This window comes from Cupressus sempervirens, chromosome 1 (assembly GCF_028749045.1).
Source record: "Cupressus sempervirens isolate cs-2001-9-10 chromosome 1, ASM2874904v1, whole genome shotgun sequence".
Lineage (NCBI taxonomy): Eukaryota > Viridiplantae > Streptophyta > Pinopsida > Cupressales > Cupressaceae > Cupressus > Cupressus sempervirens.
In genome coordinates, this window is record NC_143118.1 from 790613541 (window position 1) to 790757719 (window position 144179).

At 35.1% G+C, this 144179-nt stretch overlaps 1 protein-coding gene and 1 long non-coding RNA gene across 3 annotated transcripts; both read right to left on the minus strand.

Annotated features, from left to right (window-relative positions):
- Positions 1-32367: 32367 nt before the first annotated feature.
- LOC149580241 (uncharacterized) lies at positions 32368-84740 on the minus strand. The gene is made up of 3 exons (XR_016353450.1): positions 84603-84740; positions 58451-58667; positions 32368-32890 (listed from the first exon to the last, which is right to left on the minus strand). It is a non-coding gene; the product is annotated as an uncharacterized LOC149580241 (long non-coding RNA).
- LOC149580242 (protein-tyrosine-phosphatase MKP1-like) lies at positions 84569-87720 on the minus strand. 2 transcript variants are annotated; one of them, XM_089790019.1, is made up of 2 exons: positions 87397-87720; positions 84569-87076 (listed from the first exon to the last, which is right to left on the minus strand). In XM_089790019.1, the coding sequence occupies exon 2, from the start codon at positions 86441-86443 to the stop codon at positions 84953-84955; it is 1491 nt and encodes a 496-aa protein (XP_089646145.1). In that variant the 5' UTR covers positions 86444-87076; positions 87397-87720; the 3' UTR covers positions 84569-84952. The 2 variants fall into 2 exon arrangements, with proteins under 2 accessions (XP_089646145.1, XP_089646149.1); XM_089790023.1 differs by having other exon boundaries at positions 84569-87196; positions 87397-87677.
- Positions 87721-144179: the final 56459 nt, after the last annotated feature.

Consider the following 144179-nt stretch of genomic DNA (forward strand, 5'->3'; position numbering starts at 1 on the left):
ATTAGTAAATTAATTATTTACTCTAACACCCCCCCTTAAGTGCAACTTAGGGAAATGCCTTAAGCTCACAAAACTAAGAAATGCAGAATGTAGAATGGGTCTTGGCAACGAGGCCATGTTAGGTACCCATGTACAAATGCAAAAGATGCAACCTCTAAAATGGGGAAAGAGAGAAAACCACATGGGAAAAACCCTACCCAAAAAGAGGTAAGAACCTAGTGAAGAACTGAAGAAGCCTCCAACTAGGTGAATGTCCCCTAAAATAGGAACAAGGAGTGATCATGAAGAGCATCATTGAAGCATGAAGAAGTTGCAAATCTACCATCAGAAAGAGAACTACTAATATGAAGAATCTCCATGGAAGAAGAAGGCACAAACCGAGCATGTCTATATGGTAGATGATCCATCTCATCGAAATGCATAGGTAGCCAGCCACTGCAATCACCTTGTATATAGGATCAACCACTAAATACATAGCTCACACTAATGAACCATCGAACCAAGGATGCATTAGAACAATAGCATAACCCCCCTTAATGCAAATAGGGTGAGATGACAGGCAACTGAGAAGGTGGGCCAAAGTCTCCTGCAGACAAACCAAGAACGATGAGAGAGGAAAAGAGGTACAAACACCCATAAAGACACGATCACACTAACGCTACATGGGGCTAATGTCATGGAAGGGACACTCACTTGACAAAGGGAGAATGCCTAAAATAGCAAACAACCATCCCCCCCATGGTGCTTTATGAAAATAGTGCATGTACAACTGACTCAAAACAACATTCATGACCCTCAGAATGCAAAAGTGGCACTTTATCTTAGTGCGATACATAAAAGTGCTTCAAAATAATAGCTACAATAATCAAAACTAAAAACAAGCTACAACAAAACATAGTACAGCCCAAAACAAAGGAAACCATGCCAAGAAAATTATCCTTGGGCCTAAAACACTCAAGATATCCACCATAGAGAAAAAAAATGCCAAAAATATGATAGAAAGAGCATAGGCCAAAATCTAAGAAAAAGAACCGCATTTCTAAAAAGGTGACAGAACTAGCTTTCCAAAAATATAAAGTTTTCAAAAAACTGACATGGGACACAAAAGATATGCAATTCGGAGTCAAAAACACAACTTTGGACTTCAACTAAAAAAATGGGCAATAAAAAAATATCAAAACCTAAAAATACCTACACCAATGTCTCCGTCTCGGAACCAGCTTTCTGACACTTCTTTGATCGAAAAAGTACCTTTTTATGCTCAAGTTATGGCCAAAAAATAAGAGTAGGTCAAAAAGGACCCCAGAGAGTGCAAGAAGGTCTGATGATGTAGTGTTGATGTCAACATTTCACTATGCTAAATTTGACAGCTAAACAGTCGTCGCTACAAAAAAGATGCCACGTGGTAGCCACGTGGCAGTGCCACGAATGATGTGGCAGGGGCCACATGGAAAACCTGCCACATGTCAGGTGGAGACTCACTCAGAGATCTGCTGACTGGGTGCTAACAGTCCTGCTGACTGTGCAGATGAAGTGTACACATGTCAAACTGTGATTGGTTGTAGCAGAGGGCACTACTGACTGGGTGCAGCGGCTGAAGGCACGGTGGAAATTGGTGCAACACCAGTGGAGCGGAGAGGAGGGTGGTGCCGGAGTGGTGAACCAGCGTCACCACTGGCAGAGCTCTGCGGGCAGGCAGTGGTCGAGCCGCGATGGTGCTATGACCTACAGGCTGAGCGCTGGTGGCACAGTGGTGGCCATTGGGTGGCGCGCTCAATTTTTATTTTTTTTTATTTTTTTTTGCAAATTTGTGCATACGATAGCCCCAGAATGAAAAAAAAATTGCCTCCCAGAGATCTGTCTCCAAAATTGAAAAATTTTATATGGATCTTAGCTGAAAAGTGCCTTTTGAATCCAATGGCAATGTCCATTTGGGCTGAAAGTGCTTCAAAAAATTTCTCTACCCCTGATTTGAAAAAAATGCACAAACAAACTAGGGTTTATGACTTCAAATCACAGCTTCCAAAATTCTTCAACCAAGTAGCATTAGGGAGGCTTTGATACCATGTTAGAGTTGATTAAATCCAACTCTGAAGATGCTCAAGATCACCTACATGCGAAAACCTGTCAAAGAGAAACCAAAGAAGGAAGAGCGTGGAGCAAGGGAAAAACCCTAAATGGACATGAGAGACAACAAGTATGCAAACACAAGAAAATATGTATTTACAATATGCTAAAATATCTTGATGTGAGATACAATGGGGGAGAGACCACTTATAAAGGCCTCAAGGAATTTTCTAGAAGAAGCTAGAAGGTGCTAAGAGATAAGTGTGACAACTAAGCATACATCCACATGAGGTGGAAAGTCCTCGAACAAGGTGAGAGGATAAGTATGACTTAGGAGAGAACAAACTCCCATATTGTCAACAACTTATAACTAACTCCAAGACCACAACTAATAAATGAAATGCATTTACCTAAGTAAGCTTAAGTAAATAGAATAAATAATTAGTAAATTAATTATTTACGCTAACAACTTCTGTAATAAAAAGAGGCACACTACTAATGTTTGCAGGAGTAGAAAGACCAATCAACATGAAACATCCAAAAACAAAGGTTATTGTCACAAGTGTAACATGCAAGGACACTCAACACAAGACTACAGAACCAAGACTGTGAGGACACCAAGATTTGAAGGTCACTATTACAACTACAAAAAGTATGGACATAGAGCTTTTGAGTGCAGATCAAAGCCTATGTGGACACCTAATCAACCTGCAAGGAGAAACAACTATGCACACCACTACAATTGGGATTACAATGCCAGACAAAGATGTCACTACTGCCAGGAATATGGTCATGTTCCTTAGAACTACATAAGAACACATTTCAAGGGAAATTATAGCAGGTTTTTAAGCTAAACCACATGTTTTAGTTGCTTGAAGACAGGACATGTCAGCAAGAATTGTCCAACAAAGGCCAAGGCACCCAAGTCAGAAGTCAACAAGGGTAAAGAAAAAGTTGAAGTGGAACACATCAGGGTAGAAATGAAAAAGACATGGCAATGAAAAGATGGATCAAGTACATCCAATGGAGAGATCACTTCACCCAAGAGGTCAAGTGATCACACTTCATCCAATTAAGCAAAGGAAAATGTATGGGACTGATATACTAAGTCAAATCATACATTAGTTCCAAAAGAACAATAAAGTGTTTCCAAGAAGAAATCTACATGAGAAAAGATGTCAAGTTTAAAAAATAAAAATAAAAATTTGTAGACGACACCGAGCCACCCTTGGATGCCAAGTGAAACTCTAGTATATGTCAAGCTAGAAAGTCTAGTTGATGCCAAATGAGATATGTTAGTGGAAGCCAAGTAAATGAATTACAATGGGAGCTGAGTTATATTGAAACCTTTAAGTGCCGAGTGTACAGTTGTAAGCACTATACAATAAATGCTAGGTTTTGAGCCTAATAAAGTTGAAAATCACTCATTTTCAAGCCATTTGAACATAAAGAAAAAATGAGAAGAGTGAAGAGGTGATCAAACAATGATTTAGCAGTGATTTGCACCGATCCCAATAGCAATTCAACTCAAACTCTTCAATTCAAAGGTATTTCATCAAGTGTCGAGCTACGTAGTATTTGAAAGTTTATTTAAATATTAAACCCTAGTTTGGTCAAGATGGCATCTGGGTCTAAAACCACAAAGGGAAAGGATGATCATGAGATTCAACTTGTTAGCAATGAAGTTAAATGGCCTAAATTTAGGCCAATACCCAAAGTTGCCTATAAAAATGTCCCAGTTGGTGCTTTGTTAGTCATTCTAGACAAAGTAGTAATGGTCCAAGACGTCAGGAAATGTTATAACTATAAGATTGGAGCCATAGGTGACCTAGAAATTTTCAATGCCTTTAATAAGCTATGTCACAAGGGTATATTGAAGGATGAGTTTCAAATTGTCAAGAAGAAGTGTTTAACTAAAGCCTTAGTTTTCCTCATTGTATTTAAGATTGAATGGATTCGTATAGTGTTGAGCCGAATTCATGATGTATCATTTTGGTTAGAAATAGGACCAGTAAAGATCACAAAGAAAATTTTTCATGGGGTCACTGGAATCCCAACCCTAGATCGGCCTAAGACCCTAAGAAGTGACAAAAAGGAGGCCATAGAGAAAAACACTAGTGCCAAATGGAACAACAGGGGAATGACCATTGATACCATCACTGAACCCCTACTTGATTTTGCTATCAAAGTTATATCTAATAAATTCTATCAATCAAGAAAATTGAATAGCATGCCATGTATAGCAGTAGATGTTGCATACAAACTTGTGAAGAAGGACCACACTTATGATCTAGTAGAGCTCATGCTACAACGAATTAATGAAAATTTGGGAGCCATAAGGAAATCTGAAGGAGCTCAATGCAAATTTGGATCAGTGTTGGTTTGCATATTTTTCCATATCATGAAGAAATTTCCATCAGTTGGAAAGGTAAAATGGAATCCTAACAAGACAATTGTCACACAAGTCAATGAGTTTATTGAGCAAATGAGAAACAATTGTGATGCTCAAATGACAAGCTACTTTGAGGACTTCAAGAAGTCCATGAAACAAAGGATGAGGATACCAGTATCACTGGTTGAGTAGCATGTAAATGACATTTGTTTCTTGCATGACATAGATTACACCTACATCCAAGCCATGATACCTAGATTAAGATGGCTTAGGCTACTTGGATATGAGCTTGATGTAGACCAAGCTTCAGCTGCAATTACTTATTTACTTGTAGAAGAGATTAATAAGTATGCTTCTCATTTTTCAACTTATGATATTGTCAAATCTAGGGTGGCAATAGATTTGAAGACAGCCTCTGAAGTGAAGAAGAAGGACAAAATGATAAGAAAGCTCAAGAAAACATTTGGAGCTGATATAGAAGTAGCAAGCACTGTAGCAGAAGAAGAAGCAGATGAAGATGAAGATGAGAATCAACAAGAAGAAGACAAACCAAGGTAAGAGCCATTGGAATTGACATAGAGCCTAGGAGAGGACAAAGAAGAAGGTGCTAAGGAAGAAGTTGAGGAAGCACCCACCAAAGCCAAAGCCATCAAAAGGAAAGCCAAAACTTAGCCTGCATCCTAGCCCAAGGCAAAGAAGGGGACAAATCCCATTGCACTCAAAACAAAGAAGCCTACTACAAGGGCTACCACCAAAGTTGCAACTCAAAAGGAAAAAGATGAAGCCAAAGAGAAGAAGAAAACCACAAAGAAAACTGGTGAAGAACCAAGGAAGAGAAGGAAATATGATGGCCAGCCAAACTTAGATGAAGAAAGAATAGAGTCAAATGACAACAGCCAGTTTAGAGTGGTAAGTCATCCCTCCAAGTCTGCCATTGACATTATGTGTAAATATTATAAAATAAAACTTGAATGGTTTAAAGACTATAGAGTTTAATAATCTCAATAAAGAAGAGCAAAATAAAATAGAGGAATCAGTGTATGCAATGATGGCCAAATACAAACACACCCCTCTAGAGTTAGATAGTACAATGCCTAAGGAGCTATATAAAATAGTTGTAGGTAAGTCGCATTTTTTTTTGCAAATGGAGAAGGAGATAAGGGAATCATCCCTAGCTAGAATACTGTCAAACCTGACTAAAGGTCAAATAGCTAAGGAAAATAAAAGGCATAATGGCAATTTTTCTCCTAAAAATAGAGCATTTTGCATCCTCCATAATAAGATAGAGGATGTTGTAAATAAATCCACAAAATTGTGGAAGTCAATATACAAGTCAATTGATGATGTATTTGACAAGAAATATAAGGTTGAGGCCAACTCAAAGAGAAGAGAAGCAAACGAAACAGGAAAGAAAGAGGAGAAGAAAAGTGAGGAAGAGAAGAAAAGTAAAGAGGAGAAGAAAAGTGAGGAAGAGAAGAAAAGTGAAGAGGAGAAGAAAGGTGAGGAAGGAAGAGTAGAAGAGGAAGTAAATAAGGAGGAAGAAGAAGAGAATATAGCTAAAGGAGAGGAAAAGGCATTAGATGAACAAAAAGAACAAAGTGTGCAAGACACACAAATGCCACCTCCTAGCCCTCCTCATGCCATTATCACACCTGTAGAGATCATAAAAATAAAGGATGTTATTGACACTTCATGTCAAAACATCAATCCTTTAATTGCAGAGGATCTCTTAAAGATCCTTCACCAAATACAAGCTCTATATTGGTGAGTTTATATGAACTACAAAGAGCAATAGCAACACCTCAAAGAGAAAAGGTGAAGCCAAAGGAACAACCTTTTACATACACTGCTACTAAACTCCTACTACTTCCACCACCATCTCCACCAAAAGCAGTAAGTGATGCACTTCAGATGTTGAGTGCAACAACAGGGGAAGATACAAGAAAACAAGAATAGTCAGTAGGGTCACCCCTAGCAATTGTCAGCGATAAAGGGAAATTAGAAGAAAAGAAGGAGGAAACAAGAGATGAGGAGTAAGCTACAATACAGACATTGGTTGTATTACCAAAATTTGGTACTCCCACTCAGACTCTTCAGAAGCCGAGCACTGATATGATATCAATGCAAGTTCAAAAACCAAGCTCGAGCTCTAGAAAGGTAGCAAGGATACTTTACTATTGAGATCCTTAACTTGATGAAGAGATCATCATTCTCTCCTATGAATCCAGCACCCTCACCATAGAAAAGATAAATGAATACAAGGTGCACTGGATAGGAGAAAGAGACAAGAAGTATTCAGAAGAGCATACACGTATAGGCAAGCATTGAACAAGATAAAGGACATCTTCATGGATGCCTTCAACTTATAGTCACCAGATGAAACAAGGCCTATAATAGAACAACTATCAGATATAGTTGACCAGGTGACTAATGCAAACCATGATACAAATGAAAAATTAATGGAATGGTCAGAAAGAAAATTCTAGGGCAAGTAAATGAGAAAATATCAAATGATATAGCATTAGCACAAGTTGAATTGGCTAAGAAACTAGAAAGAGTGAAAATTGTACTTGGGAACACTTTCTCATTGTACAACAAACTGTGTGATTTTTCCAACTTCACATAAGAGACTACCCAAAGAATAATGAGCTTGGAAAGAAATCTCAAGATTTGTAGCATGCAACTTCCAACAAATCCAGCTTAGAGTGAGAAGCATTTTGCATAGACACTTCACACACAAAGGGAATTAGTTGTATTAACAACAGAGGAGGCAAACATAAAGGCAAAATTAGAAATAGTCCTCCACAAGGAGCAAGTATACTTAGAAATAGTCCTAAAGAAAGATCCAAATCTTTATACCCTAGATGGACTTATACACCTTGTTGTAGAGACTGTCATCTAGCACAAGTCACTAGACATTGCATTGGAGAATTGGGATGTAGCTCTGAAGATACTCCTGGAGGTAAATAGTACATTTTTGGCTAGGTATGGTATTACTCCTTAGAACCCATTGACGTTAGTTTCAAAAAGGGAGCGATATATACATTAGGGGGAGATATGTATATATGGGAAGATATATGAAGATACATGGAGAATACCAAATTTTGATAATTTTGATTACATTCTTTCATTCATTTTGAGAATAAAGTGGAAATTCTATAAGTAGCCAAAAAGGGACAAGAAATAAGATAAAGTGAGGGGGAGATGCAAAATTTTGACAAGCATGTGGAAGCATGTGGAAAACATATCTAAAAGAGGGAATTCATACAAATCAAATACAGTATACAGGCATAGTGAACAAGGATAGGACAAAGAACAGAGAGAATCAGGCACATCAGCATAGAATTTCAAGTTTCAAGAATGGACAAGGCATAATCAACTCAAAGGGAGTCATAAGGTATATTGTTGCTCACAAAAATTTTGAACAATTTTTGAAATTTTGCATGCATGCTAAGCAAGAGTAAAGATTTTACTCAATCAGATCAGTTCATTAATGCATAGTTAAGTGTTTTTGACACTCATGTCAAAGGGGGAGATTGTTGGTCTTAGAATGGTCTTGACATTTGAGTGTCAACACACTTAACCAATTCCACCATATATACTAAGTACACTATGTATGTTGAATGAGTTATAGTAGATGTCAAGCAGTATTCAAGTGTCAAGCAAGACATAGCATAGTATGTGCTAAGTGATTCAGGAATATTCATGTGCCAAGCAACACAGAGTGTAATAGGTGCTAAGCAATCTAGAAATGTGGCATGTGTCGAGCATCAATAATATAGCATGTGCCAAGTAACATAGAATCAGCATATGAATTTGTGCTCTCACAAACTTAGATGTAAATCATTTTTGGAGCTGACATAGAGAGATTTTGAAAAGGAAAAAGGATAAGGACAAATCATTTACATTCCCTATGTGATCTGCATGTAGCCAATTAGAAAAATGGAGAAGGCATGCAACCAATAAGAAAAATGAAAGGAATGAGTAGGAATTTAAGATTCAATATGGATCGTAGATCCATACCTAACCCTAAGTCTTCACAATCTTTAAAAGGAGGTCGAAAACTCCATTAGGTATGTGGATGAGAACAATGTATGAGGAGACTATAGAAAAATTTAGTGTGAAGAAGTCAAGGACTTAGTAAAAGGAGCAGTAATTACATATATAGTTGATCGGAACAAAATAGGGGACACATACAAAGATCAGATCAAGAATGGATCAGAACTAGAAGAGCATATCTAGTGCCTGAACCCAGCAATTGAAGATTGAACTCTATCAATTCAAATGTTCTAAACTATCTTACCATTATATTATATGATGAAAATCCTATGTTGATAGGTTAGCTTAATAGCTAGGTGGGAAAACCTTAGGAGAAAGTGATGAAATCCTATGTATTAGGTGGATTTAACAACCTATTATAAATCCTTTTACAAGGTGACACTTTATGTAAGTGTTTGTAAATCCTCCAACCAGGTCACTATTGATATAGTGTAAAGCCTTTAATAGGGCAAACCATTAGAAGTGGTTCAACATATTTCTGCACTAATTTTTGTGGGTGTCATCCCCACCCTAGTTTTTTCTTCTTATTCATGGAGGGTTTCTAGGTTACCAAATCTCTTGTGTCATGTGTTGATGCATGCTTTCATTTCATGTTTTCTTATATGTTTACATGCATGTACTTTATTTTCAGTTATGTGTTAATGGGGGTTTAAAAGCATAAAAACTAGTTACTTCTGATTCACACCCCCCCCCCCCCCCCCCCCACCCCAAAGAAGTACTCTTCCCATTTGAACATTCCAACAATCAGATGTTGAGCATGTTGCTAAACTTTTCTTTAAAGAGATTGTGACATTGCATGGATTATCAAGAAGTATTATTTCTGATAGAGATATTAAGTTTGTTGGTTATTTTTGGAAGACTTTATGGAAGAAGATGGGTACTGAGTTGAAGTTTAGTTCTACATTCCATCCATAGACAAATGGACAGATAGAGATTATGAATGGAAGCTTGGGTAATTTGCAAAGATGTTTAGTTGGAGATAAGCCAAGTAATTGGGAAGTAGTGTTGGCACAAGCTGAGTTTGCATATAACATTTTTGTGAATAGGAGTACAAGAAAACACCTTTTGAGATTGTTACTACAATGCATCCTCGAGGTATATCAGATTTGATTTTATGGAGTCTTTGCATAAGTAAGTGAAGTTGAGGTTGGAATAAAGTTGTCAGAAGTATAAGGAGAATGTTGATAAGTCTAGAAGACATCGTGATTTTGAATTTGGTGATGAGGTTATGGTTCATTTAAAGAAAGGAAGATTTCATGTTGGAACATATAGTAAGCTAGAGATGAAGAAATTTTGACCTTGTAAGATCTTGAAGAGGTTTGACAGTGGTAATTCTTATGAAGTTGAGTTACCTGATGACATGGATATGTCTCCTATATTCAATATTTCTAATTTGTATAAGTATCATGAGTCAGATGATGAAGTAATTGTATCAGAGATTATCTTACGAAGCAGATTGAAGAACTTGAATAGATATTAGATTAGAGAGTTGGAAAGAGCACAAGAGGAAAAGATTTCTATGAATATTTGGTGAAGTGAAAGAATAGGCCTATTGAAGATGCTTCATGGATTTCTCAATCTGAGTTGGATTCAACTCAAATTGTGACATCTCAATGATTCAGGAGAATCATTTCTTTCAACCCTGATTGTTTGATGAAAGAGCATCCTGGGTTACCTTGTTATCCTACTCATTTTTGTTCATTCTACATGTTGATGTTGAGTTATTGTAGCTCTAGTGGATGTCGAGTTATTGTAGCAATCTAGTGTTGATTGAGTGTTCCTTCATGTGTTGAGTTACCAATGTATGTCAAGTGACTCTTCATGTGCCGAGTTACCCAATTAATGCTGCGTGACCCTTCATGTGCCAAGTGTCAACATTTGAATGTGATTTTTGCAAGCTGACTTGTGGGATTTATTTCAATCGTAACATTTATGTTAAGATCTTTTATTGGGATGTGTCCAGACCATTGTTGGGTCAGCCTTCCTCTTATGTAATGTTCTAGAATGATTTGTAAGCCATTTTGGCAAGGATATATAGAGTGCTTAGACTTAGAGTTAGGGCAGTTTTTGGAGGGATTCTGGAGTAGAATGTAAAAGTTTTGAAAGTTTGTTGCATATGTATCTGGTCATAACCAAGAAGGCCTTACAACTGGGCATGTATGTTGATTATTTGATAAATCAATAAGTGATTTCTCTTCTTCGTCCTTTGTTTTTTGTTCTATGTTTTTTTTTCCATTGTGTTAATTCTTACAAGGTGGTTTGGATTGTTGGGTGTGCCTTTGGCCCTAGTTATTCATTCCTCTCTACATCAAAAAGATAGAGCTATCAAGCAACATGATTTTCTATTTCTTTGGATTATACCTTTCTATGCACTCCTTCGCCACTTTTGGCATCTAAATAGCCATGGGAAATCATATGGCTTCAACCAACCCACTCTCCTTCAACATTTGTGTGATTGGATGTATCAGTTGGGTGTTTAATCTTCTTCATAGATCACCCAAATTGAAGAACTTGAGAGATGTATCTATATAATTCTTTAGCTCACTCTCGATCCCAAGTAAACAATAAGAACTAGCCACTCTTATCACCATTAACATATATTCACACATGGAAAGAGAAAATAATTAACAATTTTGCAAAAAATGACTATTGCAAAATGAAGAACTTCATTCACCAAAAACCCAATATTATAGACTTCAAGGATTTCAATGTTGGCACCATGTGAACAAAATAAATTGGGAAACATCACAACGGTGTAACGATCAAATTTACATTTAATTTTGTAGATTAATAGTTCAAAAAGACATCACACCCACCTCACCTTAGCTTCTAAATTTGATCTTATGAGATTTTCTTGAATATCCCCTTGGAAGAACAAAAACATTTATTTTTCGATTCCTTTATACTTAAACCTTTGGATTAGATATTCTTCATTTTGAAATCCAAGCTTATAAGTATGTACTTTAATTCATTGAGTTTTAGGGATGAGCATTTACCTTTATTTGTTGTAAGCCTTGGCTCGTAACACTTTCCTCTTTGTCAAGGTTGCAATGCATTGGCTTCTCCTTTGGCATTTGGGAGACCATGATATCTTATTTTCTACAAAGGCTTTATCTTCTCTTTATTTATCAACTCGAGGAAGTTGTGAGTTAAGTTATTTTCCCTTCTAACACAAATAATGTTTTTCCTTTGTATCAAGCTCAACCTTAACATTCTTCTCCTTTGTATGACATCAAAGAGCATTTTCGTAGAATATTCCTTCATTTGGTGGAAGGTGGCTTCAGAATATTTCATTTCCTCCTCACTCTAGAAATTAAGTTTGGTGGATATCCCTTTGGTCAAAAAAGAATCATGGGAAGAGAGACTTTCCAAAACATCCTATGACTTAGTCAAAATTTCCTTTGTCTTATTTTTTCCTTGGGTTCTGAAAAGAAACATTGACCATTGATTTTCCTTCCTAAGCTATTAGATTGATGGCTCTCATTTCATCACAATCTTTAAGAGTCAAGCATTTAACCTTTGTAGAAAAATGGGGGTCGTCAGATCAAAATGATCTCTAACTTCCTCATTCTTATAAACCAAAAAAACTTTCAAAGGCTTTTTCTTCCAACAGGGAGAGTAGGCAAATAAGTGAGGCTTTGTCTTCATGCATAGGTTAAATGTTTCACTTCCCTTCTATAGTTTGAGAGTTACATTGCTTTGATTTCATACTCTACTAATATTTTCACCTTGATTTATCCTAAAACTATACTTGCAGATGTCATATTTTTTGTTATTTCAGGAACTTCATTGGTCAACTTCACCTATGATGGGAGAAAAAAAAAATTGCAGGATTCTAAGTGAAACACATGCTTGGAGGAAACATGATGTTGCAAAATTGATTTAATGACTTTCTTCGCATCGAGAAGATGCTCTAACAAAAACCCACCCAATCCTAAGTCGTCAAAGATCGTGATGCACACGATTTACAATAGTTCCACAAAGAGGCTTCAGGAGGTAATGGGGAAATCAATTTCTAGAAATCAACATAAAGCAAGCCTTAGGGTGTTTGATGAGAAGAGAGCCACCTAGGTGCTACCTAGACATGGACTTAGACCAATCTTGAATTAAACATACACCAATCTAGGAGCTTAAAAGGAGGTGGACTGAAAGTTTGGCAACAATAACCATACATAACACCAAATTTGTTTACTAGAGAGACCCTTGATCAGAGGGAAAACTCATGTGGGGATGGTATCCAAAATATGATGTTCTAATATATAAGTTCCTTGTAAGAGGATGGACCCTATTAGGATTCAATGAAATACATTCAATACATATCATGTAAGGCCTCTTCCCTAGTGCACTATTATAAATCTTAATAACATAAACATGATTAGAACTAGGAAGAGTAAGGAGATGAGATGTCATGGTTCTGTTGCTTGTGTATAGAATGAGAATCATATACTATTACCATACACCTTATGGTAGAATGATGGTAGGAAGGCATAGGATCTAAGTATGTCATGATTGGCATTTTCTTTATCAATAATGAACTTGAGATCTTATCGAGTTATCTTTGTGCTAAGTATGCTATTTAAAATTACATTAGGTTGGTAAGCTTAAATGTTATAGAATAAAGGCTCAAGATGAAATAACTTAGAAACTATGTCGATGGGTTCCTAATGGCCTATTAGGATAATTAAATTAGATGGCTAGTATGGAAAGATGAATCGACACCCACCCTTGTGAATAATATTAATAGTCATAAGATAAAAAAAATTATTCTCAAATTTGGATAACGGTCTACACAAAAGAACTTGATATGATGTAATGTGATGAGTCAATTAAACAGATATCTTGGTATTTATAAGGAAACATTTTATGAACCAATAAAAAATAACTTACTTATTTTATGATCGGATCCTAAAACCATGTGACATGACTATGCAAACAATCCTATCTACCTGACATAATTGATACACTTTATAATTATCTCATAATGATAACGAGACATTAATAGCAACCAAATGATATTTAACTAAATCAAAGGATATGAGTGGAGATATTTTCATTTTGATGATTTTGACCTAAAATATGTATTTGGAACTAATTTTCGCATTGACTGATTTAATAGTGTAAATTCAACATTCCATCACTAAGATAGGAAATGAATTTTGATTAGATATTAATGTTGATATGCAGATTTTGATATTTCAACATTTTGAATGTTTATATTGCAATGATTAAGAAAAGGAATTTCATTGATTATGTTAATATGGATTACGTAACATTTAAATTCTTAGGCATTTATGATATGTATTTTATATGACATTCTTGGACTATTGATGCTCAAGCTTAGTGTGTAGGAAGTGGAACCATGGAAATGTTTTGGGGAAACAAGTTCCAAACCTATGTGAACATAGTTTAGCCAAGGCGAATCTTTGGAAGATTCAAAAGCCTCGTTGTGATGTATTTTATTTCTTAAGTATAAGTTGTTTGTATGTGGGAATTTTTAATCACAAAGATGCATTAGGGACATGTCATGGTGATGTGGAATGTGTTTCTATGTGTCACTTGACACTTCTAGATTTTGTGTGTAATGACATGTCATCTAAGGTTTTGGCCATGGTGGCATTTTAACCTAAAAACTAATTACCTTGTTAATGATTAAAGTAAACTCACTTGACAAGGGATGGGATGGGTCACAATCAAAGAAAATTCGAATTTAAACTTGACTTGGGTTTTGAAGGGTCATTAGGTGGTCCCAAAGTGTCTTTTGCGTGAAAATAAGCTACCCATATGATAGTATAACATGTTAGGGACCTAATTTTGACCATGATAATGCCTAGACATCCTAGGGGGGCTCTTTATCAATGCCCTCTTCCATCAATTCGAAAATAGAGTTGTCACATGAGTTCTTCCCATGTTTCCACTAAGTCAAAAATAGCAAACTTAGGGAGAGACAAGTTTGTAAGAGGAACTGTCTTGGTGTTTTTGTCAAAATAGTTAGTGGGAAATCCTTTTTAGAGATTCTTGGACAAACTAGTGGGTGTTCACCCACTCTCTAAGTTTAGAGATAGTTAGGGTTTTGGAGGGAGGCTAAGGGAGCTCTTCATCAACTAGCATTTTCATTAGCTTGGACCAAGGTTGGTGCTCAAACCATGACCATTTTGTTTTAGCATTTGCATAATAAATCTGCAAGTATGGAGTGTTGATATGGGATCATGTATTTTCATTATAATCCTTGCATTATGTTGTGATTATGTATTGTGTTTCATGCACTTCTTGGTTTTCTTCCTTGATCTCCTTATTTTGTTGAATGTTGAAATTTTTCATGTGTGTGAAGGCTTCACTCACCCTTGGAAGGGAAGAGAAGCCTTGGGTGAAGGGGTTAGTTGGGCTCAACATTGAAGTTGAGAGATTATCCTCTTGAAGAGGGTTCTTTTGTTCATGAAGTGTGGGCTACATTGAAGCCATATGCCAATTTGTTATTATGAGGATGTATATTGATAGCCTTGAAGAGGCATTTGTATTATGGGAGGTATAAGGGTATTGATGTGATGAGGAAGATGTATTTTGATAGCCTTGAAGAGGCATAATGCAATTTGAAAATGTATATGTGTGCATGGATATGGCTTTCCTCCTCCTTGGAGAGCCCACCTTCACCTATTGTTTCATGATTCCAATGGTAAATAATTGTGTTAAGCCTTGGAGAGATTGTAAATATATTGTGATGTTGTATTGCATGCATTCTAAAATGTTTGAATAAAATCCCATTTGATCCTTGTTTCCCTAGCTCGGTGGGTGGCCTCTCTAGAGGCCTAGGGTGGGAGGTGAGCCTCCATGGCTCTTGAGTCTTTGTTTTGCAGGATTGTGCTCTTGGATCCATGAAGAAATTTGAGATCTTTCCTCCATTGGTGAAGCCAAAAGATGCGTCATTATGTGATGTATTTGAAAATGAGTAATGTTCCCCAATATCAATGTGAAATGTGTTGTGATACCAAGGCTTCCATTGTGGTTTGTGTAATGTATTGTAAAGAAGGATCTTCATTTAAAATGTAGTCTTGAGAAAGGGCTAAAGAAATTGGATCATGGACATTGTAGTTGCATTGTAAGAATCTATTTGTATGCATCTAGTTTGCATTGGAATAGGAAGAGTTGTCCATCATCATGGTAATTTATGAAGAAAAGGAGAGAGTTTCATGTAAAGAGATAGCCATGACTATTTTCAGATCATAAGAGGAAAATACATTCTATTGTGGATTCTCATGTAGAGAAGTTCCATATTGTAATTAGTTGATAAGCAATTTCATTTAGAGTATCAATGTAGAAGAGAAAGATTGAAATTGGTAGATTCAAATAGATTCAAATTTATTATTGCAAGTGAGTAGTATGACATGATTTCATAAGTTTTTTTTGTTCTTTTATTCTTTAAATGTCAAGAGCTTCAAGAAGATTACGTAAAATATTCAATTAGATAAATATTTAGTAGAATGTTAATGATAGTATTAAATTTAGTGCTATAACTAAATTTCAAGACATAGTGTATTAGTAAGGATAATAGAAACAAGAATAGATCAATAAAAAAATTTAGGTAAGAGGAGAGTTGGAAGCATACATTTGGATCCTTTGGATTTTGTATGGGAATGGAGAAAATAACTCCCATCTATTACAAACCATTAAAATATTCTCAACATCACTTTAAATATATATATATATATATATATATATATATATAGTACAATAATAATAGTCCTAGGATATAGTAGACCGTGAAACCACTAAATTCAAAGGAAATGAGGGTAAAGCAAATATCATGTGATTATGGCTTAAGTCTAGTCACCCTCATCAAATGGAAACATATATTATAATGTTCCTCTTCCATGATGAAATCGACTCTCTTAAATGAAAGAGGGGAAACTTTTAGTTTTTTATATTAAAAAAATAAATTAATTAAAAATTGATTTATGTGGAGAGGGCACCTTTAGATCAGAGGCCCTCTCTCTTCCCCATACACTGACCACCTGACAATATAGATTTCATGGATGAAAGAGGGGACCACCCTTTTATACACCCCCCCAATTATAGATTGTAAGGCGCATGCAAGGGCCACCAAACATAGCCATCTCTCACGTGTCCACTTTCTTTGATGTGTCCTTACCCTTGTCATGCGTGCTGTGACCTTTGACCACGACTGAGGCATTTAATGCCCAAATTTCTTGCATAGAGGAAAGTGTGCATTGGTGCATGTGTCATGAAGGGGAAGGGTTGTGGTAGGTAGTTATAAAATAGTAGGGATACTATATAATAAAGTATGCAATGTTGGTTAGAAATTAAAGTAGTTAGTAGTTAGTATAGGGATGTAATTAAATATAAAGTGAGTAAATAGTATTTGTTTTAAAGGGGGAATAGTAAGTAGTCACTAAAAAGTATAGTTGAAGTTTAGTAGGTTATCTTAGTAAGTAGTTTTAAGTTAGGTTTGTTAGTCAACTATGAAATTAATGTTGGGTAGCATGTTGGGGAATGGTGTTGGAGGAGGATGATAAATAGATAAAGTTAGGATTGGTTTAACTAACCAACTAGTAAGAAATCTTAGTGTAATAGATAAGTAGTAATATATATGTTTATATATATTATTAATTTGTTGTGTACCCAAAAGCTAGGTGTTAAGACGAAACCAACAAAATAATGGAAAGGTAAGAATATTAATAAAATTAAATTGTAAGCTGGTTAATAAGTTAAGAGGAAGATTGTTAGTGGAATATTGATAGGAGTAGTTAGTAATATGGTTAGTAATTATATAGTGACTCAAGGGAAATTAATAGCCATATACTAAAAAATAGTTCCAAGTATTAGTAGAATTATCAAGTGGATGTCAATTAACACATTCCACTATCTTTCACGTGCCTAAGAAAAAAGTGAATAAATAAAATTAAAATTATAAGTTTTACTATATGAAGACCTATACACTTATAATTTGGAATATACACATACAACTTTGATACAGATCAATGTCTTACTAATTTCATAACCATTGATAATAACCATGTATTGTGATTATAATGTTGGAATAGGAGTAAGGTAAAGAGGGAATAATATGTAAGTGCTATAGATACATCAGATAATATGAAGTAGTTTAAATATTATTGGAAGTAGATAATGGCATCTACCAAATATGCCCTAACAATGCTTGCCTCAGAAACCTATTTTAATAGGCCTTCTCAATAATTTAATGATGTGAAGTAAGGTTAGAGTATTAAACTAATTGAGCCATTTGTTCATGACACCAACTAGAAATGTATGCTCAAACAACTATATCCTCAAGGCCAAATCTCTAAATCAAAAGGGATCACCTTCATATTTATGGTTGAAATTTGGATGATCCTAATGAACACCATTTATACTCAAATAGCTGAGTAGTTGTCACTATGAACACCTATAAATTCAGTAACCTAATTGCATCTTGTATAAGTCTAATGTGATTTCTTAAGTTGCCTTTATAATAATAATAATAATAAGTTGTGTTTTGCCTTGTCAATTTTTTGGCATGACCTATCATTTCTTGTTAGGATGTTTTGAATCCTTGTTAGAAGATTCAAACCCTATAAGGAGTTGTGCCAACTCTGTTAGGGGTTGTGGAAGACAGAAGGACACATTGTCCAAATAGTTTCAAGAGTAAGACCATCAAACTCACTATCCAACTAACCTTAGTTTTATCATTCACAAAATCATACAAATTAACAATCATCCATAGAAAAAAAAAATCCAAACACAGTCTCTTTGTTACCTCATTGTGCCTCAACTCAATCAAAACACTTCTCTGGTCAAAATATATTCAATATCAATTTCATTAGATCTCACATATAATTTTGCATACTTGCATTACACATAATTCACTCACAACCACACTTATCAGAAGGAAATAATCTTTCCTTTATACCAAGTCTTAGAATTAGTTATTGAGTCATCCTTGGGGCTTTCTCAATTTACAATAATAATATAGGACCATCTTAAGATATTACATTTACACATTGCATTACAATATTGCATATTTTCATAATTGCAACCAACTACGAGCTCAAAGTCTTCATAACTTTTCACATTTGTAACCTCTAACTTGTCTTACTTGACCACGTCATCTTCAACTTGTCTTCTACCTCTATACAACTTTTCCCAACTTGATTTTATCTCTATTAGGATATAATCAAAATGTTAGAAACTACTACACAGGAACTCTGTCTGAATATTGTCTTCAATAAATCTTGAATAATTGTCCATTTTCTTCATATTTCCACATGCGCTCTTAATCACACCATCAGGACACTATGTAGAAAATGGCCTCAGCTAAGCGTAACCTCATATTTAATACTCGAACTTCACAACCTCAATATATGTTTGTTGCTCTATCAATCTCACAAAATAACATGTATGTTGACATCAATGACAAATACTACCATAAATGCAACATGTGATCATTGCATCATCTCTCCAACAATGCTAGGATACTCCCCCATAGGAATATCATCAGCATTCATGCTAACATAAGGACCCCTTATAATACATAACAGTCTCAATGGTTCATCCTTTGCATATTAAGGTGTTTTAGGATACAATAATGGGTCCTAAGGGGTCTTAGTGTATTATAAGGATTTGTAAGGGTCCTAAATTATCCCATGACCCATTAGAACCCATTTTAATATATGGTGGGTCCTTGGGGGTCTTAATATAAAATAAAGGGTCTCAAGGGATCATATGACCCATCAATGAGTTATAGGACCCTATATGATCCTTATGATACATTATGGGTAATAAGTGATCCTCATGTGTATAAAGGGATCCTAACAGGTACTAATAAGTCATAATACATAATAAGGGGTGTTAATTCATACTTAGAAGTGATTAATGGTCCTTGGATATATTTTATGGGTGCTAAGCTAGGGTCCTAGAATGCATTGTGGCCTCTAAACGGGTAGTAAGGGGTAGATGCGTTAATGGGTTCTAACGGCTCATAGTTGTTGATCAAAGAGTACTAACATGGGTACTAGGATACATAATAGGTCATAAGGGGCCTCAAATACATAATAGGTTCTAACAAATGGTAATTACAAATTAAACAACTGTAAATTGTCGTAATATGCATACCAAATCTCAACTATACAAAGCCTCTAGGATATAAACTTTTTATCTTAAGATGTAATGGTTGGTTTAATTTGGCTTATGTTCCTTTGTTTTTTTTTTTTTTTGTGCAACTAACATATAAGGAATTTAATTCAACGTGTTAAGTTTCTACACTAATAAATTATTGTCAATTATTGGTTTATAGTCTTTGTATTCAAAAAAATGATTTCTAAGGTTTTTACTGTACAAGTTATTTGTTTAGGGTTCCAACTGAGTTATTAATTTAGGGTTATGATTCCAAGTTTTTATTTTAAGGTTTGTATTTTAGGTTGTTAATTTTTTTAAATTATTTCATTATGCATACATATATGCAATTTTTTACATTTTGGGGGAAAAATGAAGTAAGATTTACATTTATATACATGAAAGAACTATTTTTTTAAATTTCTACAGCAAAATTATATGAAAAAACAAAATACATTAAAAACATTTTTTTCACATGTCTACAATATAAATATATGTAAAAATGCTTTTTCACATTTCTACAATAAAAGTATTAAAAAAAACATACAAATTCATTTTTTTGTAGTATAAAATAAGAAATACTAACATAAATAGATTTTATTTATACATTCATCCCACCTTAAAAAAATGGAGCCCTAGTTATAAATAGGATCTCAGTATAAACATCACCTTCTTTCTAAACAGTGTGACATTTATAGTGGGGTCCCAGTTTCTAAAACTTTAATTTGGGGTCCTATAGTTGGCAAGATCCTATTTAAATTTAGGCTCGGGATCCATAACCATAACATCACCCCATTTTGTAAAATCCCTTTTTACCAAATTGATTAAGCATAAAAGTTTCACAAAATGTGGACTTGTCTTCTTTCTTTTACCCATGAGCTTAGAATCTGATATTTTGAACTATACAATAGTATCTACCTTATGCCTAGGTCAGTTCCAATCAAGTGCAATCATATTTCTACTGAAATCCTCTCTTCCACCTATAGATGAGCAATTCTACCCTCAATAGATATGCACACTTGTTATCCGAGAAATTCCATTTGTCTGTACAATAAGATTTTCCATAAAATCTTATTGTAATTCATCAACCTTGAAAGACAAACAAGGTGAGAAAAAACATAATTTTAAATTTTAAATCCATGCACCAAGGACTCATGTTAGACTACCAAGACATGGCTAAGTCTCTTATCAACTACTTAAAGATCATAACAATGTTATAAATGATTTAATAATTGGCTATAAATAAAATATCAATCAAGGCAACCAAAAACATAAGAAAAACCATTGCCAACTAAAAGCTCCTCCAATTTAGATCGCCACAATAAATGCATACAACTAAATCAGCAAGCACATAATCCAAGAACACCCAAAGACATCATGAAGATCACTCAAACACTCTAAGCCATCCAAATTATCTAATTTGCCAGCATTATTCTTGTCGAACCTTCAGAACACCATCAAATCCAATTGCAAAACCTAAAAAATGACTTGTGTATTTATGGACTATGAACCTTTTGAATTGAGAACACCTTATAATGTCCCAAACATACTCCAAGATGTGCAAAGAAAAATATCAACCTATAAATGCATACCAAAATAGTCTCTATCATCCCCCATCAACTCTTGCAAGCAATCAAATAACCAGTCACCATATCTAACCTCATATCATATCCAGATCATCATGCACACCATATTAGCTTGAACTATACCAAGTACAAACTCTTTGCCACATTGCATGACATGTACAAGCACCAATCTTTAATAATTGTGTCTCATAAAATCTTTGGACATACTACACCACTAGTCAAAATGCCTAATGCATACTTTGACATCAATGAAAACACATCCAATTTTCCAAGAGAGAGGTACTACAGAAATAGTATGTACCAGCATTACACTTAAGGTCTATAGAGTGCAAAAATTCTCAAATATTTTTGGTCATTTCTCAGAGCTTGTGGGACACATCACATATACATCAAGTGCTACAACATCATGTTGTGTTTCCTAAAAATCCTCTCACTTTAGGGAGATTTGAACCCATTCAAAATTGGCAACAACATGTCTAAGTTATTGCCAAATATTACATTTTTTCTTGGTTAAATTGGAGACAGCATCTAAGTTAAAATGTATTTACATCTATGTATATTTGAAACAGTTCATCATAGCCTTGAACCCTCTATGTAATAGCTCCATTTGGGTGGATAAACACTCAAAACAACTTTATCCATGTCCCCAACTCACTTGAGCATTTTGAACTACTTCATATCAGTGTGACCCTTAAGGTGCATAGAGCTCTTAGAAATGTCCTTCCAAAGTTTAAGATGAATAAAGCGCAAAAAAATCAAACTTTGGAAGGACATTTCTAAGAGCTCGTATGACATATCATTGAGTCATTTGATGCTATAGAATCATGTTAGTGATGTCCAAAAAATTCTTTCTCAATTTTACGAGATTTGACCATGTTCAAAAGTCACCATCGCATCTTGATTCTTGTTAAATCTTTAAAAGTCACTTAGTTGAAAGTTGCAACATTATGTATCTTTGAAATGGCTCCTTATGGCCTTGGGCTGCATATTCCAAGACCTATTATTAGGAAAGTAAACATCAGGAACAACCTTTTTTAGCTTTATAATTCACTTGAATGTTCTAGACCACTCTTTACTAGTGTATCCTTAAAGGTACATTTTACATACTTTTCCCCTCTAGGTCACAATAATCCAACTAGGTCTTAGTTGGTCTGAAAGCTTGTGATTTAAAGGTTAATTTCATGTCCTTGATGATTCAAAAAATCATTAAGTTTATTCTTCAAAATGGGGTTTTTTTGTAGTTCAAATGATAAAAGGGGGATTTTTTAATGAGCAGGAATTGTCCAAGCATATTCAATCACTATTCAAACATGGAGTTTTGTTGATTTTATCAAATAAGTTATTATTTTGTCACATGCAATCATTGTTCTAGTAAATATTAGTTGCATTCAATATGTATGCACTTTCTAGAGAAAAGATATTTAGCATTTTATAGATGGACAATCAAGAGTTTATAGATGCATCCACTCTCAAGTGTTAAAAATAATGATGATTATGTATGGAAGAAAGTAAATGGAAAGATGAAACAAAGATTCAAAGGTCATTAGGAAGGACACTACACTTCATAGAAGATAAAACCAATAATTCATCAAAGGCATCTTGAGAATTATGGTTGTGTCCATAGAGGATGTAAGATCGTGATTCATCAAAAGCATGGTAAAAATCAATGTCTTCAATGGCTAGTACAAAACTCGATCAACCACAAGATTGACCAGCCATTTATTTTTAACAAAAATGATCTGCAAAGCTAACAAATAATAGTATATTATGCTAGATACTCATATTGATGTAAATAATCACCTTCTACATAAATTAATTGAAACAAAAGTAGTGGAACTAGAGTTGTATAGAATGAAACATAAATTTTCTATAAAGCATGAATCATATAGTAGTAATATGCATAGATACATACAAGCATAAATATATGTGAGGTGTGACCAATCTAGAAATCATAAAACATCAACATAAACATGAAATAGTATATGGTATTACACGTGAGACATGAACTGCATACATATAACATGAACTTTAAATTCTTATAGCGCATGAAGCCAAATATATTTCCAATAATGGCATACATATAAAATATCCAATATAGTTAGAAAGGCTAACTTGAAAGCCCAATAGATGTAGAATCTCACATCTACGATATATAAAAAATATTTCCAAAAATGTTATGTAGGCATACAATATATTTCCCTAATATAGTCATCCCTTGCGAGGGTAAGAAAAGAAATGACAATTTTCCTTCAAATGTTGGGTGGATGGAGATGTAGTGGATATTAGAGTCTTCCAAGTGTTTTTCACTTGTCCTCCTCTCTAAACTCCTCTAGAGCTCTAGCTAATATACATGAATGACGTATAATAGAATATTCATTTACCGTTAGCAAATAGTCACTTTTTTCATCCATGGGAGGGGCACGTTGACAATATGGAGTTACAAGTCCCTGTAACAACAATCAAAATAACCTTTTGAAATGAAGGCTCTAGCTCCTGCTCACATGAAAGCTCTTGCACCTTCTTTTGTCCTCACTGCTCTTGGTGGGGCTCATCAAGTTGTCTCTCCACCCTTCGTCCTTTGGTTGCTACCAGGGATTCTGCTCATGTTGCTCCAACTACTCATATTGTGGATTCTCTCTATTCTCCTAATGCATCTAGGGTTGTTGTGAGGAAATCTGCTATTTCCTATGTGGATGTGGCCTTTTGAGGTGGGTATTGGTGCTCTTGTTCTTAAGAAGGGGCTTCATTTGGCTATTGTTAGTCATTTAGATGTGCCTATTTCTTTTAGTAACCTGATTGTGCTTGATCTAGATTCGGATATTGTTGATGAGGTTTCTACATATGTGGAATATTACTCTTCCACTGCTGCTATTTTTAGATTTAGGGGTTTTTGGCCCTCTCTTTCAGATTTGCATGCTTGGATCTCCAAATTTTGGAAACCAATCATTTCGAATTTAGTTCAGATTTATCCTAAGGCAAGGGGTTTTTTATTGTGAAATTTTCTAATGTTGATAATAGAAATTCTATCATACTCATGGCTTCTCTTTCGAGGAAAGGTTCCCCTTAATGGCTAAGCCTTGGTATCTGGCTTTTAATCCGAATATTGAATCCTTTAATAAGATTCCTCTTTTGGTACGGTTGTTGAATCTTCCACTTCACTTTTGGTTGGATTCTATCTTGGAGGCTATGGGGGATGCCCTTGGGGATTTCTTGTTGGTTTATTCAGTTTTCTCCAATATCTATAGGACGATGTATGTCTATATCCTTATGGAGATAGATGTCTCCAAAGGGCTTCTTGAAAACATAAAGTAGGTTGGGCCAAATGGTTCTTGGATTCAGCTTCTTGATTATGAGGGCATTCCTTTCAGATGTAGGAAATGTCATATGACTGGCCATCTCATTGCGCGATGCTCCTCTGACATGGTTTGATCAAAGAAATCACCTTGTTGGTGGTTGGGGGTTTTGGATGATCACTATATGGTTCAAAAACTATCCATGAACGTGGATGGGTTGGATAGCTCTTCTCATGTTGATCTCTCTTTGGTCGAGGATTCTGTTGTTGTCTCTGATGATTTGAATGTTGTCCCTTTGACGATTTTTACTCAGAATGTTGTTGTTGGCACTTCTCTTATTACTAACTTTGTTGATTCAATTATTGTCCCTTTAGCGGCTTCAAGTCACAATGTTGATGTTGTCCCTTTTTCTGATGTTGACTCTATCTAAAACTTTGTTGTTGGTGCTTCTCCTGCAACATGGATTTAGGGGGTTAGTGGGGATTGGCTGAAGGCTATTGGGAAGGTGGAGGATGGTTGGACATCAGTTAAAGGAAAAAAAGGAAAATCCTATAAACCTTCATTTGATATTTCTTTACATTCTCAAAAGTCTCGACCAAAATGTAAATCTTGATGGTTTGTGGTTTCTTGGATTGTTTTCCCTCTTGTGGGGAACTTGGTTGTGTCCCTCTAGTTTATCAAGTGGTTTTCCACAATTGTTTTTTGATCCTCATTGTTATATCTTTCTTGTCCCTTTTATAAGGTTTTGGGTCCTTTCAAAACTTCTTTTTACTTAATCAAAACAACAATTAAAATATGTCTTTACGTTCTGAAAAGACAAGACCAAAATGTAAATCTTGATGGTTTGTGGTTTCTTGGGTTATTTTCCCTCTTGTAGGGAAGTTGGGTGTGTCCCTCTAGTTTGTCAGGTGGTTTTCCACTATTGTTTTCAGATCCTCATTCTTATATCTTTCTTGTCCCTTTGTACAAGGTTTCGGGTCCTTTCAAAACCTATTTTTACTTAATCAAGACAACAATCAAAATATTATTTAAAATGCATACATGAATATCAATAAAATACTCAAGGCAAGCTATTTTTTTAAAAAGAATTATGCTTCAAAACTCGCTATAGCTACACAAACCCCACGATCTAGTGATCCATGAACAATAGGAGTATTTGATGTCAACAAGTGAAAACAAAAATTTAAAAAATTATGTATTTATCAAGAATATGTGTTATTTTTTTACAAAACCACTAATGAATAGATGATACTTCTCTAAAAGTGTCATGGCATTCTTCATTATTTGGTGTCAATGTTGAGGGCCCAATAGTAAACTAATGTACATGCACAATGATTTATGAGAGAACCATTCAAATAATTTCATACTACTCACTTGTTTTAATTATAAAGCTTTATTATATATATATACTTGTGGACTTGACAATATTGTGAAAATGAGGGTTGAAGGAACATTTCCATTGCCATGAATACGTTGGCTCTAGAGTTTGAGCATCATTATTGTACTAATTTAGTTATTTAGACATTTATAAAGTAAATATAATCAAGTAAATTAAATAAACTTGCACATAGAGATACATATGTGAAAGTGTCACAACATCCTTCATTGTGTGGTATCGACGTCAAGGGTCCACTAGTTAACTAATGCTCATGCATAGTGAGTTATGAGACAACCATTCATATAAAAATGTATTACTCACATCCAATAAATATAATGCTTTACTAGATACATACATGTGGACTCAATGATATCATGAAAAAGGGGGTCGTGAGAACACTGCCACTACCACAAACCTTTAGCACTAGATTTTTATCATTATCAATATATACTAATTTATTCATTCAGATATAAATTAAATATAATCAAATTAATTAAATAAAATTTCAAATAATTAATCTATATCAATGTCAATGATGCATTAATAAATTCATTAGTTAACAATCCATCATGACCACAATATGTGCATAGGGCTCCACATTATTGATAAAAATGGGGTGAAACCAGACCCCTCAAAGACTCACCTTCCTTACTCTAGACTAAAGAACTGGTACATTGTATGAGGGTCTAGGTAACTGCACTAATGATGCCTAGTTTGTCCACCTTAACATGTTCATTCACAACGTAAGAAAGACTAACATACTCAACATGTGGTTTGGTAATAGGCCTCCTAACTATGTTAGGCTCACATGTTCCTCCAATCTATCATGTGACAACCCCCCAAGATCTACCCTGAATTTTAAATAATCTAAATTGAGGACATCGTTGGGGACAAACTACAATAAAGTTTCCTTAAAAAATATAATAAAACCATGTGACTATTACAAGGAGGTTTTCAAAAACCATCCACCATCTGTCCCAAAAGTTATTTTTTATCCATTCATGCTTGCATCAATGGATGGAAAACCTCCTATAACTAGATTTAAGAGGTTCGTTCATTTTAGGATATGTAAACAGCTTACAAATGTCAATTTTGTTTATTTTTTTCTTGTTTACTTCCTCGTGATAATTCATTTGCATGGTATTGTTTTTCCTCCTCTCTTTTGTTTGACCATATATTTAGTTGCTCACAAACAATTCCTACATGGGTCAAAATTGATTCCAATGAATTGACAAGTGATATCTTATGAGGATTTGTTCCAATAGATTGTTTCAGACTGCCAAATCTAATTAATTTTTATTATTCTCTATTTGGTTTAAAGAAATTGTTGTTCTTTTGGTGGATGTCTCCCAATTGATGTAAGAGGTTGACATACATTTTATGCATTAACTTCTTTATGAGGACGTTGCTCAAGATTTTGTTGAGGTGGATTTATATTTACTGAAAATTTAAACAAATCTAAATTAAAACTATAACATATTTTTTGATAAAAAAGAAAGCCAAAAACCTAATGACTCACCTCTTTGATGTTCTTCATGTCTTGGTGGCATTGTTTAGATGATTAAACGCAGGAAAAGAGAAAATAATACTCCCCATGTCAAGAATGCAAGTGAAATAAAATGGTGTTGTAAGATTTGGTTTTGACGTTATAATATATCTTCAATGTGGTGTGGATCATGTGTGTTTGGTATTGCCAAGCCTTAGGCTCACCACACTAAGCCATGTGGTGTGTACCTTATATGGTGCTCATCTTGGTTTATTGTTATGGTTAGAATTTAATTAGGCTTAATGTTCAAATACGTTGAAGGCTAGATAGTATAGTTTAGTGGTTGCTTTAGGCTTTAATTTGGTTTAGTGTTAAGATATTTAGATTAAGAGTTAGGTTTCAATTTAGTTTAGTGTAAAGCTTTAAAATTAAAGTGGATTTCAATTACATTCCTATCAAATTTAATATTAGCATGACAATTTGATTTTCTATTTAACATTATGGTTTAATTTCGTCTACATTCTAATTAGGTTAAAATTTTGGCATCATTCTACTTTGTTAAGCATAGGGTTTGAGTAATATTTTGTTAACTCAATCAAATTTAATGTAATCATTCAGTTTGGTTTAATATTCAATTAGATATAGATTTGAAGTTTAGTTTGGCTTATTTTAAGATTTGGGACCTTTAATTAGTATAGTGTTTGTGTTAAGTTTGGTTTGATCTTTAAATTATTTTTCTATTATTTATTTATTGTTCAATTAAACTAGTATTAGTTAAATATTTAATCAGGTCTTAAGATAAGAGAAAAAAATTGTGTTCAATTAAACTAATATTATTTTATTTAAATGCCTTATATATAATATTAGGATTAGTGTTTGTTAAAGTTAGGACTACAATTCTTTGTAACCTATTCTAAGAGTTTTAATTCATTTTTGGTTTCGTGTTTGATTTACGGTCCAATTTGATTTAGATATTAAAATTAATATGTTGTAGGGATGAGCTTCAATTAAGTTTAGTTTTGTAGTTGGGGTTTTATTTGGTTTCATATCAGATTTGGGGTTTTATTGGTTTTAGACCTCAATATGGTTTAACATAGGCTTAGGATTCAAATTTGATTTGAGATTTGGATTTAGTTTAGTTTAAGGTTAGGATTCAAATTGTCTTTACTATCCAATTAGATTTAGGTTCAAGGTTAGATTTTAACCAGGGTTTTGTTTACATTTGGTATAATGTTAGGGTTCAATTTGATATAGTACTCAATTTGGGTTGGAGTTAGCATTTAAATTATATTCAATTTTATGGACAGGGTATAACTTATGGTTTTGAATCAAAATTTATTATGGGATATAAGTGTTCAATTTATATAGGGGTAAATTTGATCTTCCTGCATTTGTTTTCCTATTTGATTCATCTAACCTATTATAGAAAAAGATGTTTGTCACATGATTATGGATTATACAGTATTTATTGAACATCGATTTTAAAACATGTTATGAACATAAGGATCACAATTACAATTAGACATAGGGACACTATTAATGTTAAGAGTTACAAAGTCGTACACATAAATAAAGGGTTAGAATTACAAATAGGGTTTGGGTTTACTAATACAAATTATAGTTTAAATGAAATTAGTTTGCATTAAATTATTAAAGATACAATAACTCTTACTTTTATTTATAGTGCTAAAGGTAGAATTAGGGTTATAGTTAAGATTAGCACCAAAATGCAAGTTGAGATTAAAGATTGTCAAATGTGAAGGTTTAGATTAAATAGTGTTAAGTATTGTAAGTTTTATGAGATTATTAACAAACAATAGTTTGAATAGATCGTTGAAACATAATATTATAGTTAATAATGAATTTTGTAGTTTGAAAGTAATCAATTACAATGTAAACATTCTTAACAAATTGGATTAATTAAAAATTAGACTTTACAAGTAAACTTAATTTAGTTTATTATCAAATAAGGTAAATAGATTTGAAACTGGCAACATGAAAAAAAAAATCGTGGAAATATAGTACATCAACTTATTTTTAAAGCTCTTAATAAGTTTTCTTCATCTTTCTGATTTGCAAGTTATGTTTTCTTCTTTATTTTTTCATGGTGATTATATGTGAAGGGTGGCATTATTTTTAGTCCTCTTGAGGACTTTACACAAGATTTAGCAACAAATATCACTCATGTTCTTTCAATAGGTCTTAAATCGATAAGGGCTTTTGCAAGTATCAAACCTTGTGATCTGTGGATTGTCAAGGCCCAAACCAATCTTAAAGGTATTTGGACTATAGAACCTCTTTGTCTTGCACTAATATGAACCATTTGTGGATCATGATCATGAAATGGAGGTTTAGGGTAACTGTTGAATCTAACCATTACATATGTTGGTAATTATGGTGGCTTCCTTTTATGTTTGTAGGAAAACAAATTGAACATATCTTAAAGCACCATTTACAAGACCCACTTCTTTCTATAGATTTGAAGATAACGTCACTCTTACATTCTTACTAATCAGCAATTGCATTTCAAACTCCTTGTGGGAACTTCCTTTAGAAAAATTGTGGTTCCAACTTTTGTTGCAATACTATGCATAAGAAATTTTTTAAGAGAATATATTGATTCTCGTTATGATTTTGAGGATTATCATTTACAAAGATCAAATAAACATTTTTGTCCTTTGATCATTGTAGCAATGTAGTTTTTGGTTTTGACATTAGCAATTTCAAATATTCAATTCTAGGCTCTAGTTCTCTTAGGTTTGTCAATAGCTAATGAAATTGTGTTTTTGTTAAATGTCTTCTTCATTTTGTCTAAATACTTTGTCCATGTTAACTACATGTGTAGCCTTCCCACAATACCTTGGCTCGTCTATTGCTTTCATATGTTGGTGTGTCTCTAACTAGGAACAACTGGCCTTGTTCTCCAACTAAAATCCTAGAAATTTGTGACAATAACAAATACATAATTTTTAGTATTATATATAATAAAAATATCATGTAAATTTTATTAATTATAATAAGAAAGTTTATATTGTAATTTGTTGGAATTGTACATATACCTCCAAAGTTTATATTTGCATTTTGCGAGAAAGCTTGACAAAGTCGATATCTACGATCTCTAGTAGCTTCAATCTAATGAAGCTTATTTCATCGATCAATATATATTTGACATTTAACATTTTTCCTTGGAAAGTTGTGAGTCTTATTCCTTCAAGTTCATTAAAATCTTTTATTGGAATTCCTAACTCGAAATTGTAGATGCTCTTATGTTGAATGTTGCAACTCTAGTTAGTGCAAGTAATAGAAGTAGAGATTTACTAAATATTGCATTATTTTGAATGCCTTCATTGATCGCATGAATGAGATATGACTTCCCATTTATGTTGTTCCTTAAATTATCATATGAAATAGCACCTCATTGTCACGCATGTTATTCCTTGGAAACTATTCTATGGAGTCTTTGATATCTCCTATATCTCTTTCAAAGAAACAACAAAATAAAATTAAAAAAATCATGTAAAGGGATGGATAAGAACCTTGGAAACACCCAAATAATTTGATAATTGTTTTTTTTTCCTAAGCTCTCATTCGGTATTTCTTCTCCATCTAAGATTATATGTCCATGATCTAAATGCATTTATGAGTGTGATAGCTTCCATAGAGAATGGCCTTGTTCTATATCCATCAATTATTGATTTTGCACGTTCTTCATTGCTATTATCATCACATACAACTAAGGGTTTGAAAACTTCACATGAAACATTCAAATGAACAAATCTTTTGCTCTCAACCAATAGAAAGCTCTAATAGCATGTGGCACATTTTTTAAACCCCAGCATCTCTTTCTATAACAGTTTCAATTATAAACTCCACATATGCCTTCTACTAGATTGCCATAATTCTCTATATTTGGAAGATGTGTGAACATTTGATGGTAGCTATATACTTTATAACTGCATACTTTGACCAAATTGGTTGCATTTTCATATTACCTCTCCATAGTTATACTAAGTATTAGTTGTGGAAATTGATCCTATCATCATTTCTTATTGCCTCAATTTTTTCCCACTATTTTTGTATCTTCATAAAATTTTGATCAATTCAAATTTAAAGCTAGAGCATTGTACCTATGATTTGATATGAATGAATTTTATTTAGAATTGTTTTTAACAACATATTTTAATCTATACATTAAATTTGGTATTTATAATGAAATAGTTGCAAACCATTCTTCATTTTTTTTCTTAATCATTCACCCTCTTTACACATTGTATGCATTTAAACCGTGTTCAAGATTTCATCATAATTTTGATCAATAGTTGTTCGAGCAAGTTGTCCTGTATTTTTTAGATATGAATGTAAAACAAACTTCTAAAATATCTAAGATATAAAATATGGATGTATTAAATCCTTATTAAGTTTTATTTAGGAAGGTTTAGACTTGCAAGGTAGGCCACCACAAATACGTTTTAGCAACCCAATATAGGCGCACTCATATGTAAAACCTCTTCGGCGAAGAGCTAACAACTAAGAGGTATACATTTCACCAAAATTGCACAAGGAGCAATCCCAATCTCATCACTTATGGTATTGGAGTCTTGCACTCAACAAGACTTGATCCTCACTGGGCTCATTGAGAACCATTCAACTTCACCAATAGACCAAGGGCCCATTAACTTACCATTAAGTATTTTGAGTGATATGAATTAACCTAAATATATTAAGTACATTATGACTATGCATGTATGTTACATTTATGAATATTTTCTCTTGAATTCTACGCGAGAACAATGTAATGAAAACATCATTCAATTATCTTAATCTATTGATCATTAGACCAATCCATACTATCGATATATGATGCTCTTTGTATCCATAAGAAACTGTACACATTTGATGAAACCTTTTTCTAGTATTTATTTTCTAAAGTGAATGTCTTGAATGCATATAGTGCATGATTTTAAAATGATGGTCAATAACAATTTATTTTTTCCACAACTAAGCTTCTCAAGGACTTAGTGTTTTTAGATTAAGGTAAAAACAGGTTTTCAAGGGACCCGAAACCCTTAACAGAAAAGCAAAAGATATTCAAATAAGCACAACCAAGTTTTACAAGGACCTAAAACCTACAGTATAAAAGCTACAAAACCAAGTTTTACAGGGACCTGAAACCACAAAATAAGGCCAGTAAATGAAACCAGGTTTTACAAGGACCTAGAACATAGAGTTTGAACAAAAGGAACAAAAACCAATTAAGAAACCCAAACCAGAGACCAATGACCAGAACCACCACCAAACCAAAGACCAGTTACCAGAACCACCACCACCAGCTATTGCAGCTACTTGATCATTTTCACCACCTCCCTGCCCGCCTTCATAGTGTTTTGGATAATATCAACAGTAGATCCCCCAGTTGCCTCAGTTGCCCTCTTCCTTGAACTCTGTCTTATTCTTTTGCTTGGCTCGCTAAGAGACATGATTTCTTCATTATTTCTCTTACCTAAGCTAGCAGCAACCACACAGATGCAAGGACTGAATGTTATTCCTATCATTAATGTATGCAAATCTAACCAATACAAATCAATTGCACTCAATGTAAAAAAATGTTGGCAATCCAATTTTATGGAGTGTGTTAGAGAATTTTGTTTGACATTTTGTCCAATATGATCTGGTACCTCTTAATATTGTTCAAAATCACATCAATTTATCAACTAGATGCAAGTTTGGCAAGTTTTCCATGTGTTTACACAACTCATTTATGATGATAAGCAACTCATGAAGGTTTCTTGCAGCAAACTACTCTTGAGTTTTGTATGTGATGTCTCATTAATTCATCATGTAGTATCAAAACATTGGGTGTATGCCAAAGTAGCGATCCCTATAGCATAGCAAATGTGTCATATAGTCATGCAGGTTTACTCATTTTATCCTTGATGCAACTAATCACAACTACCATCTACAAATAGTATTGATAAACATAAAACTATATAACATCAAGTAAACTTGATGTTATTGATTAAAGATATATCGATTGCAAGTCAACCAATCAATTTGATAAGATCTATATCTAGGATAGTAACAAGCTTGCTAGACGTGTACCTAAGTATAACAAAATAATAATTCTTTTTTCCTTTAAAATATGTACTCACGATGTGGATATGACCCATTTGGGCTCGTGCCTATCTAGAGATAATGTGGCAATGTCTACTCAAATATATGGGATGCAAATTTGATTGTCCTCAATAACAATTGAAAATTAAAAACAAGTATTCACATTTTTTATTATTTAATTAATACAATCAAAGAGACCCTCATTTTTAATTATTTAATAAATGCAATCAAAGATACATTCCCATATTTAGATGGACAGTGCAAGTAAAAGAGAGAATCTGGTAGCTTTAACAAGATTGCATTCAAAATTTTATAAAGAAACAAAAAAAGTACTAAAATATAATGGACCATCAAAAAATTTAAAGAAAAACATAAATTCCTAAAATTTTGTTACAGAGGTCACCAATTTAAGATGACTTGAAATTATTGCAAAGAGTTAAGTGGATGCAACAAGGGTGCCCAAGATAATCCACTAGATTTAATGAGATTGAGCCTTTACAAAATTTAGTGGTATCTATTCAAGTATAAGACATGATAAATAATAGTGCAAAAGTTTAGGCAACACCACAAAAATAATTTTGAAATAAACGTAAGTGTTGTGATGTGGAGCCTAATCAAACTTAGAGGTTTATTCAGCGCAGTTTTCTTTCCATATTATTTCTACAAGGGTCAAGATGGGGTTAAGGGCAGTCCCCCAAGTGCGCTCCCTGTTGTAGTACAGGGTGGGGTCAAGGGGCAACACCCCCGTGGGGGTGCGAAGCCAAAAATGACCTTATATTGTAAAAGGCGTCAGTTGCTATTTTCCTACTAGATGACTTATTTTAGCCCTAATTGTGTAAGTGGTAAAAAGCTTGTATAAAAAGGCTTAGGGTTAGGGATTTCATGATGTAATAGTAATATTGTAGCTTCTTGCGACAATGTTGAGCTGTAAGAGATTGTAGATTGTAATCACTAGATAATAATAATATTGCACTTGATGTTGGTGGACGTAGCCTAGGGATTGGGTGAACCACGTTAAAACTTGGTGTCTTGTGTTCTCTTACGTGTGATATATTATTTTATGATGTTGGTGATATTTGCATGTAATCGTCATTTTTGTCTGAGGTTAATTCTAACAAGTGGTATCAGAGCCAGACGAGCATCATTTTTTTGAGCCAAACCGTCTTTTTTTGTTTTTGTTTTTAGCGATCCTCTGCAGGAATGTCTCATGGTTGAGTGGGAGTCTCATGATTGAGTGGGAGCAATGGCAGACAAGGGTAAGTTGAGGCTTGACAAGTTTAATAGACAAAACTTTCAATTATGGAAGATGCAAATGGATGAGTGTCTCTATCAAAAGGATTTATGGAAGTTGTTGGAAGGAAAAACTAAAAACCAAAGAACTATGACAAATGAGGAATGGGAGATTTTAGACAGAAAGGCACTTGGAAGCATTCGGTTATGTCTGGCACCATCAGTGACGTTTAACATTACAAAAGCAGAGACAACGGAAGAGTTGATGGAAACCTAGCGAAATTGTATGAAAAGCCCTCCGCTTCAAATAATTTATTTCTCATGAAGCGTTTATTTAATATGAAAATTGCAGAAGGTGGATCTATTGCAGATCATTTAAATGAGTTTAATATTGTTACTAGTCAGTTATCTTCTATGGGTATTCATTTTGATGAAGAAATTAGGGCTCTCTTGATTCTGTGTTCTTTGTCTGAAAACTATAATGACTTGGTAATGACTGTGAGTAATTATGTTTCTGGATCTAATATCCTAAAATACGATGATGTGATCAATGTTATTTTGAGTGAAGACACTCATAGGAAAACCTCAGGTAGATCTACATCAGGAAGTGCTTTGAATGCACAAAGCAGAGGCAGAACAACTCTAAGAGGAAATAATTTCATATTTCATAAGAAATCAAGAGGAAAGTCAAAGGGAAAGGAGTCTCAATCCAGAGGACCAAAAGATTGTTGGTACTGTGGTAAACCAAGGCATAAGAAGAAAGATTGTTGGACTTGAAAGAACAATGAAAGAGATAAATCAGAAGGGAAAAAGGAGGCAAATGTGGTAAATAACAAATCCGAAGAAGATGCTTTGCTTCTTTCTTTAGAAAATGTTGATGATTCGTGGATTTTAGATTTGAGTGCTTTAATTCATGCTACACCTCACAGAGGTTATGTCATTGATTATGTGCAAGGGGATTTTGGGCTTGTTTATTTGGGGGATAATGAACCCTGTCAGATTGTTGGAAAGGGAAACTTTAAGATTAAATTGCATAATGAGAATCATTGGTTACTACATGAAGGAAGACATGTTCCAAGGCTGAGTAGGAATTTAATTTTAGCAGGGCAACTCAGTGATGAGGGTTGTGTAGTTACTTTTAATAATAAAAATTGGAAGGTTTGAAAAGGTTCCCTAGTAGTAGCAAAAGGTGTGAAAGTAGGCACCTTATATCTTTGTACATGTCATATTGTTCCTTCTACTTTGATTGTTTGTTACAAAAATTAATGTTCAGGAACAATTGTTGCAATTAGGCAAGGAGAACAAATAGTTGTTGTAGATTGTGATACAACATTGTGATACAATAGACTTGGGCACATAAGTGAGAAGGGTATGAAAGTAATTCATTCAAAGCAAGTTTTATCAGGTCTGATGTGTTAATATGGATTTCTATGAAAGTTGTGTGTATAGAAAACAAAAGAGAGTGAGTTTTATGAAGACTGGGAAGGAAAAGAAAAGTGAGAGATTAGAGCTTGTGCATACAGATGTATGGGGACCGGCTCAGGTATCTTCCCTTGGTGGCTCTCATTATTATGTTACATTTATTGATGAAGCAACTAGAAAAGTACGAGTTTATTTCTTTAGACAGAAATCTAATGTATTTCAAACTTTTAAGAAGTAGAAATGCTTGATTGAAAATGAGAATGGAAAGAAATTAAAATGTCTCAAATCTAATAATGGTGGTGAGTATTGCAGTCATGAATTTGAAGATTATTGCTCCACTAATGGTATTCGTAGATAGAAAATTGTTCCAAGGACTCCATAGGAAAATAGAGTGGTTGAACGCATAAACAGGACTATAATGGAGCATGCAAGAAGTATGAAGTTGCATGTAGGGTTGCCCTTAAATATGTGGGCAAACGCTATCAATACTATTGTATATTTGATTAATAGAGGTCTCTTTACTCCTTTGGGTTGTGATATTCCAAAAGAAACATGGACTGCTAAGAAGATGAATTATTTTTTTCTCAAAATCTTTGATTGTGAAGCATTTGCTCATATAGATTCTGAAAATAGAACCAAGCTAAAAGATAAGTCAAAGAAATGTGTATTTGTTAGATATAGCATTGATGAATTTGGTTATAGGCTTTGAGATTTTGAAAACCGTAAAATTGTAAGAAGCAGGGATATCATATTTAATGAGAAAGTGTTGTACAAAGATTTGTTGCAGCAACATGAGAAGAAAGATGATGATTATGTAGTGCTGGATGATACTCCAAAAGTTGATGTTCCAACAATTTCTCATGATCTGCAACAACCACAACAACAAATACCACACAATAGTAAATGTTAGACAGTCAACAAGGCTAAGTAGACCTCTAGAAAGATTATCTCCTTCTTTGTACTCTATTTTACTTACTGATGTTGATGAACCTAAATGTTATGATGAAGTTGTGCAGGTGGATACAAAGATTTAGTGGGAGTCTGCAATGAAAGAAGAAATGGACTCTTTGCTAAAAAATAATAGATGGGATTTATGCAAGTTGCCTATAGGTAAAAAAGTTTTACAGAATAAATGGGTTTACAACTTAAAAGAAAAAGATGGAGGTAAGAAATGATTTAAAACTAGGTTTGTGGTAAAAGGATTTGCACAAAAAAAGGGCACTCATTTTGATGAGATATTCTCTCATGTTGTTAAAATGACTTCTATTCGCACTATTTTAAGTATTATGGACTGAAGATTTGTATTTGGAGCAGCTTGATGTTAAAACAGCATTCCTTCATAGTGAGTTGGATGAAGAGATATATATGGCTCAGCCAAAAAGATTTGAGGTCGAAAGTAAGGAGACCTTAGTGTGCAGATTGACAAAAAGTTTATATGGCTTGAAGCAAGCACCTTGGTAATGGTATCTAAAATTTGACAAGTTTATGCATGAACATGGATATAGCAAGTGTCACTCAGATCACTATGTTTATTTTATGAGGTTGGGTGATGATAACTACATTATTTTATGTTTATACGTTGATGATATGCTTCTAGTTGGGTCTAACATGGATCACATTACGGAGTTGAAATGCTAGTTAGCACATTCATTCACTATGAAGGATTTGGAGGCAACAAAACAAATCCTTTGTATGAAGATTTGTAAAGATAGCAAGAGCAGGAAAGTGACATTATCTCACGCTGATTATATTGCAAAGGTGTTACAACATTTCTCTATGGAGAATGCTAAAGCTGTCAGCACGCCTTTACCTAGTCATTTGAAGTTGACTAAGGAGATGTGTCGCAAGACACAAGAAGAAGAGGATAAGATGTCCAAGGTATCTTATGCTTCGGTTGTAGGAAGCTTGATGTATGTTATGGTATATACTAGGCCAGATATTGCACATGTAGTGGGAGTTGTTAGTAGGTATATGACTCATCCAAATATTGAGCATTGAAATGCAATTAAATGAATTCTCAAATATTTGAGAGCAACATCTAGTAAGTGTACATTTTGGGGGCTCTACTACTGATTTAGAGGGATATGTTGACTCAAATTTGGCAGGGGTTATTGATACCAGGCGGAGTACTATAGGCTATGTATTTACTATTAGTGGAGAGCCAGTGAGTTGGGTTTCTCGGTTGTAGAAGGTTAAAGCTTTATCCACTATAGAGGCAACCAAGGACACCCTCAAATGGATAATTATTTGTTTACAGATAGTCAAAGTGACATTCATCTTGCAAAGAATTCATCTCTACATCCAAAAACAAAACACATGCAGTTGCGGTACCATTTCATTTGGTCAGTTTTGGATGATGGATAGTTAAAAGCTAGAGAAGATACATACAAATGATAATCTAGCAAATATGTTTACCAAAGCAGTAACAAGGGAGAAGTTGAACTCCTCTTCAACTTTGGTTGGTCTTCTAGATTGAACAAAATAAAAGAACAACTGAGTCCAAGGTGGTTTGATATATTCTAATCGGAGCTACAGGTTTAGCAGTGCTTTGATCAGTCTCCAAGTGGGAGGTTATTGTTATGGAGTTTGATCAATCTCCAACTGGGAGATTGTTGTGATGTTGAGCCTAATCAGACTCGAAAGTTTATTCAATGCAGCTTTCTCCCCATATTATTTCTACGGGGGTTTGCCCAAGATGGGGTCAAGGGGCAATGCCCTAGGTGGGCTCCCTATCGTAGTATAGGATGGGGTCGAGGTGCAACGCCCTCGAAGCCAAAATGACCTTATATTGTAAAAGGCGTCCATTGCTATTTTCCTATTGGACGACTTATTCTAGCCCTAATTGTGTACGTAGTAAAAAGCTTGTCTAAAAAGGCTTAGGGTTAGGGATTTCATAATGTAATGGTGATATTGTAGCTTCTTGCGACAGTATTAAGCTATAAGGGTTGCGAATTGTAATCACTGGATAATAATAACATTGGACTTGATATTAGTGGGCGTAGCCCAAGGATTGGGTGAACCACGTTAAATCTTGGTGTCTTGTGTTCTCTTATGTGCGATCTATTATTTTCTAATATTGGTAATATTTGCATGTAACTGTTATTTCTATCTGAGGTTAATCATAATAGTATTTGCTTAAAGGTTCAACAATTAAGATAACTGAAACAAATGCCAAAGGTTGAATGAAAGATTTTATAACATCTACAAGGCCAAAGCAGCCAATGGGACCCCCTATGTAGCACAGACCCTAGCTGGATTGTTGAAGACATTCAACAAATAAAATTGGGTCAAACCATTGTGGACAAATAGTTAAAGGTGAAAGAAGAACGCCTTAAATATATGTATGTGATGTTTAGATAAAATGGGGGAAGGCACCAGTGAAGAAACTCAAATAAAGAAATGGGAACAAAAACCTATGTTGCCAGCCTACCCAGAAGAGGCCCCAACACCAATTACAATTCAACCTTGTCCAGCATCTAGTTCAGCATGACCTGGAAATTGCATCACACAAAAGGCAACATGAAGTATGTGAATTCCCCCTAGCATAACTTGACAAACCAAAATGAACCTGAGGATATCCAGTCAAACCCAGTTAGAACCATGGGTTATTTAAGGTTTAATGGTTCAATAAAAGATTACAGCTACCCTACGAAGCATGGTAAGGGTGCCCCGGGACATTCATGGATTTAACTGTCATGTCCTATTTTCTCTGGGGCCAAACCAAGCGAGAGAGAGAGAGAGAGAGAGAGAGAGAGAGAGAGAGAGAGAGAGAGAGAGATCAAAAAAAATTAAAAAATTAAAAACCTAGAGCATTTTTTGAGCCCATGCAACCTATTCTTGGAACCATACTTGGAAAGCTTGCCAAGGTCTAAAAAATAAATTCGAGGAAAACTTAGCCAATTTTCTGCAAAAACTCCACTTAAATTTAATTAGAAATGCATTGTTTGCAAAATTCAATGAGAAGATACATCCAATGAGCCAATAAATGAGAACACAAAACAAACAAGCTTAGTCTAGATATATTTAAACACAAAGTGGATACAAATACGCATTCTCTTGAAGAAGACTCATGGCTAGAAGCAAAATAGTAAATAATTTATATAAAACTAAAAGTAAATACATCATTCCAATTACATCTTCCTCTTCTCAGTTCTAACAAAAACTAAGGGAGGTAGAATTAGAGGGTCTAATCTCGGAAGTCTGCACTAGTCATGATTGCCTTCTTGCTCAGTATGTCTAACTCAATTTGTGGTTTTTCATCAATCCTAGATATAGCTCTGCCTCTAGCTTCTCCTACCACTAGTGGTGACTACTCATTCAACTCAATGTCATCCAACGTAAAACCAAATCTATGCCGTCCTCTATAGCTTGCCTCTTCAAATTATTGATCTTATCCTCTTCAAAAACTTTTCTCCAAACACGCCACAAATGTGCCTCAAATCTGTCTCAAGTCTGCTTCAAATAGATTGAAATCAATTTGCAAGTGTTTGGAGAACTTTTCCCCTCTCAACAAAATACAAGTGAAGAAATGAGAAACGTGACTAATTTGGGTCGTTATTTGCCTTTAACTACTACTATAAAACTACGATCAATTTTTTACAAAAAACTCAGCAAGTACTCGACAAGTTCTTGCTAAAAATTCTGCACATTTTTTGCACCAATAGAAGTCATGAATCCACGCAAGGCCAGAAAACTCGACCAATTTTTGCAACTAAGAGAGTGCTTTGCCAATAGTTTATTTATGCTTAGAACAACTATTTATAAACATCTGGGGTCCTTTTGGCAGGCATGAAGAGCAGTTTGAATGAAGTTTCCAAAACAACACTTATTGGAATAAAAACCCTACTAGTGTGACCATGTTAGGACACAAAAAATCTAACCTGCTTTTTATACATTCATTTATCTTTGCAATCTCTTAATCGATCCTTTTAAATATTGGGTAGGGTTATGCAGAATTATGAGCAAAATTATGAGTTTGGCTCACTGTGGAGAGGCAGCATAAGACACTTCTAACACCATTGAAGGAGATCCAAAACCAAATTAGACCCAGACGTGAAAAAATCACAATATTAAAGGATAACAATCCATATTTGTCTGTATCAGCTCTATACAAGATTGGCAAGTTGATGTTACAGAAGTCTATGCCAGAAAATCAATGATTTAATGGCACTATACAGTCACACCTGACAAGATTGTCCAGTTAGTTCAAGCAACAAGTTTTGTTTTCCTAGATCCAATGCCTACCGGCAGAGTTAAACAATTAAAAGTTAAAGCTTTTCCAGCAAATAGTTGAAGAAACCTATTGATTTTCATGGATCGCTTGTTGATGTAATAACAATGCCTTCTTAGTATGTGTGTTCGTGGATGAGATATAGACGCACACACACACTTCTTAGCATGTGTGTTTGTGGACGCACGCACGCACGACTTCAGTTTAGTCTCATGAGTTTATCCAACTAAAACTACCAAATATTAATACTCCCTCTTAGCTAGGGAGGATAAACACATGATAATATTACACCATTGGTAATATTAGGAATGTCAAATTTTAAGGATATCTTTGATTAGAAAATATCGACCATTTTTATCTCGAATTTGATGCCATGAGTATTGGTCTTCTAGAGTATCAACACATTGCATTCACCAACTACTCTAAGTAACATGTAGATATCACATTTGATTTCATGAGTATTGGTCTTCCAGAATATCAACACATGATATTCACCAAATACTCTTTGTGTAATGGCCTTCCAAGATGTGAAGATACAATATTTGGTGCAAGATATTCACCAAATATCGTGAGTAATAGTCTTTTGAACATCAAGTCACATGATATTCACCAAGTACTCTGTGTAATGGCCTCCAAAACATCAATTTGCATAACATTCACCATGTACTCAAATGTTTATAAGGTATGTGTGCACGCATTCTCATGATGTGTACCATATAAGCATCCACTATGCAAAGTATAATCTATCATAATCTGCATAGACATCATAAGATATCCATCATAATAGAAAATTAAGTTATTATAAGATCGTCACCTTTCAATAACTTCTACAAATACAAGTGATGATCATTTGAAAGTCATCACTTCTTCATGATGTACACAAGGGGGTAGGCCCATTAAATCATGCAATCACACACATAATACCAAAAGTTTACATGAAGCCAAAACCCCCTCTGATTCTAATATGATCAAGATCTTTAAAGGTCAACTAAAACATATCCTCCATCTGCTCCTTCAAACAGATGTGTCACTCCCTCTGAACATCAATCTTCTGAGCTTCTTGCCTTTAACAAAGTATCAGACTCCCTCTAAATCTACTATCAATCAGTTTTCCTGCAATAAGAAATCTCGAAGGAAAAGATCAAGGCACATAGCTCTTATAGTATGTATTGAAATAAAAAATAAGAAAGAGAATACAAGGATAATAATAATATTTAGTTTTTTTTTCTAATAATGATAATGATATTGACATATAATATCATCTTTATTCTCAAAACAATATTATTATCCTATCCTTAGTATTTAAAATAGCATTCTTATTTATATTTAGTATTACTAATAATTTTATTCTATTTTATATTCCTAATAATCATATTAGGAATTTTTCCCATAATAATATTACTATGAATATTAGTATAACTTAACAAACACATCAAAATACTTACCTTTTACATACATATAGTTGGGTGCCACAATTTTGTTCTATAACAATTATTTCAAATAGCTTCATCATGTAGTATATCTATGGACACTTATCTTTATTTTACCATTTTCACATTTGCTAAGGTATTGTAATAATGTTTTCAACAAATTCGATCACAAATGCCCCTTTCTATGTAGATCAAATTTATTTTGACACTACGATTCTCATAACATATTGTGGACATGTTGTAACATGAGTCGCATTGCATGAGACCACAATTCTCCCCGCACAATGATTTCTTGGTGAGAAATAGTGAGTCTTTGAATCAAGGGTCAGCCAACAACATTCGCTCACTTCAATGAGTCGCTCAACACATTCAATACCATTGTGAGCATGGCTTTTCCAAACAATCGGTGCATTAAATACTCTCAGCAGTCCTCCATAGTACTCACCTCCCTCTAATACTGACTTATTTGTCTTTTCTTTTCGCAGCAAGAGAAAATTGATGCCACTTTAGGCACTCATCCCATGCCAACGAAGTTGGCATACTTTCTACCATATACATTCACATACATGTATTTTGTCGCATGTATAGTTCACATTCATTAAGTCCTTTCTTTGCAATGATGGTAATATGATTTGGATGACATTTTTCACACAAGTTGAAACAACAGAACGCTGTATTGGCCTGAACAATGGATTTAACGAATCCTTGATATCATCAAATATGCATTTATATTTGATTTATAGGCACGCCAACTGCACAAACATCAGCTCCCACTTTTAATGCTTTACAGTGGCCCAAACATCAAGAGCATCTTACCATTAACTTCATACACAATTTATGCACTCCATTCCTACTTCAATGTTAGCTTCAATTTGCACTACACACAAGGGCTCAGAACTAATGAGAGCTAAACGTTTTGATAGAAAATGCACGGGTGTTGAGAGAAATGCACATCACAACCCCTCTTTATTTTCACACTTAAATCTCGCAGAAAGATCCCTAAGACCAACCTGCTCTGATACCATGTTGATTTTCATGGATCACTCACTGATGTAATAACACTGCCTTCTTGGTATGTGAGTTCAAAGTGCAGCGATCTCTCTTTATATTGTGGATGAGATATGGATAGACATCCCTTCATGAGACATGCTATTCATTAATATTTAAGCAGTGTAATAGTTTATTATGCAACTACACACACACATATATATAACTTCAGTTTAGTCTCATGAGTTAATCCAACTGAAGGTACCAAACATTAACAAAACCCTAGCAGACTAGACAAACTGCTGAATAACATAACCAGTCTGGAATCAGGCCAAACCATAGGGCATCACATAGGTGCATAACAAACCTGTCACTTATAACAGTAGCCTATTATGTTAGTGTTGTCATTTTAGGGCCGACTAATTAAAGACATTTTATTTCAACAGATCAGAATTTGCTGATTAACTGCAGAATTGAAAGTGGTCTGATTTCTCAAGAATGTGAGTGTTTTGATGAGCATTATTGTTACCATTCTAAAGTCCCTACCAGTTTACAGCTTCCTGACTATCATTTAATAAGATTTAACAATAATCAACAACAATGCTTAACCCTGAGAATATAACAATTAGTCAATTACTGTTATAAGTTTGCAGTTGATCAGCTGGTTCATTGCTTTAACTGGACAGTGAAGAGTGAGGTGGATGTCATGGAGATAGCTCAAGAAACCCTAGAACACTAGACAAACTGCTTAATACCATAAGCAATCTGAAATCAGACCCAATCTTAGGGCATTACCCCGGTGCATAACGAAACTGTCACTTGTGCATTTAGGAGGTACAAAAGCTCGAAGAAACTCATCTCATGAAAGACATTGGTCTAAGACATTTGATTTTCTACACATTTGAATGTGCTGCTTAATTGCAGAACTGGTAGTGGTCAGATTTATTTAGAACCAAGTGCTTTGATAAGTATTATTGCTACAGATTTAATAGTCCCTACCACTTATTCATTTTCCTATTATCATTTACTAAGGTTTAACAATCATCAAAAGCATTTAATGTATGCACTTTGAGTTTGGAAACAAAGGCTTAGTCCTAGGGATATAACAATTACTGTTATCAGTTGGAAGTTGATCAGTTAGTTCATTACTTTGACTGGACTGTGGAGAGTGAGGTGGATATCATGGATATAGCTGAAGATACCCTAGCAGACTAGTGGTCAATCCCATAACCAGAATGAAAACAAGTCAAAGCCTAGTACATCATCCAGGTGCATAACAATCATGCCCCCAACTCAGTAACAGTATTAACTAACAATCAATTGACAGAAAATCGTCTTATTTATAATACATCACAATTTTCAAATCCATAGAAGGCAGCAATCAATGTTAAGGGGCAATGATATATTTACAACAGCGATAATTAGTATATATACAAACAACATTCATGCTAAAGCAGCAGTTAATAAATCCAGCCATTCAAATATTTCAAAGATCCCTAAGTGGCAAATAAGAAATGAATAAGACAGCGTTTGGTCTTGAAGAGAGGTCATTGAGGATTCAACTTGAAGAGACATTGTTAAGAAAGGTTGTGAGCATTCTTTAATAACATTGGTACTCATAAAAGAGCAGATCAAACACCAGCAATCAAGCATATAAATTGATTATATCAGAGATTACCACATATTGCAGACAATAGTGAACTTATCCATTGCATACAATATGGTGATGTTTTATAGATAATTCCTCACATGAAGATTAAAATGTGTAACTAACATAATAGTATCTTTGCTATATAATATCTCTTCTATGGATGTATTTGATGTGACAATATATTTTACTCTCATACATAACTAGATTTCCTAATTCATTCATTAAACTGCTGCAAGCAATCATGTGGAGGTGAGGAAAGGAATACAAGGACAACTGGTATGAGGTCCTCTTCTAAGTACACCACATGATGGACGGATGGTCACCTGCTAAATGGGGCCAACGGAAGCAAGATACATTACACCCTTGAGCTTAAATGATAGGGGTACTCCAGGCACCCTATTGTGGTTTCCCCTGCAACCTCTACAAAGAAGTCTCAAACATAAGAGGCTGAATAAGGTGGCACAAATAGGGAGAGCAGAGAAAAGTTTCCCCACCAACCAGCCACCTGAGGCCAAGAGGGATGGACCAATATCTGCTCTTGGGCTTAGTATGAAGGCTCCCTTGGAACCCTATCATATCTCCGAGGTTGAATTCCAATAATAAATTATAGGTAATGTATGATGGTTATGAATATGCAAATGCCATATATTATTCAAGCCTAGTAGAAATGGTAGATTTTATGAATTATGATTTTTAAAATTGTCTAACACAATTGCAAGATCTCAAACATTTTTGGGTGAAGTTATATCTTTAAATATATTACATTTTTTATTTTTAATGAACTTGTGATTCTAGGGCAAAATTTAAGGCAATCCCAAAAAGGGACATTACACTATCAGACCTGCCACTGATACATTTAGGAGGTACTATCCCTCCCTACATAGAGAAATCTGCCACCACCTGTTATGCTACAGTTGTAATCTTTAGGCCTGCTAATGAAAGACATTGTCGTAAAATCATTTGATATTCTACAGATTTGATTTGCCGATTAACTGTGGAATCAATAGTGGTCTGTTTTCTTCATAACTAAGTAATTTGATGAGTAATATTGTTACGGATCTAGTTCCATATCAGTTTACACTTTCCTGATTACCATCTACTAAGGTTTTGCAATCATCAACAGCAGTTAATAAATGTGCTTTGATGTTGGAAATGAAGGCTCAACCCTGGGGACATAAAATTTACTGTTACGAGTTGGCAGTTAATCAGCTGGTTCATTACTTTGACTGGCCCATCGAGAGTGAGGTAGATGTTCTGGAAGAGCTTGGATAAATTATTCCTAGAAAGGCTTCACCGGTTGCCCACCCTTTATGGAGGCGCACGGCTGCATATCCAATTTAAGCAAAAATCGTCTGATAGATGCCCTTTACAACATTTTTTATTTGAATTTTAGGTTTAAATTTAATTAGTCAAGCCTAAGTGGGTAAGTTATTGGGTTCATTGTGGAGAGCCATGTTCAAGTCACCAGCATGACAACTAAGTTTCATAAAAATGAATATAATCAGGCTAGTTACTGAAATTCACTTTTGGGTATAGCATATCCCAACAATTGAGGCTCGGTCCCAGTCTTGGGCGAACTTAATGGAAGAGACAACCTCACTCATATCATAATCCAAAGGAAATAGCCCACTGAAAATTATAATAATATTTTTTTAGATTAATTAGTTAATGTTTTTTACTTTTTTATTGGTAGTATATACCTTTGACTAGAGCTATTAACCAGTGATGTTACAAATGGAAGACCTTGTCCCCAACATGAGCAGTCAACAATAACACCGCAATAGGGGTTTGGACCTTGGTGACAATAACCACAATGCCAGGACTTAACCATCACACTACATCATTAATAGTTTAATATTTAAAAATTAAGAGTACCCTTATTTAAAATTTTGTTATATATTAACTTAGATACTACTGTATAAGGTATGCTGTCATTATTTTATAATAAATACTAGAAAATATGTACATTGTCTGTAAATCCCTGCCTCTAGTAAAATATCATGACATCTACAAAAGCTAGAAGAAACTCATCTCATCTTCTCATTTCAAAATGAATGCTGGAATCCATATTAACCTAAATTTGAATGATCAAAGGTAGCAGGCATGTAAAGATTGTATTATAATGTCATGGTAAACTTGGATTAAAGAATTGAAAGATGGTTGAATCCATAGTTCCCAACTTTCCACACGCATGCAACCCAAGAACTAAATGTTAGCAGCACTCCAAAGTACAAAATCATATAAGGGTGTATTCTAATACACGGATGACTATTTTATAAGAGGCAAACAAATCAGTTACATAAGGAACTCACAGAAAACAAATCAGAAAAAGTTCAGGAACATTTGATGGAAAAACCACAGTTTTAACCAACCAATAATTTGTTACACAATGGCACCCAAGCCGTAGACAACCGAAAACATCCTCATGATCAGTAGCTCTATTCACCAAAGAAATCATTCAAAATAAGAGCTCCAGTAGTTTAATAGTAATGGAATTCAAAAAAAAATGTGTTAGAGAACAGAGCATGCTTAAAAGACCACAATCCTCTAGTTTTTTGTGGGGAATCATTTCCAAAGTATAGTTGTGAGGTTTTCACACAATCATCCCAAAACTTTGGGAACCCCCTTTTCTTCGGTTGCCTCAGCAATTTTTAGAGTGGTCCAGAGGTTTTTTATTGAATAGATGATTTTACACCTTGGACACCTTCGGGCCCAGGAGGGGATTTGGTTTGTTTTCACGTGGTGCTAAACTTGATTTTCCGGAACATGTAATTTTTATCCTTAGGCCAAACAGAATTCAAAAACAACATTTTTTCAATGGTTAGAAGTAGAAAAATATCCGACACGATAAATTTGCAAATTTTTGGACTTAGATGGATTTTTGAAAATTTGAAATATTTTATAAGCTTGAGAATTTTCAAAATGAAATTTTTTAGATTTAGTCGTTCTGAAAACTCTTGAAATTTTTTGGTGAACAAGGAAATTTTTAATAGTGAAATTGAAATTGGAGTTTGGAGTTTGAATTTTGACTGCTAGGAAAAGGATTTATTTTGTTAAAAAAAAAAAGAAATTTGAAAGTGTGTTGCAAAATTTGAAATTAGATTGAATTGCAAACTCTCATTTATTTTGTTGAAATTTTGCCTAGAGGATTTTAGAAATGTTAAAGGAAGTTGGTAATTTGAAATTGAAAATTTATTTTGGCTTGCTAAATTCATTTTTAATGATATTTTAATTACCAAAACATTATTAAATGAAAATTTTGACATCTCCTAGGCTTACTTTGTTTCTATTTTGCAATTTTTGATCAAAACTAGCAACTAAATGGGCCAATTTCACTATAGGGCTACGTAATTTTAATGTTGCATTTAAATCTGGGTCATTAATTAAGAGACTAATTTAATTTTGTTTTCCTTCCAGGAAAGTTGGCCCACTTGGAGAAGCAAAAAGTTTGGTATAAGAGGGGCTTCCCCCCTCTTATTTCCTCATTCCTTTTTCCTCCTCCTTGGATGTGCAATTTTTGGAGCAACTCTGATTTTTTCCAGCTTGGGTGATTTTCAGGGCAGATTCTCCATTTCTTGGCATCATTTTTCTCCATCTTGCTTGGGTGAATTTCTGCCCTAGGCTGATTTTTTGAGCAAATATGATTTTTTCCAACTTGGGCAATTTTTTTGAAGTCTGATTTCTCCATCTTTGACAACGATTTCTCCTTCCAGAATTTGGCGATTTTATTTGATAAAAGAGGCAATGCGATTTAATGGCATGGGCAGATTTTGCAAAGTTGGTGAATTCTGATTTTTGCTAGGGCATCATTATTTGCAAGGAGGATTGAAATTTCCAAGATCTTATCCAAACTTGAAGAGAGCCTGGTTATTGGTAAAGGCAGATTTAAGGTAAAATTCTATTCATTTTTAAAGACGAAGATTGGTTTTAAAGGCGGATTTTATTCCTTGTTCTTGCTTGGTTCGTTTCCTTATTTTCTTGTTGCACTCATCATCCACCACTTCATTATTTCATTAATAGGCTGAAGTTGGGAGATATAAGTGTAAATTTCATGATAGGACACTTGGAGACGTAGAAATAAACTAGACCACCCTAAGATTGAAGTTGGGAGATGATGAGAGTCAAGAACAACCCATTTTATACCATATTTTAATCAATTTCATATAGTTTCATGCTCCCTACTCTATTCTATTTCCATTCCATTTTCATCACACTTTTCTATTTACGTTGCATATGGTTTAATATAAATATCTAATATCTAATATTGTTTTGGGATTATAACATGGAAAATTATTGATTGTGTTTTACTAATCTCTATTATCATAGCATGTTGGTATGCATAACAGATTTTCCTGTCGCCTATTAGACAAGACTGTAACTTCCTGTCGCTTGTCAGTTGGGACTGCAACTTACTGTCACCTGCCAATTTGGACTATAACTTCCTACCACCTGTTGGATAGGAATAGATACTATTTGATACTCAATTCAGAAGAATGTTGATTGAATATCATTTCTTATCAGCATAGATACACATTTGTTTCATTGATATTGGGTACCAATATTATCCAAAACGTGCATATGTGTGAGGAAGACAACATGGTGAGTTAAGTGCCAGCAAATGAAATAAACATCAGCCTATTTTTTACTGCTGAAGATGTAGCTGTAAGCTCACGTGGACAAGAAGCTCATCAGTCATCTCTTCCTATATTTGGCCCAATCAATTTAAATCCATTTTCGTATTTGGTTATGCAGCAGCCATTTCAAACCATGAAACAACAACTATATAAAATATTGTTTGGCTGGAACGCTAGAAATAACTGCCTATTCTTGGCTTGAGACCAAACTTTGTTAATAGCTACATATTTCTTATTATTTGGTGATTGAAACAAGATTGAGGAATTCATATGTGGCAATAACATATTGTCATTTTATGCTGCAACTACCTGCAGCCTCTAAATAAGCTTGTATGCTAGCTACTATTTGGTTTTATTATCCCTATTCTGGTTTATATTGTTATAAGCTGCATTTATATAAGCAACAGGATACAGAAGTATAGGGATATGCACGTACATTCCTATAGAACACATAACATTGTACACGGACTGTTATTATTATTCTGAAATATAAGTTCCATATTTGTATGATTACGAAGGTGTAAGACTATTATTTTTCTTCACCAAGTAGCTAAGGAGAAAGGGCCCACTCTAAAGTTACCCAGTGATTATTTTTTGTGAGTTATGTTTGGAGTGCATTTAAATTAGTTCTCATTTGTATGTTAATTATATTAGCATTACATAGTATGGATTTAATCATAGAATATTAGTTTATGTGTTTAATTTCTGTATTTGATTGTACAATAACATTTCATATGAATTAGATTATGAATTGATAATTTGTTAAGAGTTGTAGTTATTTTATCATAGAATATTTCTGTTATACTTCAGTAAGTTTCTGATGCTAGAAGTGACAGTTCCTGTCACAGAAGCATTTCGATTTGGTGTGAGTTTATTTTCATTTGTTATAAATGCATTCATAAACCCTCATCTCACAACTACCATCCCTTGATAGCATATTGCTCAGACACCTTTCACAAGCTTGCGCTCTCGGATTGACAAATATAGACCAAGCTGAATTTCATCATTTAAAGTATTAAATATTTATTATTATCTGCCCCTGTGTTGGCCTATCAAGAGATATAAGTGTAGTCCATCCTAAGGTAACAAAGAGGGAAAAATAAGTGGCAGTCCATCCCTAGGAAAAAAGTTTGGAAATTGATAAGTGTAGAAATAGAACTTGGAGAGGCGGAAATAAGATACATTTCATCGATAGAAATAAGGTTGGAGATTGATAAATGTAGTCCATATCATTTAGAACAAAGGGGCAGAAATAAGTGCAAGAAAGAATCCAATGGGAACAAATACCAAAAAGAACAAGGAAGACATAATGCCTAAGACCACCTTCTTCTCGAAAGTGAGGCGAATAAGTGATACCAATACCAATATCGGCACGGTGAACATGGTACAATTGAAGGATAGATTGAAGGAAGGACAAACCTCCATGGCGAAGATCTACAAGACCGGAATTGTACACGCAGCAGCTTTCCCTCCTACCTTGCCTTGTCCGGAATTGGTAATAGGGTGTGCATCTCGGTTTGATATTGTTACCAAGTCCATCATTATCGATGAGGGGAAGAGAGTGTTGGCTAACATCAACGGACAAGTGGTCGAAGAAGTATTAAATATTCCCCAACAAATAGGCATGACAATGGTAACAATGGATCAAACAACCAAGTTCTGTCAAGGTAACCAGGAGGCCTACTTCATTCATCTAAAGCAAAAATGGTTACATGAAGGCAAGAAGGGAGTTACCAGGTCGTCAAAGCTCACCAAGTCAGATCTCAAACCGAAGTACAGCGATCTTATTGTACTTCTCAGCTAAATCATGGGTGTGGCTCAAGGTATGCAATTTGAGAATTGGATGTACTACTTTATTGATGAAATTGAAAATGGAAAGATAAAATTTGATTGGGCTAGAATTATAAGTGAAAATTTAGAGTTGCAACTTAGGACAGTGCAAAATCAAAAGCAATTCTATATGGAGTCCTATCTTTTCTATCTGATTGCGAGACTATATGAAAATCTTGGACTTAAGGCCTTAGGAGTGATTGGCAATGAGCTGGGGCAATGTTTGGTGCATGAGTGTTATCCATAGCTTCATTTGCACAACACCAAAGATTATAAGATGTTTTATGATGCCTTTGCCATGAAGACGGTAAGGATATTACACGAGACACCTGCTAGTAGGCTCTCATCAGAAGCGGAAGCAAAAGTTAAGAAGTATGGAAGTTGGTTCATCCAATTTCCACAATTCACATGTATCAAAATGGCAGGAAGTACAATTTGTCCCAAGAGACTTCCAAGGTACCCACCTGACAAGATAGTTTTGATGGAGTTGGCTAGGCAACTTGAGCACTATGACAAGATGATGAAACTTAAAGGTGAGACAAGGATTACCTTCTCATTTGGAATAGGCAATGATATTTGCCCCAATCCTGTCGCCTTTGCAGCTGCGGAGAAAGAGTTAGAGCGATATCATCTAGGATGGTATAGAGCAAGACAGGGATTCGATCATAATGGTCTTATCAAGGCATCTCACGAAAATGCATTCAAACATATTCCTACTATAAAAGATTTTTGGGCCAATGTATAGGATGACTTTCATGTGAAAAAGCTAGCGTTCTCAAGATTGTCAGTGGGCATGATGAGGGCAATCAAATGGAGACGCCTTGATATTCCCAATCAACTGGAAGATGATGAAAATATGCTAAGAGAAGATTATGATACAGTGGATGGAACAGAGTTGAGTCCAGTGGATTGGGATGATCATCAGGATCCTTCCTTGGAGGCAGTTACAAGGACAGTTGATCTACACACTGAGCCATGGTACAATGGGAAGTTAAAGAAATTACAAAGTCGAAAGGTACACCTTGCTTATGAGAAGATGAAACCGGAGGAAAATCCAGAAGTTGAAGGCAGTAGCCAGCAACAAAGAGCAGTTAAGAGCAAGAAGAGAAGTTTGGAGGTTGAGAAAAGTAAAGAACATCAAGAGCCTCCAACAAAGAGACGGAATGCAACACCGTCAAGGAAGAGCATAATCGAGGCTAGGAGCCAAGGGGTTAATACAAGTAGACAAAGGGTCGCGGTAGAGGTGAGCTCTAATTCAGAATCAAATCGTTACAGTGCGTACCGAGTACTCTCCTCTCTTGGAGAACCAACATGGAGATGATATGACAGTCACTAGTAAAGAGGAGGATAGGCCAATTGATATTAAAGAAATAAGCCAAGCGCCCAAGGCTGTTGGTGATGCTTTGTTAGTCGAACTGAATCCAGATTTAGGGAGATGCACTGCACCACTATGGTTAAGGAAAATGCTTATGCCAAGAGGCGATGTGGTGACTATCCGAACAATTGAAGATATTCAAGGGTTAGTGGAAAAGGAAGATAGGGAGAAACAGAAACAAATTGCAAAAACGGTGGCAAAGGTAATCACCATCAAGAGTGATGATAAGGGTCACTGAAAAGTTCAAATTGCTATACTAAATGTTAGCAAGGCGGTGGATGACATTGTAGCTCAGGAGTATGAAATAGTAGAGCATAACTTGGGAAGAATCATGGATGACATAGAATGTGAGGAAATCTAGGAAGGCATGGTTTCAATTAGAGAAAGGTTGAGGAAGGCAAACGAGAGGATTGTAAAGTTGGAGGCCAAAAACAAGTATTAGAGAGATTGCCAGCCTATCCAACATTTGCATCAGGTAGCCCTTCCACAAGACAGCGAGAGCAACATAGAAGAGATATTGACTTAGCTGTGCAAAGTCAATGATTGGACCAATGATATATTTCAAGATGGGCAAAATTTCTTGCCTTCCTTTATCTCGACATTCAAGTCATTGGTGGCTATTAGAGACAAATTCAAAACATTTGAAGGTGAGTAGAAGGATTTCCTTCCAGTCAAGGACTTAGGCCATTCCCAGGCTACAGGGATTTATCAAACTACTAGAGAGAGATTTAGAGAGAACCAAGTTGGTGGATGAAAGAGGAATGAGTACGGTGGAGTCTCGGTTTGTTGCCTTAACCATCAAATTGAGGATACTTGAAGAGATACGGAATGAGATTGCATAGCACGGCCCGGGCATTAACACTTCCATTTCGATCATGTTGGGCGATGTTGGGGTTGCACTTGATTTTGAAGATATCAAAGAGGAGAACGTCAATGAAATAGAATTTGGATTGAGATTGGATGAGTTGGGGAAGGTTGCCATCAAGAAGAAGCATTTAGGCACCCTTGCCTCCCTCAGTGTCTTTATCGAGTATACGAAAGAGTATGAGAAGGATCATAAGAAGACACTGCAAGAAGCGAGCAACATGGTGAATTCAGCTGAGCTCAAGATGAAGCACATGCTTTGCCCTCCCATGAAGGAAGTCAGCGACAATCTACCAAGTTCATTGCCTTCGCTAAAAAGATGAAAAAAAAGGGTAGAATTATATTAGAGGATCATTTGATGTAAGCCCAAGTGGCAAATTCTCCTTCTTGGGTAGGATAGGTGTCTAATTTTGATTGGCTACCATTTTGGTGCCTTCTCATTAGTTGTCACTTTCCCTTTTTTTCATTGGTCCATTGATGAGGTGGCATCTTCTTATTGGCCGATGGGGTGGCAACGCATCTGAGATTTGATCTGGATCATTGATTTTGCCTCTTAATCTCTACCGTTGGTTGTAATTTTGGCCCCTATATAAGGCCATTTGCTCTCATTTGTAAAGGGTTGAAGAAAATTGTTGCTTAGATAATACCAAAAATGCTTCTTTATCATTGTTCTGTCTTGCATGGTGATTAAGAACACTTGGTGTTATTGCATGGTTTCTACTTCCAAGGGTTGAAAAAAATTGTTGCTTAAGATAATACCAAAATTGCTTCTCTTATCATTGTTGTGACTTGCACGGTGATAAGAACACTTGGTGTTATTGCATGGTTTCTACTTCCAATAGTTAGAGTTAAATTTCATTGAAGTTGTTAAAGTAGATTTTATTTCAAAAAAGTTGTTAAGAGTAAGAATAGATGGATAGTTGTATGGTGATATTAGTAGATGTTTGATAGGGATTTATAAACTAGGCCACTAGCATCCTAGCAGCTGGTTAGGAAGCCTTGTGTGGTAATCTAGTCTTTTTCCCTTGAATCAATGCATATATGGAGGTAGAGCCGCTGATAAGCTTTCATCAGATTCGATCCCCGTCCATTTGCTAATCTTTCCATCCATAGGAGTAGGAGTAGGAGTAGAGCATCAAGCAGTTTAGTAGTTAGAGTTTTGAAGAAGAAAGTTAGAAAAGGAGAAGTATCATTGGCAGACACACCCTCCATCATCATCACCATCAACATCATTTGGCGCTCATATACTTTACCAAACCAGGCATCATCACCATCACATCGAGAGTCCAACATCCTTGAATGAACAACGTAAGGCCGCCTACATGATTAACCAACAAATCACATTAATATAACTGAGTTAATATCCACAGGTGTAAGGAACATTGGACTTTTTCTCATGTCTTCGTGAGTATTTACTTTTCAAGAGAGGGATTGAGTGTTTGATATTCTATGTCAAGTATTCAATTGCTATATGTTATGTAGTGGTACAAAACTGACATCAACAGGTATACTGCACAGAATTTAGAAAAAGCAGGCATGCACATAAGAAGCCAAAATGTTGAATGTGACAGAACGTTAATGGGTTTGAAAAAAGTACAGGCACTAGTTATATCTTGAAATTTATGACCAGGTTATATTAGTAGTTTTACCAATCTTGCTCTAAAGGTGTTATTTCAGCAGCACAGTAGTACATTGCAGTTCCCCCTCAGCAGAGAAGCACACCAGAAGAAGCCTTGGTCTGTGAAAAAATGGGGTAAATTCACAATCAAAAGCAGCAGCAATGATCATAGATTTCACCTCAGTTTCTGTGCAGCAAAGAGATGTGTGTGACAATGCAGCGGATTTTAGCATGCATGTGCTATCCTTTCTTAGAATTTGAAGTGCTTTTCCAGTTGGTGAGAATAAGGTCCCATGTTTAGTGAATTCAGTAGTTCCTAGTATGTGATATCCCCAATTTGTTTTAAGTGGGCCATTATATTTCTATTGTTTCTTTGGATAAACAATTATAGCCTTAAATAAACCCCAAGTCACAATTATTAATAACAAATGCAATTATTTTTAATTTTGCTAAGGCCAACTTATTTGTTGTAACTGTTTCCTTTCTAGCCAACTTTGTGGTGGTTCTCTCTATGGCTGACATTAGGAAGAAATAGTATATATTGGTATTACTGTTGGAAGATGGGCCATCAAAGGTTTCTTAATATTCTCGCATTAAAGTTTAAATAGTCACATTTGGGTTCCTAGATGCCAACCCAAGAGTTCAGATCAGGCAGCATGTCCAATCTTGCATTACCCAGTCTTGAACAGAGCAGCTACCCTTACCCAGCAGCATTAATCACTCTGACAAAAACCTGAGCAATGTGTGATGGGGCAGGATTGAACAGCCACGGGATCAATGACGAAGCATCATGCAAAGCTATAATGCAATTCTATCTGTTTCTGTTTTTGACAGTGCAAAACCTAGTCTTGGGCATTCAAGGGAGGAGTTAATTGGAGCCAGTACGACCTGAAAGCCAAGAACCTAAATGCGGAATATCGGGGCAAAAGTCAGATCCAGCAAGTGTGTAGTCTGTACATCTATTTGTGCCAATGTGCCATACTATAATGAATGAATTTTAATGGAGAGCCACTCTCTACTCATTTGGAATCCCATGTTCTTCTATTCTACCCCACAATTTGTCGGTAGTGGGAGTGTCAAAAAGATCTTTTTAAATCCACAAAGCAACATAAGGCTTCGCCACCTTGGAAATCCCAAACTTTTTCAATGAAGTGTCTAAGAGTGATGCAATGATCAACGGTAGAGTGTTTTGACCTGAAACCTGCATGCCCTTTTGCTCTCTTGCCTCCTTTTCCTACCCAACTGTTGATTCTACATTCTATCATGCTCCCAAATAGTTTACAAGAAGAGGACTGAAAATAATAGTACAGCAAATGGAAGGATTATTGATGTCAATATTTGTGTATCAAGGACTCATGACTCTAGTTGTGGGTACAAGTACCCATGCAACCTTGAAAAAAACCCTATCTATGCCCGTGATGAGCATGAACAACATTTCCTTTGCTACTGTCAAGATCTCCAGTTAAGTAATAGCAACTTCTTTAATAGAAAGGTAAATCTGACGTAATAGCAGTGTTTTCAATGGAGTGAAGATCCTTCGAACAGCAGATTGCAGGAAGATAATGCAAAATCATCATGACAGGAGCAGCAAAGGACGGTGTTTTATTTGGAAGAGGGCAGTTTTCAAGGAAGGGATAGCATGCAATAATGAATAGAACAGAGAGTTTGGCAGGAAGAACAGCACATTCATCAACAGTGCAGCAATGGTAGAAGAAAATGGGAACTATTACATGTAATAACAATCTAGGGTTCTATGCTAGCTTTATGCTACCCACTGTCCTCTTTCAAGGGCTTCTAGAAAAAGACGTCATTCAAAAATAAGAGTTATTCATTGTCTGGATGGGATCATTTCATAGAATTCATTTTTCTTCCTTGACGTTATCACCATTCTAGGATCCCATTCACTGTCATTAGGATTTCATGACTATTCTAAAGTTTCTATGTTCATATTTTGATGAATCAACATTGATTGCTTTTGGAGGTCATCCTTCCATTCATTCCATGTATACCAATGAGCTTTGAGCAACTATTTATCAAGGGTTTGCTGCTTCTATAACAACATGGTTAGCTATGAGAATGTATGCAAGTGAACAGTGATAAACTGAACAAAGAGAAGACACGAAGGCCAAGATCAACACTGTTAAAGAGCTGGAGCCGCAAAGGTTGTGCAGAAGATAGTGGTCTATGCTTGAAATGCTTCCAAAGCCCTTCAAACATCAGCAAACTATGTATGCAAAGGATGAAAAGACAGAGGCTTGTCCGATATGACAGCCCTCAAATAACAGTTAAGGACAACCCAATGCTAGGTACGAAGAGTAGAGCATCCACAACAAGAATGAGTGACAGTCATAAGGTGTTACAATAGCTTCTGGAATCTGATTGCATAAAAAATTCTTGTTGAAGGTGTCACAATGTTATGTTGAAGTGATAAGAATGAAACAATGGCCATGAATTCAATGTTAAACTCAAAAGATCTCCGAGGACAGCTAAACAGTGAATCAAAGATGTAGAAAATGTTAAAACAGTTATAAAAATCAGAGTATTCATGTCATGGTGGGTCAAAATAGTTAAATGAATGTGTGATTACAATGTATACAGTGAGCTTAAAACATAAAGTACAAGCTTCCTAGGATCATGCAGTCAGTTATGTTAATGTTTAAGGTAGCTGCGATAAAGATAATACCTGTGATGATCTGCATATGAGATGTGAATTTGAATTTCCTTTTGGCACCGTATACAATGATATGCCATTGCCTCTGCTAACATTTGTCGTCACTGTTTTCCATTCTGGTATTGCTTTACCTTGGCTATTATTTGCATTTATGATGTCAGTTTTCCTACCTCCCTTGACTCGTCTTCCTCAACGGCACCACTGCCTTTATGTTTGTATTGTTCCATTTCTGTATGCAACGATTAACATTTTGTAAGAGCAATTTGGTATAGTCGGTGCGTCAATTATTGTATGTCTATGTGTTTATCATAAGTTACAGTTTTCTCATTCTTTCTACAGTCTTCAAGTTAAGTGTATATTGGAAAAAAAATGATGGTTCTGTATTAATCATTTTTGAGAGACAGAACTCTGTCAGTATTTAAGTACTACGGAGTGTATATGCTCTAGAGACTACTTCTTGTATTTTTGGTACTCACGCAAGAGACATCCTCAGTGTGTGTGACTTCCCTTCTCTTCTGAGATTCGGAGATCACTTAGCAGTGAGACGACATTATTTTCAGTGTTCTGTGTACTCAGCATTTAGGCAGCGCTATTTTTTCTGTGGTACTGTGTATACAGCGGCTTATTGATCGACTGCGAGAAGACATCAATCATAAGCATAAATCTTGTATTTGATTTGAGATCGGAATAAAGGAACTATCTTGGGTGGGCTGGGTTGTTTCCCTCAGTGAGAAGGGTTTTTCTAAGGATAATACTATGTCATCTATTATTGTATTTCTGATTATTCCATTGTTATATTCTGGTTCAAAAACATTCATACGGTATCAGACTGGATCTGTGTAAAGATCCGGAACCAGATTTATGCAAGCAATGTTTAGGCAGCAGAAGTGTATAGCAGACCTGATCTCAGTTATATCAGAGGCTGTGATGAATGCTCAATGATCATGAACTGTCACTTAGCATTCCACTCCCAATGGCTGCTGGAGAACACCTTGGAGAGGATCTTTATAGTATTGATATGGTGAAAGAAATCATGTTACTGATAGCAGGGAAAGATATGGAGATCAAAATCTGATAGGGCATTTCGACAATAAGAAGATAAGCATTTTATGTTAGAACATTTGAATAATGTAGTTAATACTATTTCTTGTTATATCATTGGGAATAGTGAATCTTCTATGCTTTTAGTATTGATTGTATATTTCTCTTCATGAATAGTTGATTCTATGAACTTCTACTTTTCTCCCCAAAATGCTTTTAGGACAGATCAAAATGCAACCTGATCGATGAGAGATTACATGCAAAGTCATGCAGGCTGTAGAAATGAACATGGGGACACTTCTTGCAGTCATGGGACTGATTTGGTCTCACATAACATCATTAAAGAGGAAGAACCTATACAGTTTGTCATTATGAGAGAAATGATATCCAGAGGGAGACTCTTCAGCTGCAAAGATCAAATTTGCAGTCAATCTGAATTTGAAAATGGTAGCTCCAAAGTTAGGTGATCTAGAATGAGGTTGAGGAGGACAGCACTGGATTTGAGCGTGTCAGAAGTTCTAGAGGTTTGTGTTGAACTTGAAAACCATTCCCCTAAGGCCAGCATGGCACTCAAACTTGAACGAGAAGGTTGATACAAGTGTTGTAAGACTCTCAAGGAGCTTGAGCAGCAGAGGGAGTGTCAAATCCTTTGCAAAACATTAGCAAGCTCGTGTAGCAGTGTAACTACTAATGCTCCTCGTTTGGTCAAACATTGGAATTAGCTCTAGTTTATTGTGATAATCAAAGCAGTGAGTATGTCGTCCCTGTGGAGAGGGAGTGTCAGCATTCATATGATACTTATGTGCTTTAATGAGTTCTTCTCTGAGAGAGAAGTTTGAAGTGCAATCCCTTGTTGATGAGTTGCACTCTGTAAGAGAACTTCGAGGTGCAATCCCTTGTTAGTGAGTTTTCTCTACAAGAGAACTTTGAGGTGCTATCCCTCGTTAATAAGTTCTTCTTTGTGAGAGAAGTTCAAGGCACAATCCCTATCTATTGAGTTCTTCTCTGTGAGAGAAGTTCAAGGTGCAACCCCTTGCTAATATGTTCTTCTCCGCGAGAATTCAAGATGAAATCCCTTTCTTATGAGTTCTTCTCTATGAGAGAAGTTTGAGGTGAAATCCCTTGTTCCACTCTCTAAGAGTAGCTATGGTGGGTCCACCCTTTGGGAGTAGCCATGGTGGAAGTCATGTAAGTAACTCCATGACTTTATTTTCTGGTTTTACTTTTTTGTCTCACCTTGTGGGAGTAGCTATGGTGGATATTGTTAAGCTGAGATTACAATTTTATTTTGAGTAGTTTGTTAAGTTTTGCCCAGAAATTAAGAACAACAACAATAACTAAGAACAAAATAGATGCAAATAGAAACAAGAGATGCACAAAATTATCCTAAAACCCTTCCAGATGAAGGGGAAAACCCAACCAGACAACCAAAAATATCACTTTTATTGTTAATAAAATGTTCAAGTGTACAATGATTTTCGCTTGATGCAATATATATAACAAATAGAGAGGCTCTTCACATTACAACGGAAGGTCTCTTGAATTTCCCAAAACATCACTTCATTTTTCAAATACACAACTCTTCATATTTCCATGTGCATGCCTCAACACATGTCGTATGACACATGTCTTTATATTTAATATTACAATTCTTATCATAAATGTCCTCTTCAGCTGAAGGTGATCATAACAAGGATAACGCCCATATTTCTAGAGATAAAGATCTATATCGCAGCTACAATCTTCAACATTACCTCTTAGCAAAAGAGATCTTTAGCAAAATAGTCACACGGCTGCAACCACAAAAATGTCAATGATAAATTCTAATCACATAGATTCTCACAAAAGAAACATAATTCATGGAATCACTCAAAATGAAAAATCTACAAGAATCACAACCAACTTTCATCACGGACTCTCTAAACATGATGATGTCATGGAATCTCTCAACATGACAAATCTGCAAAGCTCTTACATCTCAAACTCTCTCACATGATGTTGTCATGGAATCTCTCAACATGACAAGCCCACGAGACTCACAACTAGCTTACCTCACGGACTCTCTCAACGTGATGTTGTCATGGAACCTCTCAACATGACAAGTATGCAAGGCTCTTATATCACAAACTCTCTCAATGTGATGTTGTCATGGAATTTCTCAACATGACAAGCTTGAAAGACTCAGCCAACTTGCATCAAGAACTCTCTCAACATGATGTTGTCATGGAATCTCTCAACATGACATCCTACTCCCATCACCGAATCTCTCAACGTCAACATGACATCCTACTCCCATCACAGAATCTCTCAATGTCAACATGACATCCAACTCCCATCACAGAATCTCTCAACATAATGACATCATGAACTCTTTCTACATGATGATTTCCCCCCTCATAAGTGAGAGTAATAACTCAGAAATAATAATTAATTTCACATGAATTTATCTCATAATCAACAAGAAGATCACCATAGTAAGATAGATGATGTAACCTCCCTCTAGGGATGAACTTCTCCCTCTGAGTATGATCATCAAGGCAATGTCCTCATCTCAATGCTTCTTGTTGCACCCTACAACCAAGAGAGATATTCTTATTGAATCAACTATTATCAGTGATAGAACAAGAATTCATAATCTGTACTCAAAGATATAAACATTGAATACTTATCACATGGAATACTTTTAAATTCATGCAGATTTCTTCATTGTCATCTGAAACCTCTTGATATGAAGTGAATCCGTTATTACGCATTGTCTCTAGTCCAACGTAGACTGGCAAGAAATGCTTATTTCAATCTGCGCAAACTCTTTATCTCCATCAATTGTCTTTATAGTCGCCAATTCCATAATACTCACAATTATTGCCACTTCTCCTTCATGCAATATATCATATAATTTCACGATGGATGGCTTGACTTTGAGTGTCAAAATGATAACGCATGGCTCCATACAATCGACTATCAAATAATGGAGAACTAGAGTGTGGTTGAAGGCACAGAATTGAGTTTAAAGAAGAACAAAAGCAGATGAATGCATAACCTTAAGCCATTTAACCATTACAGATTGAGAATCATCAATAGAGACAAGAGGAGAGGAGAATCATCAATCCCTGCTATTTTTCCTCCTTCCTATCGTTCGTACAACCTAATCATGGTACTCCAAATACCTTAATCACAAGCTATAGTTGATCTATTAGGAAATAATGTATCCTAATAACCTTGAGGCAATACGGGGCCCTGAATAGTTGATCCTAAACTATTCAATGCTTTAGAAGGTTCTGCAAACACTATAATCTCAGTGTGATATCCTATTACTCCAACCTATTGTGTGATCCTTCATATCACCCAAAACATTATATTTTGGTTACGTAGTATGCAATATCTCAAAACTTTCATCGACCATTACCATTCAATGCACAAAACTATAGAGCATATATCTACTATTGTATATCTCCCTAAGGAATTTCCCAACACACACAACATACAATCTCTAGTTATCGATATGGATATGAAAAGATTGTCATTACAAAAGGGGCAATCACCTGCCCATAAAAAAGATGCAAAAGCCAACCATAAAATAAAATGCACTACGCTTGGATTAAAATGAAGAAACTAGTAAATACGTTGCCGACAAGATTTATGATGGTCTTACAAAAGAAAATGCATACGATTCACCAAACATAGCATATTTTTGAATCATTATCGTAATGAATTTTCTCAACGGAATGAATACAGTTGAAAGCAATGTTATATCACCATCTTTTTGCTGGAAATTTTTCTTTGAAATGCTTGAGGGATTTGATGTTGTCTAAGAGTTTCCACACTCGAATCTATATGATCTTTGGTTTTGAAAGCTATTTCTCGATTGTGATCAAGATACTGACCACTGTTATCAACTTTGAAATGTTGCTCCTCGTGCTCGGGCTTATGCACATGCCCATGCTCCACAAACTCCAAATATTTGTCATCAAAGAAGAAGTTGGATGTGTCCGTGAAGCAATGCTCACAGTGCAGTATTGATATTAAGAATCTTCATAATCCATGTTCATAATTTAGAGCAAACCAAGTTTGATTGACTATAATTTTTCGTTCAACACTAGACAGTGTGCTAGGTGGGGATTGTGGCGGAGCCATAGAAATGGCGGGGACCAGCATCGAAGAAGCAACAGAGTTAACAGTCATGAGATCAAGGGTAACATTCAGGACAGTCAAAAACTCAAGATTTCACAACAAAGGCAACGACGATGATGAAGGCAGAGGCAAATTACCATAATTTGCGATGATGATGACTGAATAAAGAGTGATGAGAAGGGCCATAAGCGCACACCATACCATCTTTTTGCCGAAAAATTTTCTTTGAAATGCTTGAGGTATTTGAGGTTGTCTAAGAGTTTCCACACTCAACTTTATGTGATCTTCATAGGTTTTGAAAGCTACTTCTCAGTTGTGATCAAGATACTAACCACTGTTATTAACTTTAAAATGTTGCTCCTTGTGCTCGGGCTTATCCACATGCTCGTGCTCCGCAAACTCCAAATATTTGTTGTCAAAGAAGTTGGGTGTATCCATGAAGCAATGCTTGCAATGCAGTATTGAAATTAAGAATCTTGATAGTCCCTTCTCGTAATTCAGAGAAAACTAGGTTTGATTAACTGTAATTTGTCATTCAACACTAGACAATCTGCTAAGTTGGGGTTCTGACAGAACCATAGAAATGGCGAGCACCAGCACCGAAGAAGCAAGAGAGTTAATGGCCATGAGACCGAGGGTAACGTTCAGGGTAGTCAACAGCAACTCAAGATTTCACAACAAAGGCAACGACGATGATAAAGGCAGAGGCAAATTACTATAATTTGTAATGATGATGACTAAATAGAGAGTGATGAGAAGGGCCATAAGCGCACAACATCCAAATGAGGGCTTTCAAATTCAAATCCATTTGATTAATTAACACGACTCTTTAATCATTCCTCTTAAGCTTATTAAATCACTACAAATGAACACATAGGATGCTACTCATTTACAAGTGGAGACAGCTCTAAAATATAAAGAGAACAATACAGGTATAAATTGTTAACTTCTTTAGACACACATGCAATACTCCATACAAAACCCTTAAAAAGTTACAATCTGCAGAAGCAATAAGGATTCCTAGATAAAAAAAGGTAATAACAAAAATTGAGAATAACAGCAATAAGAACAAAATAGACGCAAAATAGAAACAAGAGGCACAAAATTATCCTCAGAAAACACTCCAGATGAAGGGGAAAACCTAGCCACAACCAAAATCATCACTTTTATTAATCATAAAATGTTTAGGTGTACAATGCTTTTCACTTGATGCGATATATATAACAAATAAAGAGACTCTTCACATTACAACAAAGGGTCTCTTCATTTTCCAAAAACAAGACTCTTCATTTTTCAAATACAAAACTCTTTGTATTTCCTTGTGCATGCCTCAACGCATGTCATATGACATATCTTTATATTTAATATTACAATTGCTATCATAAATGTCTTCTTTAGCTGAAGGTGACCTTAATGGTGATAACGCCCATATTTCTAAGAATAAAGATCTCTATCACAGCTACAATCTTCAACAAAATCTATGACGAGATTTTGTTATTTTCATTTTTTTGTTGCAGCTTTATTGTGCTCGTCAGGTTGAGACACACTAGGACATATGAATGATCTCTCTTGCTGAGAGGGAGTGTTAAATACCTGTGATGATTTGCATATGTGATGTGAGTATGAATTTCCTCTTGAGCACTATATACGATGATATGGCATCGTATTTGCTAATATTGGTCATCATTGCTTTATGTTCTGGTGTTGTTTTATCTAGGCTATCATTTGTATTTATGATTATTACGATAATAGATAAATCGTCTATTATTAATTAATGGTAATCTATTGTATATATTTAGTTAGCTTTAGTTAGTTGTAGCATTTTAGCTTTCTTTCAACTAGAATAGAATGTTTCTATTCTTTACAATCGTTTCCTAAGGAAGCATTTTACCAATTACTTCGTAATATGGTATCAGAGCCAATACTTCAAAAAAATTTGGAGCTTTATAATTTCTTTCGAAATTATCTACTAAAAAATTTTAGAAATTATTTCCAAGGCTTTTTTCTCAACAACCCATCTAGGGTTTCCATTTTTTAGTAATTTGCCTGTACAAATCTGCCTCATAATCTCTAGTTTCGGCTAGGGTTTGGTAAGGATCTCTACCAAATCATGATTCATTCCTACCTCCCAACTGAAAAACAAATTGTTTTTTTCCTGGCTGAGCGATTGGGAAAATTGTGTTTTTTGCCTTTGATATCTCTGGTCGCATACTTTGCAAACCACAGGTGTCCAGTGCTGAAGGGGCTTCATGTGACTGCAACATTGCGTCGCACGATCTCCTATATCATTTTCTGCAGATACATTTGGCCGTCATTTTTCACAAACCATCTCTGGTCACATTTTTGGGTTTGGCCGCCATTTTTAGACGCCAAAGCCAAAAACAACCAGAGACCACCTGCCGTCTACCACAAATCGTCATTTTTTTGGTCTGCAAGCACCATTTTTCTGCAACTTCGACCATTCATGGCTGCCGGCTAGGATTTTACTTGAAACCCTAAATTTTGAACTCAATAATTTATTTTGATTTCAAATTCTTGGTGGGTTTTTTGAGAACTCAACTTGGTTGTCATTTTTTTTCTGGGTGGCTCAATTTTCGAGCCAGCGGATCTAGAAACCGACAACATATTCCTTCTAAGTTTTTCAAGCTCTCTTCTAGGTCACTCTCCAAATTTTCTTGGTCTTCCATTTTTTTGCCTTGAAGAACGTGCCTTCACAGATTTTCACATTTTTTCATTGAAAAAACGTGCCATGGCATCTTTGACAAACATTATGCTTGAGCACAACTCAAAATTCAATGGTCAAAATTATGGCACTTGGAAGCAATAGATCATTGCAATTTTTAAATATCAGAACACTGATCAACTTGCTCTAGGTGTTACGAAGCCTCCGACTGCTCCTGGTCCTGATCAGGATACATGGGATCTGAATAATCGAGAGGTGGTGATGCTTCTCAAATTATTTGTGGCTAATGATCAGCTCTCTCAAATTCTATCTGCAAAACAGCTGTCAAGATCTGGACACATCTAAAGGGTCTTCATGAGACTTCTGACAAAAAAGAACTTTCTTTTTTAAAAACACTCTATTTTCTATTGTCATGGATGAGTGAACCTCGCTCCAAGCATACCTAAATAGGATTTAGGAAATTCGTGATCAATTGCTTGCCATCGATCACAAGATGGAGGAAGAGGACATTGTGGTTATTACACTTCGGAGTTTACCAAAGTCCTATGAGCATTTTATCGAGAGACTCAACATCACGTCTTCGTGTGTTGATCTAAAGTTCATTGATCTCTGCACACTTTAGCTCTAGCAAGATCGACAGAAACAACAATTCGATAGTAGTTCCAGCTCCACCTCCACAAAGAAAGCTTTTGCTACTAAATCCTTTCAAAAGGATAAAGGCAAGTTTCAGCAGTCGTCTTAGTAGAAGTCTTCTGCTCCAACATCATATGGCTCCCGAAAGAAGAACATTCAATGCAACTATTGCCACAAGTTTGGACACATGAAGGTTGAATGTCGGAAATGCTTAGTTGCACAATCTAAGCAATCAAGTTCGCAGCGCAAAGTGAACAGTGCAGAGCACACTGAACAGATGGAATCTGTCTTTTACGCCTTCATGGCTAAAAGACCTACAGATCAGGTGAAGTTATCTACCTCGTACATTGATTCAGGTGTCTCTTGTCATTTCACTCATCGCAGAGACTAGTTTATTGACTACCAGGCTTATTCAGAGTGTTATTTTTGGTGGCAAAGAAGAGTACACTATTGTTGGCAAAGGCAACATTCAAATTCAGTCTACAAGGAGGAATCTCATTTTCCTCGATGTGTACTACATTCCAGGGATGAAACTAAATCTACTCCCAATCAGTTAGTTGCTACAACATTCTCCACAGTTGGATGTCACCTTCAGTTCACTTCAATGTACCATCACTAATAGGGCGACTCAGTCTATTGTTGCAGTGGGTCTTGAGGATCATGGTCTTTTCCAACTTACTGATTCTAGTGATTCTCGGGACTTAGCTATGGCTGCTTGGCAGTTTTTTGTTAACACACTTTGGCATCAGCGATATGGGCATTTAAATGTGCATTATCTCTCACAACTTCCTCGAGATGACCTTGTTCTTTGATCGCCAAAGATTCAGACTCAACAGCTTAGAATTTGTGGTGCATGCTAGGTTGGGAAGCAACATCACACACCTTTTAGAAGTGGTGATTCATGGCACACTTCTCAGGTACTTTAGCTTGTTCATGCCGATATCTGCGGCCCTATGGCCACTCCTTCTATTCTTGGGTCCAAGTATTTTTTGTTGTTTGTTGATTGATTTCAGTAGAAAAACGTGGGTGTATTTCTTTAAAAAGAAATTAGATGCATTTCCTATATTTCAGAAATTTAAACCTTTAGTTGAAAAAGAGTCTAGGAAATCTATTATTACTCTTAGATCAGTCAATGGGGGGAAATTTTGTCCTAATTATTTCTCTAGCTTCTTGGATACTCATGGCATCAAACGTCAGTTAACAACACCCCACACACCACAACTGAACAATGTAGTTGAATGTCAGAACAAAACAATCACCGAGATGGCTCGATCCATGCTCGAACACAGACATGTTCCGAAGAAGTTTTGAGCAAAAGTTAACACTGCAGTTTATCTTTTGAACTGGGCACCCACAGTGGCGATCAAAGGTAAAACTCCAAAAGAGGCCTGATCAAGTCACAACCCCATAATCAATCACCTGAAGGTTTTTGGCTCCCTTGCTTTTGTTTAGATCTCTGATGTGTCACACACCAAGTTGGATGCCAAGAGTCAGAAACTCATGCTTATTGGGTACAGTACTCTTCACAAAGCCTACCACTTGATCGACACTGAGACATCTCGTCTCATCTACAGTCGTGATGTAGTCTTTGATGAGCAGCAAGGACCTTTCATGCCTATTTCTCCTGTTCCTAATCCAGCCGACCAGTTTATGAAGGCTCATGATTTGGGAGTTAGACTTCCATTAAGTCCACCTGATGGGAGGGCTCTAGTAACTCCTACAACTCCAATTATACCAATGATCCCTATATAGACACCTCCATCTTCTCCTATAGAATCACCTCGATTTGTAGATGCTTCACCTAAGTTTGATCCTAATTCTTTTGATGAGGACCCTGATCAACAAGCATCTCCTTATACTAATGTTGGTCGTTCTCCTCTCTGGCCTAAGTAGTGGGCTAAGACACTTGTTAATCTTTGTAATGATGAGCTCATTGATGGGAGAACTGCTCGGAAAAAGAGAAAACCCACAAACTCTGTTAACTTTGCTCTCATGGCCAACATTCACAATGTGTTTGAACCTCAAACATACTCTAAAGCTAAAGGAATTCCAGAATAGAAACAGGCCACAACATCTGAACACCAGAGCATACTGAAGAATAACACCTAGGTCCTTTGTGATCTTCCACCAAGGAAGAAACCCATTGGCTGCAAATGGGTTTACAAAATCAAATACAAATCTTATGGTACTTTGGATAAGTACAAAGCTCATTTAGTTGCGAAGGGCTTTTCTCAGCATCAGGGCATTGATTATGAGGAGACTTTTGCTCCTACTGCAAAGATGAGCACCATCAAATTAGTCCTAGTCATGGCAGCACAGTTTGATTGGAAGGTCCATCAGATGGACATCAAGAGTACTTTCCTGAATGGTGATCATCATGAAGAGGTCTACATGACACAACCTCCTGGTTTAAAGATTGTTGGTAAAGACCATCAAGTTCTCAAATTGGTAAAAGCTCTCTATGGCTTAAAGTAGGCCCCTCGGGCATGGTACAAAAAAATTGATAAGTACCTAAGTGATCAAGCTTCAAGACGAGTTCTTCAAACTCAAATTTGTACATCATGACTACTAACAGTGACATCATCCTTCTAGTTAATTTTTTGGTTATTTGATCATCACTAGCAGTTTGGTATCTTTGATTCAGGGAATCAAACAAAATTTATGCCAATCTTTTGATATGACTAACCTTGGGCTCGTGCATTATTGCCTAGGTGTTGAGGTTTGGCAACAGTCTTTTGGTATATTCATCTGTCGTTCCAAATATGTCAGGGCTCTATTAGACAAATTTCATATGTGGGATTGCAAGCTTGCATCTACACCTATGGAGAAAGGTCTCAAGTTATCCACAAAGTCAGATTCTCCTTTTGTTGATGATACTAAATACAACCAACTAGTAGGCAGCCTCATCTACCTCTCTGCTACTAGGCTTGATATCAGCTTCGCAATCAGCTATATCTCACACTTTATGACAGCTCCTAAGGCTGATCATTGGATGGCCGCAAAGCGTGTGCTTTGTTATGTGAAGGGCACTTCAAATTATGGACTTTCATACTCTCGAAGTTCTAATCCTAGACTCACTGGGTTCACAGATTCAAATTGGGCAGGCTCTGTTGATGATAAAAAGTGAACTTCTAGATATGTGTTCAGTTTGGGATCTAGTGCAGTCACGTGGACCAGTAAGAAGCAGCAAGCAATTTCTCTCTCCTCTACAGAGGCCAAATATAGAGCGACTGTTAAGGCAAGATGTTGAAGTTGTTTGGCTTCGTCAAATGCTTGGGGATGTGCAAATGTCACCAGCCAGACTGACTACTATGTTTGTTGATAACAAAGGTGTTATCAAGTTAGCCAGAAATCCAATCTTCCATGAACGAACCAAGCATGTGGATGTTCACTATCACCACATACAATAGCTGGTTGAAGACGAGACAATAGATTTGCAGTATGTTCCTACCACAGATCAGACTACAAACATTCTCACCAAGCCTCTTGGTCTTGATAAGTTTGTCAAATTCAAAGGACAGCTTGGTGTTATAGATAGATTAACCATTAAGGGAGGGTACTACGATATTAGATAATCGTCTATTATTAGTTAATGGTAATCTATTGTATATATTTAGTTAGCTGTAGCTTTTTTAGCTTTCTTTCAGCTAGAATAGAATATTTCTAGTATTTACGATAGTTTCCTAAGGAAACATCGTTCCATTCTTTTGCATATAATGACCTCTCGATCTCTTTTAATAACAAGCAATTATTTTACCAATTACTTTGTAATAATGATGTCATCAGTTTTTCTACCTCTATCGACTCATCTTCCTTCACAGCACCATTGGCTTTAAGTTTGTACAGTTTCGTTTCTATATGTGGTGGTTCACAATTTGTAACGGCAAATTGATTAAGATAGTGTGTCGTTTATTGTGTATCTATGCATTTATCACAAGTTACAATTTTGTCATAATTATTATCGCCTTCAAGTTCAATGTATATTAGAAAATAAAGACAGTTTTGTATTGATCATTTTTGAGACACAGAACTCTGGTGGTATTTAAGTTCTGCAGAGTGTATATGCTCTATAAACTTGTTATCACATTTTGGTATTCATACGTGAGACATCCTCACTATATGTGACTTCCCTTCTCTTATGTGATTTGGAGATCACTCAGCAGTGAGACAACATTATGTTTGTTGTTCTATGTACTCAAAATTTAAGCGGCATTGTTTTTCTGTGGTACTATGTACACAGCAACTTATTGAATGACTGTGAGAAGACATCAATCAAAAGCATAAATCTTGTCTTTGATTTGAGATCAGAGTAAAGGAACTACCTTTGGTGTGCTAGGATGTTTCCCTTAGAAGAGGGTGGTTTTTCCTTAGGATAATAGTTGTGTCAGCAATTATTGTATTTCTAATTATTGCATTCTTATATTCTAGTTATAAAACATTGACAAGTTACACATTAGTTGAGGTCAAAAAAGTGGAAGAAGCCAAGTGCAGCAGTTGTACATCAATTAGAGCTTCTACAAAGTTCTGCCCCCACTCGGGGAAACTTTTCAGACCATATTTAACAAGTTTTCTTCGTTTTTGCCTCTTGTTTTTGGGACTTTCCAGAGATAAACGACCTTGAAAACTTCTAATAGCACCTTACTTTTCCATCTCCCGGATTTTAAGGATCCTCTCCAGCTCTTTCTTTTCTACCATTTTGCTTCAGCAAGGGCATAATTGTATTGAAAAATTGAAACTCAGATTTCACAAAGATTTTTAGTTTCAAAACATACTTTCTGACTTGTAACAAAAAAATGTCTCCTTTATTTTCAATGAAAGCAGCATCTTCTTTCTCATATTGTCTTGTTCTTACTAATTAAAAGAGGGGTAAAAAATTTATTAAGACACGAAGAGATACAAAAGGGAGAGCTCAGCAAAGAGCTGTATCCTGATCAACAAGGTCGTCAATTTCACGACATAATTCAGGGGGTAATTTCCCCCTATCCATAACATTCCAATCTTGCACATGATCAGAAGCCCATTTAGCCAAGCAACCCGCAATTCCATTCCACTCCCGAGGGATGTAATTAAAGCAAACAGAGTCCAGATTTGTACAAAAGAGAAGAGTCTAATTGACAACTAAAGCCAGAGGCCAACTAACATCACAAGCACTTGCAAGGTAAGCAAGTTCACCACCACTTGGGAGTCAAGACTCACAGATAATCCTACGCCATCCCCTCAACAACATTGTTCCACAGCATGTAAAACGGCCAGCACCTTCATAAGATTGTTAGTAAGACAACCCTTATGCACCAAGAAAAGAAATTGAACCTCGCTAGAACTACAACGAGCCACTCCCCCAATGCCAACAAGAACAAATTCCCCCTGGAAGAACCGTCAATGTTGACTTTTAGAACTCCAAGAGGAGTAATCCAATGGCCATCACGATTCACCTTTCACTTCATCTGTCGCCTATGTTGTCTAGGCAAACCATGCAACCATTTGACCAGAAGCCCCTGCGACCCCTCCCTAAAGATGAAAATTGAGGCTATTGTAGATGGTAGCATCATTGGGATCCATACCCCGATCTAATACACACTTAACCTGAATTGTCTCATGCAGAGAGTGAGAAATCTTCCACCAAAGTTGCATAAATCCGGTACGGACATTTTGAAAGATTCTCTTGTTCCTCTCCAACCAAATATGTCAAAGAATGAATGAAGGACCAGCAACCCACGCAGCCTAAAGAAAAAGGCTTTAGTGGGGGCACTCCCAAAGCAGTACTAGAAAACAAACAAGGAGGAAGCATGCCTACAAGGACAACACCAAGCATTCCACCAAAGGTACCAAATCTACGTAGAATAGGAACAATGGAAGAAAAGGTGGGAGATAAACTCCTCTCCATTATCACACAACACGCAGAATGAGGGGCCTTGAAATCCACGTTTACAAAGATTATCCCACGTAAGACACCGGTTGTGAGCCACTAGCCACATGAAGAAATTACATTTGGACCAAGAAAATGTATTCCAAACATGTTTCCACCAAGGCACCATATCATCTCCCAATAATGTCTAGTAAGCTCCTAGTACCCGGCAAAAACAAAGTATTTACCAGATAGAGCACCACCCCAAACCAAAACATTTGGCCCCAACAAAGATTAACACTCTCTAGAAGCCAAAATCCTCGAGACTTACAGGCAATCCTCTTCTAAGCCCCCAAGTGGCCAATGTGAAGAGTCCTTCCATCTATAGCCAACAGCAAGGCCCAAATGATAAGGGACCTTATAATGAACCACTTTATCCCATCCAGGAGCAAGAAAAGAATAGCAAAGAATCTGAAGATGAGGGTACATAGACAAGATAGGAGGGTTAGCATCCCAAGCATCAGACCAAAGCAAAGCCTCAAAGCCTCCTTACATATCCAAAAAAGACCTCTCTTAACTAACTGAGCACCATTCTTAAAAGCCTACCATACCATAGAACCATGACCTTCTAAAGGAAGAGAGGAAATAGAGTGTGGATTAGCACCCCTGAAATAATTTTGAATGATTATACCGGCCCAAAGTTGATTTTGTCCTAAACACCAATGCCGATAAAGTTTAGCAGTCAAAGCTTGGCTACTTAAGATAGTAGAGCGCAACCCAAGACCGCCCTTCTTCTTAGGCCAACAAACAGTCTCCCAATTGATTAAACTCCATTTAGAATTACACAAATTACCACTCCAAAGAAATTGCCAAGAAATAGCATCAAACTCCTTGAGAAAGTACACATGAGCAGCCTAAACCATGCTCCTATAAATAGGAAGAGCCTGAATAACAAATTGAAGAAGAGTAACCCAAACAGCAATAGAACGCCATCTATGAGTCCAATTATTTACCTAGAAAACCATCTATGAGTCCAATTATTTACCTAGAAAGCCATCTATGAGTCCAATTATTTACCTTCTCCCAAAGCTTGTTAAGCAGATCCTACCAAAAGAGACGTGGTTGCCTAGATACAGCGATAGGAATACCGAGATATGTCAAAGGTAGCAACCCAATCTGAAACCACGGGATATTAGCAATCCTCCATTGAATAGCTTCAAGAGTTTTAAAAATATATATAGAGGACCTATGTTCATTAATTTTCTGGCCTAACGCCACCAAATAAATGTCAAGAGTATGTCAAATAGCCTCAACTTCCTAGGCCCTAGCAATACCCGCAAGAGCAGTGTCATCAACAAATTGAACGTGAGAAAGTGAGGGTAACCCATTATCCAAATGCCAACCATGAATAGAATTCTGAGAAACCTGATACTTGATGAATCTCCCTAGGCCCTCAACCATAATAATAAAGAGATAGGGAGGGAGAGGATCACCCTGGCGCAAACCCCTATAGGCACCAAATAACTGGGAAAGTTGACCATTAAGAAGAACAGAGAAAGATGCAATATTAATGCAGCTCATAGTGCAACTTACCTACTCTGGGCTAAAGCCAAAGGCAAGAAGAATATTCTTGAGGAAACTTCATTTAGCTCTATCATAGGCCTTGGCCATATCCAACTTAATAAACATAGATTGCTCCCTTGAACTAGCCATAGAGTAAATAGCTTCCGTAGCAATAACAACCCCAATCTAAAATTTGTCTTCTTGCAACAAAACCTCCTTGTTCTTCTAAGATAATAGTAGGAAGCCACCTTTTGAGCCTCTCAGCAATCAACTTAGTAATAACTTTGTGGACCACATTACACAAAGCAATTGGCCTAAAAAACTCCAATTGATTAGCCCCATATTTTTTCGGAATAAGAGCCAAGAAGGTAGAATTCAAGTCTCAGAGTACCTACTTTCTAAAAAAAGCTTCCCTAACCACCTCCAACAAATCCTAATTAATAATATACCAAAATTCTTCAAAGAATTCAAGAGGGAAACCATCAGGGCCAAGGGCTTTTCCTCTATGCATACCAAAGACCACCTCCTCCAACTCAGCCAAAGAGAGCGGTCACATAAGAAAATCATTCATTTCTTGGGTAACAAGGGAGGGAATACAAGACAAAATAATAGTCTCTTCATTTAATGCAAGGGAGAGTCCTCAGAAAATTGGGCAAAAAAGTACCTAGTGGCCTCCTCAAACAAAGCAGGCAAGGAAGACAGATGAAGAGAGTTAACCAAAGAAGAAAAATAGCTCTGATTCCGACAAGATTGCACCGTTTTATGAAAAGGGGCGGTGTTCCTATCACCCTCTTGGAGCACCGTTTTATGGAAAAAGGCTTTTTGCATCCTGGTAATATTTCCTCACGAAGTTTTCATTCCTCTAGATCTTTAAAGGTAAGGGATTCAGCGTTACCCAAAGCCTCAAAGAACCCAAGATCCCTAATCCGCCTGGTAATGACACCAAGACGCTCGTGAGCTTTCCCTTTCATGGTATGAAGAATCTCAAAACATTCTCTATTCCATTTTTTGAGCTGCCTTTTAACATATTAAAGCTTTTTAGAGAAAGAATACATAGCAATACCGTAGGCAGGGGCACCATCTCTCCATCTCTCCACCAACCAACCAAACGATCATAAAGAGAGGAGTCTCGAAAGCCACATCAACTGAAACTTGAACAAAGGATTCTTAGGAATAATCACTCAAGTAGCAGAAAGATTAAATGGCTAATGATTAGAACCCCGCCAGTCCAAAACTTCAAAAGAGAGTAAGAGAGCCACTAACCCAAAAGCAGGAAACCAAGAACCTATCCAAACGTTCAGAGATAGCATCAGCCCCAAATCTTCTATTATTCCAGGGAAATAGCCCATTAGCTAGCTTGATATCAGAAAGATGCAACATATCAATATTTTGACAAAGATCAGAGGAAGGCCCCAACCAAGCTAATATTACGATAATAGATAAGCTTCTATTATTAGTTAATGGTTATCTATTTGTAATCTATTGTAAGTATTAGTATGTTTCTAATATTTAGTTAGTTGTAGTTATTTGTTACCTTTCTTTTAGCTAAAATAGAGTATTTCTATTATTTAAGATCGTTTCCTAAGGAAACATCGCTTTATTTTGTATATATAGACCTCTCTATCTCTATTAATAGCAAGCAAATATTTTCCAATTACTTCGTAATATGGTATCAGAGCCAATACTCCAAAAAAAAATTGAAAAATAAATATAATTTTTTGGTTGAAATTATCTGCCTTTTATTTTTGAAATTATTTTCATGCATATTTGCTTCCAAAACCTCCGGTTCGACTAGGGTTTTCCACCAAAAAATTGCACCCTTTTGTCTATGACCTGCAATTTTTTCTGGTCTGCAAAATCGCACCCTTCTATTTGCAACTAGCGTGATTGAATCCTCTGAAAATTGAGGGTTATTTTCTATTGTTTACATGGAGGTCTGTTGGGTACCATTTCTTTGCAACTCACGCCCAAATTTTTATGCCACTCACATCCAAATTTCTATAAAAATTGCATGCCTGTTTTGTGGTTGTTTTTTCCAAATTTTTTTTAAAAGGGTGGTCACTTTTCGCCTATTTGGAGGCATCTAGAGCTTTTACAAACCTCTAGTCTTGATTCATGCCCAGAATTTGTTGTTATTTCTGCAAATTTGCCATTATTTTGAAGCTTTTTTGCAGCCAAGATCGTTTTTGTTTGAAACCCTAATTTTTTAGTACCAGATCAAAAATCTTTTTGCATATTCTTGGTGGGTTTTTTGAGAGGTCAACTAGGTTGTCGTCCGATTTTTACGGGTGCCTCGATTTTCGAGCCAACAAATCAAGAAACCACCAACATATTCTTCTTGGGTTTTTCAAGCTCTCTTCTAGGTACCTCTTCATTTTTTGGGTCTTCTTTTTTTGCCTCGAAGTACGTGCCTTCACAGATTCACACTTTTTTATTTAAAAATGTGCTATGGCATCTCTATCTAATATTTTGCTCAAGGGAAATCACAAGTTCAACAGTCGCAATTATGGCACGTGGAAACAATGGATGCTAACCATCTTCAAATATTGCGACAGTGATAAGGTAGTTTTGGGTACTACAACTCAACTCAAGTTGGTCTTAATCTGAGCAATCTAGTTCACAACCCACAGCGAACTATGCAAAGCACTTTGAGCAGACAAAATCTACCTTTTACGCTTTTTGACAACTTGGTGTTGTAGATAGATTAACCATTAAGGGAGGGTATTATGATAATAGATAAGCTTCTATTATTAGTTAATGGTTATCTATTTGTAATCTACTGTAAATATTAGAATGTTTCTAATATTTAGTTAGTTGTAGTTATTTGTTAGCTTTCTTTAGCTTTCTTTTGGCTAGAATAGAATATTTCTATTCTTTACGATCGTGTCCTAATGGAACATCACTTTATTCTTTTATATATATAGACCTCTCAGTCTCTGTTAATAACAAGAAAATATTTTCCAATTACTTTGTAATAGCTAAACCACCACTCTTCTCCTCAAGACTTAGAACTAAATTAAAATCTCCTGCTAAAACCCAAGGATGTTAGGGTCCGTTTCGCTGTAGGAATAGAAATACATATTCTGGATTTGTTAATCTAAGAATACAAAATGAGAATACGTATTCCTATTCTCTGTTTGACAGTACTACCTAGCCCTCAAATTGTACAGTGTATAGTTTTTGTTGTTTAATGCTTGCCAACTAAAGCTGATATACTGAGTCTTTGATTTCACAAGCTCTGGAAAATTCAAAAAAAAAAAAAATAATCTTAATCCCAAATATTTCGATTTCAATTAAAAAACTAATCAAAATTGATTCACACAAATTTATGAACAACAATTTAATTTAACTCGGCAACTAAAATTGAAACAAGGAGGTCAACAGATCTGAATAGTCATGACAGTGCAAAAACCTTGCTAACGCTTGAGAAAGCCCACATATTAAATATGAAAAAGAATAAAAAATTGTAAGCAATGTGTACCTGCTGATTACAACCATTAAAACCATGAAGAACACAAAAACAACATAATGCAATCTACCAGACAACTTAAGATGCACAAAATCAAATTCCAAAAAATGGTGGTGCACAAATCCCCGCATTTTGCCTAGAGGAGAATGAAATCCCTAGCAAGGAGCTGCTAAAACCCTACAACTGCAATGAAAAATGAGAAATATGTTGACTTCTTTACCTGATAAAAATATCAAGTGTGAAAAAAATCACAAAAATGAGCAGCACAATTTTTGTCACGGATCCAAAATTGTGTTTTTTAGCAAAGTAAAATATGGAATAGGAATAAGTATTCCAATTCCACCTATTTAGGTGGAATTGAAATACTCCAATTTTGGGCATAAATGGAATATGTATTCCTATTGTATGCCTATTTGCTATTCCTAACTAATGGACCCAAACGAAGGATTCATAAATTTTCAAAATAAACGTCTATTCTAGCAGTATTCTCGTTGCCAAATGGGCCCTTAAGGATGATAATTTCTTACATACTGAATGTGTGACCAAAGTCCCTCCTTTCCCACATAGTCCACAAGTGCATAGACATTAGTAATTAGAACCACCTCACCAGAATCCAAAGAAGAGGCCACCATAGAAAGGGCAAAGTGAGAAGATATTCAACCAAGAGGAGAGATTTTCCATGGTTCCCAAAAGACAGCCAAACCACCAGCACTCCCCATGGCACCAACACACTAGCACTGTCCATGAGGCCAAATGCTAGGGGCACACCGAACCAAAGACTCAACTAAAAGCTTAGTCTCCTGGACACAAGAGATATCTAGACAATGATCAATCACCAACTTGTGATTAGCCTTTTGTCTAGGGATGCTATTCAACCCCTAAACACTCCATGAGAGAATAATCATCACTGAGTAGAGTGGGGGGAAATGAGCATCCAAGGGTTTTACAGCCCCAAAATCTATCAACACATCTCCTACTATTTTGATATTCTCCTTATCCTTTTTATGCCCACTCTTTAAAGGAGTAAAAGAGACCCATTTAAAAGGTCTTTGCATCAAACCAAAAGGTAGAGGAGACCCCTTATCCTTCCCAGATGCCAGCACATCCTTAACCAAGTCTGCCAAAACTATGTCATTATCCTGAGGCACAACCAAAATCACCAAAGCTCCAAATTCAAGAGCAGTAGGTACCTCACTCTACTGATGAACCACCATCAGGGAAGCCACACAAGATTCACAAGGTAGAACTCCCCCATTTGAGCCAATCAGATCAAAAGAGAGGTTAGGAGGCATACCCTCCTCTAAGGCCATACTATCAAGCACCTCGAATCAATTAAAACCAGAATCAACTTGCCAATCTTTAAAGGGTCTTTTCTGTCCACATCCCTTAGCTTGTGGGTGAACAAAAATAAAGACATCCTTTTCTGGGCCTACATCAGTCACTTGAGCTTTTCCTTTACCTGCATTACCCACTTGAATATTCCCCTTGGCTGAATTATCCATCTGATCTTTTCCTTTTCCTGCATTATTCGTCTGGCCACCGGTGTTATCAACAACAAAACCATCAACCCCCTTAGAAGCTGAAGCTGGAGGGCAGTGATGTTGCAAATGACCATACTCATGACATATTCGACACTGAAAGGGGAGGGATTCATAATCCAATTGTTGCACCCAGGAAGAAGACCCAAGACAAATCCCCAAAGAATCTAGTAATGGGCTACTCAAATCAATTTCAACACAGATTCAAGCAAAAGAAATAACCTTTTTATCCAAGGATTGATGCACTATCGCACTCGGCTTTCCAAGAAAAGTCACAATTTGACGAAGAATGTCTTCTTGCCAAAATTCAAGAGGAAGATGTGGCAAGCAAACCCACACTGGCACTCTTGAGGGGAGATCCTCTGCAAAATTAAACACTGGATGCCAAGGTTTAACAAATAACCCCACATGGTTGTAAAAATAAGGACCTCCTTCAAAAACACAATCCTAATCATACATGCAAGAAAACAGTACAAAGAAATAGATATTCCTAGCCAGCATGATCTCCATATCTCCATCCACCTGCCACGAACGTCGAATTCATACCTCAAGAGCCGATAACGATATCCATACTCCAAGAAATTTACATATCAATGCATGCTTGGTCCAATTCTCAATGTCCTCCCTCACAGCATCCGAAAGAATAACCAAAACAAGGCAATCCTAACTTCGTGGAATACATCCATTAACTTGTTTTAGCTTGGAGCTCTCTCCCACATAAAATGATTTAGATCTACTTGCATGCACTTGAGGAAAAGATCCATCAACCATTACCAACGCAGAAGAAACCCCACTCTGTGCCATGCGAACAACAAAAACCTCAATCCAACAATGTCTACAAATGCTCACCAAAATCTGGAGCCCACACTAACTCCGCCCAGCAACTGTCAATCGAAAAAAGAACAGTAAAAAATTTCAGCAAGAAAGATAAACAGCAAACACAGCTGATAAATTCCAATTGTCTAGTTCTTACTGATGTTCACTTGAATATAATTTAATTTCTATGGCTTACAAGAAACCCCTTAAGTTTTATCTCATTCAAAGCTTCAATTCAGTACAAGAAATTTCATCTTTATGCAACTCATAGGTTAAGTTATTAGTTTTAAATTAAATTAAAATTGTGAATATCTCAGATTTTCCTTTACACAAGTGTTGAAACTAGAACTTTCATGTGAAAGCACAGCTGTATGGAATGTTATAATTGAGTTGTGAATAAATATGGCATTATTTGAATAATATTGTAAGAGCAGCTGTTAGGGGTTCTGAAAGTTCCATAATTGGCATATCACCTTTAAAGCATTTAGATTTTCATTTTAAAAATCTTTATCCTTTTGCATTTCAAGGATTTAGTAGTATAGGAGTTCATCAATGAAAACCAGTCCATAATCTAGAGGTCTATTTTCATTATAAGGTACCTACAATTTGAAATTAGTCCCATGTCTCACAGGTTGACTAAGTATAGGCTTAGCTAGGGCGTGAACCTTGGTGATAACGGTCACTGTTAGCCACATTTTCCCTCCCACCAAAATTCGAGTTTTGCCTGTCAAACATGTCCAACGGTTATCTATTCAAATATTCAAAATGATCAAATGTTATAAAAGATATATTTAAAACATGGTTTGCAATTTATATCCTAAGTCTCAGGTTTTTTATGCTTTATCCCCTTGGAGACTCAAGTCGCAATCGTGCAACTACCCTTCATCGCCCAGTGGTTGCAGTCTATGGCTTAACCATCAAGAGAAGTGCAAATGTGCAACACAATATTTTTAGCGATCAAAGTGGCTTTGCGGTTTTGAAGGCTAACATCCAGTTATGAGTGGCGACGTAGCGATCCCTCTTTATCACTTGGTCGCAGGCTTATGATCTTGACTCAAGGTTTAAGTTGACCCTTCCTCATTCGCATGATCGCAAGGAGTTTAGTGTAAACCATGGTCAGGATAGCAAAGTCACGAATCACCTTGTGCGCATGGTTGTTGTGGTCAATAATGGGTTAAAAAATCAAGCTACAAAACAGCGATAACATGAAATAAGCAAACCAAATGAATCCTCGCAGCTTCGCTAGAACTATGGCTTGAACCACAGTTAGTACTACGATCATGCATCCCTTCCTATTTGCATGGTTGCGATGAGTTAAAGATAATCCTGGGTTAAGTTGCGGCATGGCGCCATATGGATGACCTTGGTAAGGTGGCAGTCCTTGATTGGTCGAGGAGCTAAACTATGCATGAGGGGTCCCAGTTGTATTTTTTATCGTTGGATCTAAAGAAAGCAACGCATGTCGCTATGTTGTTATGGAAAATTGTACGCTCAATTTATATAACAAGATAACAATGATGCAACATGTGTCTCAGCCGACTCAGGTGGAGAGCAAGCAACGGCAGTTAAGTCCGTTTACACACGGTCACAAGCATCAAATGCTTAGTTGGATATTAAGTGGCAATGTTGCGAGATGCCAGTTTTACGTTATTGCCTGATCATGGCAATTAAGAGAAGATGTTAAGGACAAGCTGCAAAGTAGCGATACGCTTTGATTCGTGGTTTCGCAAGGAATAACAACTAATGAAGAAAGGTAGTTGCAAAGCTGCGATCACAGGCGGTCAAACATGAAACATAAGTTGAATGCTAGCAGGGTGGCCGAATGATAGAGTATGATTGGTCCACGTGGCAAGGCCTGAGGGTTGACTCCAATTGACCAATGACATGGCTAACTTGGCGTGTTGATAACAAAGGAAGCAACTCTTTGATGGCAGATCTGATCTTTTTGATCTCATTCAACCACTTTCATCATTCCCCATGCTTGATAAATGTAAAGGGACACTCCATCACCGCTTGGTGATCCATCTAATCAATTAGAACGATAATGGCTATCGTCTTTGTCTTCTCAAGGCTCTATTTGGTGAAAAAGTGATTTTCCTGCGTCTAGATGTGTGCCATGATAAGATCTTTCCCAAATTTGCAATGATAGTTCTCTACAATCTTGAATGCAGTTTGTTGAGTTTTGCCTTAGGGTAGAAGTTATCTGAGTTATGCTTGCACTATAAAAGCAAATTGTGAAACCCTTCTTAGGGTCGATCTTTTCTCCGATTCTGTAGTATTGTATGTCTATGCTTTGCTACTGTAATTTCCTTTTGCCTCTGAGTTAATATATTCCTTTGTTGTATCTCTTTCTTCCATTAATATAATGTGCAATGCCTTCTTGCCTTTGTGTTAATCTATTGTCTTCATTTCTTGATTGTATGATTGTATCTACTTGGCTTTTTGAATGATATAAAATGAAGTGTCTTCCTTATAGCATTCTTTTGGTTTTCGATCTACATATGGTTGTTGGATTAAGCAAGGATTGAATTTGTATACTTTGGGGTTGTATTGGTGAACTGTGCATTCTTGGGCAGAGATAAGATTGAACATACTATTTGACATATCACCTCCTCTTAGATTAAATTACGTAGTTTGCTTTCATGCATTCCTTCTCCCTTTTCCTCTCAAGAAATAGTTAGGTGTATCCTACTAGTAAGGAAACTGGCCTTCTCCGAAGACTCAATCTCAAGTCGCAAAGTCCCACACTTTCGAGATTGTTTCCCTATTAAACAAGGCTGCCTTTAGGTAAGACTTTAGGCAAAGGAGCAAGCTTTTGTGTCAACAGTAACCTATCAATGTCTTCAGCTTTGCCACTTGCTAACTTCTTTATGCTTTGTTCAATATCTTCCACTAAGAATACCTCAGTTGAAGTGTCAATTGTGGGGGATCCACTTTTCTCTTGAGATAGTTCATAAAGAAGTTCTTAATAATCTAACCATTGTGCATCTGTGATATTGTTTTCCATCTGCTTTCCCTTTTTGTTTTGATTCCTATCCAATATCTTTGGGGTTGTGCTTTCCCAAGGAGATTAATTCCTTTTCTCTTGAAAGAAAAAAAAAAAATCCTTGATACCTTTTATCATTATTTATATTTTTTCATGATTTCAGCATTTGTCTCATTCTCTTTGAAAGATCTTCTAAAGCTTTGCATTCTTAGCCATACCAAGGCTTAGTCGAAAAAGTGTTTGAAACTCCGTTCATACATCGAAATCTCTAACACCTATAGAGCTTTGTAGATTTAAGTTATTTACCTACTGCTGCTAATATAATCCCTTTCTTTACTGTTTTCTTTGCCTTCAATGCTGTTTTTGCTAATAGAAAGTGTAATGCAGCAACTAATAGGTTCCAATTTTCATGATTCACAAAAATTCTACCTGACTACTGCCAAATTAAAGTAAACTGTGCACCTGTGGTTGTGGTTTATTCGAAGAGCCCAGCATAGTTACGTAAGTCCTTTTTGATGACACAAGCAGACCTAAACCATTGGCTTAGTCATTGAATTATGACTTACAGTCACTAAGATAAACTGCAAGAAGCACAATATCTTAGAATTCAGTTGAATCATTAATAATGTCTATGATTTATTTTACTTCTAAACAGTGATCTTTCATTGATTATAAGGGAGACAAAGATGTTTAGCACATTCAAAACGATGAGCCTAGAAATTGAAATATTTTGTAATTTGGAAAACTGCACATCAATCTTAGTCATTACAGTTGACTACGAGTGATGAACCAAAATTCATGTTTTATATCAAAAACAATATGTGAAAAATGACTGTGTTTCTTGAAAATTTAAGATTACTAGGCTCAAACAAGCAGAGATAGTTTATAATCTGGAATTGTGCCAAAAAAAATTCATGAAATTTCCTTCTTTATGACAGTCAAAACCTATCTAGTTTAGACCGATGTCTCTGTAATATAATTTTTTCATGTAGTATAACATTTCTTCTTATTGCATATGTTCTAATTACCAATATTTATATTCTATAACTTGTATAATTTTTTGCTGAAGAGGTTGCTTGCACAATCTCTAAAATGTTTTATCAGGTAGGCAACTCGTCTTACTTTAAGTTTAGATGAATAAGAGAATGCAAATTTTTTAAATATGATCAATCTAGGTAGATAAGAGGCTAGTGCCAAATATAGAAAACTATGGTTTACTGCAAGAACCTGGAAGTGGATGTTTGAGCCAGAACATCAGCTGTAGATAAAGTATCCTGTGATAATAAATGGTCGTGGCACTTCCCTTGAGTGCCACTTCAGTATTCTATAAAAAAGGGAAAAGCTGCCAACTATTTGTATATTAGCTCTTTCTTGGAACTATTTATGTGAGTGATTTCAATATAACTAAATGGACAAATGCAAGAATTGGAGTAAAATTCCAGACTTGGAAATAACTTACGAGTGTCTAGGACATTCAAAAGTTCTTTATCCATTCACCATTGCCACAGATGTACAAAGAATATCATTGGTCATCACGTTAAAACTTTCACCAGGATGTTATCCTCAATTATTATCAGCACATTTTTTCATTTTAGACACCACCGGTAAACTCTCCGACCAAGTAACCCTTTTTTATGTGTTCATTCAGCTCTGAGTTATCTCTCTTGCATGTTCATGATAAGTGAAATGATACACTTTCCATTAAATTGATGTATGACTTTTAAAACACATTTCAAAGTCATTAATTATCACAGCTATCACCGTATTTCACTAACCCCAAATATTCAGCTTTATCTATCAAAGAGACTGTTATGCCTGCTCCATTGACGGGAGGCATGAGAACCCGTCAAATTTTGCTTTCCAGAACAACTCAAAATCTGTATCATAATCTGCAACCAGTTTTTCTCCCACTTCAGATGAAAAAGAAATTTCTCCTTGTTTCCTTTTCAAATGCGTATAGTCTGCGTTGCTGATTCCAAGAGCTTCACAGAGCTCTGCTGACTCAAATCCTTCCCTGCAGGATATAAATGGCCCTTTTGCATGCTCATATCTCAGCAATTGGAAAGCACAACGATCTGCAGCTGCAGCCATGTCTAGATCAGATTTCTCGCCTCTCCATATATACAGCTTGTTATCTAGCTGGATTATAAAGACCCCTCTTGAATCAAGGGCCCAAAAACTTGGGTGGTTTACACTTTTTGGTACTAAATGTAGAGGCCTGTATGAAGAGGAAGGAGCCAATCGATACATTTGAAAAATCTTTACACCGGGAGAGGTTTGTATTTTTGACTGCCATTGCATGAGCTGGACAACAAAACCAATATTAGGGCTTGCAACACACCTAGCTGCCTTGACAAATGCATATGCGTCATCAAATGATTTATGCTTTTTCCACATTAAGTATGCAATAACAAGTGCAACAGAACGTGAAACCCCTTGGCAACAATGTAGAAATAGCCTGGAACCTGACTGCCTTTGAATCTCCTCGATATAGTCAAAAACATCATACAAAATGCAAGAGAGATCCTCATTTGGTTTGTCTTCTAACCAGAGTGTCCGGTATGAAAAATCATTTGGAAAACTTTCTGGGCATATAGAACCCACACAATTCAGAATGTGGGTAATTTTGCAGTAGTGTAATGTTGAAAGCTTCTGAGCCACAGTTCTACTGCCTAAAAACAGATAAGGAAGAATCTGTGAACATTCTTTGTCACATCGTGCCATACGATCCTCGGACTCATCCAGCACCTCATTCTCTCTGAAAATATTGCTAACCTTGGCATTATTTTTTTCATTATGAGAAACATCCCGCACAGAATTCCAATCAATGTTCACCTCTGTCCCAGTATTGGCATCTACTGTTGACTTTTCTGGGTTATCCCTGGGGTTTGCTGAGATGGATTCCTTATCATGGCACTTTGAGTGCAATTTAAACACTCCGGAGGAATCTAAAGCTGTTTTATCTGAAGTCTGCTCTTTATCATGATAACTGGAGAACGAGCGAGCTCTCAATGGTGGGCAGAGAAGTTTCATTTTCCTGCCTTGTGAGTCCAAAAAGCAGCAACCTAAGACCCCGCTGTCTCTGCTGATTTCCTCTGCAGTATCATCATACAACCCAAATTTGTTACAAGTCACTCTATCAATATCATTGGTAGAACTTATCTCTGGTAAAGAAGATGGAGGAGAAAGAGAGGACATTTTGCAAGAGGATGATCTCCAATTAAGTCTGGGTGTTGAACTGTCGAGTACTAAGGGCCTTAACACATTCATCCTCAAAGTGGCATCCTCCGAATCATTCATTCTCTGATCTGTATCCTTAACAAATTAGTCGATAGAGAAACCTATATAATTCATACAAGCCTGAAAAGGTTAGATATCTAGCATCCAAGTATGTGTCTTGAACTCTTGCAAGTTTCAGGGCTTTTTTGTTTAATCAAAGCTGTTAAGAAAGCAATATTTACAATATTCCTTCTTTCAGTAGCCACGCACTTATTTTTCACTCACCCGGTTTCACTGCTTCAAATGCATTCATATAAGTCCCCCTCTTATCTTTCCACTTGGCCAGTCCCACTGCTCCAAATGCATACTTAGGAACTTCAAATTTCCACGTACAAAAAAGGAACCCTTGTTAAATTACAGGAAACAGACCAACAAAGAAAATAACATGGGTTGCGGGTATCATTCTTCTTCCCAACAATTTATTTAAAAATATCTATAACTGTATCACCAAAATCCTCCGGCCCCACAAATCTTCCGAAAATTCATCGATTGGGTGCCAAAATCCACCTCCTCCCTGACAAATTCTTCAGTTTGGCACAATCCAAAATTTTATTATTTATCAAAAAAATGAAAATTTCCACAATCCTTCAATTTCGTATTGGAATCTTCTTCCTTGTCCAAAACAAATTTATGCCTTTTACACCTGTGAAAAAGCTATGGACAAAGAAAAGATTGTTACCTTCACTGACTACATTTATCGCTCCAAAAAAATCACATATCAAAATAGAAAAAGGCACTTTCTTGCACAGGGTCACTGCAAAAGGAGACTCGACCCTAATTTCCATACAAAGAAACAGTATTTTAGATTGGCAGTTCTGAAGAAGTTTCGCTGATGAGCGATGGGAATTCTCATTTCTACGCAACAAACCTAACAAAGAATCTCTTTCTTCGCAGCGTTGACGGAGAGCCACAGAAATGGAATTCAAACGAAATTTATAATCAGAAAAACAAAGAATTGGGCAAATGAACAAAACCTTCTGACTTTAGCCCATTTGATCTCAAGCCACTTGAAAATTCTTATGGTCCTCCAAAATTGCAAATGTCCTTCCCTAATTTCCTGCGAATGTCCTCCTCCCTGACGGCAATGAATCGATTAGATCCGCAGCCGCCTTTTTTTCCACCACTTACTAATGTTTTTTAAAGTAGGATCAGGAGTCGGCCGGGAGGCCGAGGGTTAACGGCGCCAGACTGTTTGATTTGGGTAGTTTTTAAGTTGGACATGCTTGAAAGAGGCAAGCCTTATTATTTATATTTTAATAAGCCCATTCAGAATCGCAGAAATACCACACGGATTTTATCGACACGATAAATTAGTGCGCGGTTTTGCCAACATAATGATGCCATGCGACAGAAGCGTCTACTTGCGGACAGAATGGGTATTAATTTATTATTTACTAGCAATCGCACCTTAGTGTGCAATAGGTACGTCGTAAAGGTGTGGAACATTTAAGTATTTATTCATTTTTATGTTTATTCCTCTCATCCTCTGTATATCTCCTTATATTTTTATTAATATATCTTACGATCTATATCAAATTTTCTTCATCTCTTCCTCTCTATGCCATCCTATGTATCTCCCTAGATCTCTTACTATCTTTAGCTCTTAAACTATCTCTATCTCTCTCTATATTTTCCTCTCATCCTCATAGTCTATATTCATCTCTATTACTACCCTCTTCTCCCCATCCATATATAGATGCACCTTCCTTTCTTTATCCATCCACTTTTTCCATCACCCACTTCCTATACTCTATATCTTTACATCTCTATATTTCTTCCCCCGTCTCTCTCTCTATCCCTATCTATCCCTACAACCCTCCCTCTCTATCTATTTTTATATATCACTTATATCCTATCTTTATCCTCTTTTTGCCATCCATATATAGATACACCCTCCTTTCTATATCCATCCACTATTTCCATCACCCACTTCCTATACTCTATATCTCTGCATCTATGTATTTCTTCCCCCATCTCTCCCTCTATCCCTATATGTCCCTACAACCCTCCCTCTCTATCTATTTTTATATATCACTTCCTATCCTTATCTCTATCTTTCTATCTCTCAACCACCTCTATCTATCCCTTATATTGTTAACTTTTACTTCCCATGAAGTATTAAAACAAGACCGTTTGTATAAGCTAAAAAGAAGGTAATTCAAAGATCATAATTAGAAGCAATATATAGTCAAAGTTTTCCCTGAACAAACATATATAGAGAAATAATCTATAGTTCATAAAACATTTGCTTTCCTATAGACTATTCTAACATTTGAATTTTCATCATAGGTACAATGTATTTATTTCTCTCTAGTGCAAAGGGTAGCCATAAAACTATTTTTGATGAGTTGATTGGAGTAGGCACTCTACAAATATGTTTTGCCTAAATTAAATGAGAACAAGTAGCCTCAATCAAGAACTTCAACTCATGTATCATGTGTGTATTTCACGGGCATGTAATGTTCCTATAATAGGAAGAAAAATAGAGAGGGAGATAAAAAATTTAAAAATGGAAAAAATTAATAATAATCATAAAAATGGTCTAGGCTTCCAGCGGTCCAAATGAAATGAGAGATTTATTAAGTTGGACCAATTTTGATTCATTTTAGTCCCAATACATAAAATCCTTTCAATAATAGTGCGATATGGGTATGTAACTAATAAGCAATTTCTTAAATTATTGCAACCACTAGTAGATATTAATGAGAAAGCCTCCATAGAGTTCAACCAATATAACTCTACTATATCCTCTTTGATTGTGTTTGAAGAATGATCGAGCAAACGCATTCTACTATTATAAATAGGCCTCATTCAGTCCTCAACATTTCTAACCTCTTGTTTGTGTAGAAAATTGAAATGTCTTTGAAAACTTCAAGTTCGAATGTGGTCATAAATTGGATGGGTAGATGAAGGATTTAGGCATAATATAGTTGGTGGAAATTATTAAGGGAAACCAAACAGAGTGCTTATAGAATTTATTAGTGGAATTTCTATAGAATATCAACCTGATGACCTTTCTTAGGTATAGGCAAGAGATGGTTGTTTCATTGGAAGAGTCCTTAACAATTTTAAAGATCAAACTTTAGTTCAAATGAATAAAATAATGGTTTGCATCATATTCGTAAAAGGTGCCTATTGAGTTGATTGGCAACACTCTTTCAGTGGAAAGGGCATCAACCATTTAATACAATTAACAATAATTACATATTCACCTTCCACATATGTTGATAACCCATCCAAACATGTCTCAAATGAAACCTCTCAATAGAAAAGATAATTGGACTCCTCACTCCATTCCAAATAAGTTCATGCTTGAGATCTCTCTCTTCCTCTCTTCTTCCATCTCTTCGGCCTCCCCTACCTTCCTAAACAACATATATGTCTCTTATAAGTTCCCCTCTCTCATTCTTTCCTTATGTATCCTCTCTATCTATTTATCTCTCCTCTCTATCTATCAATCTCTCCTCTCTATATATTTATCTCATCTTTATCTATCAATTTCTCCTCTCTTTACCTATTCGTTGGATGTAGCTTAATAATGGTCCACAATTATTGAGAACTATGGATGACCATTGACACTTCAATGGTCATATATTATTTTTCACCCATTTTTATGCAATCTTTCATTCTCCCCGAATAAGTATGTAAGACTTGTCTTTTTAAATTTTGTTTTTCCTTATCACTTATTTTCTCCTTTTGATTTCATTTGTATTTTTTTTTTCATTCACTAAATTGTATTTAATTTTACCATGCTTTTATCCAAGCTATCCTATCTTTCATTTATTTGGTATTGTGCTCTATTTGATACTTGAAATGTAAGATAGAGAGACTTAAATATTGGTAATATATAAAGAGATTTTTTTATTTTCTCTTTCACACCCTTCCTCTCTATGACTATCTCTTCACCTCTTTTTATTTCTATTTCACCTTATATAACCTCCTCCACCCATACTTCTTACCGGCATACTTACTTCCTGTTATACATTTAGACCATTGGTCAATTGATGTGAATTAGTTATCAGAGAAAGTGGATGAGGTCTAGTCATGGTAATTCATGCAACAACTTAAAAGCCACCTTTATTTGGGTAAGGAAGAATCTGACATTGACGACGGTAATGTAAAGATTAAGGATTTCATTGAAGATTTATCTTCACCTCTCTTTCTTGTTTTTCCAAATGTATATATTGTCTTAGAAATAGATTTTCTACTCCATCTTGGATGCATGCCTACCAATGCATTTCCAACTCTAATATTGGAGAAAAGCCTGGCTTCCATTATGCTTTGATACTATTGATACCCTATTCCATTGATTGTATAATTAGAGACATTGAAGCAAATGCGGGTATCGAGAAAAATTGCAAAAATCGTAAAAGACGTCTCATACAATATTAAGCAGTGCACTATATCACATGAGATGGGATGGTCAAGCCAAACAAGAGGAATATATTTAGTATGAGGAAGGAGAGCATAAGCCAGTGTTGAGAGAAGATCAACTGCTTTAATATATTGTCTTACCTCATTTAATAATTTGACTTGGAAGTTACCACCTTATAATTCAGTTGCCCTTCTCTCATTGTCATTGAGCTAAGCCAATGGAGTACGAAGATATTAAAATAACTCATCCATAAATGATGAGTGAAGAGAGCACAAGAAACAAAATAGACAATAGCTTTCTTAATATTTGAAAATCTTGTCAGTATAAGTTTCTTTAATTAACAATAATATACAACGAACTAAAAAATCCAATCCATAACTAGGTGGGAGTTGCAAGCAATCTACCATAGTAACCCCACTATGATAAGTCTTCATCATGTTGATTGAAGAGGTGGCTACCAAAAGCTTTTAAGGCAAACAGATGAAATGTTCAACATCAATCCCTCTGGCAATTAGCTCACTGCTATTATTCCATGTCAATTTCCTAATCTATGGATGCTCAAGCTAAATGACAATCAATTGAAAGGGACCATTTCACTCACTATCTACACTTCCCACAGTTTGATGTGATATCTTCAAATGAATTATGCAATTGAAATACAACATTTGAATGAGGAAGACAATTAGAGTCCACTATCAATAGGATCTTCTTATGTTTGCAAGAGAGGGTGGGATATAGTTGAAGAGAGATATGGATAGATGTGGGGAGAAACAAAGAGTGTGTGAATGAGGGAGTTAGAGATAGAGATGGGGGAGGAAAGGGGTAGAAATATAGAGATAAAGGAAGGAGAGATAGGGATATCTGGGAGAAGATTGGTGTAGTGAGAAAAATGGAAATTGGGAAGAGAGATCAAGAAGAAGCTATAGATGAATTATTAGAAATTAAGTCAATTCTGTAAACTTCTAATTAGAATTATAGAGCTCCACTTGTAACACTATTAAAGAGAGGATAGATAATAGGTTTTTAGGCTGACTTTATACATGTTGATTACATTTGTTTGAAAGTTTTTAAAATTTTCTAACAAATCTATGTTATCCATATTCTTTAATCATAAAGTAAAATAAATTAATTATTTATCTAAATTAAAAAAATATAAATTCAGCATAAATTACTAACAATATTAAATAAATAATTTTAAAAAATTATCTTAGATTTTATATTAAGTTCATATCCAGACAATAAATACATTTAGATTACGCATTTGATAAAATATACTTTAACTTCAAAATATTATTCCTTAACTTGATAAAACCTCTTGGGAGAATTGAACATCAAGTGGAGTTTGACCTTGCAAAACAGGAGGAAACGTATGACATATCTTTCAGGTAAAGTAATAAGGCAATAAGAAAAGTATGATCAAATTATAATACACCAAAGAAATGTTAAGGATAAGGCCCCTGCAAATCCAACTGTAAATTCTTTACAATTGAAAAGCAATGCTTCTTTTCTAAACTGCTGCTCGACAAAGTCTCTACTCGAGTTGGTGCCATTTTAATCTCACACACAATTACTGGTGAAGAGAAAAGGGTGACTTTAATGTGCGATTGGCATAGCTGTAACTGTGTAGGTGATGTGAATAAAATTACTCATACTTGTCTCGCCACATGAAGATGAAATTAAGAAGGGACATAATCTAAATCAAGTGTGTGTAGCCTCTTTCTTTAATTCTTCAACATTTGATCTTCAATTGAATTCTTACTAAGCCTAGTTTCTTGTTGCATGCAGATTGAGGAAAAGAAACAGTCGACATCTCAACATTGTCTAGCAAAAAAGCTTGAGGCTTCATGGAGAGTTACTCAATTGGAATGACTCCATTTTACTTTCATCTCTGTCAAATCATGTTTTTGAATTACAAAGAGCACATGCTGCATACTGTTCTAGCAAATTTGATCTTCGACATTAATTACTCACAACTACTTATGAAACATTCTTCATTGGAACAGTTCCCACTTTGATATTTTCCTTTAACTTTGAACCATGGATTGACAAAATTAGGTTCTCTTACTTATAGTGGACAAGTAATCAACGGTGACAATGAATTTCATGGTCGTCGAAGGCCTCTGAGCAAGACTACATCGTTGATTATAAAACTTAGCTCGTCCTCCTTCATATGGAAACACCTACGGTGTAATGAGAGTTGTAAGAATCAAGGGCTCTTTCACCATCGCTGTTAGCATAAGTGCCTTTTATTAAACTCAGAAAGAGAGAAAAGCCACTAGTGACAGAGTCAATATCTTCAGCGGCAAAAATGTAATTACTAAGAAGGTTGTAAACGTCTAAATATCTCCACACAATGCCTGTCAATTTGCTTAGTGCATGCGTTTGAACATCCTCTCACTACTATAGTGATGATACAATTTCTCAAGCCATTATTTGGAAAACCAAAAAGATCAATGGTTGAAAGCGTCTCAATGGCAATCATTTGCTCTCCATCTCTGTCAATCGTTGGATGTCAAACTGAGCCTCTCAACTTCATAGAGGAAACGCCTATGACATAAATATTAAATTTAAAAAAAATAAAATTATAAGTTGATTGTTTTGTAGATTTTAAAGATTAATAAATTATAATATACATTAGTCAATTTTTTAATGAATTTTTCTATTAAATAAAATGTTAAAGTTACATAATTGCAAAAAGGGGTCAGAAATTTAAGGAAGAAATCATGTCTTAAACCATAAAGTTCTTCATAACACAATTTTCTCTCTCAAACATGAAATAGAGCAAATTCTTAATTGAATTACGTACGATGCTAGGCAAAGAGAAAAATTATGTAGGTTGGAAAAAAAATGGCCTTAATATTTTTATTTTTTTTGGTTGATTGGTAAACAGTCGAAACCTTTGATTATATTAATTTAATAAAAAATAAAAAACACAAAAGAGTATCTCTGTTCAAACAAGCACTAGTAGGAAAGAACGGAGAAAAAACCTCTAGTCTTGCTTGAGACCATAGTCCTTTATTATTACATTATTAAAAGGGGCATACCCTAGTTACCAATTCCCATTTTTTGTTGTTGAGTACAAAATAAATGACTGATTCCTTCTGTGAATTATACAATCTCCAATGATCTTTATAACGATCATTTGAACTCTTTAGTGTCTAAGATGAGAGTAACCGCTTCAAACAAATCTATATATATTTTATAGTTGACTCTTCTTTTGCAATTCTGAATGGAGTGATAACACCTAGCTAACCTGTTGATCAGCAATGCAACTCAAAATGAATGTTAGTACTATTAATTAAAAACATTGATTTAGATATCCTTGAATTCCTGGCTGGAGATTCATATGTTTCTTTCCTTTAACATTATTTCAAAGATTATCGATCAATAATACATTTTAAGAATGCTCTTACTTATATTCTAACATAATATCCACCTATATTACAAACTTGGTCCTAATTGTGTTGATTAGTTTAAGATTTTGTCAGTTAATCTAAATCCCTATTGAAATCATATTTTATTTAAAAGACTTATACTTAGATCTAAGGTTATGGCTTCAATCTGATGATCAATAGTTTCCTAACGGTGAATAGAATCCTTCCCTTACATGTCAATTTAATGTTGGATCAATTAGCGTATTATGAATTTGTATACTTTAGAAGTGATGCAGGAGCATCTTGCATGAAGAAAATTATTGGAAAAAAAAAAATTTGGAGGAGAGAGAAAGTGACGAAAATTAGAGGAGAAATAATAAATAAATAAAAAGGGAAAAAGGAGAAAAGAAAGGAAAAGAGGATTTCTATTTTCGAGGTGCATAGGTGGCATAATAGAAATTTTTTTTTTTTTTTAAAATAGTTGTCATTCCATTAATCGAGGTGTGTAGGTGGAAATTCTAGAAGGTTTTGGATAAATCATGTATTTAGTATTTGTTGGGTGCTTAGTTGTATTTGGGTGGGAATTTAATATTTATTTAAAGATAGTTGTATTTACCTTTTATCCCACATTGGTTGTGTTTGTAATGTCTTGGGTTAGAAGTGCCTATTTAAGCAAGGCTTATTATCATTTGTAATCAAGCTCGAGGAGTAGAAACTTGAGAAGTAGAAGTTGTGGAAGGAGAAGCTCAAGGAGAAGCTTGATATCATCTTGTGAGTGTTGTAAGGATCTTCAAGTATAATAAAATTTCTTGTGAAGCATTTTTTTGGTCTCCATATTGTTGCTTTCTTGATTGTGAGTGAGTAAGGGTGGTGTGGCCCTCTATCAAGTGGTATCAGAGTTGTACCTTCATCAGTGGTATCAGAGCCAGGTTTCCTGAGTGTACAAGCAGATCACCGAAGTGTGAGGCAATTTGTACCAGGACCTTGGTTGGGTGAATTTTATCAGAGCTGGTGGATTGCAAATTCGTTGTCCTAGACTTGTGATGTGGTTCCTGATTGTTCGTGCGAGGTGGCAGGTTGCGATCTGACTTGCAAACAATTTGGTTGTCACATGGAGCGTGGGAAGGATTTGTTGCAGAGGGTTTACGAAGATCTTGGAAGATGGCTCCAAGAGGATTGGACCCTAAGATGGTTGCCAAAATCCATGATATAGTGGAGAGGAATTTTTCTAAGATGATTTCTGTTGGATGATAGATTGGCTGATCAAGTTAAGGAGGTTCGTGAGAGAAGAGGGCATCACAAGGTTGAGGTGGAAGAGGTTGGTTTTGCTAATCAGTTTGTGGAGCTTGATGTAGAACCTGCAGAGCAACTAGAGGTTGTTGCTGAAGATATTCCTAATGTTATTGATGTTGGGATCGAGGTTGGTTTTCATGATCAATTGGTTGAATCTGACATGGAGATTATGGAGCACTTGGAGGTGGATGATCCAGTTGTTGGAGGTGAGTTATGTATTGCAGAGCATCTTGTTGTGAGCAATGAGGTTGTTGGTGTTGAGAGTTTGGCATGTATTGATGGAGATCTACATGTTGGTGCCGATATGGAGTTTGTTGTTGCTAATGCGGGGTTTGTTGCTGCTGGTGTGGATTCACTAGTTGTTGATGTGAATGGGAGTTTGCTAATGAAGCATTATGTTCAGTTTGTTCCTAGGAATGAGCATGTTGATTGGATGCTTGAGATTCTAGTGTTTGATAGAGTAATGCAGATGTGGAGGATTTGCATGGTGGTTTTGTTGTCCCTATTGAGGTGGAAGCCTTTGGTGAAGATGAAGATGGTTGTAGAGTTTCTTTTTGGCGTCAAAGTGTGGGACACACTTTTCTATCTACCGGGGGAGTCTGATGCAGGAGCATCTTGCATGAAGAAAATTATTGGAAAAAAAAAAAAAAAAATTGGAGGAGAGAGAAAGTGACGAAAATTAGAGGAGAAATAATAAATAAATAAAAAGGGAAAAAGGAGAAAAGAAAGGAAAAGAGGATTTCTATTTTCGAGGTGCATAGGTGGCATAATAGAAAAAAAATTTTTTAAAAAAAATAGTTGTCATTCCATTAATCGAGGTGTGTAGGTGGAAATTCTAGAAGGTTTTGGATAAATCATGTATTTAGTATTTGTTGGGTGCTTAGTTGTATTTGGGTGGGAATTTAATATTTATTTAAAGATAGTTGTATTTACCTTTTATCCCACATTGGTTGTGTTTGTAATGTCTTGGGTTAGAAGTGCCTATTTAAGCAAGGCTTATTATCATTTGTAATCAAGCTCGAGGAGTAGAAACTTGAGAAGTAGAAGTTGTGGAAGGAGAAGCTCAAGGAGAAGCTTGATATCATCTTGTGAGTGTTGTAAGGATCTTCAAGTATAATAAAATTTCTTGTGAAGCATTTTTTTGGTCTCCATATTGTTGCTTTCTTGATTGTGAGTGAGTAAGGGTGGTGTGGCCCTCTATCAAGTGGTATCAGAGCTGTACCTTCATCAAGAAGTGAGTCTGTAGTATCCTATACTAACAGAAATAGACTTAGCATGGACAGGGAAATATATGCCGTAAATGCCTAGTCAATATAAATAGCAAACACAAATCCATTCGAAGGATCCAAAAGCAACTAGATTGTTTGCCATCATCGCCTAATGTCAGCTAGATGACACCAAATAAATATGTAATAAGATTTAGCCTGGTGTCACAGAATGATCATAAGAGCATGGGAGACATAAAAGCCCTAAACGTATTGATAAACCTATGCCTCTGAGCAATTAATTAGGAATACAACTTCATAGATATGATTTACTAATTCCTAATTCATACATAGAGTACCTTTTCTAGATGTTTGAGTTATTATCTAATTGTTTTTATTTTTTTTAAACCTTTTTTTTTATTAATTATTTTCATATTACCTTTGATTCTTTCAAATTCTTGATTAGTAGCTATAAATTTTCTCCCACTATCCCTACGATAACTATGTGAGTCAAATGTTCCAATGACTATAAGTCACATTTGGCTAAATATATAGATTTTACATATATTCTTGGGCCAACCCTTGTACCCTTGTAGAAATAGATATCTAAAGGTAATGTGGATGTATCCTTACTCTCTGACTACTCCAAATCTATTTTTGCTAATAGAGTAGTTTTCCCTACTCCCTTTATATTAGTATGGCTATTCGATTCCTGTTTACATTATTGTTCCTTATAAATGAAAATATTTTTGCATTCAGCACCCTTATTTTCTAGCTAATCTGCTTTTTTGTTACCTTCCCGAAAGATATGAAGAATTTGAATATCTTTGAAGTGGTCAAAAATATTCAGTACTTCTTATAGTTTAGAGTTTAAAACCCAATTAGATGTCTTTCTTTTCCTAATGGCATTTAGAACAATCTGTGAATCTCCTTCAATAATAAGTTTTGATACACCTAGATTTAAGCAAATTTGGAGACCTTCTTGCAAGGCTTCTAGTTCAGCAAGGTTGTTAGTGGTTGATCCTATGGATTTAGCCCTTTTGGCGATCCACATGCTAAAATCATTATTAATTAAACATCCTATTCCAGCAATACCAGGATTGCTTCTTGATGCTCCATCAAAATTTAATTTGGTCCACCTAGTCGATGGTGGGATCCATCTACATTTGTCCCTCGCCTCTTTATTCTTCTTTTTATAAATAAGCAGAAGATTAATTAGGCTTTTTCCAATTCTTTTTCATTAATCCATCACATAATGAAAATGATCCTTCCTCTTTCTGGGTTTTCCTCAAGTATGCATTTAAATTTTTGACTATACATGCATCGATTTTTTTTTAATAATCTCATCTTCTGTCATGTTCTTAGCACGAAATATTCTTTTGTTCCTTTCTTTCCATATTTCCCACATAAGGATAGATAGACACATATTCCATAATTTGTTATATATACAATTACTATTATCTGTTGGCTAGCTCTTAAGAAAATCATCTAGGGATCCTGGCATAGGAGCGGTCCAACTCAGCATCTGTATGAGTCAATCCCAACAATATTGAGTATATGAACATCTATATATGATATGATCAGTATTTTCACTATCATGCTTACATAGCACACATCTTGATGGCCCCTCAATACTCATCTGACTTAGTCTATTAGCAATTAGGATCCTATTCTGAGATGTTATCCATAAAAAGAATCCCGCCTTTGGCGGACAAGACAAATCCCAACATAGTTAAAGTGGGATGTTCAATTTTTCCCATCTTTGAGAATGCATGATAACTCTATATCCATTTTTAACACTATACCTACCATCTTTTGATGTTGTCATAATGAGTTTGTCATTTCTTTCTAATTGTTTTACTTTCTTTTTCTGAATGATTTTCTCATATACCTTTTCTACCGCTAGTTCCACATTTATATTCTCCATAAATTTCCATTCCCATTTTATAATTCCATTAATAACTTTTTTAGTTTTATAATTGCTAACCTTACTTCCCTAGAGTTTAACTAATTTCTCTTTGATGCTAGCTATGATACTTATGCTATCTACTAAGGGGTAACCATCCCATGAATCCTCTCAGAAAAGAGCTTCATCACCATTCCCAACATCCCATGTGAGATATTTACTAATAAGGGCTTTGCTTTTTTTTTATAAAATTCCAACTTTTGGATCCTTTAGGGAGGGTCCTCATTCTAAACACGGAATAGGGATCATCTGCATTAAGGTATTTGTTATACACAATTTTAGCCCATTTATGATCCCTTTCTATAAAGAGACACCAAGTAAGTTTAGCCCCTATTGCTTCATTTTGCCAGCTTAAGTTTTTGATACCTAAGCCTCCTAGTTCCTTTGACTTACATAAATTTTCCCATTTAATAAGCGCCAATTTTTTCTATTCGTCAATGTCATCTAGAGAAAACCTATGAGTTTTGCCTCAAGCTTCTTATTGATATTTTTTGATAATGGTAAGTGGGAAATGGGATATGTTAGGAGGGTAGATAAATTTGCTTTGATCTTACTAGCTTTACCAACTTTGGTGAGCTATTTATCTTTCCACCCTCCTGTCATTTTATCCATTCTATCAGGAATATTATGTCATCCTTTGTTAGTTTTACTACCTTTTTCTATCTCTATTCCTAAGTATTTACATGGGAATGTACCTCTTTTATACCCCATAATGTTACAAATCTATTTTTCTATTTCAGGTTTGGTGTTCATGAAAAATATTTATATTTTTTGTGCATTCACTTTCTAACCTCAAGCTTCCATATATTGTTGAATAATCATCTTAATGTTTAAGGCCTCATTTATTGTGCTTTCTCTTGGTAAAATGGTATCATCTGCATATTGTTGATGGGTTATACTAGCAACATTCTTAGTAACAGTAATTCTCCTAATTTTACCATCATAGTACACTTTTGTAATAGCTCTACCAAAGGCTTCTGCCATGATAATGTACAGGAAAGGGGATAGTGGATCTCCTTGTCTTAGACCTCTAGATGTGTCAAAAAAGCCTTTAGGGGTCCCATTAATGAGAATTGATGTTTTAGATGAAGATATTCTTTGATAGATAAGATTTATCCATTGGTAAGAGAATCCGAAAGCTTCTAAGCTTTTACATAATAACCTCTAGTCAACCATGTCATATGCTTTTTGAATATCTAGTTTCATGAACATGCTTGCCTTTTTATTTTTATTGGCCGACTATAATGTTTCCTGAATAATGAGTATCCCATCTAGTATTGATCTTTCTGGCACAAAACGCATTTGTTCTTATGATATAAGCTTAGGAAGAAATGATTTCATTTGATTAGCTAAAATTTTGGATAGGATTTTATAGATGGTGTTGCAAAGAGCTATAGGTCTAAAATCCCTTGGGGTTTTTGGGATAAACTTTTTTGGGCATCAACATAAGAAAGGTATAATTAATTTTGGATATGTAAGAATTTGCCTTAGGGTAAAATCACCCAAGATCAAGGAACTCAAGCGCAAGCACAAGAATAGACCAAAAGAGTATGATTAAAATAACAATATACTATTTAATTGATGTACTATCATGTACATATACACTAGGAGTGCTTGAATATAAAGGCCTCCGAAATGCTTCTAGAATGCCTATGAATCAACATGCTGATAAGTCTTACAATGAAGCACATATCCACCAGGAGTGGATTATCCTCCATTAAGCACAGGAGTAAGTGTGATGATGAGAGGATAAGCCTACAAAGGTGTAGCACATAAAATTATGTTGTAGACATCATGTGCTTAATTAAGAGTGCAAATAATTGTGTTGTCTACATGATAACTTGGTTAATTATGCAAACTCCAGTATTGTAGACACCATGTGTTGAATTAGAGTTGCTTACTCCAATGTTGTCAACATGACAACTCATAGGAGTATGCAAACTCCTAGGTGTCAAACTAATAAATAATAAAATAATGCATTGACCTAAGTAAACTTAAGTAAAGTGTAATAAGTAAATACTTATTTACACCAACACCCCCCCTTAAGTGCAACTTAGGGGAATACACTTAAGCTTACGAAAGCTAGGATGAAAATGCATGATGGGTCCCGACTACTAGGCCATGTTAGGTACCCATGCACAAAATGCAATGCAATCTCTCATAAAGAGGAGAAAGAGGGAAGACCTCATGGGAAAAAACCCTCCCCCAAAAAGAGAGATGAAAAAATAAGATGCATGGATGGATGGAATAATCAAGACCCCCCATTACAACATACATCAATTATATACAAAAGAGAAGTATGAGAAGAACACAATCCCAAAAGAGGAAAAGGTCCTAGCCGAAAGAGAGAAGAAGAAAGGAGACAAGGTAGCAGCACCCCCCCCCCAAATGAAGAATGTCGATCAGTGATAGCTACTCTAAAATAGAAGCCAATCTATGACTGTTGAATAATGGTCCTCCCCTTTGGAAGAAATAATGTCATAGGTATGAATGAGATGCTTCCCCTATGTGTAGAAAGACATATGAAGATGAATGGTGTCTCTGAAACCTACTCAACTATCCTTGTGTCAATATTGATGGTCGCCCCTTCCAACACTAATGAAAAGAACAAGTGTAGTTCTAGTAAGGATGAATGTAGAACCTATCCCAAAGAACTAGTTGTCTCCTCAAATGATAAAGAGACCTCCTGCAACTAATGTACATAAGGATCCATAATCATATCAATGTGGAAAGATTGATCATGTAGAGAATGGATAGGTTGGTTAGAGTGAGCCCTCACAACAACTAAAGAAGGATCTTCTTCATCAAAGAGAAGATGTATATCATCAATAATGTCCCCCAAATCTGCAATGTGTGACTCCACAAACAAACTTGAAATATCTGTCAAGAAGTCATCCACTGATGCTAGATCTAGAAGACAAGGTGTACCCTGCTGTGTTGGACCTATCACGGTGGCAATGTATGCATGTGGAATGTGCTGATGCTATGACATGGTGTTGTATCTATCAATAGGATCCCACATATCTGAATCTATTGAATCAATATCGTTGTTGTCACTATCAGTTTCCACAATGTATGAAGTGCAGAGAGGATTAGAGGATAAGCTAGGTGAATTTTCCTCAAAGTGAACATTCCTCTTTATAAAAATGGCATGAGTCTTAAGATCCATAAGTCTATATGCCTTAACATTGTCTTCATATCCAATGAAAGTACAAGGCCTTGGTGGTGGTGCCTTGCATTCCTTGGAAGATATGTTTGCCCTTGCTAGACAAACAAAAATTCTGAAGTGTTTCACAACTAGTTTTCTACTGCACCATGCCTCAAAAGGAGTCTTTCCATCTAAGGCATCATGAGGAGATCTATTAAGTATGTGATTGACACTGCTTATAGCTTCGACTTCAAGTGATGGATCAAGAGACTTGGCTTGAATCATGCAGCTTGCCATAGACTTAAGAGTTTGAATCCTCATTTCTACAACACTTGTCTTTTGTGAACTAAATGCTACTAGATTCTGAAGATCAATACCCTCAAGTTTACAAGAGTCTTTAAGTCTTGAGTTCGCATAACTACTTTCATTGTCCATACGAAGAACTTTGATGGCTTTCCTAGATTGCTTTTCAACATGACTCTTGAAGGCTAAAAACTTATCAAACACTTCATTCTTGTGATTAGGAAAGTAGACCCATGTGTAGCATGAAAAGTCATAAATGAAAGTGAGGATGTAGCAACCTTGCTAACTAATGTTACTACAAAAGAACCTACTAGAACTATGTGAACCAACTCAAGAACAACTGATGCTCTTGAAGAATTTCCTTTATCAAACTTCTCCTCTAGATGCATATCCACTAAACATGTTGAACATTGACCCTTAGAAAAGTTGATTGTAGGTAGACCTTTGACCATATTGTTTGAGAAAAGTTGATGAAGATAGAAAAAGGCAAGATGTCCATACCGCTCATGCCATAATTTACTTTGTGAATGAGATTGAGTCAACAAGGCATGTGAAGGAGACTCAGGCCCAAAGTGGGAAAAAGAATAAAGCCTTATGTGATGATTAACTTTACCCACTGTAACCAATGAATCATCTTTAAGATTGTACACCATTACTAAATTAGGAAGGAACTCAACTTTATTGCCATCTCCATAGTGAGTGATTTGGTAGATTTAAAGGAGATTAGAGCTAAGGTTGGGAACATAGAGAACTTTGAACTCACCATTTTCCATCTCCACTTGTCCTTTCCCTTCAACTTCTATTTTTGTATCATCCCCTATAAAGATGTAAGGTATCTTAGACTTCTTCAATGAAGAAAAGTCTCTTTTTGAAGAACCCATATGATATGAGGCACCTAAGTCAAGAATCCATACCCCTAAAGAACTTGAACTAGCCATAAGTGCTTGCCCTTTTCCCTTTGAAGTGGGTGGAGTTGAATCCTTGGAAGCATTTGATACATTGAATTTTTTCTTCTTGAGTAGGTTTTCCAACTCATCGATTCTTTTAGTTTTGCAATGATGCTCATCATGATTTGGTTTCTTGCAATATACACAAAATAGTTTTTCCTTCTTATCATTGCTTCCATTCTTGTTGGAACAAGAGTTGTGTTGCTATGAGGAGGGAGATTGTTGGGTCTCAAATTGTGATTTTTGCTTCCACTGCTTCTTTTTTCTATTGGTAGAACTATTTCCACTTTGACTTGATTGTTTCTTATTACTAGCCACCAATGCTTTGGTCTTTGATGACTTGAGAATTTCCATATCTATCAACTCGAATTGTTCCAACATCAACATTTATGCAAATGCATCAAATGTAGGCTTAGTGAAGGCACTTCCCATGGTCCACCTGTGAGTGTTGTAACTGAACACAAAAGATGCATATTCTGAAGGTAGCCTCTTTAGGATGTGATGAATCAATCAATCATCCTTCATGGGATTACCATAATCTTTAAGAAGGGCTCTCAATTCATTGGCTTTGTTGATATAATCTTGAATTGTGTCAAAATTCTTAGGATCCAATAGAAGTAGGTCATCCTCAATTTGGAATCCCTTTTCCTCATCCACCTTACCATACAACCCTTCAAGTTTGTTCCAAGTAGGCTTGGCTTCCTTAAAGCTAGAAATGTGGAAGAAGAGATCTCTATGAACACAACTCATGATAATTCCTAAAGCCTGATTGTCTTTGATTTGCCAATCAACTTGTGTTGTAGCATTTGTGGGTTTTGTGATTGTACCATCAACATATAGTTTTGAACCTTTTTCCATTAATCTACTCTATACAATATCTTTCCATGTAGATTAATTGTGTGAAGTTAGAAGTGGAGCTTTAGGTGAACTCATGATGCAGAAAATGAAAAGATCACAAAAGAGAGACACAAGAACACAAAAGACACCCCCCCTATTCACTCAATCAAAAGACCCCCCCAAAAATGATGCTTTTGGCACTTTATATGTAGTGTGTGTATAATAGGCCACTTGTTAGAAAGTACAAAGTGGACTTCTGATTTTTTTATTTACACTGCCTTTTGAGGCTCAAATCTATCACTAAGCATTGTAGCTCAAATGTACAACAATTTTCAAAAGTAATCAAAGCAATACAATGCAAAAAAGGCCCTAAGTCTGAAAGTGAGATTTTTGTCCACACAAGCCTATAATTTGATTGCAAATTTGGAAAGTAGATGAAAAATTAAGCACTTCAAAAAAAAATAGAACTTGAAAATGTGTCCAGATGAGCTCATACAAAGTGTTTGAAGTTGCAAAATGCAGGATTGGACAGGTATAGTCGCCAAAAAAGGCAATTTCTGACAAATTTGTGCACGAAAACTAGAAAAGAATAGCACCACTAAAAAGTTCAAAAAATTCTACCCAAAATAAAAAATTATCGCACCTAATTTGGAGTCTGGATGACTGAGTTATGGCCTCCCAAAGTCAAACTATCAATCAAAATTGCATCTAGAGAGGGGTCTGGGTAGCAAACTATGAGTTTTATTTGACGGTTAAACAACTATCACAGTAGTTCAAATTTTCATAGAAATGACGATCAAATGAACACCAAATTTAGCATGGTAAAATGCTGACATCAGTGAAAAAGGCCACCCTAGGTAACGTGGCAGGGCCATACGGTATGAATGTACGAAAAAGTGTGACATGTCACTATATGATAGGTACAGTCGCTGACTAGATGTTGAATTGTACTGCTAATGTGGCTAGCTCTTTGTTGTTGGGGTGACGTGGCCAATGCGTCGCATGGTTGGGTCTCAAGGGGCCACGTGCCTGGGTCGAGGACTATTGTGGCTCCACCTATGCAGTTGAGGTTAGCGGGCTGTCGTTTGGGAAGCGGGCACTAGAAAAGGAATATCTGGTGTCGAGGAATATAATATGGCTAGTGAGGGATTCGTGACGTCGGTGGAGAGATAATAGGCAACAACTATTGCAGCATGATCAGAGGCTTTAAAACATGGCACTAGTAGGTTGTAGATGGGTGGCAGTTGCTGTAGCTGCCAAAATGTTTGTTAGGCCGATAATTTTTTGTATAACAGTGGATGGGGATTGAAAGTTTAATCCTATATCTCCAAGAAAATAACCTTCTGCGGTATGTAAAACACAAACACTGCAGTATGTAAACAAAGCAAGGCCACCAGATATTGGGTTTGCAGTCCGCCATGGGCTTGGCTAGTACTGTTCAAGCTAGAATTGTAATGTGTCATCAAATATGATATGGAATATGTCGAACTGTAAATTGGAATATTCCATGTGGGGGCCTTATTTTCACCACCTGGTTCCTACAAAAAAAATTTCTCTGCAGGCTTGACGGGCTAAAAAAAATTCTAAAAATTTGCAAAAAAATTCTGACAAATTTGTAGAGAAAAAGAAATCAGATCTGAGAATAAATTTGCAGATCTAAAAAAAAATTGCCTCAAATTTGACTATGGCCTAGGGTAGGTGAATTTATAGTCAATTTTTACCAAATTGACATTCCAAACACAATGACGAGGTTCGTTTTGGCTCTAGACACTCCCAATGACTATGATACTTTGGATCTAGGTTGAGGTATCCTCTGAGAGGTGAAGCAAGATAGGTCTCTAATGGCTATGTGAAGAGAAATTCTCTTAGCTCTGATACTATGTAAGAATTTGCCTTAGGGAAAAATCACCCAAGATCAAGGAACTCAAGCACAAGCACAAGAATAGACCAAAAGAGTATGATCAAAATAACAATATAGTATTCAATTGATGTATTGTCATGTACACACACACTAGGAGTGCCTGAATATATATGCCTATGGAATGCTTCTAGAATACCTTGGAATCAACATACTGATAAGTCTTACAACCAAGCACATGTCCACTAGGAGTGGATTATCCTCCATTAAGCATAGGAGTAAGTGCGATGATGAGAGGATAAGCCTATAAAGGAGTAGCACGTAAAATTATGTTGTAGACACCATGTTTTGAATTAGAGTTGCTTACTCCAGTGTTGTCAACATGACAACTCATAAGAGTACACAAACTCCTAGGTATCAAACTAATAAATAATAAAATAATGCATTGACCTAAGCAAAATTAAGTAAAGTATAATAAGTAAATACTTATTTACACCAACATGATAATAATGATCCACCATTTCTTGATGCCTCAATGACTTTCCAAAGATTAGTTCTAATAATATTTGAACACTTTTGATAGAAGAAGGCCTAGAAACGGTCTAGTCCTAGAGAGTTATCTGGATTCATGTTGAATAACAATGATCTGACTTCTTCCAAAGATATGGGTGAGTTTAATGCTTTATTATCTTCTATAGAGATCACTTTTGGTATAGTTTCCAACATTTTCGCTTGAGCTATCATGTTCAAACTTGTAAAATTATTTAATAAATTCTTAAAATGATCTACTAAAATCTTTGTTATACTATCAGGATTCTCAGTGATAGTGGCTGAAGCATTTTTAATTTTACTAATTTTGCTTTTAACTTTGTTGATTAGCATGCTATTATGAAAAAAATTTGTGTTACGATCTTCCTCTTCTAGTCATTTCTCTCTTGATTTTTGCCTCCAAAAGACTTCTTCCTTTGCTAGAATGTTTTCCAGCTCAGCAAGGAGTTCTTTTTCTAGAAAGAAGTTTTCATTGTTCATACCTTCTTTAATTACTTCTATGTTTAATTTCTTTAAACTTTCTTCTATGTCTAGTTTTTCTTCAAATATATTATTGAAATGTTCTTTGTTCCACTTCAATATATTTTCTTTAAGCATTTTCAGCTTAGATACATATATATACATTTTGGAACCTTTAAAATTTCCTTGATTCCACCATTCTCTAATGAGATCAATAAAAAATTTGTCTAAAAACCACATTTTTCTCATTTAAAAGGGTTTCTGGTAGGTTTATGGGGTTTAGTAAATTCAATCCTGACCGGATAGTGATCCAATCCTGCAATCAGAAGGATTGAGGCTTGAATATCAAAATTTATTCCTCTAAGTTCTCCTTGAGGAAGAACCTATCCAATTTCTTAGTGATACATGAGAAAATTTTCCTTCTATTATTCCAAGTGTACTTACCATTATTAATAGAGATATCAACTAGGTTATTAAGGTCTATCCATTTTATAAATTCCAAAGATGCTTGGGGAATTCACTGGATACCTCCAATTTTTTCATCATATTTGTAATAGTATTGAAATCTCCAACTATTAGAATAAGTTCATTGCTGTGATTTTTACTAAATAGACTTATTTCTTCCCATAACAATTTTTTTATCTATGTTATGGATTAGGCCATAGATGTTTATTAGAATTAACTGTAACTTAGTCTTTATGGTTTTAATTCTGTTGCTCATCCATGAATTGTTTGAATTTATAATATTTATATTTACTTTCCTCGGATTCAAAATCATTCATGATCCCCCTGATGCTCCTCTAGATTCATGTAAGTTGATGTTCTAGCTTCCTAATTTATTTCCTAGCTTAATTCCTTCTTCCTTATTTAGTTTTATTTCTTGTAACATTATAATTTCATAATCAAATTGTTTTCAATTATGTTTTAGTAAACATTTCTTGCTAGGTGCATTTAAGCCCCTAGCATTCTAGGTAGTGATCTTCATGCTACTATGGCAAGGTACTTCCCCTTCCCGGGTTTAAGTAACTAACTTATCTTTTGTTGTTATTTTGCTTGCCCATCTGCTTCTCTTAGTTCTTTTAGTTACTTCCTTCCTTTCTTAGCTTTCTAACTGCCATATTTAGGGGTGCTTATCCCTTCTTGATTCATCAGAATACCTAAATGTTCTTTGTTCTCCTATGCATTTGCTACACTTTCCAATTGCTTACCTTCTTTCATATCTATCTCTTCATTTTCTAATTCTATCATTATCTAATCAACAAGATTTATCTGATCATCTGTACTCATATTAACTACTAAATCTAGTGTATTCCCTTTTCTACCCACATCTATAACATCTCCTTGTCCTGAGTGTATTCTATCTTCGATTGATTGTTTTGCTTTACTATTCTTATCTTCATCATCAATTATTAAAAAATCTCTTCTTAAATCTTTAAAAGTGTATTTATCTCCTCCTAATTTCAAAACTTGTTGAATTAGTTCCTCTTTTTGTACATCATTACGTTTATCAATATTATCATGGTTAAAAACTTGTATCAATTCATCTATTAATCATTCCAAGTTTTCTTTTTGAGCTTCATTTGACATTGACATTTCCAAATTGTCATTATATGATAGCTCATTATTCAAGAAGTCATGAAAATCTTGTATTGGTTTTCCTTTTATCTTACTTTGATCATTCTTTCTTACAATGTGCTCGCTGAGATTATTATTTGGAGATTCTTGTATTGTATTTGGTGTCTGCCAAAATTTGGTACACTTCTTGACTACCTCTTTGTTGGCTTCTATGGTTTCCTTTATAGACTCTACTTACTATAGCAACAGGGTCTCTAATACTTCTTTTGTGTGGTTATCCTTACTACTCTTAGGAGATGCAATAGAGAAGAGACCTTCATTTTTAATTTCTTCAAAAGTGTTGGTAAAGTTATCCAAAATATTTTTTCTTGGGACCTGGGTTCTTTCCCTAATGCTTTTTCTTTCCAACCCATTTCTTTTGTAACCTTCATTGTCTAAGCTTTTTTTGTTTCTTTATATTCCTTCTATATATGTTTGTTGTCTTTTGCATCCCAATATAAGTTGTCTTAAGTTCTATTTTTACTCCATCTTTTATGTTGATACCTTTATTACTTTGATCTTCATAGGTTGGTTCATTTCCCTACTGTAGATTAGTACCTTTATTTTGTTTTATATTTGAAAAATCAATAAGTTCTTTACTATTATCTGATATTGAAGACTTTTCCTTTTCTTTATTTTGTGCTTCATTTTCTTCCATTTCTTGTAGATTTTTTGCAATTTCTTTCTGGTCTTTGTCTATGATATCTATCATTTAATTTATGATTGTTGTTTTTTCTTTACTTATTTCACCAACTTCCAACTCTGCAACTATTTTTCTTGCTGTAAAATGATTGCACTTCCCTTAAAATTCTTTTCTATTCCTTATACACATCATAGGGAATATGTCTTTAAGTTCAGAGGTTGGTTGCATAGATTTAAATGTGATCTTTCCTTCATTATTTAATTTGATTATTTCAAAGATTTTGCCTTCAAATCTATGAGGATTTAAGTCATAGATAGATCTATTGGTTATTACCTTAATAGGTTGGAATTCATGAGTATTAATCTTGTAGTTAATCAAAAATTTAATGTTATTATAGTATTTGTATGAAGTGTCTATTCCTATCAGGTTCCTCATTGATGAACCTATATTCCTGAGAATCTCTATATGCAAAAGTTTCAATGGGAGTGAATGAATTGAAACACAAGTTGGAATGGAAAAGTTTAACAATTCTTCCTTAAAATTTGATATCCATTCCAAGAATCTAATAGCATAACCATTAAAATAGAAAATAGAGGTAAAGAGAAAATCTTGTTTTGACATTTTCATCCCTACATTGAATGAATGTAACTCTTTTAGAATGGTGAGATATACTTACTTGGTTTTGATAGAAATCTTGGAGCCAATTGATTAGATTGATCATATCTTGTTTTGGCCTATTCCATAGTGCAAAAACATTGAGATTCTTGCATTCATGCCACTACTCTTCATTGTCTAGATTGTTGATGATCAGTATCTGTTCTTTAGCTAATATTAGATTGAGCAATCTTTTGAAGTTGATCAGGGTATTGAGAGAGAGAATTGGGCAAAATATTCCTGCGATGAGGGGGAATATATATATTTTTAATGTTATGTGAGGGTTTGAACTTTGAGGATTTGGGCTTACAAAGATGTGCTTCAAGGGTTTTGAGGAAATTTGCAAAAGGTTTATCAGCGAGACTTGTCTATTGAGATTACAAAGGCAATCTCTTGCGGGAAGCATATTTTGTATGATTAAAAAATTAAAATTGATTTTCAAGGCTATCAATAGAAAAAATGATATTAGATCGATAGCTTTCCTTATTCACAATTGGGGCATTTTGTTCGAAAATCTTTGAACCATGTTGATATGCCCATTTGGATTGATCACTGACCAAACCCTTATCTTCTCTATGTATTTCTCTGAACAATTTTGATTAGTGGTACCCAATGTATTATTGATGATCTTGTGATTGAGATTCTTGTCTTGTACATTCGCATGGTCTAGATCGTTTGGTTCAGCTAGGGCCGAAAACACATTATTTGTCTTTACTGCATATCTCAAATTTGTAGATGAAGAGCATATGCAGGGGCAATTTCCATTGTATCTTCTCCCATTCTTATTTTTTCAATGCTCTTGCAAAGAAAGATGTATCAACTATTTTTGATGCAAATACTCTCTAGGATTTTGGACATTCCTCTGATATCTTAGATTCGACTACCTGTGAACAAGAGGCAATTCACCCTAAGCATCTTCTTATTAATTGGCAAGAGTCTCAACTTTATCTTTGATATTAGCATTCTGCACAATGTTTTTGCTTCTCGTTCTATTGGCTGCCATTTCCTAAAATGGGAGCACAATGCCTGAGCAATTATTAAATTGAATGAAGATAGAATTGCATGAGAATAGATCCTATAGGAACTAGAATGATTATAATTAAATAGGATCCCCACTATTCCCCTCAAAACCCTAGGGTTTAATAGCTGGAGACTAGAACTTGAGAGCACCAAGTTGTCAAAATTCAGCGTAGAGAGTGAAACATAGTTCCTATGCTCAATGGTTGTATAGTGCACTTGATATTATTCTCTCCTATAATTAAATATTATTTCCTTTTGAAATAGAAAAATTTAGAATAAAAAGTCTCTGCAAATCAATCACTGCTCAATTAATCTTCTTTTTCACTGAGAAGTTTAGAATAAAAATTGTTGCTCAAATTATTGTGGCTACTCAATTAATCTTCTCTTTTTGCTAAGAAGTTCATGAGAAGAGTGCTTGCTGCCAAAATTGGCTTTAATATTAATTAAGGTTATGATATTTTATATTTAATATATTTACCTTAGAATAGTTTATGTAATCATGCTTAGATAGATAGATAGATATTAATTTTATTAAGTGTGAGATTTTTTTGTCATTATGATTAGAATAAAAGTAACAATTGAAGTGTATAATTTTGAAAGAGATCTAAGTTCTAGGAATTTGAATAACAATTATATAACACGTTGCTACCCTAGATTTTTTATATTAGATATCGGAAATGTTACTACAATATCATTTCAAAACTAAAAATCAAAGAGTAAATGATGAAGTATCAAAGGTTGGTTATAAGTTATTATTAGTTCTAATCATTCCTAACCATTGTCATGATTGCAAGATATACATTTACTTTATATACAAAGATGTATCAACCTCTAGAGCACAAAAAGATAAAGGGAGTAGATCTAATATTAGGGATCAATCCCAAGCATTGACAACATTGTTGCTAGATTTAGCATCATCAATATTGATCAAAGGTTCAAGTGGAGGCATCTTTGCAATGGCTTCCCAATTAGGAGCATCAAGACCATGAGCTTTTTGGATCTCTTTGTTCTATTCTTCTATGTTAATGTTCTTATTAGCCACAAAATGCTTTAGTGTATCTCTTTCCTTTTTGTCAAGCATTTACTATAGGTATGAAAGTAGTGTGTTGATTGGATGTTTTCTTTTTAGACTAGCATTGCTCCCTCTTGTAACAATATCATAAATCCACTCTTTGGAATCTCTAGGACAACTAAAACCTATGACATAATAATGTAATATGCGAGTTTTATACAAAACCCAATAAGGTCTCTTTTGGATCCTTGAAAAACTTCTTCATTTCTCTTCTTCCAAATAAGCCAAATAACTTCACTAGAAAATGCAGACCAAAATCTTTTGAGTTTAGTATCAAAAACATCCACAAAGGCAACAAGAATTTCAGTCCAAGGGAAATTGAAAGGGTTATTCCAAGAAATAGGTCTACTAAAGAGAGAGGACCAAATCAAAATAGAAAATTTACATTCAAAAAATATATGTTCAATAGTCTCAAGAACATGACCAATAGAGTACTCATGAGGCATAATACCAAGTTGACTTAAAGTGTTACTTACAACAAGATTTTTAAGAAGAAGGAACCATCTAAACCAAATTTTTTTATGTTCATTAGGTTGATGCCACAAAAAATTCAAAATGAAGTGTCACTTAGGTTTGGCCAATCAATGAACCATTTTTGGTTAAGAGTTTTAAGGATGTTATCCTCCTCTTTCCATAAAGGAAGAGCTGTCTTTCCACTTGAGTTTATTATAGATTTCAGCACTGGTAACCAACTTGCCAGGAAAAAAAGGACCCACTACTTTGATTATTGGGGCATGTCTTTTTACAAGTAGTTGATTAGTCAAACTTAACTATAATCTCAGTCCAAGTCCCTAACTTATTATCTATAAAAATATCTTCAATAATAACTATGCCTTTGTCACCCCATTGTTTAGTAAAGCAGCCTTGGGTGATAGGAAGAGGCTTATTTTTAATTTGAATTCCCCACCATAAATACCTATGAATAACAAAGAAACAACCCTTGGAGGGTTGTCAACAACACCTTTGAATCTAAAATTCTTCTCACTTGGGACCATGCCTTCCAAAGTGAGGCAAAAACACTTGACCCAAGAAGTTTGATCTCAAAATCAATAAGAATAACATTTGTTAAGGAATTTCCTTCCATTTTTTTCTTTTTTTTTTATGGTAGATTTGACAATATTATTTCTAATGTGAACTTTTCAAGGTTTATTACAAGAGATGGATTTATAAATCCATTTTGAACCTAAAGTTGTCACATGTGTTTTTAGATCTCTCATACCTAACCCCATCCTCCCCCTTCCATTTTTTGGGCATGTACAACCTATTTTTCTTAACTTCAGTGTCTTTTTTTTTTTCCTCTACCATCTAGCCAAAGAAAATTCCTCATTATTTTATCTAATTTTTCAATTTGATAACTGGTGAAGAGCCAAGAGGAGGAAAAGTAGATAGAGTAGGATACTAAAACTTTTTAAACAACCTAAGCTCTACTAGCTAAAAATAGGAGGTGAGTTTTCCACTTGAGGTGTTTCTTTTTTGATTTTTGAAAATATCCAATTCCACATGTCCTTGGTGGAGGGAAAGACTGCAAATAGGATACCTAGATATTGATAATTGTAGTAGGCCCTGCCCAATTCCATCATTTCTGTTGATTCAGTTTCTGGTGTAAGAGCACTCAAGGCATAAAATTGGAACATGAAAGCATTAGAGGAGCATGGAGAGAATCTTGAAGGTGTAAAGGTAATTTGGGACCTATTGAAGCCAATTATGGATTTTGGAAATAAAACATGTGATGTAACAATTCAATGTCCCCATGGTCTTGATAAGGACCCTAAGACAAATTTAAGTGTAACAAGGGCCAATAGTTCCCCAAAGGATCAAGATAAGTTTAAAATATCATAAATAACGTAAAAGGATTCTAGTAGGGTGAAATGTCAAATTTTTTTTAACTTAGAAGGTAGAAGAAGTCATTTAAAATAGAGTTACAAATTCAAATATTGAATTGTAACGACTAGTTGTTATTAAGAGGGAAATTATGCTTGATGATTATTCTAGGGTTTTAATAATTTCCAATTGACCACAATCATTTGTGGAAGTTGATACATACCTATTTAAGCATGTGCAAAGCCTTTGGTGAGAGAGGAAGGTTTAGAGCACATGGTTGTATGAACTGTTCAATATTTTGATAATAATAAGAAGGTTTTATTCTTGCAATTTGTATGTTTATTTAATAGTTGTAAGTTATTTGTGTATTTATATGTAATAAACCAATAATATAATTCCTCTTCATACTATGGATATCTTAACTTTGTTTCAGTCCATTTCCTACTAAGTGTTGATAGAATTTAAGGATTTTTAGGCTTAAACTATCATTGTTTGACATATTTGATGATTTGGGGAGTCATTGCATGAATGTCTATGTTGTTTCTAATGGAATAGACTTTTAGTAACATGTATTATATGTTACTAACATAAATTATGTAGGAGAAGAGATGAGTGAAGGGATATCTCATGATTTGAGTGGAGGAAGTGCATTGATTTGGTGGCTACCTTATAGCAGTACGAGATATGCCTTAATAAGGTAGTGTTTTGGTGTTTGGAGTAGTCTTATACAACCAAGGAGAAGGTGTAGAGTCACTTATCTGATCATAGAAGTATTTTGAGGGTGTCCAATTAGAAATTCCTAGATTTGGGAATAATTTGAGGAGGGTTTCAAGGTTTTGGTAGTTTGGTAGTATATGAGTACATAGTCTCTAATTGGCTTGATAAATCATTATTTGGGATTGAATACAAATTTTTCTAGAGTTACAATGGTTGGGGTTAATTATCTTAAGTACTTCCTTTCTAAATGTGGATCATTTTGGCCTTAAAAGTAGTGCACAATGTGGGTGTAGAAGAGGTGGTCCAAAACAAGAGTGAATGATTCTTTGATATGTCATAGTAATCTAAAAAGGATATTGGGAAATATAATTTTTTCCAAGTTTTGCAAAAAAAGGTCAAATATAGTCTCTAGAGGGGTAATAAGGGCCACTATACCGAGGAGTAAATTTGAATTTTCCTATAAGGTAGAAGGGTATAGCTTTGAAATCAATTGGAACATGCTATAATAGGATAAAATAAGTGTTTGAAAATATTAGAAGTCATTATCGTGTTTGAGATTGTGCTTTTCCCTATATAGCACTTAGGCACCTTAATAGCATTTAATAAAACTTTAGAAACATTTCAATATTTTCAATTTGATTTGGGCTTTAAATTATAAAGTCCTAAATCCTCTTCATTAATTGGTATCAAAAAAGAGTGTGATTCCTTAAGGAAGAGAAGTTAAGTTTTTGAAAGAGATGGCACCCAAAAACCAAATGGCAAGAAAGATAGAGGAGTTAGAATGAACCTTGCAAAGGGAGATAAGAGAGATGGAATTAGAAGTTGTGTGTGTGTGTGTGTGTGTGTGTGAGAGAGAGAGAGAGAGAGAGAGAGAGAGAGAGAGAGAGAGAGAGAGGTTTCAACTTCTTGCAACGATAGAGGCCTTATAAGAAGAAAGAGAGGAACCAAGGAGGTAAGCAGATCAAAATAATGAAGAGGAACATGAAGCAAGGCAAGAACATGAGCAACCTAGGCATGAAGAAGATGATATAGAGAAAAGAAGGTTTGTTATATTGGTCATAGAAGTACAAGGGATAGGAGGAAGAGGAAGTATGGATCTACCTATGTACCAAGGTAGAATAGATAGTGATGAAGTACTTGGACAAATAGAGGCACTTCAGAATCACTTTGCACTAGAGGATGTTGATTATGAGAAGAAGGTGAAGATGGAAATTTCTAGGTTAAGGGGCACTACCCTTACTTGGTGGATAAGTGTACAAACTAAAAGTTTGGCTAGAGGTATGAACAAGATTTTTAAGTAGGATAAGATGAAGGTTGAGGTGAAAGGACAATTCTTACCAAACAATTTTTCTATTCAAACAAAGAGGATAATGCAAAACTTAAAATAAAGATATATGGATGTAATGGGATACACATAATAATTTCACAAGTTAAGCATAAGAGGAGGAGTTGAAGATGAAGATGAGAAGGTGGCCAAGTATCTAAATAGGCTTAAATTCAATAAAGAAGATGAAATAGGCCTAAATGTACTGAAGGATTTGATAAGAATAGATCCATAGATCCTGTAGAACACCTGCATGCAAGAGCCCATCATAAAGAAGCAAAAGACAAGAGAAGGCAAGGGTTTGGCTCTAAAAATATGCAAGAATATATTATCAGACAAAAAAGAATTAGAGAAATATACAATGAATCAATCCTTATATAAGGAGATCATAGAACCTAAAAGGAAAACCCTAAGAGGTAAATGACAGTTAATAATTAATATTTAATTATTAAATGGGAATGCATGTGCGCAAAGTGAAATCTTAAGTAGGTAGTAAAGTTAATGTAATAAATGTAATTAAATTGATCCTTTATTCTAACACCCCCCTTAAGATGAGCAATAATGTAGGTAAAAAAATGCATGAAAAGGCAAGGAAACTAAAATGCTAAAAGCATAAATGGGTGTTGGCAACATGGCCTGATGAGGTACCTAGCACAACCAAATTTCTTCAAAATAGAGAAATAGGGAAAATGACATGGGAAAAAACCTTACTGCAAAAATAGATAGAAGAATGCTAAAAAATAAGAAGGAAGGACTTATCACTAAGACCCCCAAGGAAAAATTCCTTCGCTCCAAGCATAAAACATAGTTGAAGATACTACAGGGATGCAAAAGGTTTAGTGAAGATATCTGCAACCTACTTAGGAGTGGAAATATCTCCAAGCTAAGAGAGTCATCTTGAATCAAATGCCTGATGAAGTGCATATGAATCTCAATGTTCTTGGTTTGTTGATGCTCAAACGAGTCATGGGAAATGTGTATAGCACTCTGATTGTCACACTAAAGAAAGGTGGAAATATCAAAGGAAAATCCAAACTCTATAATCAACTATCAAAGCCATAATACCTCATGACTAGCTAGCACAACTGCCCTGTATTATGCCTCTATCAATGATAATGTGTGAGCATATTACTTCTTGCAAGACCTTGTGATAGGATCATAACTAAGACAAAAAGTTATACAGGGATGGTTGGAAAATAAGGGCGAGAGGTGCACTTAACAATCCAAATACCTTGCCAAGTAAACATAATGGAAGCACATGATAGAGAACAACGCCAAGGAGAGAAGATATAAAAATTGTCTTTATTGATTCATCAAATTATCAATGAACATGCCTAGTTGTAAGGCCTTCAGGGTTACAACCAATACAAAAGGATTACAAATTGCAAGTTTAAGATTCACAATCTCTACGAATTCTAATTATAAACTTGTTCCACTCTAATCATTTACATTTCTTTCCTAACTCTCTAAGCCCCTACTTGACCTAAGCCTAGACACCTTTACTTATACTTGCCAAAAAAGACTTACAAAAGATTCTAGATTCTTAGATAAGAGAATGTTGACCTCATAACAGTTTGCACACATCCCAATGCATGATCCTTACATTAAATTCATGACTCAAATTAAATAAACAAGTAAGCTCAAACTATGAACCAATCATAGAAAAATTAAGTCAAAGAAGGAACCAAGTATTAACAAATCAACGAGCTCACTCAACACATGAAGGAACTCGACAATAACAGAACTCGGCCAAAGGAAGAATTCAACAATCATTGGGAACTTGACTAATACTACACTAGGCAATCACTGCGCTCAGCCAATACTAGAACTCAACAATAACTGACAAAATACACATTGATGAACTCGATATCAAGGCAAGATGCTCCTACATTAGACTACCAGGGTTGAAAGAAATGATTCTCCTGAATCATCGAGATGTCGCAACCCGAGCTGAATCCAACTTAGATTGAGAAACCCATGTAGCATCTTCCACTGGTCTATTCTTCCACTTCACCAAATATTCATAGTAATATTTTCCTCTTATTCTCTTATGAACTCTCTAATCCAATATTCATTCAACCTATTCAATTTGCTTCTTAGGATAATCATCTGGTATAAAAACTTCATCATCTAACTCATGATAGTTACACAAATCAGCAACATTGAATACATGAGATATATCCATGCCATCAGGTAACTCAACTTCATAAGTATTACCACTATCAAAATTCCTCAAGATTCTACAAGGACCAAACTTATTCATTTTCAACTTACTGTATGTACCAATAGGAAATCTACCTTCCTTCAAATGAACCATGACTTTCTCACCAACTTCATCAGCAAATACTTCTCATTTTGCACTTCTCTTCTCTTCACCAACAACATCCACCAAATTTGATATACCTCTAGGCTACATTCTAGTAACAATCTGAAAAGGCATTTTCCTAGTATTTATATTCACAAAATTATTATATACAAACTCAGCTTGTGCCAATACCATATCCCAATTACTCGGTTTATCTCCAACAAAATATCTCAACAAATTACCCAAGATTTTATTCACAACCTCTGTCTAACCATTTTTTTGTGGATGGAATGTAGAACTAAACTTCAACTTAGTACCCATCTTATGCTACAAAGTCTTCCAGAAATAACCAACAAACTTGTTATCTCTATCAGAGCTAATACTTCTTGGTAATCCATGCAATCTAACAATCTATTTGAAGAAAATCTCTACAACATGCACTATATCACATGTCTTCCTACATGGTATGAAATGTGTCATCTTATAAAATATATCCACAATAACAAATATAGAATCATACCCTCTTGCTTTCTTAGGTAATCCAAGAACAAAATCCATACTAGTGTCAATATGAGGTTTGTCGGGAACAAAAATAGGTGTATACAATCCAGTATTCTAACTTACTCCTTTTTCAACTTGACAAATTCCACATCTCCTTCCAAACTTCTAAACATCCTTATACATATGTGGCCAATAATACTTGTCCTTAAGAAAAATTAGTGTCTTATCAATTCCAAAATGTCCAACCAATCCGCCACAATATTTTTCCTTAATCAAATTAACTCTCATAGAACTTCTTGTTATAAACAATTGAATCCCTTTGAACAACATACCTTCTTGAATAAAATAATCTTCATACTTGCTCAATTGATCTAATAGATTCAATGCTCTGCACTCTCTCTATGCCTTAGAAAAATCAGGGTTAGTGCCATATAAAACCTTCATCTCATCAAAGCCAAGAACTTCAACCTTCATCTTAGTTAATAAAGAATGTCTTTTGCTCAATACATCTGCAACTTTATTAGTGACTCCACTTTTATGCTTGATCACAAATGTGAAAATCTACAAGTACTCAACCCACTTCATACGTCTTTGATTCAACTTATATGTTGACTTCCCAAATACTATTAAGCTTTATGATCAGTATACAATACAAACTCCTTAGGAATCAAATAATTTCTCCACTTCTTAAAGGCTTGAACAATAGCATAGAACTCTTGATCATACACATAATATTTATTTTTAGAATCATTCAATTTCTCACTAAATAAGGTAATAGGTTTACCTTCTTGACTCAACACAACTCCTATTACACTATCACTTGTATCACACTCAAATCGAAAGACCTTATTATAATCAGGTAAAGCCAATATAGGTAACTCAACAACCTTTTTGTTTCAAAATATCAAAACTCTTGTTAGCTCCATGTGTCTACTTGAAATCCTTTTTATCTCCTCTTATAGTCTCAGTCATAACATTACAAACAAGATTGAAATTCTTTATAAACTTTCTATATAAACTAGTCAAACCATGAAATGATCAAGTACCTCATGCACATTATCAGTTGTAGGTGATCAAGTACCTCACCCACATTATTAGGTGTAGGTTACTCCAAAATTTCTTTAACCTTCTTAGGATCCACTCTCAAACCATCAATTGAAATTAAAAATCCCAAATATATAATCCCCTCTTGCATAAATGAACACTTCTTCAAATTAATCAATAATTTCTCCTCTTTTAGACTCTGCAACACTTGCCTAATATTCTCAAGGTGTTCTCCCTTAGTCTTACTGAATATCAAACTATTAACCAAGTAAACAATCACAAACTTACCCAAAAATCTCTTTAGGACCTCATTATTCAACCTCATGAAAGTACTCAGTGCATTAGTCAAAGAAAAAGGCATAATTAACTACTCATACAAACCATCTTTTATTTTGAAAGTAGTCTTCCACTCATCACCTTCTCTGATTTTGATCTCATGATAACCACTCTTCAAATAAATCTTGGTAAAAAAATTTGCTCCACTCAAATAATCCATTATGTCATCCATCCTTGGCATGGGAAACCTATATTTCACTATTATCTTGTTAATAACTCTAGAATTAGTACACATTATCCATTCTCCATTCTTCTTAAATTCCAATATAGTAGGTACAACACATGGACTCAATATTTCTTTGATCAAACCTTTCTACAACAATCCTACACTTGTCTATTAAGTTCTTCATTTTTAATAGGTGTCAATCAATATGGTACTTTATTTGGCAAAGTAGCTCTAGGAATCAAATCCATACAATGACTTATACTCCTTACTGACAGTAAACCATTAGGGATATCTTCTATAATGATCTCCTTGTGCTCATTCAACGAGTTTTCAATTTTTGCTAGTACTTGTCCATTAGTGTCAACTTTTTTTGTTACTCAACCTCTACTATTTTCTATCACTTGACCATTACTATTTTTTGTCACTGAGCCATTACTTATTTTTGTTACTCGATCATTACTACCACAACTCTACCCTCTAGGAATTACAACAAAACAAACTTGGTTCTTCTTCATCTCCTTCTCAAATTGTTTCCCATTGATCATACAAACTCTAATAGTTGTACAATTTACCTCACCCAGAACTTCAATCAAAGGAAAAAATGTTTTCTTCACTCCATTCACCCAAAGAGTATTGATTCAATCTACCATCATGCACAACATGTCTATCATACTACCAAGGTCTATCCAACAAAATATGACAATAATCCATAGGCATGATGTCACACAAAACTTCATCAAAGTAGTTTCCAATCTTGAATTTCACAACATATTGCTTACTTACCAACAATTTATGCTCATCCTTGGTCCATGAAACAAGATAGAGTTTAGGGTGTCTCAACATTTGCAACTACAACTTTGTAATCAACTCTTCTAATGCAAATTTTTTTGAACTTCCACTATCAACAATCTCTTTGCAACATTTTCCTACCATTTTACATCTAGTTTTGAAAAAAATTCTCCTCAAGACAAGTTCTTCATCAACTCTTTCACTACACAAAGTTCTCCTTACCATCAAGTTTTCTCCAGCCTTAGGTCCACTTGGTGAACCCTCAAGATCCCCTTGAATCACAACATTTTTTTGACCATTTCCATTCTCACTAGAGTGTTTACACTCAAAGGATCTATGTCTTTCTTTGCCACATCTGAAACAATTACCACAAAAATACCTCTAAGGTAAGAGTTACCTCTTCCTTGGTAAGAACTAGTACCTCCTCAATGAGAATTACTACCTTTCCACTCGATCTAACCTTTTTCATCACTTCTCCATTCATATTTTCCTTTATCTTATGTAGAATTTTTATATCTACCACTTTCTTTGCAGGATCTAACTCTTACTCTGGAATCTACCACCTCTACCTCTATGTCTTTGCTCATTTTTCTTTGTCAAGATATCCCTAGCTTTTAAGGCATATTTATATGACCCTTCCACACTATCTAATTTCACAAAACTTATTTCATCTTGAATCTTAGATCTCAAACCATTCAAGTACCTTGCAACTTTCTCAACCTCATCATCCACATGCCCAGATCTAATGTCCAACCTATAGAATTCCTCAGTGTACTCCTTCACAGTCATGTCCTTTTGTCTCAAAATTTTCATCTTTCTCAACAAGATAACTTGGTAATCAACATGAAGGAATTTCTTCTTCACTTTGTTTACTAGATTCAACCATGTTCTAATCTTTTCTTTTCCTCTTTTATGTCTATTAGTTTGCAAATGCTCCCACCATAGTGAGGTATGACCTTTCAACCTAGTGACTGCAATCTTCACCTTCCTATTATCAGGGGTAGTTTCAAACTCAAATAACTTCTCCATATTAGAGATCCAATCTAACACAATGTTGTTATCCAACTTTCCATCATAAGGAACAACTTCCACAATAGGCTTTGAATGTACCCTAGACAACACTCTCAACAATCTTTCCTCATCTTGATCTTCCTTAGGTTATGGATTAGGGTTTGGTGTTGTTGCTTCATCATCACTCACATCATCAAGATGTGCTTCTCTTCTCTGGGTTGTCTCCACAATACCTAACTTGGCTACAATCTGTCTCAATATGTCCAATATGGCATTATCAACATTTCCTCTACCTCAAACCATTTTGGTGAATGGGTTCCTGCAAGATCACAACCTTTTGCCATTTATAGGTCAAATCCATAGATCCACCATCCTACAACCAAGAATCAATTAGGGTTCTATATGATGTAATCTCCTCGAGGATGAAACTCAAGCTCTAATACCACCTAACGTAGGGATGGTTGGAAAATTAGGGCCAAGGTGCACCTAACAGTCCAAACACCTTGCTAAGTAAACTCAATGGAAGAAAATAACATAGAAAAACAACAAGGAGAGAATGAACAAAAATTATCTCTATTGATTCATCAAATCATCCATGAACATGCCCAACTATGAGGCCTTTTGAGTTATAACCAATACAAAAGGATTACAAATTGCAAGTTCAAGATTTATGATCTTTGCAAATTCTAATTCTTAGCTCACTCCACTCTAATCATTTACATTTCTATCCCAAATCTCTAAGCCCCTACTTCACCTAAGCAATAGACACCTCTACTTATACTTGCCAAAAATGACTTACATAAGATTCTTGACTTATACATAAGAGAATGTCAACCTCATAATGGTATGCACACATGCCAATGTGCAATCCTTACATTAAATTTGTGACTCAAATTAAATAAACAAGTCAACTCAAACTAGGAACCAATCAAAGACAAACTCGGTCAAAGAAGGAGCAAATCATCAACAAACCAATAAGATCACTTAGTACATGAGGGAACTCAAGAACAATAGAACATTGCCAAAGCATGAATTTAGCCATCACAAGAAACTTAGCCAATATTGCATTCGACAATCATTATGCTTGACAAATGCTTGAACTCGACAACAATTGCAACTCAACAATAACTGACATAATACACAAAGATGAGCAGGATAGAAAGGAAACCTAGGATGCTCCTACATTAGAAAACAAAGCCATAAGTATACCTCTAATCATCAATATCACTGGCCCAATTTGAGTTTGTATAACCAACAATATGAAGATCCCCATATATATAGAAAATGCCATAACATGTAGCACCCTGAATGTACCTCAAAATACATTTGGCAGCTTGTCAATGACTCTCATGAGGATCATGTGAGAATCTATAGACAAGGTCAACTATAAAGGAAAGATCAGGATGTGTGTGCATCAAGTACAACAAACTACCCACAAGTTTTCTATATAAAGTGGAATCTATTTTAGGAGTAGAGCAAGTGGTAGCTAAAACAACTCTCAACTGAAAAGGTGTGGGAGAAAGCTTGAAATCAAGCATGTTGAATCTTTGAAGCATATCAAGAGCATACTTAAGTTGGTGTATGGTTATACCATTCGAAGACTAAATAACTTATAAGCCCAAAAAATAGTGCAAAAGTCCAAGGTCTATCATCTCAAACTTCTCTCCCAAAGCTTGTTGAACAATCTAAATCATAAAGGGTGAGCTACTTATAATAATGAGATCATCAACATATAGCACAAGTTTCAATAGATCAGCCCCATGACATTGAATGTACACTGTAGGATTGAAATGATAGTGTGTGAAGTGTGATACAAGTAAGAAGAAATTCATCTTCTCATACCAAGTCCAAGGGGCTTATTTGAGACCATATAAGGACCTCTAAAGTCTACACACCATTGAAGAGTCCTGCACAAAACCCTAATGTTTCTTCATTTAGATTTCCCCATGTAGGTCTCCATGTAAAAAGAAACTCTTCACATCCATCTGAAATATTGTCCATACCTAAGAAGCTACAAGAGAGAGGACAAGATGAATAGAATTTATCTTGGTAATAGGAGAAAAGGTCTCTCAGAGTAATCAATAATCTCCACACTCTTTGCAATAATACATTCCTTGCACCAATTAATAGAACCATCTACAACATAATTGGTATGATATACCCACCTAAACCAAATCAACTTTCTTCCTTTTGGAAGAGGACAAAGATCCCAAGTGTGGTTCTTCATAAAAAAAGAGCACTCCTCAACCATAGCCCTATCCCAATCTGAGTGTATTGTCACATGTAAATAAATCTATGGATCATCTAAAATGGCATGAATTAATAGTCCAACACTAGATGTTTGAGTACGAGTGCGATGATAATCTAAAGGATCTCCTATCATAGGTCCAACTACATCAACTTGTCACGAGCCCACTTGGGCACTCATAGAAGATCAAGGGGGAGGGGAAGGTGGAACATTATGAAGATCTTCCTTAGAGGATAAATAATCATGTAGACAATAAGAGAAAGTACTAGGAAGTCAGGGAGAAGTTGGTGATGGAGGCTCCATTAGAGGAAAATCTCATTGAAACAAGACCTCTCTAGAGTCAGGACCAAATAACACGTACACCTTCACATCCTCATAATAGCTAACAAATATGAGTGGTCAACTCTTCCTCTCCATGGATTTCCTTTGAGCCTATGGAATAAATGCCTAAGCCTCACTACCAAAAATATGGAATGTAGAAACATAGAGCTTGACACGAGTCCAAGTCTCCTTAAGAGTCAAATATTGAAATGCCTTGTGAGGCATCCAATTCTAAATATAGTTGTCATAATTGATAGCCTTGGCCCAAAAAGGACTCATATCTTGAGACTGTATCATATGATTGGCCATCTCATGTAATATTTTTTTCTTTCTCTTAGCAACCCCATTTTGCTGAGGGGTATGGGGATCTATGAACGATGATGTAAACCATTCTCAATACAAAAATATCTAAAAGATTTATTTACATATTCCCTTCCATTGTTGGTGTGTATATGTTTGACAAAAAGACTAGACTACTCCACAAATGCCTTAAAGATTCAAAATGAATCAAAGACATCAGACTTGTACTTCAAAATGTCCACCCATGTGCATTTAGCTAATTTGTCTATTAAGGTAAGCTCATATCATGCACCTAAAAAAGATGGAGTGGGGAATGAGATAAGATAATTGTGTATCAAATTCAATGGTGCCTTAGCACATGTGGATCTACCTACTAAAAAAGGATCTCTATGATGTTTTCAAAGTGGACAACCTTGAAAAACACCATTAACACAAGATATATGAGGTAGCCCAATCACTAGCTCCTATGTACTCATCTATTGTAGATATATGTAGTTGACATGGCCAAAATGCTCATGCCAAAGTTTTCTCATTGCATCTGCATGAGCAACAAGAGAAGCACCTATGGAATCAGATCTCTTGAAGCCATCAAAATTATATAAGTGAGACTGTAAATCAACACTCCTAGTAGAAATAACCAAATTAGATTGTGGAGGTCTTAGATAGCCACATCATGTGGTGAGAACTCAACTATCTTACCAGAGCTAGAATGACAAATCTGATAGATAGACAAGAGGTTTGTAGGAATGGTTAGAACCAATAGAACATCTTGTAGGGATCCACCCTCCAAAGAGATAGTGCTAGAACTTGAAACTGAAAGTTGTATGGAGTCACCAACTGCAATATGTGTAGTGACACTTTAAAAAAGTGAGGTAACCAAATTAGGTGAGCATGTCATATGGTGTGAAACACCTAAATTAATAATCCAAGTAGAAAGAGAAGACAAAGTTCATGCAAAAAGAGCATGTCCTTTCCTTGAAGGAGGAGGTGGTGGCTTCATAGAAGTAATATTATGCTGCTGCATGGCCTACTCTAAAGCCTCAAGACATTTCCAACACCTAGAAACTAGATTTCCTTTGTTGCAAAAAAAAATGCAAGGATCCCCATTAAACTTCTTAGTCTTGGAGGAAGACTCACTAGACTTAGAAGGTTTACCCTTCGGAGTGGATTTTTGTGTATCTGATCTAGGCAATGGCTTGGAGGAACTCTCACTACTAGCTGAATCTACTTTTGGCTTTAGTTTCTACTTCAGCTTCCTTGTAGATGTCTGAGAAACCAATGCCTGGATCTATGACCTTGTTAGAGAGTCTAACTATGAAAGCTTAACCTTCTCTCTAGTCAAGTAATCACAAAATATCTCAAATGTGGGCACGGTAAATCTTGGACCCAAGGAATCCATAGTGGAATGGAAGGTAGAAGAGAAAATTTGAAAGTTTCCTAAAAGCTTTGATAGAATCAGGTAGATACACTCTCTATCAGTCTTGTTCTTCCCACAACCCTATAATAATGATCTCTATTGTTTAACTATTGCCAAAAAGTCCTTAATGGAGGAAAAAGAATTTGGTACAAGTGATGCAAGCTCTTCCTCAATCTGAAGTTCTCTAAAGTCATTGATAGTACAAAAAATGTTCTTGAACTTGGCCCAAATCTCACAAGGAGCATCGCACTCATCAAGATGAAACTATAAGTTGTCTGAAACAATCAAAGAAATCAAACCCATGGCATCATCAATCTTATTCATGTGTTGTAAGGTCTGATAGGTACACCAAAATATCATCTGCACTTCATCTAAACTGTTGATTGATGGAGGTGTAAACATGATAAAAAAAATACTAAGACTAGGGGGGGAGGGTGTGAATAAGAATCTTAAACACTTTAAACTTTTCACCAATTCACTCACATACATCAATAAACTTGTTCATGTAAAACTTGTAATGTAAACTTGCTATAACATGTAAATATGATCTATCACATGCATAAAGATAAAACACATAACAAAATATTTTTTACCTAGAAACCCTCCAAGGTGAAGGTAAAATTGGGGTGGGGATGACACCCACAAATCTTCACTACTACAGTAATAAAGTTAACCAGTTAGACCCCATTTGGTTGCAAGAATTGGGTGGGAACATGAAAATCTAAATATTTGCATTCACCAATTTGACATTTGTTTTCAAAATACAAAATTGGAATTAGAATTTGCCTATCCTAATTTGACCCCAAAATGAGCATAATGGAAATCCTTAAAAAAATTGAATAAGAATAGCTTATTCTTATTCCAGTTTTTAATAAACCCAATTTGATGTTTTCTTAGGTCTGTGACTTTTCCATTTGATTGTCTTTTGCCACTCAAATGCATTTTTGGACTATTTTTTCTGTTCATAATAAGATATAAAATAGGTTAACATTATTTAACATTTAATATGTGTGTTTTTTTTAATGACAAAAAAGACTAATATCAGATTTGATATCTTTTGTTAACTTTCATAAAAATATCTTTACAAATAAATCTTGTGTTTAGTCTTATAATTAAAACTATGTTGAAAAATCATTTAAATATCATATTTTTTATTTTCTTTAATATATTTAAAAATAAAAATGATTTTATTTTTGATCTTTTTTTTTTATTAGTCAATGGCCAAAGCCTTGATTATATTAAAATTAAAATGGAACAATAGAGTATCTCTGTTCAAATGGGCACTAGTAGGAAAGAATGAAGAAGAAAACCTCCAGTCTTGCCTGGGACCAGAGTCCTTTATTTTTACATTATTAAAAGGGGCATACCCCAGTTGTCATTATTCATAAATTATTTTAAATATAGAAATAAATACTAGAGTCCTTTTCTTAGTTTTGTAATCTTTTTTAATCCCTATATTGATCTTTGCTAGTTCTTTGTTCGAGGAGAGAGTGAATGATTCGTCTAGATCTTTATATAACTAGAAGGTACCTCTTTTTTAATTTTGCATGGAGTAATAACACCTTGCAAACCTGTTGATCAATAATACAACTTAAACAGAGCATTGGTACTGTTAATTATAAACCTTTGATTAAGAAATCCTTGGATTCTTGGCAGTGTATTCCTGAAATACTTTCCTTAGCCATTGCTGGAGTTAGTCCAAAATATAAAATGAATTCTCTTAATTTAATCATAATAATCATTAATAATGCAAGCTTGATCCTAACATTCTTTAAACTATGTAAGAACCATTGCCAAATATTCTAAGTCCTGCTCAACCAAGTATATGTATAGAAATCCTAATTTTTATTTGAGAATAACTGAAATTTTGTTGATCAGTAATTCCATGCATAAAGTAGAATTTTGAATCATCTTTAAATATCATATTGTGAGTTTGTTCTATTTAGAGTTGCCTCTGAGAATTGTTATGTACAATATTCTATTTCACCAACCCAGAATGGATTAGGTCCTCTACATCTGCTCAGTTTTGCTTCCATAATTAGTTTATAACAAGATATTCTAAAAACACCACCTCTATCACAACTAATAAAAAAAATAGGGCCTAGTTTAATTTAGTAAATTCCATTAGTATATTATTCGTCCTTATCCATTTCAATCCTAACAAGCAACTTCATTCGAAGGAGATAAAATGCAAAAGTTATTAACATCAAACTAATGTAGAAATAATGTTCATATGTATTTATGATAACATGAACTTATATACATAGGTCTATGGATAATGGAGTGCCTGAGCTTATTTACATTACTACCATGCTTACAAACCACCTTCTAAAATGGGAACCAAGATAATATATAGATTGTCCCATATGCAGATCCTAACATTATCCTTCAGGAATTGCAAAGACTAAAAAAAAAACTTATTATATATTATTCTGATCCGAGATAAGGAACTTAGTTACATATATAATACTTGCTCGTGTCATATACACCTTAAAATCTTGAAAATAAAAGCCTACAAGGCTAAAAGGGAGGCGACAAAGACCTAATAAGGAACAAAACTAACACCAAAGGCTAAGATTAGGATAGGGGAAACAAAATAGGGGACACCCCCAACCAAACTTCTAGAAACCCAACACTTAATAGCCAAACAACTCCTGCATGTATAAATCCTCCAAATCAGGCTTCTATTTCCAATGCACCATGATAATCTCTGCGATATCCTTGGGATTCTTAGTTTGGAAATTTGGCGGGAATTCAAAGGCACTCTTTTCCCTACTCAATTTTTCCATGTTAGGCATACAAGATTTCAATGCCTCTAGATTGTCGAGCTCCACTCCTAGATGGATATAAGACTTAAAGATGCTGAGGTAATTTTTGAGCCAAACCTTGCTGCTATCTTTAATAATCCCTCTCCACTAGAAAAAAAAATGGATCCTAGCTTCCATTTTTGGCCATTCCTTATAAAAAGCCACATTCTCTCAGATGACCAGGGAGGGGTGCCTAATTACCATGATCAAATAAAAACTACCAGGTCGGTGCACCATATACATTTTTGGAAGAGGAATCCTAAGTTTCTCATCAATGCTCTTTATAGCTTCTTCTAGACCCACACACCAAATTGGGTCAAAGACATTATAGTAGAGTCTAATCATTACCCACTTCTCTACCTTGGCTCTGGAAAAAAAACCTATAAAAGCCCCTATAATGTCACTATTAGTTCTCTAGGAGAAATCATAGTTGAAAATACCTTCTCCTATGAGATGACTCACCATAATTCTAGTCATGTCATCCACTGGTTTTAACAATCGGTTCCATATCTCAGGTTTCACATTACCTCAGAAAGCCATGGTCTACACCTCAAAAGTGTGGAATAAGTTGATATTAGTATCCATCTTAGGGTTTAAACTAGCTCAGATTGACGAAGAAGGAAAAATGAATAAGGATAAATAGGAAATTCACAATCTACATGCTAAGGATCTAGAAAAGCCTAGATAAGTGACATCAACAGCTGATGCCACCTACATGGTGCCAAATCGCAAAGATACTTCATAGATCCTAGTGTCACTACATGATGGGAAAAGTGGGGGAAAAATATATAAGGAGAGTTTTTTAGGGTGGCAATATAACAACACATCCTAGAAATGATTAGTACCTTATAAATACTTGGCTAGTATCCATACAAGTGCTCTTATCATAATTTGAAAATCTTTCCTCCTATATGAGGAAGTTGTAATATTACATATATTTAGAGATATCTTCTATATTCTTATTTTAAACTATGTTTTAAAACTATATGTTTTTAAGAACCTTACTAATTATTCTCTATGTCCCCCTGTGTTTGTTGTATAGCCTAAGAGTACATGTTTATACAATAAGAAATAAAGAGATATCTGTATTTTAAGACTTGTTAACCTGGGATATGTTATGACTATTTAAGACTTTTTAAGACTAATGATGGTGGTGTTATTTATACAAATCCTAATTACTTGAATTGTTCTGTCAGTCTGATTTAGTTGAATTATCCAATTATAATTGGAGCTGCTATTGTTTTTTGATTTGTTTGATTAAGATTAAATATTAAGAGCTATAATTATGTACCTGAGGTTCCTATAAAGACTATTAATCATTAAAAATGAAAAAATCTTCGCTATCAACACCCTTATTTGCCAACTGATCTACCTTTTTGTTACCTTCCCAAAAAATATGGAGTATTTGAATATCTGCGAAATGGTCTAGAATATTAAGTACTTCTTCCAATTTCAAATTTAGGACCCAATTAGGCATCACTCTTTTCCTAATGGAATTTAGAACTATCTATGAGTATCCTTCAATAATAATCTTTGATAAGCCTAAATCTAGGCAAATTTGGAGACCTTCTTATAGAGCTTCTAGTTTAGCGAGATTGTTAATTGTAGGGTCTATGGATTTAGCCCTTCTAGCAATCTACTTGTGTGATGCATTATTAATGATACATCTACTTTCAATAGTACTGGGATTGCCTCTTGAGGCCCTATCAAAATTTAACTTGGTCCACCCCCTTGGTGGAGGGATCCATCTGCAGTTCTCCCTTGCTTGTGTATTCTTCTTTTTGTAAGTAAGCAGAGGGTTGATTAGGTTTTTCTAGTTCCTTTTCATTAATCCATCCCAACTCAAAAATGATCCTTCCTCCTTAGATGAGTGTTTAAGGTCTCCACTCTACAAGCTTCAATTTTTTTAAGAGTCTTATTTGACTGCATATCCTGATCATGGAAAATTCTTCTGTTCCTTTCTTTCCATATCTCCTACATTAGGATAGATGGGAAAATATTCCAAATTTTATTGTATATACCTTTACTACTTTCTATTAGCCAACCCTTAAGGAATTCAATAAGGGATACCAACATGGGGTGGGTCCAGCCCAACATTTGTTTGAGCCATTCCTAGCAGGGTTGTGTTTATGGAAATTTATATAAGATGTGATTAGTGTCTTCACTATCATGCCTACAGAGCACACATCTTGAAGGACCCTCAACACCTAACTTATGTAGCCTATTGGCAGTTAGGATCCTATTCTGAAATGCTAGCCATAAAAAGAAACTTGCCTTTGGCAGACAGGACAAATCCCAACATAGTTTAAGAGGAGTGTCCACTTCTTCCCATTCTTGGGAATGAATGATAGCTCTATATCCATTTTTGACACTATACTTGCCATCTTTTGATGATGTCCATATGAGTTTGTCATTTCTATCTAATTGCTTAATTTTCCTATTCTGAATTAGTTTTTCGAATACCTGTTTTAGTGTAGGATCTATATCTATATTCTCCATTGATTTCCATTCCCATCTTGTGATTCCATCAACACTTTTTTTGGTTTTATAATCACTAACCTTACACTCCCAGTATTTTACTAATAGCTATTTAATACTTTATGGGATCCCCATACTATCTACTAGGGGGTACCCATCCCATGAATCTTCCCAGAATAAGGCCTCATCACCCTTTCCAACATTCCATGTGAGATATTTACTAATGAGGGCTCAAATTTTAACTATAAAGTTCCATCTTTTAGATCCTTTAGGGAGGGTCCCCATTCTAAAGATGGAATAGGGATTAGCTACATTTAGATATTTGTTATACATGATTTTAGCCCATTCATGTTCTCTTTCTTCAAAAAGATGCCAAGTAAGTTTAGCCCCAAGTGCTTCATTGTGCCAGCATAAGTTTTATATACCCAAACCTCCTAAATCCTTTGGTTTACATACATTGTCCCATTTTATGAGGGCCAACTTTTTAGAGTGATCAGAGTCATTCCAAAGAAAACTTCTAAGTTTTTCCTTGATCTTCTTATTGGTATGTTTAGCTAAAGGAAGGCAGGAGAGCTTATATGTTGGAAGAGTAGACAACACTGCTCTAATCTTGGTAACTTTACTAGCTTTAGTAAGACATTTATCTTTCCAACCTCCTATCCTAGCATCCATTTTATCATGAATAATATTCCATGCCTTACTAGATTTATTGCCTTTTTTAAACTCTATTCCTAAGTATTTGCATGGGAATGTGCCTTTTTTGTAACCCATGATGTTACAAATTTGTATTTCCTTTTTAGGCTTGGTATTAATGAAAAACATTTTAGATTTTGTAGCATTCAATTTTTGACCAGAAGCTTCCATATACTATTGGATGTTAGATTTGATATTTAGGGCCTTGTTTGTTGTGCTTTCACTTGGAAGAATGGTGTCATCTGCATATAGTTGGTAGGTAATATTGGGACCATTTTTTAGTTACTAAAATTCTATTTATTTCCCCCTCTTTATAAGCTTTGGTAACTGCTCTCCCAAAGGCTTCTGCCATAATAATATAAAGGAATAGAGATAGAGGATCTCCTTGTCTTATCGCTCTTGAAGTATCAAAGAAACCTTCGGGGGTTCCATTAATAAAGACTCAGATCTTGGTTGTAGAAATACACTGATAGATAAAATTAATCCATTAATGTGAGAATCCAAAGGCTTCTAAGATTTTGCATAGAAACCTCCAGTCAACCATGTCATAAGCTTTTTGGATGTCTAATTTCATGAACATGCTTGCCATTTCATTCTTGTTGGCTGAGTGTAGAGTTTCTTGTATAATGAGTATACCATCTAGGATTGATCTACCTAGAACAAAGCCTATTTTTTCTTTTGATATAATCTTGGGGAGAATCAGTTTAAGATGATTCACTAAGATTTTAGACATTATTTTATAAATGTTATTACAGAGAGCTATAGGTCTGAAATCTCCTGGGTATTCAGGATCATCTTTTTTGGGGATCAAGGTGGGAAAGGTGTTATTAATTTCAGATAAAATTAATCCACCATTCCTTGATGCTTCAATGGATTTCCACAAATAAAAACCAATAATGTCCCAACATTTTTGGTAGAAGAAAGCTTGGAATCCATCTGGACTTGAAGATTTGTTAGGGTTCATGTTGAATAACACAATTCTAACTTCTTACAAGGATATAGGACTATTTAATGCTTTATTATCTTCTAAAGAGACCACTCTAGGTATGGCTTCAAGCATTTTTGTTTGAGCTACCAAATTCAAGCAATAATAATTATTTAATATATTATGAAAGTGATTCACAAAAATTTTAGCTATTTTGTCAAGGTTATCCATGGTTGTACCCATTGGGTCTTTGATTTTTATTATTTTGCTTTTGGCTCTGTTATGTAGAGTGCTGTTATGAATAAAAAAATTGTATTTTGGTCTCCTTCTTCTAGCCATTTTTCTCTTGACTTTTGTCCTCAAAAGACTTCTTCTTTTGCTAATATAAATTCCTACTTGGCAAGTAACTCTTTTTCTAGAATGAAGCTATTATTATTCATCCCCTTTTTAATTACTTCTATGTTTAAATCTTTTAATCTTTCTTTGATATCTAATTTTTCTTTAAATATATTATTGAAATGTTCTTTGTTCTACTTAAGTATATTTTCTTTAGTCATTTTCATCTTAGAAACAAAAATATACATTTTAGAGCCTTTGTCATTGCCTTGATTCCACCATTCTCTAATAAGTTCCATAAAGTTTTTGTCTAAAAACTACATTTTTTCACACTTGAAAGGATTTCTAATCAATTTATTAGGTTTAGAAAATTCAATTCAAACAAGATAGTGGTCTGATCTTGCTATTGGCACAATTGAGGATTGGATATTGGAATTGAATTCACTCAATTCTCCTTTGAGGAAAAACCTATCGAGTTTCTTAGCTATATAAGAAAAATCTTTCCTTTTATTATTCCATGTGTACTTCCCATTATTTAATGGAATATCAATTAGGTTGTTAAGGTCTGACCAATTCTTGAATTCCTTAGATGCTTGAGAAGTTTGTTGGATGCCTCCAAATTTTTCATCTATATTTAAGATAGTATTGAAATCACCTCCTAGAAGAATAAGTTCATTGCTATGATTATTAATAAATATACTCATTTCATCCCATAGTAGTTTTTTATCTGTGTTAGAGGTTGGGCCATAAATGCTAACTAAGATGAGCTATAGGTTAGTTTTAATACTTTTGACTGTGTTGCTCAACCACAAGTTATTTTATTTTAAAATATTTAGGGTAGCTTTCCTAGGATTCCAAATCATACCTAAACCTCCCGAGGCTCCTCTAGATTCATGTAGGTGAACATTCCAATTGCCCAATTTCTTTTCTAACTTAATTCCTTCTTCCTTATTCAATTTTATTTCTTGTAACATAATAATTTCATATTCAAATAGTTTTAGATTATGTTTTAATAAGAATTTCTTGCTAGGGGTATTTAGGCCCCTAGCATTCCAAGTTGTGATCTTCATGCTGCCTTGGGAAGGATCTTCCCCTTCCCTAGATTAAGTAATTGACTGATCTTTTGCTGCTCTTTTTCCTGCCCATCAGCTTCTCTAAGTTCCTTAAGAGATTTTTTTCCCTATTTTAGCTTTCAATTTACCATAATTGGGAGAATTTATCCCTTCTTGTTTCATTAGAATACACAACTGATCAATGCTTTCATGTGCATTTAGAGTGATTTCAGACTGTTTACCTTCTATTTCATCTTTATCTTCATTTACCAGTTCTTGCATTATGTGTTGAAGTGATTGTCTGATTATAGAAAAGTCTATAAATTGTCATAGAATTCTTGATATAACTATCCTCCTCAGAACCATCACCTTGTGCTATCATTGATTTATGTTTTGATATCTAAAAGGCTTTATTGCTCTTTTCTTCTTCCACAATTAATAGCAAATCTCTTTTTAAGTCTTCAACGGTATAGTTATCTCCACCTAGTTTTAATACTCACTACATAAGATCCTCTTTCTGTGATTCACTACTCTTATCTGAATTCTCGAAGTCAAATACTTGGATCAATTCATCAAATAATAGTTCCAAGTTTTCCTTCTCAGTCTCATTTAACATTACCATTTCCAGGTCTTCATTCCTTTCCATATCATTAATCAGAGAGTCCTAAAAGTCTTGTATTAAGGATCCTTTTACCTTACTCTATTTGATTTTCTTTGCCTTATGCTCATTGAAGTTGTGATTAGGAGATACTTTTCTTGTAGAAGGTGTCTACCAAAATTTGGTAAACATATTTCTTTCTTTTTTGTTGGGGGTTCTGGTTTCCCTCAAAGTTTCTTCTTGCTATTACTGCGGGGTCTCCAATTTTCCTTCTATATACTTAAGCTTTCCATAATCCAAAACTTCAAAAGAAAATAGTTGATTATTTTTTATTTCTTCTATATTATTGATCATGTTACCCAAGGACTTTTTATCTTGGGGCCTCAACTCATTTTCTGATGATTTTCCTTCCCCATTAGACACTTTTGTATTCTTTCCCTTCTTTAGTTTCCTTGATCTTTTTAATTTTTTTTTGCTACTGGTCACCATACTCTACCGCCTTAAGTTATCCATATCTTGACTAGTCTCATCTATTACTCTATTGAGAGCTTTGAGACTTAGGTCATCCTGTATAGACTGTAAATTCAAATTAGGGTTGATTCCTTTAAAATTCATGTTTATCAATTCAATAGTTTCTTTACTCTTATTTGATATTGGAAGTTTCTCCACTTCTATACTTTGAGATTTTTCCTTTTTATCCTCTTGTATTAGCTTTAATACTTTCTTCTGATCTTTCTTGGAGATGGGTGGTGGGCTATTCTTGATCTTTCTAGATGGACTTGAATTTGTTGTCTTATCTTTTCTCACTGCTCCAATCTCTAATTTTGAATCTGCTTTCCCTGCTAAAGCCTAAGAAGCCTTTAGGAGGCCTTTGCAAAATATGAAATCCCTTTGATAAATTCTTTGGTTTCTTATGTTCATCATGGGGAAGGTAACCTTAAGGTCTGTAGTTCGTTGCAACTTTTTGAAAGTGATTTTTCTCTCATCATCTTTTCTAATTATTTTTGAGATTTTACCTTCACATCTAAGGAAGTTTAAGTTATAAAGAGATTTGTTTGTTATTACTTTGATCGGTTTGAGTTCCATGTTATTAGCCTTACATTTGATCAGAAGTTTGATGTTATTATCGCCAATTGAAAGACCTATTTTCCTAATAATTTCTACCTACATTAGTTCTGATGGGATGGATTGAAGGGAGATCTAAGTTGGAATCAAGACATTTAACATATCTTCCTTACAATCTAGAAACCACTCAAAAGAATTTAAAAACATATCCTTTAAAGTAACAATCAGAAACAAAGAGGAAGTCTTTTTTGACATACTCATTGCTACAGTGGATGTACACTAATCTATCAGAATGGTGAGAAATACTTACCTGATTTTTGCAAAAATCCATTAGCCAATTGATGAGATTGTACATTTCTGATTTTGGCACATTCTAGAATGTGAATACCCCAACCTTTTGAGACTCCTGCCATCAATCTTTGCTATCTTGATTACTAATAATAAGGAACTTTTCCTTAGATTTGATTGGATTAGGACTGAGAGTTGAGAGGGGCAGAGTAATAGGATGAGTAGGCAATTCGGAGACTAGATTCCTTCAATGAGGGGGGACATATGATTTGGGAGTGGAAAGGGAAGGATTGAGGTTTGTCTTTTCAATCTTCCCAGGGTGACACTTATGGAAATACAGGGGATCCACATAGGAATCAACTAAAAAACCTATTTGTTGAGTGAACAAAGAATTTTTATTATGGTCTACATATTTAGTAAGATTAAAAAAGTGGATTTGTTTGTCAAGGCTTAAAGTAGAACAGATAAATGGGCGAGAGCTATGCAGGCCCTAAGGATTGATTGATTTGGAGAAATTATACACAATATGGGGGTTAACTAGATGTTTACTAATTTTATTTTGAACTTGGGAGATATGAAGTGAAGAGACCTGATTTGAGTTCCATTTGGCTCGACTGCTATAATTTTCATTGGGTTTTATTAGCGTCTGACGCCCCATCCTCCTTGAACCATTTGCTAGAATCTCTATTGAGATGGCTCTCGATTTGTGATTATTTCACTGCTCATCAGGTAGTTCTAGATCATATGTCTTATCTAAGATTGAAAATAAATTCATCATTTTATTGACATAGTTAAGCTTTGCAGGGTGATTATCAAAGAGAGGACGAAGATTGGAGATTTTTCCCACCTTATCCTATTTCTTGCTAGGGTTTCAGGATGCGAGTAGTGGATGTGGCCTTATCTATGAGATAGATTCTATATAATTCACCAAAAACCCTAACTTTTTAGGTTACCATCTTCGACCTTTTTGCTATTTGTCTTTAGTTGCATAGTTCACAATTTTTTCTTTTTTGCTATTTGCTTTGCTTGCCATTTTAAACCTTTATTTATTTATTTTAATTTTGATCTTATACTCATTAAAATAATTTGATTTAATTGAGAATTAAATTTTAATATACAATATATAATATGTCCTTTCAATTTTGATGAAATTCAATGGTTGTAGTATATCTTTCACTTATAAAGTCAATTAAAAATAATAATAATGGCTAATTAAAATAATTTATATTTTTAAAAAATTAATAAAAATGAGTTTTTATAAAAAAAATCTTGTTTATTTAAAATATTACCAAACTAAAATAATGAATTAATTATTAAAATTTTAAGACAAAACTTATTCCAATGCCTATTTCAATTGTTGCAACCAAACATAGAATATGCATATTTTGACTCCTCTTCCAAGTCAACCAAACAGGTCCAAAAGATATTCTAGAAATTATTTTCAGAATGCACACATACTAGAAGAGAGCTTATTCCAACATAGATGAATGTTGCATTCAACATTCTTGCAACCAAACGGGCCCTTAAGGTTACAATGTTTGATCATAAAATATGATCTACCTTGTGAGGGGTTTACCCTATTAAAAGCTTAAGAGACTTCTAGGTCTCACCTTGTTAGAGGATTTAACACTTACAATAAAGTAATGAATCTATTAGGAGGTTTACAAAGATCTATTAAGACCACTCTATTAATAGATTTACCCTGATTCAAGTTGACTAGAATTGATTCAATACCTAACTCTCAGTTTTCTCTGTAAACTAATTTTGAGTCTCCTTGCTAATTGATCCTCTCCTTTGATATGATAATACTTGTATTCCTCTTTCACTTCACTTCTATGAATAGGACACTTTCTCTATTAACTAATAACAAAATCCTTCACTGACTTTTGATCTGATATCAATCATGTAATACTCCTTGATCAGACATTTTCTCTTTTCATCTCCTTTCTCCTCTCATCCATCATCACTCTCTCAACCCTAATCTAGGTTAAGATCATTTCTATTTAAAGAGTTTCATAAAGAGTTTTATAGATGCTTCCATATTTTGCCTCTTCAGCTAAATCATTAAACACACAACATAGGGATCTATGATCCACATCATGTAAATGTTTGGTAACAATGTCTGCATGAATTAAATATTCTGTAACAACCTTTGAAAGTATTAAATGTTCTATAAAAATCTCTACAAAATTTAGAAATTCATCCCAAGTCAACCTGATATTCATTTTTTCCTCAAATTCTATTCCATTCCTAACTTTTATGTAACCTCTATATTGCTTGGTCTTTACTGTTTCTTGATGCTTGACATTGTTGTTTCTTGGATTGTATTAGCTTGGCATATACTATGTAACTCAACACTTGTATCCTTGGAACTTGCTCGATCACTATTGAGATCGGCTCATATAGAAAATACCCAATGACCATAATTTATTCAACTCCTATAGAGCTTGGTACATACTCGCTTATGTACATGACTCAGCCTATATAGAGTAGCTCAGTTGCAGTGATGATCGTCTCACTTCACTTTGTAAATGACTAAGTGGTTGACACTAATAGACAACAATGGTTAGAGATATCAACAATCTCCCCATTGGACATTAGTGAAAAAAAAAAACTTTTTCATATTTACATCTTTACCATACAATCTGATAAATGAGCTCCCCCCTATGTCTTATGACTTATGCCAATGAATAATGAATAAACAATGTAAAAATGAATAAATTTTTTATTTCCCCTTTATTCAAATCTGGTTTCCAAATCAAATTTCCTTCAACACTCTTTCCCTCTTCAATACTCTTTCCCCCTTGTTTTAGAACACTATATCATTGCTGCTAGGGTTGAATGGGTGGAAGTAATCCATATTGCTCAATGAATTCCTTGTGAACTCTAGTAATCATGGTTAGGGACTGATCCCATGTGGTTCTCACTACCTCTAAAATTTGACTCTGCAACTATTGTCTTGTAGCCAAATCAATTAAACTCTCAACCATTGATAAATTATGATATTCTGTAATAAGATCCTGGGTTGTTCTCATCTCTCTTTGCATGACCTCCAAATGAGGTATCATCATTTCCTAAATAGAGATCAATTTGGATCTCATGTTATTGTTAGCTACCTAAAGCTCAACCAATGTGCCTTGAGCATTTAGTAGATTATTGTAATGATCAATGCTTGATCCTATTGACTCAGAAATAATAGTGTTGGATCTCTTTATCTCAGCCTGAATTTGACTTATTTGTGTCTAAATATGATTAGTGAACATTGGCACATCTGACAAAATTGTGTACAAATTTTGTACCTTATGTATAAGTTCAATCATAACTCGTGTTTTCTCTTGTAATAACACTTTCTGCTTGGCAATGACTATGGAAAATTTGTCCACAACCTTATTTTCAAATCTTTTCACGGACCAATCCATTAATTTTTCATTTGAATCCATATTACTAGCATTGACTTGATCAATTATATTTACAAGATGGTTGATGATTGATGCATTTTCATCAAAATTATCAACAAAAATATGCTTTACATCGTGTAGTAGCTATTTCTATTCATGCTTTCTTCCTAACTCTTCTTGTCTTTTCTTCTTTGCCAAAACTTCTTGCAGCAAAATTGTTTGCTCCAAGGTGACATTTTCTAGATCAAGTTGTGACATCTCAATTATTTCATCTAGACTAACCTCAATATCCAATGAAAAATCTTTTATTATTCTTTTCTTGCTTAGTGAAGGAGTACTGCTACTCGACACTACCTTTAGAGCTGGTGAAGGGATTTCACCACTCAGTTGTGCTTCTGCATCTATGCTTGAGACAACAATAGTTGCATGCAATTTAGCTTTATTTTATTCTTTGCTTTCCTCAATATGAGGTGTTGAAACAATCTTCTTATTTACACTTGTTTCTTTCTCTTCACCATCTTCCTTTGTACCTGTGAACCTTGACTGCTTTACCTCTGGAGTGTTAAGGGTGTTGACATGTAATGGAGACATGTTGCCTTATGGACTCAACACACCTTAACTTTCTCCACTATTGTAATCATCTTCAATGTTTACATTGTTTGTCTCTGCTCTTTTTGTAGATAATTCAAAAATGCTCTTCCAAAGCAACTCATCTTACTATTGTACAACTTCCTCTTTATTTTGCAATATCAGAAACATTTTTTAATTAGGAACAAATATGGTCCTATATTATTCCAAAAATGGATCCTGTTGTTCTTGTGACATATTAGGCATAACTTTGACTAATGTGTCAATTCTTATCTATTTCTCTACTTCCTCTGCCTGCTGCCATCTTATTTTCAATCTATCATAAAGATCTTGAGGTATCTTCTTCTCTATTTCTACTATAGCCTCCTCTATCTTATTTCTATCATAATTATCTAATATATCATACTTTACAAATCTAAAGCTAGATAACCCTGATGATCTTCTCAGATTTGCACATACCTCTTCAATAGATTTAGATTTCCCTTTAGGTGGTCCTTTGACCAATCTCCTTCTTTTGGTTTTGGGGGCTATGGGCTTAGTAGTCTCTGCTACTCTTTTCTTTGCAGACTTGTTGACACTAGCAGCTACCCTGGTCCTTGGCTTGTTTGGTGGTGGGGGAGAGATGAGTGTCACCGTTATATTCTTCTTTGTTCCTTAAGCCTTCTTGATCGGTGGCATGTAAAAAAAATGGGGATTTTCCCTTGTCACCTTCTTCTTCTTCCTCTTCCTCATCATAACTATCTTTTTCCTTATCTTCACCAAGACCTTCTATTATTTGCAATGGTTCCTTGCCCTTGCCTAGGGTGCCCAATTTAGCTTCTAGGTCTTCAATCATCTTCTTCCTTTTCTTCTCCTTGGAAGAAATCTCGATGTTCATAGTTATTCTTTCTTTAGCTTCCTCATATTTATCAAAAGATTTAATCTAGACATCTATCTCTTCAATAATGCTTCAATGTTTGCACTCACTACATTAGTGTCTGTAACTTCATAATCAAAACTTTGTAACCAAGCCTTCCTCAACTTTACTGCCTACACAAAAGTGTTGTTCATATCCACAAGAAAACATATGTCATGGTAATAACTTGTGACTAGTTCTTCAGGTATTCTCATCCTCATTTTCATTATTTGCTTAAATTCATCAAAATAAGCATCCATTACATTTTAAAAAAATTCTCCCAATTGAGTAATATAATTTGATCTATCTTGTCACTGGTTTGTCTTGCTCCTATTGCTCCCACACAATATCACCAATACCAAGAAAATACTTTTGGATATAAAAGAAAATACAAACAATGAGGTATCCAAACTTACACATTGAATTCATCACTTTTCTCATAGATTACAGATTCTTAGCAAGTTGTAGCCTTTGTAGCTTGGCAAGATCATACTCATGATATTTCATCACTATCTTGCACACTTGATCTGCAACCATACATGGCACATTGTTCAATCTTCTTGATTGATAGAATTTGTGAGCAATGACTCTCACTAAAAATTCAATTAGGGGATCAAAAATGTTTGTAATGGACATTCCACATTGATTCCACTCTGCTCCCATGTTTGCCTCAATTTTCTCAAGACTCAAACATCACATGGTTTTCTTCTTTTCTAGGGTTGAATAGCTTGTAATCCTATATATCATTTTCTTTGTGATTTCCACAGGTCCATTTTGTAACTAGTACTTCATGTCATGAATTCTGCTCAAAACAACTTTAATCCACTATATTTTGAAATTTCTTGGGAATTGTAGGGCACAAGTTAACCCTTTCCTTTCAACAAATTTGAATTTTTCCTTCAAGATTCCTTCATTGCATAACTTCTCATAAGCTTCTCTAATCTAGTAATCTCCTACTTCTCCAATTTTACACATTTACTAGTTTCTAACAACATGAATCATAATGAATTTAGGTGTTATCAAGGATAATACACCAATTGAGTCTCCTTTCATCACAATTTATGGAATAGTATGAAATTTTGGTGGAGGACAAGCATCACTCTTCACTAGTTGGATTCTACTAACCCTTTGACTCATTCTAGTGGTAGATGAAGCTGTCATGATTGTAGTTAGGGTTTGGAGTTCTTTTCCTCTTTGAATTACTTGACATGATTCTGATTTTTACTTTTTCAATCTTCTTATTCAAATCAATCTTGAAATCTTTTTCTTCGTCACTCAAATCACTCTGTGCTCTTGAAATATGTATGCAATGTATGAAATAATGTCTTCAAAATTTGTTATATAGGTTCTTTTTGGTTGATTTAGTGTCTCCATTAATGTTGTGTACTTAGGTAAGTGGAAGCCAATTGTCTCAGTCAATATTGATGTTTTTTAAAACTAGGTCTTCACTTTACAACTTGGTCTCTTCCATATCATTCACTCTCTACCATATTATTTATGAAGCGCTTGGTCTATCTTGCAATGCTCGGTCAACATAGACAATTTTACTGACACTCAATAACCTTTTACAATTCTTTTCTCATGCATCTTCACATATGAAAATATGAAATTTTTGCACATTTTATGTAAGGAACTAATGTATGATATATCAATTAAATATACCGTTCCATACACACCTCTCTTGCTTAGTTTGAGATGACATGATCACCTTCTCCACTAGATTGGGTGACCTTAGCTTCATTAGCTCCACTATTTCCATCTTTTTCTCTCCTTTTCCAATTTTGATTCATTTCATTCCTAATCTATTCAATATCCACTTTTCCTTTTCTTTGTCTTTTGTCTAATTTGCTGAATGTATTTGAGTCCTGCAATTCTTGCTTAGATATCCAAACTTGTGGCATTTGGAGCATGCATTGTTAGGTGCATAATTCTTCCTCTTATTTTTCTAGTAGGGTTTTGTCTATCATCTTCATTCAAATTCTCTATGCTCATACCTTGACAATTATAGCAATACCCTTCAAATCTAGGTGTAGTAGGTGCGTTCCTCATTCTTGACCTACACTCATGTATTTGATGTCCTTGTTTCTTGTAGTAAAAATAGTAACCAATAAACTTAGTTTTAGAATTTTTCATACCATGTTTTCTTTGACAAAAATTTTGTAGTATGATCAAATTTTCCATAGTGATAACATGTTGGTTTGTCCTTTGGCTTTGCATTCCTCAGTATTCCATCTTGGATGTTTCTCCTTTCTCAGCGCATGAATGTCCTAAGCCATTACAACAACTAGATGACTTCATAAGTTCTTCAAAGTACTTCATTGCCTCCTTTTGTTTGTTGAATCTCTCGATGAATTCTTTCTCAATTTCTAGATCATTCTTCAACATGTCCTTTTGTAATTTGAGATTTGTAATTTCCACATCCTTGTGATTCAATCCTTGATTTGCAAGCATTAGTTGATTCATCATATCCAGTTGAGTGTTTGTGAGCTTTTGTACATCTGATATCCTTTCTTCAAGTCTGGTAGTCATTATCCTTTTGTCTTCTTCAACCATAGTCCTGTCTTCTTCAACTTTCTTTCTTTGTATAGTCACTTGACATAGTCTTATTGATTGGATTTAAGTAATCACTTGGCACCCCTACCATTTGAAAGGCTAATTCAAGGTCAATGGACAAACTGGCTCTGCTAACATCTTACTTGTAGCTACCTTTGCTGGTGCCCATGCCCCTTAGAAATAGTTAGGGTAGGGGCTCTTCTAGTCCATTGAGTCAACATGTGCTTTCACTCTGCATGCAAACCAACTCAATATGAATCTAGAACCGCACCTAGATATGTGCCTAGAATTGGATCTACTAGAGTTTCCACCCTGACTGTATCCATGAATGAATCTGCACCTCAAACTAAGTCAACATGTGCCCCCCTTTCTTTACACTCCCCCTTTTTGCTTTGCTTTTGAATGTTCACCATAGAATAGTAGGGATAACTAAAATATAGTAATAAGCTAGGCCGAGCTTTCAC

Coding starts and splice junctions, on each gene's coding strand:
- LOC149580242 (XM_089790019.1), bottom strand. CDS start 86,443: ATGAATGATTCGGAGGATGCCACTTTGAGGATGAATGTGTTAAGGCCC.